A 144179-nucleotide genomic window follows, 5' to 3' on the forward strand; every position below is an offset into this window, starting at 1 on the left:
AACCGTTGCCAGGGGAAACACTGTCAACACTACTGAATTTGATTTGGACCTATAATTGTCACTCCTCCAACATATAGTGGCTGGCTATTTCTTACACCTTTGAACACCAATAAGTTTAGCTTGTAGACAGTAATATCCGCAGTGTTGTTAACTTATAAAAAAAAATCATAACTCCAGCTACAAATGTACATGTGTATACCTTAGCATCCTTATTCTGGGAATGTCACATAGTAGGCGAACAGCAAAAATAGACAAACATTTGGGGGACATAGCACATGTGCAGAAAAGGGAGGGGACCATATGTATAGAGCCCAGTCAACAAAGTATTGGATTTAAATGGTTATAGCACCTGGCGTGGTTATTGGTTAACACTGGATTTTACAGCGTAACTGAGTAAACTGACAAAGAAATCCCTCGACATACCCACCTGAAATCGCTAGACATATTACCCACCTGATTGGCATCATAAAGGAATCCTCTGTGCAGTTGCAGCAAGGCGAGGCGTGCCAGTATTGGGGCCCTTGGGCTGGCAGGTCCAAGGGCCAGGAGCAGCCTATAGGCCTCCTCCACACGGCTCAGCCGGTACAGGGCATCGGCTGCCAGGATCTGAGGCCCGTCGGCACCGGGCTGAAGCTCCATTAGCAAAACAGCGAGGGAGTGAACCCCACTGGGGGTCCTGGTGTACACAGAGGGAGAAAACAAAAACATTAATGAAGTATTTGTTCTTTATTCCCTTCCTAATCATTTTTGTTAAGTTCCCATTATGATTATTGCAGAATTTAGTTTGTGAAATGTAATTTAGACATTGCAATAATTAGGACTAGGGTCACTATCTTTAATACTGTATTGCCTAAACATTCTATGTATATTATCTACAGGTAATATATTGTCAAAATAGATATCACACAGTATAAAATGTAATTTGTAAAAGCACAACCTACAAAAAGCACAAACAATTCCGTATATATTAGCATTAGTGAAGCGAGAATTGGATGAAGTGATTTAAAGTGAAATTATGTTACCAAAATGAGAATGGTTACGTGAGAAAGTGAGACTATAAATGTGTTGTACCCTGCTCTGTGTTTGTCCCTTTTCATGGCGGCCTGGGGATGATCTCTCTGCTGCCGCTGCTGCTCTTGGGACTGTTCACCAAGACCAGAGCTCTTCTTCTCCGCAGTGCCTTCCAGCATGACTCTGCCCTGCTCCTGCAGGACCGTGAGCAGCAGACCGCGGCAGTTCCACGGCACCAGGCAGCGCACCGTGAGCGCCGTGTCCTGGGACTGCAGCCGGCTGGCCGTTATGTAGTCCAGGGCCGTGAGGTAGTGACTGCCTCCCAGCATGCGGATGAGCCCTCTGCCGCAAAGCGCCCGCACGCAGCTGGAGGGATGCGGGGCGCTGTGCTCCATCACCGCCTGGAAGTCCTCCATGGCCCCGTCGTGGTCGTCGGAGAGAAGACGCGCGTAGCCACGAAGCACCTGCACATTTAGATATATTTTTATGCAGTTTTTTTGCAGATGCTCTGTTTCAGAGATGTACGAAGACCGCCATATAGAAACATCTTGAACTAGAAAAAGTGCCCCTCGGGCACAGGTCTCCACCAAGCCAGGTCAGGTTGTGGTCTCCTGGTGGCGCAATAATAGGCCAATGTGAAAAGGGTGCCATTTCTTCATATGCCTTTGATGGCAATTGGATGATTTATGTGTTTTGCAAAAATCCATGTGTTGGTGGCGCTATAACATAAACAGGCCAATGTAAAAAGGGTGGGATATATTCCTCTGCCTAGTAAGAGAGTGTGTGAAAGATTGCACGTAAGTCTGAAAGCCAATTATAGCCAATTTGGATGGAATATGAAATATCGGACAGATCCATCTTGAGCACATGACTATAGAGATAGTCAATAATACAATAATATGTGTGTGTGTGTGTGTGTGTGTGTGTGTGTGTGTGTGTGTGTGTGTGTGTGTGTGTGTGTGTGTGTGTGTGTGTGCGTGTGTGTGTGTGTGTGTGTGTGTGTGTGTGTGTGATCCTATTTATTATGTAAGAGACAAAGCAGGTAATAAATGGAGGGCCAGAAACATTTTCTTCTTATGGACTAATGCATAAATCAAGTCACCTGTACTGTGTTCTGGTAGCTCTGGTGCCCTGGGGCAGCAGCTAGCTGGCTGCAGATGGACAGGGCCTCCCTGTGCTCCCCTCGGAGTAGGAGACAGTCAGCCAGGCGAACTCGCAGCTCTCTGCCTCCCCCGTCGGGTTCCAAGTGACACAGTGTCCTCAACTGGGTGATCACGGGATCCAGGAGTTCCACTCCTTCGGTGGACCGGAGATCTGGACGAACCAAGACCCTCTCCCTGTAGCCGGACAGGCCCCTCTCTGCCTGCTGGCGGAGGTGGCTACGGGCGGCTATCCCTGTGCCGTGTTCCACGAAGAGCTTCTGGAAGTACAGTCGTGCGGTGGCGGGGTGGATCTCAAACGCCTCTCCCAGGTCCCTGCACGCGTCTGCGGCGCGCCCGCCAGCTGAGAAATGGGCTGCAGCTCTGCTGGTTAAGAGTCGTGCTCTGTTCTCTGGTGGCAACTCCTGGCCTGCCTTGTCTTTGCTTATGCCCGTCTGCAGTGCACTGTTCTGCAAAATGGCAGAGTATGCCTCTGCACTCTCCCCAAACGTGCCTGTCGAAAACAAATGGGCCGCTTTAAGTTCTTGTACTTCCCTGGACCCAGGGGAGACAGCTGACAGAAGCTCAAGCAATTCCATCAAAGCTTCTGGGTCCAACTCATCCTCACGTGTTCTCAACTCTGATTCCACATCAGATGTTAAAGCTGATGAACACTTAAGTGATATGTTATCCGAGAAGGCCTTCACTATTTTGGGTAGGTGGTGAGCTTGTCTGTCCTTGACCAGTGTCAGCGTTTCATATTTGTTTTTCTGGTACGCTTGGAGGTAAAGTCTCAGCCCCTTGTTACTATGGGGCTCCGAGAACAAGCAAGCCAGGGCACGGGTGAGCTCCAACACCAAACGCATGGAACCTTCTGGACGAGGGCTCCTCTTCCCTTCAAGGAGAGCCGCACAACGAGCGGAAATCTCCTCACAGCCCTGACCACCACTCTGAAGTAGAGATTCCATCTTGAAAATGGTGGCCGATATGTTGTTGGGGCTGAGCGTGGATAGAAACACAGCAGCCAGGCCTTTATTGAGACCTTTCTCCAAGCCCTGGTCCTCCCCATTACCGTCAAGCCAAGACTCCAGATTGGAGATCACCCTGGCCAGGTTGCACTTCTCCAGGCCTCGCATGTGAGACACAGTGGAGGTGGCATGAGTCCTGAAGGCGGAGGTGTAGAGGGATGTTGCCCTTCCCAACTCGCCAGCATTAAGGCATTTGTCACCGTCCCTACACAGCTCAGAAACCTTGGCCACAGGTCGACCTGTAGATGTCATGTTCGGGCAGCCGGTCTCGTTCACCATGGGTTCAAAATATGCATGGGACCTGTTGAAAGAAAGAAAGAAAGAGGTTGAGAATGAGATACAGAAAATATATAGTTATGCTTGATGGAAAACTAAAACTATATAAAATATAGTAATCTATTTAAAAGCAACTGGAGTGCTGCAGATTGCACTTTTCTACAGTCTAATCAATTAAAAACATATTTTGAATTCACAATGTGCATATTTATTCTGCAGCAAATACTGCTATGCCTACAAGAAAATTGGCACTCTCATAAGTCTACAATACCGTACGTTTGTCCTAGGCTTAGGCTATACAGTATACAACCAATACCGACGTCCATATCTCTGGACAGCCACTCACTCAGTCACCTGCCTCTGTTTCTGTTGTGCATCCTGTTGTTGCCAAGTAGAGCAGTTGCCCAACTTGCCCGCGATTAAGTTAAAAGGTTGTATTTTTTTAGCTTGAATTTCATCCTCGAGAAAATGAATCGTGACCAATGCCATGTTTTCCCAACATATTCATCCAACGTCTATCGAAATTCCTGAGACGGACTCACACACAAAACCATGGTCCCATTTTTGTAATTCAATATCCCTCCTCAGCTCGGTGGAAAAACGAAGGCAACTCCTGCCACCACACATAGGCAGATATAACAAAAATATTCTATTCAAACGTTTTACATATAGAGAAGAATAGCGTGGGAAACAAATACAACAAAACTTCACATTCCTACGTTATTTCTCTTTCCTAAATAGTCGTAATGGACTTACGATGAGTGTGAGAACTCTGTTGTTCCCGGGCGCATGGGTCCGGTTGCCATGGGAAACCATTACAGCTTGAGTCCGAGTCCGAGAGGAGCACTGAATCAGTGTAGCTGTAGGGTTACGGTAGCCTATGCATGCTAGTAGTAACTTCATATTAAGTGAGAGCAGAGCTTCTTTGTGACAAAGCAAAACATTTGCAATTCATGAGACTGGACTAATCCGCCTTTGCCCTGGCCTTGAGAGCGAAAATCAGCCAAACTCACATGTATACATTTTATTCTGACCAATGTGTTTGGGAGCATTATAAGCGTTGGCTGCACTGACATCTTTAGCCAACACTCCCATCTTGTGGTCGAGACTTTTATAGGATATGATCAGAGTGGTAAAGACTAAAGACACATTTTATTAAAATGATGTGGTTATCTTCAGTGGTACAATTTGAAAAGAAAACATGTCGTTTTCCACAGTCTGGTATTTATATAAAATTGTAATAAATGACATAAAAATACAAACTTGAAACCATGAAGTAGGCCTAAAACATTTAGGCTACTTAGGCTACTATCAATATAAACCTCTCAAAGTGAGATACTCATAATAACATCACAACAGTGAATCTTACAGTGAAATATTAAAGTAATATATACTGTACTGTACTTCAAGTGATCAGATTGGGCTATTAAGGTGATCAACGGAATTTATAAAAAACAACTTAAGCATTATTAATCATTATTATTGTTGTTTGATGAATGTCTGAAGATTTTCACTGTCTGGTATAGCCGCCTACTGGGTGACCACGGCTAAGTGACCGAAAAGGTTCTCTCTCCCCTGCAATATACAGTAACAAAACCATAGAGCTGAGTCAAATCCCTATCTGTACATCACAATCATAGGGGGGGAATCGAAAATGTGACAGCTAGTCTTTGGGGAATTTCAGTTTCTTCTCTTAAATGAGTTCATATGCAACATGTGGGTGAGACATCACTTTCATCCTGCAGTTTCTTGATGTCAGAAGAGATACAGGAAAGACTGCAGTGATGTTAATTGCTAAAACGTCAACATTCAGAGGGCACTGCACTGGGTGAAAGGTTAACAAATTGCCATTATTCCTGCTGTCTCCACAGATGTCATGATGTTTTTGTTAATAACTATTTGGGACCCTGCAGTGTGATATACAGTACTGTCTTGAGGCCCTGAATTCTATGATGATTGCACAATTGTATTGAAATATCTTATCACGCTACTTTAGGCTAACGTATGGAGACGAACACAAATATATAGTAATTGTTTTAAATTAACCAGATAAACTCTGATGAGCCTCCATACCATTTCCAGTAATTCAATGCTTCTTTTTCATTTAGGTTAAATACCCCACTTCTGCCCATGGACAGTGTTAAGCAGACTTGTTTAGTTGTTATTCTGTGCATGCATTAACGGCAAACGTTTGGCAAACAATAGCAGGTCTACAAGCTCACAATGCGTCTCAATGCGCAGCACTGTGTGCTTGTAGATTGTAGCTATTTTCCCATCGTGAAACTGGAAATTACGACTTTGACTTTGACTTTTTCACAAAAAATAAATAAAAGGCCACTACCACTTGAACAATATCCCCCCCACCACATTCATATAATTTACTCAATGTCCACCATAATATACAGTAGTCTTAGTCAAAATAGTCTTAATGTATGACATCTCCATTAGTCAGTCTGTACTTTCTATAGTGACACATTGTCAGGGACCACTTCCAGGCAGTTGAAAACCTCAAGTCCTGACCTACATAGACCTTTAAATAAAAGGTGTCAAACCGCATGGACTGCAGCTGAACCATGACATCAGTGTTTGACGGATCCAAAATGATCCATTCAGACTTGGTTCACTGCGGCCCCAGAGGGGGCTATGCTGCCCTGGTCTGCCTAACATCCACAAGCTTCAGCCTGCTGTTTGTCTCCCAGTGTAGGTTCTCCAGGCTCTCCTGCAATTGCTGAGCACAGCCGGCGAGGTCCATGTAGTGCAGGGTAGAGTAAACATCATCCAGAGCTGCAGAAGGACTGTGGCTCCATAGTGTGAGCATCTGGTACTGCTTCTCCAGGGAGCCCAGGCTGTGGCTAACCTCAAGTTCCACTCTCTCCAGCTGCCGGTCTTCCACCGAGAGGAACCGCAAGAACTCCTTCCATCTACGCAAGGGCACCACCTTTATGATGGCATAGAGTAAGGCGGCAGGCCAGCAGTCCGCCTGCCTGTCCTGTCCAGGGGCTGTGATGAAAGAGTTTAGTGTTAAAACATGTAGGATAAAACGTACAGTACAGTAGCTGTGGTTCAATATACAGTTCAGAAAGTTAGGACAAATCTGTGGGCCTTCTTGAATTCTTTGCACACTAATTAAGATCTAGGCTTTGACTTGGCCGTTCTATAAGTCATGCATTCCTTCTATTCCTTATTTTTCAGCCATTCGTTTAGGGATTTGCTTCTATGGTTTTAGTCATTGTCATGTTGAAAGGTCCACTTAGCAACAGGCCAACAGCACGTGCACCAAGGCCTGCCCCCGCTCGATCATTGATTGGATGAAGACTGGGCCCTCTAGGCAAAGGAACTCCTTATATGATTTTCCAAATCCCTGAATGGTCCTTTTTTAAGTGAAATCACTGAATATACTTTTAAGATTGTTGCCAAACTTGATACCTGCTGGCATTGACCAAATACCATGACCTTATCTGTGCACACACTGTCCTACTGCTATTCACCCGACCCAAGTGTTTTTTGCATTTATATTTACACTGATGAAGGTCGGATGGCTCAAATGTTTTGTTGTCTGTTACATGTCAACAACAACCAAACCAGATTTCAATGACGCAGGATGTCCATATTATACTCTTTAATGATGCTCTAATGATCAATCAATCAATCAATCAATACGTTTTCAAGAGCTGTACTCACTTTTTCCACAGGCCTGCATATTAGATACTAGATCTAAATCTAAATCTACATATTTTCATCATGAACTTTTGCACACTTTGACTAAAGGTTGGTCTTATCTGACAGTGATGTTGACAATGTCTAAGGAATTCCACAAGAAAGAGCAGTCACTCACTGTGCAGGGTTATAGGGCCCCACAAACAGACACATAGACACTTGCTCATCACTATCTGATCTGCCATTTCCTCTGAATCTCTGCGACTGACAGATGCTCATGATTGAAGGCATCCAGTTTCCCTGCTTCCACCTCCACACTGTGTGCTGTGAGGTTGACCAAAAAATATGCAGCATGCTGACTGAGCTGACCTGAAAAGGGCCTTGATTCTGGAAAGATCAAACCTGTGTGAAGTGAGGGGCGCTCTCATCATCGTACATCATCATACATCATCTCATTCCGGCCAATCACAATTTGCGTCCTCACCTTCGTCATCATTGTTTGTATTACGCAATGTTTGTGTTTACCCTATGACGTAAAATGGTCCATTCACTGTCAATGAGAAAGAGTAGGAAGTCAGGAGGCCGAGGGTAGATAGGAAGAAAGAAAGAAAACACATGGCTTCACCCACCAGTGTACCCCGGTATTGCTAGTATTTGTTAGGGAGATAATGGGTACCAGTAGCCAACAGCAAAGACCTTACTTGCTTTTAGTACTAGCCTAAATAAACACATTTTGTACCTGGAAATATTATGGTTCTTAAAGCTACCTAAACTGTACTCTAAGTAGGGTTGTATGGCCTGTCAGCAATATTATGCAGATCTTGTTTTACAGTGCTGGTTATAAAATCACAATAGCTACTGTATGCTTTAAAATTCCACTTAACACAACTGCTCGGTTACGGGCAACCTGGCCAGTGTCCGTCCAAAACACTATAAAAGACCTGCTGTGCTAATAATGTTCTTGTCTCTCCATTCCTCCTCAGGCAGGCAGCAAGAGCATCCTTGTTTTTGATTATCTTTTGTTAGTTGGGCAGTTTGTTCCCTGCCAGCCTTAGTTGGAGCTAACCATGAATCCTTTGATTATATAATTTCATTAATTGTTAAATAAAATACTTTTTTGCTGATTTACATCCGTCTGGTCTCCCCTTGTTATGGCCTGAGAGCCAAGCCATAACAGATGTCAAATCATACATCCATTCAGACATAAACTAGTGGCAAACAGCTTAAAACTCACCTCTGCACTGTGGTTCTTCTGGCAGTAGAGCACTAGTAAGAGGATCCTCAGATAATATTGGACTCTGACAGCATATCATTGAAGGTCCATCCCATATCTTAATGTAGATGAGGAAAAAAACAACAGCAAAGTTGTCAGACGTCTGGATTGCCAATGCAAATCACCACAAAAATGTTGTGATCCTTTGTAGTAGTTAAAATCACATCACATCTGGTACATCTCCACTTCTCTTTTGCCTTAATCTTAATATAAGCCAATGTTTCCCATCGAAAATATAAGATGTACTACTGTCTCACAACGTGATGCAGCGCGACAGAGATTGTAGATTTTCTACACTCGATGCAAGAGACTATGCACAACCAAGTACTTATATCAGGCTTTAGTGCCGGCTTTCACATATTAATTGCGACCGAAGGTCGCAGTTAACTATGGGATGGAGATCCCTGGTGTCATCAATATTAAGCCCATATATGGAGATCCCTGATATTGGCCAGCAACTCGACATCTGACCTCAATATATGGAGCTGACCTGTTCTGACATTCCATATGTTGATCCTTCCCCATCCATCCTTCCTCTTCGATGTCTCCCTTTTGACTGATACCTGTCCATTTAAACTCTAGACGGGCCTGCCCCAGAGTTATTAGTGCAGCCGCACCCGGCAGCCGGCGAAAACAAATTCTTAACAGGCCCAAAAATTAAGATCTTACCCCCCATGCCAAAGCGCCAGTGCTCGCCCAGCAGTCTGCTGTCACCCATTCAGATATGTTGATCTGACCCCCCATTCCAAAGCATCAGCGCCAGGCAGAGAGGGCATATTACAAACCTGTGTGTTGTGGCTGCTGGGTTGCTGTTGCTGCTGCTGCTGCTGTTCTGTTAGGATGAATGACAAGCACACACAAAAAGCAACCTGTTGTTGAATTGTTAACCAAACAATTTTACTTTGCTCAGCTCATCAAAGAAGGATGTAGCCTTTAACAAAAATGTTAAAGGCCTTTAACATCTTTCAGGTAGATGAAAACAGGTAGATTTCAGGTAGCAACCCTCTGTACAAAATGCATGTTGTATGATCATCCATATGCAGAGATACAGTATGTAACCTTTTTCTTTCTGTTACCATTGATTTGGGGATCCTCGATGGGAGCTTTTTCAGGGCTGCGGTAGAATCGGATGACGAAACAGAAGCCGACCAGAAACAGAACAGCCACCGAAACCACTGGGATGAAGGGTACTAACATGTCTACTGCTGTGAAGGACATGACAAAAGCCATCACAAAAGCTCTCCACAAAATGAATTAACTGTAGTAGTAGTTGACAGGTTTACTGCTGTGAAGGACATGAGGAAAGGAAACAAAACCAGCATCACCAGCAATGTTCATCATCACAAAATCCCCCCACAAAATACATTTAGTGTTATTTAAAAAATAAACCATAATGACCACATCAAATAACAAACGACTCATCTTGAAAATGAAAATAAATAGTTAAATTAACTCAATAGGAACTGACAGGGAGACGCAGGGGCCAGTGGTGACACTTTGGGATTTGACGTGCTCTTCAATGTGGTCAGAGTTGAAGTCATTGTAGTTGTAGTAGTAGTTGACAGGTTACAGTTGAAACTCTTCCGACATTCTTTTCTTTGACAGCTGGTTCTGAAAACCAACCATGTAAAGATTAATCCTTATCATGGGATCTTAACACCAGTCTCATAATAGGTCAATCACACCAGCGTCTCTATTTCTTGCGGCAGCTTAAGAAGTTTAAAGTCAGCCAAGCAGCCATGACTCACTTCTACAGGGCCACTATTGAAAGCTAGTGTTCTAACCTTCTCCATGCTTGTCTGGTTTGGTCACACAACCTCTCAAGACAAATCAAAGTTGGAAAGAGTAGTACGTTGCGCATCAAAAAACATAGGATGTAGCCTCCCTACACTTTCCTCACTCTATTCCACCAGAATAATTAGGAAGGCAAATAAAATCATTGCAGACAACTCCCATCCTGCACATCACCTCTTCAATCTCCTCCCATCAGGCAGGAGATATAGAAGTATCCAGAGCTCAACATGTCGCTTCAGTATGAACCAAGACAAATTCCTATCAACTTGTTGACATGCAGGCAAATCAATTATTGAATCTTGAATCTTGAACACAACAATTGCATCTCCAGATATATTCCTATGACAATGTCACTAGCTTAGAAGTTTGAGCAAAACTATTGTGATTCTTCATGGAAAACAGCAGCAGTGTCTAGCTAAGTTTGGTTGCACACTGGGACACTGCATTGACAGGTGAGGGCAAATTACACCAACACTAATGAACTTGGTCTTTGTCTGCCACTGGCTGAGAAATACTGCTTTACGTGTTAAAGCACGTGCTACTATGGTGTGGGGGTAGAGGTGAGTTTTGATGAAATCGCAAAATCTGAGAATCTAAGACACGCATAACAGGAAGTTTGGAAGGCAGCAATAAATATCTGAGAACTCTCCTCCACTCTGACAGGAAAACAACATCCTATGACCCGATTGCATGACTAATAAGGTGGTGCCTGTTGGAAAGCCAAATAGAATACCTCCTCAACATCAGAAAAGTTGCATTTTGACACATTGAGTCATTTAAGTCTTAAATGACTCAACGTGTTGTTCTTCAATTTTAAGAGACACCAAGTGAAACTTAAGTATCAAAGTTTTGAGGATCAAAAGAGATGAGGTTTTTACTTTTAACTTTTAAACCATTGGTTGCAACTGACTGTGGCTTAATCTAAAGTCCATTGACATACACGGTTTGTACACGGGCGGCAGTGACTCGAGAGACTCAGGGGTAGAGTGGCTGGTAGAGCGGCCAGATGTTCAATCCCGGGCTCCCCCAGAGTTAGTGCCAAAGTGTCCTTGAGCAAGACTCTGAACCCCTAATTGCTCCCGAATGTGCAGGTTGGTGGCTTGCATGGTTTTCTCTGCCATCTGTGTATGAATGTGTGTGTGAATGGGTGAATGTAATGCATCTATGAAAAAAGATTGTCAGAATTGTGGTGGAGTGGAAAGGAGTCAGTGTGGTCTTGGCTAATTAGACATCTCAAAATGGTTTGATTCTTGGCATTATCTCATGGAATCACACACCTTGTGCAGCTCCGGCAAATGGGATCTGTACCGACACTTCCGAAACGAGGGAAATATCCCTCGTCGCAAGCACATACTGCGTCATTTTTGTAGGAACAGGCCTCTAGCGTCTTTTTCCCTGTGTACAAACCAAAAACACATAATGTTTGTTTAGTAATATCATAAAGCTAGTAAAGCTACTGCCTCAAAAACAATAGGTTTATATTATAATACGCCCATTGACATTTGAGCAGGAAAGTGATACTTACCCTTAGATTTAGAACATGTGATACATGGTTCACATTTTTCACGTGTATTGGGTATGACTGTGAAGGTCCCATCACGACAAATTTTGCATCTGTACATCTGGACACCACAGGGTTCTGCATAATAACCTGGAAAACAGTGGAATAAAATCTAGAAGCTAGAATACATTGGTTCAGAATTACACTCCAAGTTTTCTGTCGAGTTGTCTTGGACAGAACAGTTATTTCTTTTTTTATATAACTTTTTATTGAATTTTTACGTTTTCACAGATGAATCATGAAAGGTATAAATTATAAGCACAATACAATAAAACAGACAAGAAAAACAAAAAGCACAGAAACAAAACAAGACAAACAAACAAAAAAAAGAAAATGGCGAGCAGCACATGGACAGAACAGTTATTGACACCAAGAAGAACTGGAAGAGCAGTCAAGATTCAATAAGGGATGCATACAGACAGACCAGACCGGTTGCATAAAGTCATAAACTATACCTAAAGGTGCTGTAAGTGATTTGTCTTTTTAAATAAGTGTTAAAACTCTATATTCTGAACGTAATCATTGCTAAAGAAGATTTCTTCAGTCTCCTCATCTCTCCAGTTCTTTAACAGAAAATGCATTTTCAGGTTGAGATACCATGCCAATTTATTAGACTCATACAGGATACAAGATAAACAAGTGAAATTGGAGGTAACAACACAAAAACGCGAGCAGACACAATTGGAACTGGAACACTACAAATTGAAGCTGATAAACTAGTGGTACTAGTACCAGTGGTTGGGAAACTCTTACAGAGAGAACTTACTATGTCTGTCATTTTCAAACATGTTTGATATTTGTCTGCATGATTACTACTGTCTATCACTGACATGAAGTGATAGGCTTGTACATTGCTCATAGTGTCTAGTTGGGTTTCACTATCCCAAAAATGCATCTTGGTATCTCTTACTAAGTCATTCTTATATTCCACCTGATTGAGTGCTATAGCATTGGTTCCCATTCCCAACCTTTTAGTTTTTATACTGAAGTACCACCTTGGCTCTCCAAGTACGACCATAATAACTGATGTTAAAATACAGGAGCGTATACCTGCACTTTTTGTTCCATTCCTACAGTAAGCCAATAATGCTGCTGCTCTGACAAAACTCTGTCTAATCACTAATCAGTACAACTGATGATATTTCTAATGTGTGACTGATTAATCCTCATTTCAGCACGGCTGGATAGCCTATTTCAACCAGTTGCTTGGTCAGAAGAACTACCTGTAGTAATTATTTCATTTCACTTTTGTATTTCTTCTCCTTTTTTGGGAGACTCCTCTGTGTACCACCATGAGGAGGGCTCAAGTACCACCAGTGGTTGGGAACCTCTGCTATAGTGCTATCATGGCTATAGACTCTATTGCCATGATAGCACTCTATATCTATAGCAGAGGTCAATAGTATTGTGTGAGTGTTTGTTCAGTAACAGCTGTCTTCCCATCTCTCCAGCTCTATAGTAAACAGAAAATATTTTTGAGTCGTGCAACCACTCCTATAGACAGCTATGTGTGTCACTGGGTCCCTGGCTGACTGGGTCTGTCCGAGCACGGAATTAGCGGTTGGTTTTCACAACCAAGTGTCACTGTTGCACACACACACACACACACACACACACACACACACACACACACAGAGTTGCACCACTCACTTCACATGACGGGTGATTTTTCAGGTGGGATTGGGATACCAATTTCAACCATTCAGGAGAGACAATCCATTTATATGCTTCAATTGTCTTTACATTTATTTGTTTCACCACTTCCATATCCTTCTCTTATAGACAGCAAAGTAAATCAAGTAAATTGACAGACTCAAGGATATGACAGACTCAAGGATATGCATAGCAAACAGGCCTCGACATCACCCAAGATCAAAGGGATGATATAGGCCAGGACTACCTCCCATGGACCAACACCAACCACCGTAAATGGTGATTCACTAGACTAGAGGAAGTTGTATCTTGAAAGTATCATCAGCCATAACTGAGCACAAATAAATCACGTAGACTTTGAAAAGCTTGTGTTACATATGACTCTCAGACAAAAGGAGATGAGGCGCACACAAAAATTGAAAGAGGTGCTGCTGACCACGGTAAAATGAAACACACACAAAAATAACGTATGGATGACACCACAACACCTTGAGGTCCAGACTATATGTACAGCCTCAAGACAACGATTCAAGTCAAATTGTTCTTGCCAAGTGCAGGTGACAAAGAGTGATGGGAGTAGAGTGAGAAGTGAGTCAGTAAGTTCAACTCAACATAACGGAAGCATTATGTAGTGTACATGTGTTCTGAAACAATATCTCAATATAGAACTCTTCAGAACTATGCCAAAGTTTTAAGTTTAATTATGGCTTCACTTGCACTGACTTTAAACGACAAGTAGAATTCTGGCCAAACGTCTACCGTTACTCCGAGATGGACACCACCTGCTGCAAAATACTGTGTGCAAGCATTATCGATGCCACAGAATGAAGAGAAAGTAAGTACTATAAGTATGCATTCAAATAAATCCCTCAACACAGCAATATATCCTACGAGTCCACGGCTAAAAACAAGTTCCACTGACTGTTTTCTTTTCTTTTTTTCAGCAACACATGGGATGCTATGTGAGAGCTTACCTCTTGGACATTCCTTACAACATGTATCACTTTCTTTCAACATATCCTCTGTGCAACTCTGTCCAGTGTAAATGAAGCCAAACAAGAGTGGCCAAACCTGAGAGAAAGGATTTAGGCTGGATTTAGTTCCTTGGGACTAGCTGGCCCCATGTACAATACCACAAAAGAAGAGTTTATCAATAATATCTTGTGATTTGATTAGTTCTCCCCATTTAATAATTGTTATTACATGGTATCTTTCATCATATCGTACCTACTTATTGGCTGACAGTTTACTTAATATAGTAAAGCACAGTGCTAAATGAATAAAGTTTGACTGACTGACTGACTGACTGACTGATGTGAATCATCCAGCAGGCAACATGAAGGCTTTCTTTTCTTTATATAGAACTTTACAGTATATTATTTGAAACAAGTTTATCAAATACACAGTACAATTCTTTATACAAAAGCCATGAGTGCAACTGCTTCACAGAGTGAAAATAATATATTATTAATATTATCTTATGAGCCTCGGACAGTATATAGCCTACTTGCCAACCAGTAGGTCTAAGTGTCGCAGGCTAGTCCTACCTGACACCAGTCTAATCAAACTCTACCATACAGATTGGTTTTAATCAACTTTTATTCAAATCAAAAGATAATCAATTAGCGGAGTAGTCTTAATAAATTAAACATGAATATATTATAACACAAAATAAATAATAATATAAATAATAAAGTGGATTACTTACCAACAACATGCACCTCATTTTCAAAAGAATATGCCTTAAAATAAAGTTAAACAGTACACCTTGATAGCCTGTTTCTCTCATTTGAAATGATCAATGTTTATAAATTCATCAAACTAAATGGAGTTTGGACCAAATGTAACAGACTGTGATCGAATACAAATGAAACCTGTGCTTATGTTGTTGTGATTGTCACTTCTTTGGCACTTGAGCAGAACTGATTGTAGAAACAGGAAACACACTAAGAAAACCCCCACAGAGTAACAGTACAGCTGTGCTATTGGACAAAGATATAGGCTTTTATACGTCAGCAGACACGTTCATAGGACTTCTTCCTAGAATTCCATTGCACCTTTCTAACAGAAATGAAGATTAGATTTATTCTGATATTCCATGACCTTACATTTGAGGAAGGAATACATTTTCATATTCTGAGGAATATAATCTACTATTAAATGACCTTCTGTTTTTAACCATCTAAATATATTTCATTTTACATTACATATATTTATTCTTACATGCAAAATGTACTTTTCAAAAACTTTTTGAATTGTTCTCTCTTCACACACACACACACACACACACACACACACACACACACACACACACACACACTCTCCCTCTCTGCACCCATTATTATTATAATATAAAACAACAATGATGTTAACGTGTTGACAGAAACTCAAACTTGACACCACGTTAGTCATGGTAATACCAAATAATAAAATTAATATAGTGAACAAGATGTTTATAACCCCAAACCGTTTTGACTGATCACTGTAGCTGTGTAATAACGCTTATAACTTGGTCCATTAACCATCACCAGTTCAAGCAATTTTATAGTAAACAGTTATCCAACGTATAAAAAGGTGGCATTTTATAAGGAAGGGGAGAAAGTCCATTCAGAAATCCCCCCACGCGGTGGTTTGCGCATGTTTCTGTACACAGTACAATCAAATCAATGTACATTCCTTTATATCGTCAGGAGGTGAAATCCCCGTGGCGTCTACTGTGTGTGTGCGTGTACTGTGCACTGTGAGTGTGACCGCAGTACGTTTCTACCCAGAAGTGAACAAAGCGACCCGGAAGCGCTGGTGGTCCGGATTGGAGGCACAGTCAGGCTAGAACACCAACCTTTTATAATAATAGCCTAGATCTGTTCTCTCTCTGCGATCAGGAGGACACAATCAGGTATTTAATGTGCACGTCTTCCAACGTCTTTATAAGTGTGCATAACGTCGAGATGCGCGTGATTTGTGCAGAAAATACTATAGACTTGGCTTTTGATTCGTCAAAAAAGTTGCAGAATGTAAAAAAAAAAACCAACAACAACAAACAAACAAAAAAGTGCATTTAGGTCCAGATGGTCCAGTATTTAATGGGAGCAGGCGGTGTGCGCGCCGATGCTGTTCTTTTTATCCGTTATGTTTTGTTTTAGGTCGAGGCAGACAGACTAGAGACAGTAGACAGCATCTGGGCTAGTTGTATTTCCGTGCTATATATTTTTTGCAGGGCATGGTTTTCTAGGAAGTGTCATTTTTTTTAAAGAAGTGGTGGGGAGGCCGGGCTATTCAAACCTCATGCAATTCCCCGTAAACAATCCTTCATGCCTTTGACGCGACAAACACACCTTTTGTGTGTCAGCGTCGACTAGGTCTCGTTTCCTCCCCAGACAACATGTCCGTAATGTTCCTAAAAATTTGGGCTCTGCAGAATATGGCGTCCCGCCTTATAAAAATAAGGGCTGCCATTTTTGTTTCTCTTTTGTCTGGAAATGTTTTTTAACAAAACTGTCTTAGACAAGACGTCTGGGTTACATCGGGGAGGAGCGCCGCGCCGATCAGTGAACATCACACATGTTCGCAAGCGGTTTACGTCTGCAAGTAGAAATTATAAGTTTCCTATGATGATATATGTATATTTCTTTACTCGCAACAGAGCGACCTATAATACACTTATTTCCACGAATTCATATTCAGACAAAGGGATATGTTTGTCTATCATTACATATGTATTCACGGTCAAAACAGTCTTTGCGGAATATTTAAGACTATAGACTGTATTAACCTTTTTATGAATGTGCCTGTCAGAATATCATGTGCGCATGTCATTTATAGATAATTGACAATACAGTATGAAGCGTGATCGTGGCAGGAGGTGTGAGAGCCCGTATTATTCTGAAATAATAATTGCATAATAACAATACCCAAATAATAATATAATATAATAATATGTGCTGAACCTGAACTGAATGATCACATGTCATGAACAATCTTCCTCAAAGCATGCAGTGATTATATATTTTTTCCAACCCCAAATGATCTGTTCTTATTCTTATAATTACTAATGGAATATCCTCATTATGACATACTTAGGCCTATTTATTACTATTTTAAATTCATTTATGAATTAAATCCTGTGATTATAGTGCAGTAAGTGTGTGTGTGTGTGTGTGTGTGTGTGTGTGTGTGTGTGTGTGTGTGAGAGAGAGAGAGAGAGAGAGAGAAAGATATATATTAGTGACATACTGTACTTAATTGTGTGCACTAACTGTGACTATAGTAATCTCACATCTGAAATTGTGTAAACAAGTTGCCACGCGCTGTCAAACCCCAGGACTCGTCTCTTAATATTGTCCAGAATACATATTAACCCATTTTAGACCTAACCTAAGGTTTCTGAAAACCTTAGGTTAAATTCTTATTAAAATGTTAAATATAATAATTTTGTTGCTACACATGTATAGCAACAACTAATGAGACACCGAGGTATAGCATGTGGATTGAATGGTGTAACTACGTTGCACCAGTTCTAAATGGGCTAAACCTGATTTGATTTCTATGCATTATAGTGAATATGATGTTTGATTGAGAACTTTGTGCACACAGTCCTGTCTGTCCAATTGAACATAAATAAGGTATTAGACAGCCACTGGTTAATAGTATGGTGGGAAGAAACCACATAACTCCAAATTGTTCATTTTTAAGAAATTAAGAAAACCTTATATTTTGCAAACAAAGCAATACTGCCTCATCAAAGTTGGATGTGACTTTATATATCGTCAATTTCTTGCATGAGGGGTGGTGAGGTTAGTTGCTTTAATAGACAGTTTGAGGGTCGAGTGGAGTTAAGAGGTTTTGTCCGAAACAACAGACAGACATAAAGGGTGTTCAATAGCACTGATTTATACAAAAAAGAAAAAAACATAAAAAATGTAGTTGGGTGGTTTCCTCCCGACAGCAACGATATGCACATTGAATAGTCATTGCAAAGGATAGCTAAAGAAAATTGGGCCAGTCACTCATATTGCACTAAAACACTTTTACCTCCTATAATAGGAAACACACACTGACAAAGTTTTCATTTTTCCATGATTAACCTGTAAGAAATCAGTACATTCATCCATCTGATAACAATCAGTCAAGCTTTTAGAACAGGATGTGAATGACCACACAGTACTACAGAAACCCAACATGGCCTCATGAGTAAGCACTTGGCAACAGTGGCAAGGTTTGACTCACCTGATTTAATTTCTTGGTAACTAGAATTTAATGACTTCTTGGTAACTGCAAACGACATTTGTTGAAATCACACAATTACATTTGTTTCCCCAATTATCATTCAGCCCTATTTCACACAATTACTTCATAATGTGTGTCATGTTAAAATATGAGTGATAACACATTATTTTAATCTCAGGATGGCAGAGCCACGATTCAACAACCCATACTTTTGGCCACCACCTCCCTCCATGCCGACCCAGGTAAGAAGCGAGTTACCCGTAGACTTTATTTTCTGTGACATTGCCATTTTCCACTGCCTTGTGTCCATGTGTGAATGTCCTTTGAGCCATTCGGCAGGAATCCCTGACCAAAACAGTGAATCTTTCAATGTCGTCCCCTCCCTCCCCCCAATTTCAAATGGACAATTTCGTGCTTACGGATTCTATAAATGGTGATGAAGTTTTAAAAAAAGCTCCCGATTTGGAAGGCATGAATGAATGACATTCACACATGGTGACTGTTGTCTGTTGAGCATGAACCGTTAAACCTTTCAGCTGGATAACCTGGTGCTCATTAACAAGATAAAGGAGCAGCTGATGGCTGAGAAGATCCGACCCCTACATCTGCCACCTACCTCCACGCCCTCCCAGCAGTCATTGCTGGTGTCCTCCTCGCCCTCGGACGGCTCCGCACATCACGGTATGTCCCAGAAGCAGCAGCAGGTGCCAAGCCACCACCCTTCTCAGCCTCAGGGCTCTGGCCAGCCAGACATCGCCCTACACGCACGCCCCACCTCCAGCTCTGGACAAGGTACAGTCTGATGTCCATTGTTTGGTCTGGCATTGGTTCCCAAGTCTAAATGAGTTGCAAGTAAATTGCTAGAATTAAAGCCAGTTGTACTACATTATTGTGTGTCCCCCGCAGATTGAAGTGGACAACATCTGGGCTTGTGTGACTGGCCCCCTAGGTGCATTCAGAAGCAGGGCCCTGCAGCTGCTATATTTCACTTATGTCACTTATTACTATATATTTTTTTAACGATGGAAGACGGCTCCATCATATGTCTTTAGAAACTAAAGTTATATTATTGTTCTCAGTGTGGACGCTTTGTGTACAGTTACATACTTGTAAGTGGAGGAAAGGACATGGCTGTCTGTCCAGAGACTCCAGACTGACAAATGTTTCCTTGCGCAATCTGGTCTAGAGGAGATTGAGTGCACATCTTGTACCTGTAAAGGAAACATTTGTGAAATTAACATTTGTAAGATTCAATGATCTTATATAATGCACACAGATAGACATGAAGCCTTTTATCCCATACCCACTGACTCTGCAACATCTGACTTCTGAAAAAGATTATATTCATCACCGCTGTTACAACTTAATTCTATGGGAAACAGTGCCCAGGTTCAACCCAGGTTGCATTGCAATGATATATATTCTGTCAGGATTTTTACCTTCATTATCAATAACTTGAAGTAAGAACTCGCTAAGCAATAATGATATTGCAAATGAAAAAAGAAATATTGCAAATAAAATAATCAATCAACAACATTCATGAGGTGACATGACTCACAGAAGGAGCGAGTGCATTCTCCGGCAGCGGCGTCGGATGCATCTGGGGGGGGGGTTTATGACACTTCACTGCCGGTCCGTGCCGCTGCAGTGTCTCCTCCACTGCCAGTCCGTGCGGTGGCAGTGTCTCCTACACTGCCAGTCCGTGCGGTGGCAGTGTCTCCTCCACTGCCGGTCCGTGCGGTGGCAGTGTCTCCTCCACTGCCGGTCCGCGCGGTGGCAGTCGTTCCAGACACAGCAACAGTCGATAACGGCCGCAGTGTTTCCTCTGCTCTCCCGACATGCGTGACCGGACACATGCGTGGCTCGGTAAGACTCACCCGTAGCTCCCGACACGCGTTGCTGGTTAAGACACATGCGTGGCTGGTTAAAACTCACCCGTGGCTCCCGACATTGGCTGCCGGTTAAAACGTACCCGTGGCTTCCCTGTGAGGTTAGGGTTTGGGGTAGCGTGTCGGACCAATGCGGAAACACTGCCACGGCTGTCATCGGCAGTTGGCGGCGACACTGCATCCGACATCGCTTCCGGAGAATGCACTTGCTCTGTCTCGATTGTCACTTCACAGTATTCATTTTGACCTTCATCCTTAGAGTTGGAAATAATACAGTACCGATATAGAGACAGGTGTTGTAAAATGTTTCTTTAATTTTCAAACTTTATTGTGTATTGATTAATCTGTCCTTACCTCACAACCTCTCAGATGGAAATATGGATGACAACAAGTCGACGGTTAAGGCGAAGGGACTGTGGGAAGACTGGCATTTAAGACAGATGTCAGAACAAGCTGGCAGAATCAACCATCGATCAGGTACAGGAGTCACTGTTCACTGTGTGAATGACAGAACACCCCTGTTAAGTAGAGGCCGACCGATGGCAGACATTTGGGTCTGATGCCCATCGCAATTTTGGAGAGTCCGAGAATCTACTCCGTCCACCGATTACCAATGTTTTGACCGATATATCAAAAAGTGCAAAATTAATTCTAATCTTACAATGCGTTACAAAAATAGCAGATCTAAAAGCTCACAAATGTGTATTTGACAACATCAGCTGTATAATTGTCAAAAAGTAAAATAATGGCCGATATATTGGTCTGGCTCTAATTCAGATTCAGTGCACAACAGATGCTTGTTTTTGACTACCACAGCAACAGTATACTGACACATCTAGGACATGGACAACAGGGATTAACATACAAAACAAGGGGACATAGCAACACATACTCAAAATAGTGCAGTGCACTATACATAACTCTCCAAATATATACATTCAGCATTCACTGTGCATGCAACGTTGCACTGAGTAGCTGCAGAGTTATGTGAAACTATGCTACACAATTGCAGCTAATCGTTTATTTAAAGAGTAGGCATTAAACCTACGTCATGGTTAAAACGAATAGAACAATAAAAAGAAGTCCACTTAATGGATCATACTAGCAGTTGAAGTTGACATCTCGGGTGTCTTCTATCATCCTCGGTTAACCACAAGCCCTACTGTATATGGTATAATATTATATATGGTCTGTACTAGTATATTTTCAGTTTTATGGTATTGTGGGGAAGGCTTTTGCAGAAAATAGTAGATCCATTATGACAATGATGCATCTGTCTGTGTAGGCATTATGATTAGTTACTAGTGGATAAACATCACGTGGGTGGTAGATGGCAAGGTAGTGAATAGTAACAAAAAGTAGAACATTTGCAGAAAGCTTTGTCGATCTAAATTGATGCTGTGGCAGGAGAAATCAACAGAATGTGCATATATTCAGATTGTATCTTTATATAATGTATACACATGCACACACACACCCTTGAGGCACATTAGAAAGCTGAGAAATGTACAGAAGAGACTTTGGTGTGACACTAAAAGCGGTCCGTCTAGAAAAGGGGCTGTATGTAATTGTGATTTGTAAAGAGGCCTAGCAAAGCCCCTTTTCTAGACAGACCGCTTTTAGTGTCACACCCAGGTCCCCTCTATAAATGTGTCCCAAGTGTTGCATTGTTTCTCGTTTGTCTCTTCTTAAAAGTACAGAAGACACTGGTCAAATACACTGGTAGGATTGAGTGCCAACTAAACCAGTTTTGGGTGTATGCATTAACCGATCAATGTGCAGTAGCCTACCTACTGTCTGATCCCTACGCCACAGGTTTGGCCCCTTCGTCCCGGCCTGAAAACCACAGCACCTCAGAGGCACTGACGCCAACCACTCCCACCTCCAGCAGTCAGAACCGGCTGTGTGGAGCACCGGTCAACATTATCTCTGGACTGGTCAATGGCCCCGGCATGGAGCATATGAAGGTCGGGGGCCTGGCGGGTCTCCTAGGGCCCCCACCTAAGGCGCCCCGGGGACGCAAGAAGATCAAGGCCGAGAATGCTACAGGTCCACTGTTGGTGGTGCCCTATCCCCTCCTACACGACCAAGGCTGCATCACTGTTGCACCCAAAGAAGGAAAAACCTACAGGTTGGGACACTGGAAGCTACTTTGTGTTGTACAGATAATTCAATCTTGATCAGGTCATTGTCCCACAGAAAACTTTTTTTTTTTAATATATATTTTTTATCCCACGATTTTGTAACCCATTTTTCACCCCTGTGTCAATCATCTAATGTGATCCTGGGCTCTACACACCCTCCACCAACCTAGTCCCCATATATGGGGGACAAGGGGAGAGCAACGGACTTGAACTCATGCTTCCTTCATGCCTGAGTGTCCAAGTCCAAGTTGCTCCTTTACACCTGACAGGGGGGAGTTTCCCTGGTTGGAGTAAGCGGGTGGAAAGAACACGTTATTCCAACCAGTTCCTTTCCCCTCCATCAGGCGCCCCGGCTGGCCAGGGGGAGGCAGTTTAGAGGAAACATTTCTAATAGGCTACTTTATAGTTTAATATATAGTCTGTGTTATTGGTAGTCTTCAATAACACTAACATTTATTATTGTCCTCTTCTGTCCATTAGATGCAAAGTGTGTCCACTTACCTTCTTCTCAAAGTCAGAAATGCAAATGCACTCCAAGTCTCACACGGAGGCCAAGCCCCACAAGTGTCCCCACTGCTCCAAGTCATTCGCCAATGCTTCCTATCTGGCCCAGCACCTGCGCATCCACCTGGGAATCAAGCCCTATCACTGCTCCTATTGCGAGAACTCCTTCCGCCAGCTGTCACATCTGCAGCAGCACACCAGGTCAGTTACTTTACTTTATTATGGATCCCCATTAGCACTTGCCTAAGCATGGGGATTCTTCCTGGGGTCCATTACAATCAGTCAAATCAACATACATTACCGAGAGGGTGTGCTTTACCGTAATTATTGGCATGACAATAATGTGGCCAGGAACCACATAGGTGAATTTGTGAACAAATTCTAGTTACCTTAAAGGTGTTAGGTCAGGGGTGGGCAATTACTTTTCCCAAGGGGCCGTGGAGGGCCGGGCCAAAAGGCTGAACTCAATTATAAATAATATTAACTCATTCGGTTGGGCTAACGTTCTCACGGAAGACAGTTGACTGGCCCTTAAATAGGCTACCCGCTGCTATATTATTATTATATAACGTTATATCATTGACCTAAATGGCGTTTAGGTCAATGATTCTTTTTTTTTTTAAGGTTAGACTTATGTCTTTTTCAGAAAGTAATTTGGACATATGTGAAAAACTTTAGAGTGACGCACACATTAATTTACCTGGGTAACATCATCTTCTGTTCTGATACTTGAATGTTTTTACATGAAATAATAATCCTGTACCGTCACCACGTGTAGTGTTTTGTTTCACTAGCGCGAGCGACCGTGCTCGCTGAGCACACATGAACGGTAAAGATAGATACCAAGGATCGGACAGTGATGTCACTGTTATGCTACGCAACACTGCAGTAACACGGACTCGAAGCCGTTTATAAATCAGTCACTGACTCGTCTGCTGACGAATCCTTGGTATTTTCGGACAGAGTAAACTTTTCACCGCTTGTGAAGATGTCCCCCCCCCCCCCCCCGCACAATCAGAAGCGTTTTCAAAGTGACGAGGAGGATACAAAGACTGCCTGAAAGGCTCTACGCGCAACGGCAAATCCACTGCCACTATAGTTCTCAGGTCTGGTGTTTGTCCTCTCGTTTTCAAATGGATTTTTTATACGACAGGAAAACTTGGGGATTCCCTCCTCGCGTACCAATGGCACCGGTCCGCGTAACGGTGGTTGGGAACCTCTGCTCTAAACGATATAATCCTCGGTTACAAAAAGTATGTTTTGGGTGACACAATGACAAACGCGTTACATAGTAGTCTGGGTTCCAGCCTGATTTGCTGCGTTCCACGGATCTGAAAATGTCACTTCGCAACTCAGTCTGGACAGTCTCCTAATCTCCAAGGTATGTGGGACATATGAAAGGTTGGATTGGTCTGTGGTGGATTGAGGAAAAACACCAGTTTGACGTATCAATGCGCAGCTACTGCTGTTGTCCTGCAACGTCCCCTATCATTCACTAAACTCAACCCACACAGACGTAATTTATTTTGTACTACTGAATCTCAGTGGACTAATGCATCGTTTACTTCTTACCGTAGGTTTTTAGTCTCAAAGGGTACTATTTCTTTCAACAGTGAGAAGCATGGACAGAGTGACGCTGGTAGACGTATCAGTAACTAACAACATGGCTACGTAACAGTTGACGTTATTAAATCCGAGTCAAGCAGCCACTGTCCAGACTGAGTAGCGAGTGACAATTCAGAATCAATTCAGGCTGGAACCCAGGCTAGTTGCTGCTATCAGCAAGCTAAATCTATTTAGCATATAATGCCAGCTGTGAGGCCCTGTAGCTCATGCCCAAACTCTGTTTGTCAGAGCAGAAGTTAAGTCTCTCATTTTAGGAGAGACAACTTAACTATTATTAATGAATTGTAACAGGTTGTCAATCACACACAATTCACGGCAGGAAACACATTGCCTGTACGTGAATAAACAGGCTTCAAAATAAAAGCAATGCCGTTTTAGTCCACACATAAGGTAAAATTAGAAAGTACGTTTCAAATTTCCAAGTAACCTTTCACAGGCAGGTCCGAGTCAGCTGTGTAATGCCCAGGTCTGTGTTAGGCAAACTGAAGTGTCTTGAGTTATTTGAACCACTGATCTATAGTAACCTCTGAATGGCTAATGTGTTTTCCATGATCTATAGTAACCTCTGAATGGCTAATGTGTTTCCCAAGATATTGTAAAGTATCCAATGCATTCCATTTATATACTGTAGGATGAATGCACTGGATTCTAGTTTTTTGAGTAATCCAACATCCTTCATGTCCCCTTCCTCCTGCCACAGAATCCACACTGGTGATAGGCCTTATAAATGTGCCCACCCTGGATGTGAAAAGGCATTTACCCAACTTTCTAACCTCCAGGTGAGTAACACTGCATACACACTACATGGCAAAGGTAAGACCACATATATGGCCTCACTCTAAGCAAGGCATGTTCTGTACAAAAGGCCAGTCAGTCTATGTACCGTGGGAGTGACAACAGATGGAAAGAATGTAACGTTGACACCCTTTATACAAGAAGGAGAATGACTATATCTGTGGAATGGTAATGTGATGAGAATAAGGGAAGACCCGTCAGAAAAACAGGAAACGGCCTAAATTATATACAGTCCAGTGTCCAATAATGTCCAATAATGCAAGAACTACCTAATGAATATAAAAACGTTTGTTGCATTTTGTTTTGCCATTACAAGAAAATAACTGATTATCTTGGTCTTTCTGTCCTTCCATTACAGTCTCACCAGAGGCAGCACAACAAAGACAAGCCGTACAAATGTCCTAACTGCTACCGTGCCTACTCAGATTCAGCATCACTGCAGATCCATTTGTCAGCGCACGCCATAAAAAATGCTAAGGCCTACTGTTGCAGTATGTGTGGCAGAGCATACACCTCAGTGAGTACACCTCAAATTACCTAGGTTTGAATAGTCCTGTCTACCTATACCTAATGACGGATTCTCAATGTTGAAATGTTCTGTTTAGTCACTCCAAAGAACTAAACGATTCTAAATGTTTTGTACCTTTGGAGAGTGCAGAACATTTGTCATCCAGCTGCATTTCTCGAATACGCCACATTAAAAACTCAGAGCATCTGCTGTGCTACTTGATTTTATGCCATATCCAAAACGACAGCCATGCAAACAAACGCACAAAGTCGTTTACAGCTAAGAGCTAAACATTGCTCTCAATGTTTTTGAAAACATTTAATGCGAGAAGTAGACATGTTTTAGATATGTTTTCCGAGGCGAAAGCAAGGAAATACTTTTTTGTTGGTTTGCTGGTTTTGTTGTTACTTTTGGGCCAATTTATTTATTAAGTAGCCATCTAATAAGCAGGATAATTAAACCCATCAGCTTCACCTCAGAGTTTAATCATCCTGTCGGGAGTTATTTCTCAACGACCCGCGCGCCGTCAATTATCCCTTGCATATTGAGGAGGAATTGTACAGTTTATCCGGCTAGATGGATTTTGATATACTGTATAACATAACGGGTGGGCATAAACGATAAGTGAAATTTGTATGCTTTAGTACTATACTATAATTTAGTATAGGTTACTGTCAAGTAGCAGAGGAGGCTGAAAAACGGCCAAAAGAGACACACATCTTAGCTAACCTTAGTAGGCTGGGTGACAGAACAAACAAAGTCACAGATCAAGAATAAAAATGTCTGCAGACCAAATGTCTGCTCCCAGTTATCTTTACTTATGTGGTAACGTTTTAGGCCGCAGCCCGTCCTACTGTCAAGGTCTAGTGAAACATGTTTATTTAATAAACGTGTACATTGCAAACCCCCGTTTGCATTCTTTCTTTCCACAGGAGACATACCTTATGAAGCACATGTCCAAACACACCGTGGTGGAGCACCTAGTGAACCATCAGTCACCACAGAGGACCGAGTCCCCCAGCATCCCCATACGTATCTCCCTCATCTGAGGTCCCCCAGTCGGTCAGTCACTACTCACAGCAGCACAGTAGGTTGGATTTATTAGTCACGTGAGGCTGGCTTTTAGGGGCCCTGCGCACGCGGTCATCTACATAAAGCCTACATTAGCATATGACAGCTGACATAAGCATTCAGTGCTGATTACAGCATCCAAGACGTCCCCCCTCTCTCGTTCCATTTTGACACGTCCTGTCAAGATGAGCACAGCGTTTTTATGAATGTAACGATGCAGCTCGACATTGCCCAGAGGATACAATGGCTAGGAATGTCTTACGTCAGATCTAAAAAAGCACTTTCGTAGGCGTCATGTACACTGCCGGATGCATTGGCCCTTAAATTGAAAACTCATTTGTTTAGATTTATTTTTGTTTTTTTGTTTATTATTCCATGAAATGGTTTCCCAAAATGTGCCAGATGAAATTTGCTCTCAAAAGGAATTGAGAAAGTAAAAGAGAAAAAAATATTTTGTGGGTGTATTCTGGAGACATCCAAAGATAATCTTAAAGCACTTTTAGGCCTTGTGGTTTTGGCTCAAATTGTTTTAATCTTGTCACATGGCGTCAAAAAGGCATTACTTGAGGCAGCTAAAAGTATTTGTGTCGAAATGAAAGTTGTGTTTGTTTTGGTTAACTTTTCTATTCTATACCTTTTATTTGTAATTAAAAAAAGAATATTCAACTATACGTTTACAGGGTCATAGAAATCAAAATTTGGAGAATGGCAATCGGAGCAATGTGGATGACAATTCAATTATGATTGTATTAAGATCATTTAGGAGGTAAAAATAGAGAAAAAGGTTACTATTTCCCCAAATGTTTCATCCGCCACATTCAATGGCAATGTTTGTGATCATTGCATTATGATCCATCACTGCTATGTAGTTACCTTCCATTTTCCAATTGTTTTCCTCATGTCTAGTGCCATATGAACCATATTCAGGTTTTCTGTTTTGTTTTGTGAGAAAGAAATATTAGAAGTCGTATTTGCTTTCACTATTTTGTTCAGTTAAGCTATGGACATTGTTTGTAAGCATTAGAAACATACTGTTGCTAATTGATGTATCTACTTAACGCTTAAGACTTTGGCTCGTGATATAATTTTTTTTAAATCAATTCAAGCCGACATGAAATCTGTTAAAATGGGAAAAATATATTTAAAAGTAAACCATTGGACCAAAATGTGAAGTTGTTACAGCTATTTTGACCCAATATATATATACGTATATATAAATAGTATTTTTACCTTCATATAAACATATTAACAAGCTTTACCCATTTAAAATGAACTTCCATATAAGTCCTACTCCATGGGCCTATATGACAAGTTAACATGGAGTCGATGCTTATGCTTCGCGATATTTCTTTTGTTTATTTTAGTATTCTTTTCATTGTACACAGTATTGGTTTTGATGTATTTTTTACTGTAACTTTAACCTCTGAATGGTACAAATTAGAGGTACCCTGTATTCTTCAGGGTACTTAATGAAAAGGTGCTATGGCTCGACGTATGTCTGAGGTGGAACTGAGAATAATGTAAAATACATATACAGTATATAGTATGTTTTCAAAAGAATAAAAGACAAAACAAAAAAACTATTACTCAAGCCACTGGCCTGAAAACATCATTTAACACAAACAACAGACCCTGCCTCTTCAACTTAATCTCTCTCTTTCTCTCTCCCCCTCTTGAGATTACAGAGAAAAATGTACATGTTGCTGTATGGTAAATCATGTTAATCATTTATAGTTCCTATTTTAAGTTTTCATAAACCGTTTATTTCTATTCGGGTTTTGTAAAAGATGTTTATCTATGAACTTACTGTAATGATTTACATGTTGTATGTTAATAATATTCACGTTTTATATCGGTTATTTACATATAAGCCTTAACTGTTCTACCATGCAAACGACCATTCTATTTCCATTACTTGTTGTGTTCTGCAGTATTCCGTCTTGTAAACATATTTTATTTTTTCCTTTCGCATGGACTACCCAAGCTGTAAACTGTATGATAACTGTTTAACCCATGTTCTTTATGAAAAAGATAATTGCGTAGATTTATTACTTTTTCCTGTCTTGCATTGTGGTTTCATATACAAGTTTCTAGATAACTAAATATGCACAGCCAAGACTGAAAAGTAAAACTAAGAACATCAATGTTTAAAAAGGAAGAAAAAAAAAGCTTTGTATCTTTACCTTGTTTAATAAACAGACTGTTATAAACTCACTCATTGCTCGGCAGCATTTTGTATCAGGCTGTTTTAGTAAAACAGGAAAGATGTTGCAGGATTGTGAATTAATTCTTTATTTATGAAAATATGTTTGTATTTACATGGTTCAACTTCACCAAAGAGTAAAGTTATTGCCTGTGATAGTATTTCAATTTAGGCATACCACATCAAAAGTAATTTTTTTGTTAAGATGGTATTCATTTTTACCAGTAAGACAAAGTTAAAACACTTTGTCATTTCAGGCACGGTGACGACTAAGTGGACGACAATTACCACAGTGTACAAGCTGGGGATTTCTAACTGTAAAAGGAAACAAATCTATTCTTAGTGGTACAAAATATGTGCATATTAAATCCTATCCCAACATTTATAACTTAGTTGTCAACTGATTGTTCTTGATCACAGTTAGATAGTATATCATATAAAAAGTCTGTCTCCATTTTATCGAGCTTTAGCAAAGTATCTTGGCATCGAGTTTCACTGTGACCAGTTACAAAAACAGGCATACAAGTAGTTCCACCATTGCCTGGGTACCCTAAAAATAGATATTCCTTTCCGGTATCCTCCTTTTTACTGGCAACTTCAAATTACAAAGAATAACTAAGCTGAAGTCAGCATTCCACACAGCTGTAAATACTCAACTGGCTATAGCAGAATATTTAGATACTCTACATCTCTGACAAAATCTCTACATTACAGACAAAAAATTAACCAATACATTTAGTATTTACCACATTTATACAGTATTGTTATTCTGTAATTATGAAACACTTAAGTGCTGACAATGTACGATAATAATGACCAATGAGCCAACCAAAATAATAATAATCATCCCATAGGCAACTTTACGTTTAAAATAGGTAAAAGTACCAATGTCGTTCTTTCCTTTATGTAAACCAAGTCACAAATGTACCTTTTATAAAGTGCTTATTTCAAATCAGTCTGATTGTCTCTACCTGACATTAGCTGAGCACTAGTGTGAGGTCTGCCATTATCTTACTTTGCCTATCACACCACCACCACCATACAGCTTGGTCCAGAGTTAGGACTTGCTTTGGCATCCAGGGGCAAACACCATTTGGACAAATTCCAAGGTAAACGCACAGATAAATAGTGCCCAAATGTTTGGGCCACAACTTTTGCTTAAAAGTTAAGTAAGCAATAATGCACAACGAAGTGTCAAAAGTATTGATTTTGGAATGGTGATTAATCTGTTGACTGGGACTGTTTTTAAGAGTTGCAATATTGGACATTAATGTGACAGCCAATCGTAAATAAAATTTTCATGTCCATATTATTTGTTATACAAATAAATCTGAATGGTTGATACTATAGGTATGGTATAATTACGATATACTATGGCTCTGACAATTCTATATCACTCCAAGACAAAAAAAAGGCGTACTTTGCGATCACTTAACGTCTTTGTCACTAGGTGTCGCTAAACTGCTGTGTCACTGACTGTTGCCTTTCAGCCAGCTTCTTTGTTCCATCATGTGTACTAGAGGTACACAAGGTACATAAGAGTCAATTCTGAGGCATTACTAATGCAGTTTTGAGGAAGTGGGTTGCTAGAAGAACAATATTGATTAATTTCACATGTACAATGGCTAGTTTAATCAAGATTGCAACCACCTTGTTTGTGCAGGCAGTCAGTGATTATTTTCTTGTAGAACGCATTTGTGTAAAGAAATTATTGTTTTAACAATAATTTAACAATTTAATCGGGATATGATTTTTATGTTTCCATATTTAGTAACCATTTTATAAAATAACTCACTCCATCAGGCCATGGTAAATTGCCATACCATGCCCTGTCATGAGTTATTGCTTAAGTAACAAGCTCCAAATTCCATCATTTACCGGTAGTCTTACACGAACATCACCACAAAACATGCAACGCCGGAATGCACACAGGCTTGCTTTTAGCAAATTATCCTCTTCACTGTGTTCACTTTAGTACCAACCCAAAGCATAACCCTGGAAGACAACGTATCACCAAGCCAAATAAGGGAATGAGCATATACTGTAGAATGCCACTAGAGTTGCAAATAGCACTTGAGAAATGAATACCTGAGCATAAATGAAGTGGAAGCCCCTTTCTGAAAATACTCTTTTACAAGGCGTAATAAAATAAAACAAATAAACCTTGAATCCCTTTCACATCACACTTACCTATGCCACAGCGAAAGCAATGTTGTTCAGAAAAACAATTATAATGGAAGTAGACGATGCTATTGTATGTGTTTGACACTGCATGTTGTAGGACTTTGGCTTGAGCTCAATCCTTAAGTTGAAATACCTCCACTTTGTACTATCAATTAGATTAGTTTAGAGGACAGACTGGATAAGACACAATATTGACGTAAACGTTTAGGGTCACAAGGTAGTGAGAGTTTGCACTTTGAATCAGACGAGGGCAAAGTTCTGAACGCAGTGATGGTACGCAGCGGTGGCCGAACGGTTTGCGGAGCGGTCTTGATACCGCAAGGTCGCTAGTTCGTATCCCCGGACTGGCACGTTAAAATTTCCACCGTTGAAGTGCCCTTGAGCAAGGCATTGAACCCCTACCATGAAATGTTCTATGAGCAGGGCCTGGCTGTAAACAAGTTCTTGAGCTTAGTCCAGTTACCCTGGGTAAACATGGTAACTTTGCTTTGCTTTGCCATTGTAACTCATGTAACAAGATGGCTCCCAAACCAACCCTTTCATACCTTGTCAATCCCCACACCGGGGCTTGTCCTCTGGGTCTTTGCGTTCTGGAGGAACGACAGGGGAGGTCAGATTTAAGTACCCCAGCTCGGAGGTCTGGGATTGGGTGTTGGAGAAAGAAGTCCGGGTGCCCTCCAGCACGCTCTCGCCCACCTTCATCCGACAGATGGCGTCCAGGATGCCCAGCGGGTCGCACGTGCCCGGCGTCAGACTGCTAAACAAAAAGAAACACAGGCAGGCGCACACACGTGAGAAATGAAAAAGGAAATGCCCAGAGCACTCACCTTCATAATCAATTACAATCGAAAATGTGCTGTGATGGAAATACAGGTATAAACAAATTATTCAATTGGGAATTAAGTCCTTCTGTACCTTACAGTGGATGTATGCAGGCCATTATCCATAGGAAGACCTTCTGATGGAAACATTTTCTTGACATCCTGCCAGGAAAACGATTGAAGCCTTAACACATCAAAAGCGTCAGAAATATTTCCTTTACGAGGGGATTGTTGTCACCCAGTTGACATTATTTCACACCCGTTCCCCTTACCTTCCAAATAGCCAGTGGAGAGATGGAGTGACTGATTCCACCTTGCACCATTCCCAAGCAAACCGCTAACAGTTATCTTGCCTGTGGTAACTGCGTAGGTTAAAACGCTTTACAATGGCTTTATTCCAGCGTATTGGTCTGTGCATTAAGCTATTGAAAAGCACTTGTTATACAGGTATAATATATAGTTGATTGGACGTCAGGCAGTAGAGACAACTGGTTGTGCTATTACAGTGTAATCAATATACTTTTCCATAGATTAAAATACCGAAATAAAGCCACTGTAAAGTGTTACCAATTCCCTAATACACACACACACACATATAAATGTACATGTAACTGTAACTTCTTACCCACCACTGCAAATACGGCAGTGGTGGAAAGTAATTAAGTGCATTTACTTAAGTACTGTCCGGTATTTTTTGAGGTACTTTACTTGAGTATTGCTTTTACTCCACTACATGATCTCACATCCAAATATTGTACTTTTTGAAAGTTTGTTTTTGAGACATTCTGCATAAAAGACATTCTACTAAGTACATTTTGATGACCGATACTATTGAAATCTGGACTTTTACTTGAGTATTTCTATATTGCAGTATTGATACTTTTACTTAGGTTAAACATTTGAGTACTTTTTACACCACTGTAAACGGGACTGTGTACTACTACCTCAAGACTGTAGTATGATTGGGTGTTCCTCAGGGCACGTTCCAGGCAGCTGACCTGATTGGACAGCTTCAGGGTTCTGTCCTGCAGCTGTCTGTTCTCCATCTCCAACACGTTGACTCTGGAAATAGAATAACATCCATCTCTCCTACTCAATCAATTAATTCCCATGTGATTAAGATAAGTCTTTATTTGGTCATGCGTACTGATAACATTGATGAAATAATGGGCAACTGGGTCTGTCCAGCAATTCTAAGATTGAATCAGGGGATTCAGTCTTAGGGAATCAGGCAATTCTGAGATTGAGTCGGGGGACTCAGTCTTAGGGAATCTTGCATGCCTATATGGATCACCTGATTTCAATACACTTTCTATCCCTCATAAACACAAATGTTTCACTCTGTCTCTGCAGAGATATTCACTACTAGATTATCCCTTTAAAGTGAAAAGAAATATTAGGGCACCGGGGGCTAGATCGCCTATCGTGCCTCCCACATAACGATCCTGTGTTCAATGCCCACCTCATGGGTTTGTTCATTTGTCTTTGTACACCGTCTAATTTCAAGTTAAGCTGAAATACCTAAAAACAAATGAAATCACATGGATCTCAAGATCCATGTGGGAACGACGTGGGACGTCAGTCATCTACAACACGTCTATAGACATATGACTGACAGGGCACCATTCCAGACAGATCAGAACACGGAAAAACATGTGGATGTACGTTTGTGGCCTACTGGCAGAAACGTTTGACACCTGTCAGTCTAGAAGCTTACAAGATTAGCTATGTCTGGAAACAAAGATAGTGACACACACACACACACACACACACACACACACACACACACACAGCCACAGCGTAAAAACAAGATGATCGACGGAGCTGTTATACCTGAGCTGGATGGTGGAGGCGGTCCTCATGCCATTGCTGCCTATATCCTCTGCATCACTCATCTTCCTCAGCAGCTCCCTCTTCTCCACCAACAACCTCTCGTTGTCGTCCGTTACCGTGTGGATCCACTCCTTCTCCTGCATGCCACCACGGAGAGACACATGAAGGGAAGCCAGGGAGAGACACATGAAGGGAAACCAGGGAGAGACACATGAAGGGAAACCAGGGAGAGACATGAAGGGGAAACCAGGGAGAGACACATGAAGGGAAACCAGGGAGAGACACATGAAGGGAAACCAGGGAGAGACACATGAAGGGAAACCAGGGAGAGACACATGAAGGGAAACCAGGGAGAGACACATGAAGGGAAACCAGGGAGAGACACATGAAGGGAAACCAGGGAGAGACACATGAAGGGAAACCAGGGAGAGACACATGAAGGGAAACCAGGGAGAGACACATGAAGGGAAACCAGGGAGAGACACATGAAGGGAAACCAGGGAGAGACACATGAAGGGAAACCAGGGAGAGACACATGAAGGGAAACCAGGGAGAGACACATGAAGGGAAACCAGGGAGAGACACATGAAGGGAAACCAGGGAGAGACACATGAAGGGAAACCAGGGAGAGACACATGAAGGGAAACCAGGGAGACACATGAAGGGAAACCAGGGAGAGACACATGAAGGGAAACCAGGGAGAGACACATGAAGGGAAACCAGGGAGAGACACATGAAGGGAAACCAGGGAGACACATGAAGGGAAACCAGGGAGAGACACATGAAGGGAAACCAGGGAGAGACACATGAAGGGAAACCAGGGAGAGACACATGAAGGGAAACCAGGGAGACACATGAAGGGAAAACAGGGAGACACATGAAGGGAAACCAGGGAGAGACACATGAAGGGAAACCAGGGAGAGACACATGAAGGGAAACCAGGGAGACACATGAAGGGAAACCAGGGAGACACATGAAGGGAAACCAGGGAGAGACACATGAAGGGAAACCAGGGACAGACACATGAAGGGAAACCATGGAGAGACACATGAAGGGAAACCAGGGAGACACATGAAGGGAAACCAGGGAGAGACACATGAAGGGAAACCAGGGAGAGACACATGAAGGGAAACCAGGGAGACACATGAAGGGAAACCAGGGAGACACATGAAGGGAAACCAGGGAGACACATGAAGGGAAACCAGGGAGACACATGAAGGGAAACCAGGGAGACACATGAAGGGAAACCAGGGAGACACATGAAGGGAAACCAGGGAGACACATGAAGGGAAACCAGGGAGACACATGAAGGGAAACCAGGGAGAGACGCATGAAGGGAAACCAGGGAGAGACACATGAAGGGAAACCAGGGAGAGACACATGAAGGGAAACCAGGGAGAGACACATGAAGGGAAAAGATAGACAAAACTGTGAGACACATTTTCACTAGTTTGGGTCCCAGGCAAATATCAAATTTCTGTTTTGGGTCACAGGCTGAAAAGTTTGGCAACTACTTCTCTATCTGACAGGATGGTGTCTGTCTGACCTTGTGCGATAGGCTAGAGGCCAGGGCGAGGTCGTTCTCCAGTTTCTGGATGATGCGGTCTCTCTGGGCCGTGGCCTTCAGAAACACCTGCTTGGCCTGACGGAGCTTGGTCTTGTGCTGGGACTGCTTCTCGTTGTACTTCCTGGTAGGGGAAAGATGGAACAGTCGAACATACTTTGACCTTTGGAACAGAGTGACTCAAAAGAACAAACGACAAAAGCATCCTGTGCATAACATGCATGAATGGAACAGTGTGAAAGGAGTCGCCCACACTAGCGCTGCTTCCTAAACAATTAAAACAATGTGCAATGATTTGATCATGTTTTAGTAATATTGCTTATTAGGCATGTAACGATATATCGTATATCGATATTAATCCCGAAGATTATCGCAGTGAATATTAATTAATATATTAATATTAATCTATTTAATATATATATAGGGCTAGTAAATGATGGTGTGTGCGATATGAAATGTGAGCTTTAATCATATTCCATCATATTCAAGTGCTTTTGGAGAGAAATGAGACAGACTCTATGCAGTCACTTTCAGTAGTAGAAGTCTGCAGAGGGGAGCTGTGTGCGTCTGTGCCCTACACCTGTACAGCCTACAGGTGATGATTGTTGATGCTCATTAATACGTACATCAAGGAAGGCAATTATGTTTCTCTACTGTCAAATAGGTCTACATCTGTCCTAAGATGCCACCAAAGAAAGCTACAGTAGGTTCTAAACAAGAATGCATGTTTACAGTTGTTGCACAGAAATTAAGTAATTTTACATGAAAAGTACAGTAGGCTAAGCTCGGGGGAAAGATAAATCATAAAAAAAAAAAAAATCGGTCATTTGTCTAGAAAATATATATTTTTAAATATCGTGAAAAATCGTATCGTGAACCTCATATCGTGATACGTATCGTATTGTGAGTTGAGTGTATCATAACATGCCTATTGCTAATATAACATATCGTTAGTTTGACCACTTCAAATGCTCTATACTCTTCTAAACTGCAAGGTCTGCGTCGCAGACCTTGTAGAATGGCAATCTTCACGGCACAACATGCTGAGACATGCTGCCTTCTATGGAATCCAAATGACTAAACACTTCCTAACGTGAAGGTGTGTTTTACCTGATGTGACTGTCCAGCTGCAGCAGCACCTGTTGCAGCTCTCCCTGCAGTCTGTCACACTCCTGCTGACCGGAGGCCACCTCCTCCTGCAGCCTGTGACATGTCTTCTGGCTGTCCCTCTGCTGTGGACACAACACACACCTCAGTCGTGTGTGTGTGTGTGTGTGTGTGTGTGTGTGTGTGTATATATATATATATATATATATACGATATATATATATATATACTGTATATATATATATATATATATTTTTTTTTAAGGGCGATCATTTATTTAATTAATGTGGAAACACTGTTGTTGACAACACAAACACTGTTGTTGACAACACATTTAGAGAGGGGTGGGCATATAGCTAGCCTGGCATTAGCCAGACTGATGACATGGATTCATTATATTATATCCTGCACATAATTCAATGTTCATTCAAACTCTGAACTCATGGGGAGGGAGTCTGAGAGATAGGCGAGGCTATAGCTCAGAGTCTAATAATCATTATAACAATGTGAAAGAAAATATTTAAGTAAGTCAGAGAGGCAAATTGTCAGTATCAGCCAGGGTGTGGGAGTCTATCCCCTTTTCAATGCGCTAGACCTCTGGGAGATGGATTGCTGAAGTGGAGCGCAACACCTACTAGTCCGGTAGCCGAGGTGAACCGGTGGGAAATTTGATATATAGTCTTTTTTTATTGGCCTAGAATATTGTCTATACATTCATGAATCCACTTGCTGACTGGCTGTCACTATTGGGCAATTTATTTATAGGGGTTTCTTGTGACCCTTCCATTAACATCCTATGGGAGCCTGGCGGCAAAAATGTCATACTTTCCTTTTGCTTTAAGTAGCATGTGACAAGCAAGTAGCATGTCAAACTAGGGGGCATTCATGATTCTGAATCCATTCCAAGCATTAGTTTTGCACAAAATACACTCCTTGGGCTAAAAACAGCAATAGCCACTTGCCCAAAATGTGCTGGCTTCATCACATTTGTGCTGACCTCATCATATTTGTCAGGATTGCAATGGCCGTTTTTAGCCCAAGGAGTGTTTTTTGACAAGAAACCCCTATACAAGAAATTGCCCAATAGTGACAGCCAGTCAGCAAGTGGATTCATGCATTTATGTATATAGACAATATTTTAGGCCAATAAAAAAGAAATCCCACTTTAAACAAAATAATATATAATAAGGGTTATATCCATGTATATAGTTGATTTCATTAGCATACAGTTTTTGTTTTTGACATTGCATCTCAGAATTGCATACACTATGAATGTTGAGTACTGATGTTGTTTCATTCTGTATATGTTCTGTATTTGTTGTCATGTATCTGTCCTTAAATGACTTCAATAACAATATTTGAATAATTTAAAAAAAGAGAGAAAAAGAAATAATGTTGACGTGGCACACTGACTATCTAGAAAATAAAAACATGGCACTTTGTTTCAAAAAAGGTTGCAGATAATGTATCTGGAAATTAAAATGAAATAAAGGAATAACGCTGATGCCCATTGCTTGGGGCATCAGCTATTGATAGACATATCTAGTCTGCTATTGTGTTGTCAACATGCCGATAGCTCAGGGGTTCTCAACATTTTTGGCTGGGGACCCCCGGAAATGCTTTGGCCATGTCTCGCCAAAAATTCAGAATATTCTTCTCTCGTTTGATATCATTGAAGATGCGCTAGGATGTGTACACACGTCATTGCAACACATCGATTGGATTGCTTATGACGTGTACACACGTCGTACGGTCTGAACCAGTTAAGGAAAGTGTATGCATGTACTATGTGTACTATGTAAACTCTTAATTTCCATTTTACAGCCAAATCCTTTTTTTTTTAAATGTTTTTGGGGGACCCCCCAAAATAATTTGGCGACCCACGGGTTGAGAACACCTGCGATAGCTGATACACTCCTAATGTCTTGTGAAAGAGCCCGTGGCAACATCAAGTGAACCAACCTAGCCTCTCACCTCTTCTCTGGCCTTGCTGTGCTCAGCCTCTAGTACGGCCAGCCGGGTGTCGAGCTGCTGGGCACGGTGGCTGAGCTCAGAGTTGGTTCTGGTCAAGTTGGCCTCCTTCAGCCTCAGGGAGCGCACCTGTTGCTGCAGCTCCTCCTCACGCTGTTCTAGAAGCTTCCTGGGAGCAGAGAGAGAGAGAGAGAGAGAGAGAGAGAGAGAGAGAGAGAGAGGTACAAAGTAACATTCAGTGTTAAAGGGACACTTTTGCAACAAAAAAAAAGACTTTTAGAAGATTCAGAACACTTTCCTGGGGGTCTTTATGTGTGTAATATGTGGTTTTAGATCATTTAGATTTTAGCAGTGAGCCCAGTGTCTCTGACGTCATCGACACTGGGCTCACTTCCTTCCTGGACTACAATTCCTATAATGCTTTGGTGCATTGCTCTTCCTTGTGGATACTATTTTGCAAAAAGTGTGAAGTTTCCCTTTAATGTAACAAATGGATACATTAACAGAGGATCTCGCTGTGTGGTTAAAAGGGAGAGGCACACACAAGTGTCTAGTGAGTGTTTAATGCGTTGGTTCACAAAGTGAGGTCCAGGGACCTCCAGGGGTCCCAGAAAAATGAAGAACAATTTAAACTATTATTTCTCAGCAATTGGAAAATAGCTGATCTACAAGCCGACAATGCGTTGTGAGCTTTTAACTATGCTATTTTCTATAGCATTCTTTTTCATTTTTAGAACATTGACAAATCTGGACAAACGCATATCAATATTGGGGTCCTTGATTCTTAAATCTGTAAATAGAACATAAACTAACCTAACAATGATATGGTAATTTACAGGCATACATTATGTGCCAAAGATGAATCACTATTCACTATTCAAACAGCTTCTTTTTCGCTTTATCGTCAATGGAAATAATATCACTGAGAACATACCGTGTTTTAACCCTTGCAGCACTAGCAATCAAAAATGGATTTGAGCCTCAACAAAAGAGCGCTTTGCTTTAAAGAGGCTTCTAGTAGTCGGTCGCTTAGCAACCCATGAGAGCAAAGATCAGTTCCTACTAGCCAATAGAGAGGCACGGCACCACCTTGTGGGCACAGGGCATAAGGACGGTGCCAGTACTGGAGCACACAGAGAGCCCGTTTCCACCGGTTGGTTCCTGATGGGAACCAGGTTCAGTTCTTTGTGGTTCTTAGTCCAATAGTCCATGAGCCAGAGCTCCAAAATTGGAATGTTAATTGTGGAATACTGTGGAATAGTTATCATATATTAATTTACTCATATTGATCCTACAAACAATTTAGGTATAGTTTTGCCCACTCAATTCATAATTAACGTTCCGATTTTGGAGCTCTGGCTGATGGACTAAGAACCAGAAAGAACTGAACCAGTTCCCTTTGGGAACCAACCGGTGGAAAAGGGGTCAGAGTGCTATAGCAATAACGTAGCAGTTACAAGTAAATATTTGAAATATTTTCATATATTGAACATTAGAAAACATATTTACTCATTTCAAAATGTCACGTATGGTAATTCCTTGTGCTAATTAAGAGTGACAGCACAGAGAATGTTTAGCATTGACTGATTTGGTGGACATTTCAGGCCCTCCAGGCAGGGTGCATGTGTTTTGTCCGACGTACTAACAGACTGCCAGGCATTAGTCCAACATCCTACCCAAAAATCATACCCTAAACCTAACCTCACAGGAAGCCACAGGTTTTAACCTGCCACGCATGGCAGGAAACACGGATTAGTTTTAACCTGCCACGGGTTAGTTTTAACCTGTCACACATGTCGGGGGCCATGGGTGAGTTTTAACCCGGTCACGGATTAGTTGTAACCGGCCACGCATGTTGGGAGCGATGGTAGTACAGTAAGTACAACTCGTCCTATATGCATCTGTTTAGTGTAGCTACTAGCTAGCTTAAGATTATGAAAAGAGAAAGGAGAGAAGCCCAATGGATGAGCACAGAGACTATGATGTGAGGAGACAGTTTTGGAGCGTGTTGTTGAGACCTGGTGATGTGCTCCTCCTGTTGTTTAGCTCTCAGGGCTGACAGAGTGTCAGAGAGGTCCCTGCTGTCCCTCTCTAGGCGGTTGTTCTCGCCGGCCCGAGCCTCCTCCATACGCAGCTGGTGTTGAGCAGCCTTTAGCTGCTGCTGAATGTCCAGCACCTGTCACATGGGGGGGGGGGGGGGGGGGGGGGAGAACAGCACCGTGGAATTCACTTCTCCCCTTTATTGTTGTCTTTCATTTAAACTCTGTCTGCAACCAAATTGATGTTTGCTTGTGGGACACGGGTGTGATTCTTTTTATATATATTTTTTTTTCCGCTACGCAAGTTGCGCCCCTCATGAGCAGACCTGTTGTTGATCCAGTGGACTGATGTAGACAGTCATACAACACTAGTAGGACAGATTCTTCAACGAGCTCACTTAACCATTACAGAGAAGCTGCTCAGTGTATAGGTCTTTTCAGACGGGGAGTTGTCGACTGGATCAACGACAGGTCTGCTCATGAGGGGCACAACTCGCGTAGCGAAAAAAGATATATATAAAAAAAGGGCGCTCTTATATACATCATCTCATTCTGGCCAATCACAATTTGCGTCCTCAATTTTCCGTCTTCACTTTTCTGCCCTCACTTTTGCTTCAATATGTACTTTTCTCAGCCAGTCAAATCATCGCTATGGGGTGATCAGCCAATGTTTGTGTTCGCACAAACCCGGAAAGCTGGGCATAGCCCCTCAAAAAGCTCAACACAATCCACGTCTAGTCAGTCGTGGGCGTCTGCACGAAAATAAACGGACGCCTCTCATTGAAAATGAAATACTAGCCGCGTCAGTGAAAAGGCCTATGTATGGACTATGGAGCATGTTGTATTAGGAACAATACCTGAAAAAAAAGAAAGGAAAAAAGAAACTGCATGACAGAACACTTTTGACAAAAAGGCTGATGCCGTCTGGTGATTTTCTTGACAAAAAGCATGTGCTTTACACTACAGGACTCCAGGGGCTAAAAACCCTAACCTTTTTGTCAGCTGCGATGAGACGCGCCCTCTCTGCCTGCAGCTCCTCCTGCAGGCTGGTGGTGGCACTGCGGCTCGAGGTGCTGCGTGCCAGCTCCAGCTCCAGCTCTCTGATCCTGTGCTGCTGACGCTCCGTCTCACTCGTCTTGCCGTGGATGTTCTGCTCCGTCTGGACCAGCTTGGTCTGGGCCTGTTTCAGCTCCGCACACAGCTGGGGAGGGGAAGCACATCACCATGATACTGGTGTGTCAGAGTACACTAAGGGCGCTATCTTGCGTGCCGTCTTACCCCTTATCCCTGAACTTCTACACACTATTATGCAGTACAATCCAATTTTGTGTATATTGCTTAAATGCTTTATCTTGGGCTGGTTGAACCTACGGTAATACTGAAGACATTTATCCAGGCCAATTATCTCTCAGAGCTCGTCGATTCATTAATGGCATAATGCTAAAGTCCCATGCCGTGCCATTTATACATAGAATTTATACTATCATACTACTATTATTCTATCATGTCTTATTCAAATGTTGTTGTCCAGTGCTGCCTCTGCTACCCAACTGTATTTCATGTGAATGCTATGGGACAATAAACACCTTCAACCATTTCACTAAGGTCTGCTGTGTGTGTTTTCTAACCTTGAGCTTCTCCTGGTCCAGCAGAGCATTGTGTCTCTTCAGGTCCAGGTTCTTCTCCCTCTCGTAGCGCAGCTCTCTCTCTGCGGAGGTGAACAGGCTCTGGGCCCTCTGCAGGTCCTGCTTCAGCTGCTTCAGCTCCTCTGCCTTCTGGACCAGCACACAGTTCTGGGACTTATAGAGAGAGAGAGACACGAGGAGAGATCGTTCACAAAAGGAAGAAGAGCATGTGCAGTAGAATCTACACCGCAATGTAGATGAATGCAGAAGAAACACATGGTTCTAGAGTCTAGACCCCAAGGTCCAACATCAACTATAGCCCGATTATGGGCAGTAATCCTGGTCTCTAAAACTACCTCCCCCTGGCAAGCCGGGGCGCCTGATGGAGGGGAAAGGAACTGGTTGGAATAACGTGTTCCTTCCACTTCCGGCCGGGGAAATTCCCCCGTCAGGTGAAAAGAAGCAGCTTGGACTCCTCATGCATAGAAGGAGGCATGAGGTCAGTCCGCTGCCCCCCCCGGTTGGCAGAGGAAGTGTAGCACCCAGGATTACATTAGATAATTGCACTGGGTGAAAAAACTGGGTTGCAAAATCGTGGGATAAAAAAAAACAAAACAACTATAGCCTGATTTATACTTAGTTGTGCATCAGTGAGGTGTGTCAAAAACATCAAATCTACAAGCTCATAACGCCTGGCCCAGTGGCTATTTTGGCACGAAACCCAAGTATAAATCACCTCAAAGAAATGTGCAGCAAAGATCTGTAGATCTGTATATTAGATTAGGCCATAATAATATGTACAAACAGCTGTGCTTGGTGTTGACTGGAAGCCGTTTTCAGATATTGATTACAGTAAATATGAGTAGATGTACTGACCTTGGTGTGTGCCTGGGCTTCGTAGACCTGGGCCTGCAGGGCTAGCTGGTGCTGAGAGGCCAGCTGCCTCTCCTTAACCAGGGTGACCTGAAGACCACTCAGTTCCCGCTTCGCAAGCGATATCTAGGAACGGAACACAACAAACATAATACAGTGGTTTTCAACCTTTTTCACATCAAGGCCCATTACTTATTCGACATTTGAGCCACGTCGTACACCATTTGATGACCTTTAGCTTCTCTAAGACCCAAAACTAAAGCATTTTGTTGTCGTATGGATAATATTTCGTCCTGTATTGAATGATGTTGGTACCATAGGCAAACGTGTTGACTTCTTGTAAATTAAGTAATGCAGACGTTTAACAATAGTTTTACTCTTGATAGCATAAAATTCTAAATTAAATTTTACGCTCTCAAGAGTTAAAGATCTATAAGGGTCCATTTGGTTACCAACTATCCATTATTTAGCTGTGGGACCACCTGGAACCCCCTAAAGGACCACTGGTCGAGTGGTCGTCCCCGGACTACTGGTTGAATACCACTGTTCTAATATTTAACTACACACATATTGACCACTGTTAATCGGCAAATTTAGCCGATCTACAAGCTCACAATGAGCTTCTAGATCAGCTATATTATATAGGCCAGGGGCTTAAAAGATTCAAGAGGTATTGGTGTTAATTAGCATGCAATATATGAATGTCCATTACTAGACATTAGGTTCTTGCTTCTATGCGTGTACAATTTAAACCAACAGGCATAATACATATAAAAGAAAAGATCTACAAAATACACATTATCCTAATGTGTATTTAGCCTATTACACATTAGCCTATCTATTCCAGCCAATAGGCAAAGGCCTGCTCCTCACATTTTGGAACTATACCGTAGATTTGGCACTGGGTAAATTTTTAAGCATTGCTCCCGCTAGTCTAGCTACTGTAGCTTGTTTGAACGCCATGAGATGCTGCATGCAGTGGTTTAGGCTGCAGAGTAGACGTGGTAAACTATCATTGGCGTCACACAGAACACAGCAGGTACACTTTCAAAAAGAATAAATACAGCGTCTCTGCAGACACATTTTAGGATATAGGTGTATGCTTATTTCAGCTCAGTATACCGTTAAAAAAGAATGTAAAGCAAAGCAGAAAATGTCCAAAACAGAGGGACACTGTCTGTCTATCCATTCCAATACATTTTGGCATACTGAATTAAAAAACACACAAACCCTAGCGTTCTATTCTTAGTATGCCTTAAATAGGTGAGCTTTCAGAAAAAGAAAAATCACACTTGTGTGACGTGAGGGGCACCTCACTCCTTTGTAACTTTGTACCTGACGGCACATGACGTCAGGTTTAGTACTCTAATGTTCTGACTTCATCTCGTTTAGAATATTAACGCTTCTAAAGACAGATCAGACTTATTAGCGTGAGGTACTGTAGTAGATGTAGGAAGATTTCACCTCCCGGTTTTGGGGGGAAATGGAAGACGGAGCTTTTCTGAGTAAAATCGGCCTCATGTGCTTGGCACTCCCTGGCAAAAACGTGTTAACCCATTGACACCTGGTGCAACGTATACGTTGTTCTACCCTTGATGCCGGCCGTGCTCTCTGTGTCTCATCAGCTATTGCTATACATGTAGCAACATAACTATTTAAAAAAAAAATCATCAGAATTTGAAGGTTTTCAGAAACCTTAGGTCAGGCCCTAGAAGGCGTTCCCAGATTCGGCCTCAGGCATCAATGGGTTAAACAAAGTCCATAGACTTGGCTGCCACATGATGTCACGTTTAGTTCTCTAAACAAATATTTAAAAAGTATAGGGTTTAACCCATTTTGCAGATCTACAAGATCATTTTGCAGATCTACAAACTCATAGCGCTACGAGCTTGTAGATCTCCTATTTATGAAAAATCGACTGACATAGAAACATAGCTTTTTCAGAAAACTGTTAGGATGTAGAAGACATTTTTAGAATCTGATCTCAGGTCAAAATGGGTTAAGAGGTTAAATCTATGCCATCCAGGTACCTGATCTTGGCCCTCATCCACAGTCTTCCCCCCTGGACTAGGACTAGACTCCGTGGGAGCTCTGAATGGCTCTGGCTCCGTCTCTTGTCTGGACGAGATGAGCTCCTGCTGACGCTGGAGCTGATCTCGGAGGTGCTGCGCCTCCAGGCCCAAGCGGTCCCTCTCCTGGAGCTGATCCCGGAGGTGCTGCGCCTCCAGGCCCAAGCGGTCCCTGTCCGCCTCCACCGCCAGCTTCTCCTGCACCCTGGAGCTCAGCTGGGTCTGCAGTTCGCTGCTCTGCAGCCGCTCGGCAGCCAATTCATCCCTACGAGGCCCACAGGCGTGCATGTGTGTAGATGTGTTGAAACAAGCATGGCAGACAAATTTAGAATCTGGAATTCTCTCATAGCTTTTTTTTCCAAAAAATTGCAAAAATAACACATGATCTACATAGTTAATATGTTGGATTGCAAGAAATCAGTAAACAAAGTGTAGACTACTTAGGACTAAATGCATCGAGTAAGTTTACATACGGCATGTGTTCCAAATCCTGTTTAATCATTTGGCTGAGAAACAAGCAACCTTTGGCAATGGCAGATTATTCTACATGGTCAATTAACACAACCTTTGAAGCTGCAATTTATTTTTATACTTGGCTACAGGGTGTCCCCTTACACCAATTTCAACCCACATATCCCATATATCCCAAATGCAGCCCCCACCTCCTTCACTTAATCACTTAATAAGGTTACAATTCCAAACATGACCTACTTGAATTACTTCAGTCTATATTAGTAGCTTCAAGACTAGTATTAAAATTGTATAGTCTTTTTTATGTCCAATATATTTGTATTTAAGTTAAAAAAGTATAACTAAATGCATTTGATATAACATTTTTACTTTTCAGGATTCCAATTCAAATATAGCAAAAACATTATTCAGGATTACAATTAAAGATAGCAAAAAAATTGCCGATCCACAATTTCAAAAACGTGTCGCACTGTGATGCGTTTTGAGCATCTAGAAGTTCATCTATATTTGCTACTTTTGTGTGACATAGAATGACAAAGTAGGACATTAATTACATAAATTGTTTTAGAATATGGAGATAAGAGGTTTCTGCCCTACAGTACATGAAATGTGGCCGGCTCTAGAGTGAGTGTGGAAATATATTGGATCGGGAAAAGTCTGTATCGGCAGATACTCAAATCAAATGATCGGAATCGGATCGGGGCTTCATGTAGGAACAAAACCTAATAGCAACCTCAGTGTGTTGTGTTCTGACTGGAGGCTGGTGAGCTCAGCACTCAGCCTATCAGCCTGCTGTTGGAGATGCTCCACCCGCAGCCTGCTCTCCTGCAGGTCCTCGTGTGCCCGGCCACTGTCCTTCTGACGCTCTAACTCGCCCTGCAGTCGGCCCTGGGCGCGCTCCAACTGGGCCACCTGAAAAACAGAGAGAGATGGAGAGAGACAGAGAGAATGAACGGTAGAGTGACATATATACAGTATAGGGGAGAATGAGGTCATGTTGGGTGGTCCCCTCCTAAATCAGGGGCAACTGACAAAGAAATATCCCACATTGAGGAATTAACCAATTATTACAGTAGGGTTCTTTACGCTGGAAATCACCTTATCCACATCGAAGTATAAATGTGTCTAATCTGTTTGCTGTATGCATCTCGGGGCATTTACTGTGATGCAGTCAAGGCAGCCATCTACAAGCCCATCCACGCCGCCATTGGTTACAATGAACTTCTGGCAATGGAAGAAATGTTGGACTCGTGCCGGGCCGGCGTAGTGGTCCTGGCACCAAGGCGGGTAATCTAGCCTGACAGCGTGTCGCGGGTTCCAGTCCTGATCTAATCTAGCCTGACAGCGTGTCGCGGGTTCCAGTCCTGATCTAATCTAGCCTGACAGCGTGTCGCGGGTTCCAGTCCTGATCTAATCTAGCCTGACAGCGTGTCGCGGGTTCCAGTCCTGATCTAATCTAGCCTGACAGCGTGTCGCGGGTTCCAGTCCTGATCTAATCTAGCCTGACAGCGTGTCACGGGTTCCAGTCCTGATCTAATCTAGCCTGACAGCGTGTCACGGGTTCCAGTCCTGATCTAATCTAGCCTGACAGCGTGTCACGGGTTCCAGTCCTGATCCCAACGACCTTTGCTGCCTTCTCACCCCTCCCCCCCCCCCCCCCCCATCTCTCTCCCCGTTTTCTGTCAACCTACTGTATATCTATCAATAAAGGCAAAAATACCCTCACCCCCCAAAAGAAAGTAAGAACTCTTTATGGCTAGTCCTATATGATGATAATCAATGCAAGACCGTACACACAGAGTAGATATAAAAATAATGGTACAGCCATTGTTTGTGTTAACAGAAAACTACTACTTTTTCCGGAAACATGACTGCAAAAAGTTTACTAGTTTCACATGTAAAATCATGGGGAATCAATCTGCTGGGTGATGTACATGAAAAATAGCATGTTATCTGCATCAGATGCTTTTGGAGAACTGGCCACTAATGTTGTTCCCAATTGCCAAGGTCCAAGGTTGTGCATTAATGACATTAAACCACCCCCTCTCGTGTAATATTGCTTAATTGGTGTTTACTAGTATCCAAAATAGGCAAAAAATAGCACCTTTACAAAAAAAGCAGCTTAAGAAAAGCTAATTTAACCAACCTTTTCCTCAAGAATTGCCTTTTCTCCCTTAACTTGTGTGAGACTTTTGATGAGGGTTTTCCCTTGTTGACATGAAGTCGTTAGGCCGTTGACCTCAATCCTCAGCTTCTTCAGCTCTCTCTCACCGATCTGCAAGGCCTGAGGTAAGTAGGAGAATAAGGAAATGTGTGAATTATAACCAAACAGCAAATCTGTGTTCTTCAGAGGCTAGTAGGTATAAACACCTTGACGCATAACATGCCATCATAGTCCAGCAGTGATTAATCTGTAATTTTATGTTGTTGGGTAGCAATTCTATTTTCAGTGTTGAAAACTAGTAAACTACACACAGCTGATGTTCACTCCAGGGATCAATAAAGTTCTATTTGATTTATCTTACTTAATGACCTCTAGTTTCGATGATGCACTTGGGCAATAACAACCAAGCTCCGTGTTTTCTCAGAGCTCCGCACAGGCACTAACAATAGCCTGGAAAACCATCCCGGTCGTGTGAATTCACATTATCAGGTGGTGTCTACTCTTCTGCAGACCGGGCGTTTTGCAGAAACAAACTTGAGGCCTGCGTGTTTTGGTGTAAACACTGAAATTAAAGTTATTTTTCACTTTCATAGCAATTTCTGTTCTAGAAGCAGTGTTTTCGTTTGGTGGCACAGAAACAAAGACGTGGAAAACTGGACCAAAATGGTGTCACCTCTTTGTCCTTTTTAAGGGCGGCCTGGGCAGCACTGAGGTCCACCTCCAGCTGTTTCCTCCAGTCTTTCTCCTCAGTGAGGCGAGCCTCTAGCAGAGCCACTCTCTCCTGGTTACCGCCTCTCAGCTGCTGCCCACAAAATGTCACAAAACACAGTCAGGTCAAAAAGTGGATCATATAACATAAATAACTATTTAATAACGTAGTGAAATGAGATTACACAAGCGAGTCAGTTTCAAGAATTCTATTTGTGCATAGTGCATACTGTACATAACTTCTTGTGGCTGAGGAGTGTTTTCTCTGAAATGTTATGCAGGCAGCAAGCAATAGCAGTTCAGGGAAGATTGAGTCGTTTTGCTCTACATTCAGCCCTATTTTGGTCTTGGTTATAATGCCAGTATAACTACCAGTATAGTGCAGTTTACAATGCTGCAAACATTTTTTGTCACGGTTTGCAGTTTTATTTATCATAATAATCATATTAATTCTAACTGATGTAGAACCTTTTTGAGATAGTACTGACAATACAATCACCTAAGGAATTACATTCCTTTTTTACATTCTTCCCTTTACTTGGAGAGTCAGGAAGCTGAGGGCAGAGAGAGGGAAAGACATAGCAGCTGGATTGTGATGAGCGTTTTATTGTTTTATTTCGTTTTGGGTCCACATCCATTCCCGTTTAAGTGCAGTTTGTGGTAGTTTCCCTGTGTTGGTTTGCCAGCACATTTACCACTTTAACCCTGGTGTGTCTGTTCTGGGCACGTCACAATAGGCAAAGATATTTGGTGTAGAGGGGGAAAAGGAGGGTACCAAGTATAGACCCTAGGAACCCGGGTCAACAAGTTTATATGGGTTAAGTGGTTAATTATAAAACAGCAGGACACTACAATTCCATATATTTTACGAAGAAATATGGTCGGGTTCTGTTACTTGGAATTATAGAGTTCCACTGCACTGAGGCCGATACTACAAATCTTTTGAAACAGTTTTCTGAAAAACCTGTTTCTATATCAATGGTGCTCAAACTATTTCATGTCAAGGCCCCAAATGTATTTGGCCACCGGACCTTCATCTGAAAATATGTTGTTTCAGGGACCCCTCCAGAAGCAAAGACTTGAGTTAAAACGTTCACTGTGAAAGATATATTCAAAGATTTGCACCACATTTTCATGATTTTTTCAAAAATAGCTAAAATAGCTAGTTTAAAATAATGGTTAAAGTGGTTAAAAGATTAAGAATCTGGATAAAATTATCTCCAAGTTCATTTGGGATAAGAAACACCCCCGAATAAGGAAGGATTTTTTGGCCTAAATCAGATGGCGGAATGGGATTACCTAACTTCAAACTCTATTACTGGGCGTGTAATTTACGTGCGCTCTCATTTTGGCTCCAAGATCAATTGCCTACATGGGCATTTATTGAAGGTCAATGTTGTCCCCCAACATCGTTGTCAGCTTTAATCTTTTCCCCAGTGGCCTCAAGATATACTAAGTTGCCAAAGAATTCCATAGTCTCGCATTCTCTCAAAATTTGGCTCTCAATACGAAGGCATTTCGGTTGGCACCCGGGTTCTGTGCGCGCACCACTGGTCGCTAACCATGCTTTTTTACCGTCCCTCTCTGACTCATTATTTAAAATGTGGCATAGAAATGCTATTCACTCCTTCAAAGATCTATTTCCGCCCTTTGAACAAATACGACGCAAATTCATTTTTTAACACAACACACTGCTTCATTTCCAAATATACCTCCCAACTCATCAATGGAATCTATATTTCTACCTGACCCATTGCTCAAAGGAGGTGTTTCTATTATTTATAATTCTCTCTCATGTTTAGATAATAATGCCTCCTTGGAGTATTTAAAAACTGCTTGGGAAAACGACTTAGGAATATCTATCACTGACGAGCAATGGTCTACATCTCAAAAGTTTGTGCACTCTTCTTCAGTATGTGCCAGGCACGGTCTTATACAGTTTAAAATATTACACAGGTTACATTTGTCAAAGGAAAAACTCAACAGAATGTATCCAAATGTGAATCCAGCCTGCGACAGATGTGGCCAGTCGCCGGCCACTCTAGCTCATATGTTCTGGCATTGCACTAAACTAAGATCATATTGGCAAAGTATATTTAAATCACTGTCAGACATTGTTGGAAGACCTTTTGACCCGGATCCACTGACAGCAATTATGGGAGTCACGGGGCCCGGGGTCAAACTGTCTACTTTCCAATATAACATGGTAAAATATGTGACTCTACTGGCTCGCAGACTGATGTGTTTATCACATTTATATATCTTTTTTATTATGTATTGTATGTGGAATTTACATTACCTGACATTATTATTTTCCATTTTATATAACTGAATTACTTATTATCATTGTCAATAATACTCTGAAGTTGTCATATACAAAAAATGCCTAATAAAAACAGTATATAAAAAAAAGTGGTTAAAAGAAAGAAAGAAATTGACCTGTTGTAATAACGACTCAGTCTCTTTGCCTCCATCTCCATCCTTCAGCATCTTGTCCTGGACACCGTGCTTCTTCAGTTCTACCTCCAGACTTTTGATCTGTAGGAACAGCACGTAATAATTAGTCAAGTCAACAGAGAGTCAACATTCCCAGACATCCTTTAAAGCCTGGTTTCAGACTGTATTATCATTAGAGTGGTATTCTAGTCGAGGACTAGAAGCTTATTAGCTTCTCAGAAACCAACGCCTTTGTTGTTCTTTTCTCCACAAGCATTAAGAGCATTAGAGCGGCCGGACGGGAACTGTCAGGTTCCCAGTTCGACCCCAGGCTCCCCCAGAGTTAGTGTCAAAGTGACCTTGAGCAAGACGCTGAACCCCCAATGGCTCCCGATGTGCAGGTTGATGCCTTGGCTGGATTAATCGTCCTGTAATTTGAATTATTGCCTAATACTAATTGTAATGTAATCTGAATCTGCCATCTGCCTGGACATTTTCTGGACTGAAGGTTTTCTGGTAATACTAGTCCTGTATAAATAAACAAAAAAAGTGTGCTCGTCGGAGCTGGCGTTCAGGATGCACTCAACAATACTAAATCAAACCGCTTTGATACGGTTGTGCCGTTTGTGAAACAAGCTTGTAAATATCTGGAAACCCCTTACTTGTATTGTAATAGGATAAGAGAGACCCTATGGCTGTGCCGTTTGTAAATGAGCTAAGAGAGACCCTACAAGTGTGCCGTTTGTGTGGAATGCCCCCCCCCCCTCTTCTTCCCTTTCTTAGAAAAATAACACTATGCACACAAATGAAATTTCACCCACTTTTTTTTACTTGTTAAAACTGTGATGTGACAATAATACATTCTGATTATTTTATTCACATGTCTCACAGTGACCTTCAGTTAGCAGTGCTCCACTCCTCACCCTCCTGTGCAGTCCCTCCACCTCATTCTCCTCACCCTCCTGTGCAGTCCCTCCACCTCCCCCTCACCCTCCTGTGCAGTCCCTCCACCTCCCCCTCACCCTCCTGTGCAGTCCCTCCACCTCCCCCTCATTCTCCTCACCCTCCTGTGCAGTCCCTCCACCTCCCCTTATTCTCCTCACCCTCCTGTGCAGTCCCTCCACCTCCCCTTATTCTCCTCACCCTCCTGTGCAGTCCCTCCACCTCCCCCTCATTCTCCTCCCCCTCCTGTGCAGTCCCTCCACCTCCCCCTCATTCTCCTCACCCTCCTGTGCAGTCCCTCCACCTCCTCACCCTCCTGTGCAGTCCCTCCACCTCCCCCTCATTCTCCTCACCCTCCTGTGCAGTCCCTCCACCTCCCCTCATTCTCCTCACCCTCCTGTGCAGTCCCTCCACCTCCCCCTCATTCTCCTCACCCTCCTGTGCAGTCCCTCCACCTCCCCCTCATTCTCCTCACCCTCCTGTGCAGTCCCTCCACCTCCCCCTCATTCTCCTCACCCTCCTGTGCAGTCCCTCCACCTCCCCCTCGTGGCGCTGCCTGTCCTCCTTGCTGGCGTTCTGGGCCTCGCCCAGCAGGGACTCCAGCTCCTCGTTCCTCTCCACCAGCTCCTCCTGCTCCATGCGCTGCCTCTGGAGCCGCCGCTGCAGCTCTCGCAGCTGCACCAGGCCGTCCTCCCTCGCCTCGCGGCACCTGGCCCCGCAAACGGTCGGTAGGGCAGAGAGGCCAAGGAGGACAGAGGTATGTATGGAGATATAGAAGTCAGAACGGACGGGCGACATACTAGGAACTCAACTGAATGAGATTGCATTTCATCAAGGAGGTTGTTTCAGTGTCTAATATTCAATATGAATCCCTTAGGATATTAAACACATTGGCTGCCGGGCAGATGCACAGTCTAATGGCGTTCCCTGCCACAAGTTCAAAATAGACATTTTTCAGGCAGATAACACTTCTGCTTTTCCATAAATCGGAGATCGGCTATGGTCTCACTACAAATAAATCAATGTATTTGTATTGGTACCGTTTATGGATGTCATCCTTGTCTTCAGCTGAGGAGGCAGTCAGGTCGCTGTGAGCCTCATCACCACTAGTCTTGTCCTTTTTAACCGTGTCTTTGACTGCGTGGTCTTGGTCTAGGCCATTCTTTGCCATCTGGAGGCATTGGGGGAGGAAAAAGTCCAAAGTGCATTTGCTGAAATAATACTATCATAATAATGTTAACTTTATAGGTTTGGATTGATTTAGGAATAAGTGATGCATTAACTGCTAACCGTCTCTTGGAGATTTCTTTTTTCAGAGTCCAAGGTCCGTACCCTCTCTCTCAGAGCTCTGATCTCAGCGTCCAGCCTCTCGTTACGTTCTCTGGCTTTCTGCAGCTCCACCATATCTGGGACAAGACAGAACAAACATTTCTGGTTGGGATGTCATCCATTTGAATTAATGGGATCAAAAATCTTAAAACGTGAATAACTCTTAATCTAATTCTAACCAAAGATTGTGTTTTTGACAGCCCATCGCGGTCCTGTCGCTATCATCTTTTGACTGGAGGATGATGTTAATTCCCTACCCTCAGGTTGTAAATTGAATCCCATAGTCTCTCTCACCACAGTGCTTCAGTTTGTCCACTTCTTTCCTCAGGTTTTCAACCTCTTGGCCCGTTCTCTCCAGGTCAGCTCCTTAAGATTAGCAATCAAAATGATTTATTAAGAATGAGATTATTTGAGAACTAAAAGCTTTCAGATTAATTCCATTTTATGTCTTTATAGGCTAATATACCTGTACACATTATAGTGGTCTGCTATCGCTACACAAAACGTGTCGCAGTACACCGCGTTTTCAGCTTGTAGATCTGCTCATTTACAGTATTTATTTCAAATGCATTTATACTAATGTTAACTTTATGAACTGAATAATACATCAGTATTCGGATATTAACCTGTGGGCCGCATTAAGTGAAGGTAGGGGCCGCAAGAGCCCCCCGGGACAGCATACAGTTGCCCATGTATGCTTTGTTTAGACGATCAATAAAATAAGTGACAAATGTGAATGCGCCGACTGGTTTGGAAACGTACCACTGAGTATCACAGCATTGTTGTTCCTGGCCGCGTCCAGCTCATTGTTCAGCCTGCGGATGTCCTGGTGGGCCATGGCCAGCCTCCGAGAGGCCTCCTCCAGGTCACGCTCCAGCCTCTGGCGCTCCCCTCGCTCCTCGTTGTGAACCTGATGGAGAATAGGAGAGGTTGGGTACGTTACGTACGGCAGGAGGAGGAGGCACGGTGCTTTAACCACTTAGGCCACATTTACACGATAACGGTCTCACGGAGACGCAACAGTGATTGAAAACGCTGTAGTGTGCATGCCGGGTGGCTAGGTGGCTGTGGCACACTGACAGGTGGCTAGGTGGCTGTGGCACACTGACAGGTGGCTAGGTGGCTGTGGCACACTGACAGGTGGCTGTGGCACACTGACAGGTGGCACACCGACAGGTGGCTAGGTGGCACACTGCCAGATAGACCACTAGACCAGTCACGCATGTACTAGAACCACAGTTCCGTTCTACTTCCTGTCACATGGCTGTTTGTTTATATCATGGTTTACATTCACCATCGCTAGTATGTATTCGTAGGATTAGCGGGGCAAGGGAGTGCTTGCTCCAAATGTGGCCTACGGCTTTGTACCAATTTAATAACAATTAAGCGTTGTGAGCCCATGTGAGCCATGATGTCGCAAGTTTTGCGGATTCACCGTTTTGCACGTTTACATGGAGACGGGAAGAGACAGCGTTTTCAAAGATATCCACTCTGGAAGGTTTTCAACCCCCGAAAACGCCATTGTCATCTAAACAGACCCCTGCAAACGATTTTATTTTGTCATTTTCTATGGAAACCGCTCTCATGTAAAGGGGGCTTTAATCCTATATACTTGGCTGACTGGAGTCCCCCAGGGTCTTTACTAGGCCCTGTCCTTTGCCCCCCCAAGTCTAAGCCAAATATCGTTGCCGAAAATAGCCGATCTACAAGTTCACAAAACGTTGTGTCGCTTTTTCTATGGCAATAATGTACGTACAGTATACTGTACTTTACTGTACATAATGTAGTCCAGATGTGGAGTTAGCATTATGTTTGTTCTGTAAACTGGCTGTCTGGCAGTACTTTCCAAGTATCAGTATGCTGCTGCTACCTACCCCTTTCTGTAATTATTGTATCTTTTGTATATTTATGACTGCTATTAGCATCCAGAATCTATTGATTGCTACCATAGAGTTATAAACTAGAGAGCAGACAGCCCCGCCCCACACTATTCATTTCAAGAGAAGTTTCTCACTGGCGTTGAGAGGTGTATGAGACACACGGTGGCTCCCAGCATGAAAGGTATAACAACATATAGGTTGCACTAGGTCCAAATTGGTTAAACCCCAGCTGCTCTTTTGCTCATGTTACTAACATGCTACAACCACCCGCAGTTCCAGCTTTGGCCCGTAGGGTTGGGCGGCTTCAACGTTTCCCAGCCGCTCTGGGAGCTTGGTTTGCCCCGGTTTTTTTTCTTTTTCTGTACTGCATTTGGCAGCTGAATTTCCTCACCAGGATCAATAAAGGTCTGTTTATATGCCCATCTTTATTCTAGGGATTCAAGTGGTTAGTCTTGTACGTGCGTGGTTGGCACATCTGGTTAAATGTGTTGATTTAAGAGACATGCGTTACCGGGGCTGGGAGCCGTCATCACTGACTGAGGGCCTGGAGAAGGAGATTTAGGAAAATGAGAGGGAGAAGAAACCACATTCCCATTGCCCAGCATTTGGTATACACCTGAGAGAAGGATTACATTCAGCCAACGATGGACATGCTCTTGCCAATTAACATGCTGACGATTTCCATTCCTCACATTTCACCCTTGTCATGCAATCTGTTAGTGAAACAGGTGCTGTGGTTCAGTAGCGGTACAGACAGTGGGGCATACCGGGATCAATAAGACTGTCTCAGTTTGAGTGTATAAAAACTGGTAGTAGTAAATGCATCAAAACAAGCCACACAGTCGGGTGGCATCAGTGTTAGTGGTTTGGATATAGCTGTATGGTGGAGGACATACGGGGGCACCACTGTGTTTGTTCTGAGCAGACCTGCGTGGACCAAACAGCTTCTTCCATGGACTCTGACACGAAGACTGCTGAGGAGAGAGATAGGCTGCTGTACAACATGACACAATTTGGTTGATTAACAACTTTACACCATTATACCACACACATGCACGCACACGCACACACACACGCACCATTTTTGCTGTTGTTGCTGCTATCAAACCTGTAACGTTAGGGTTACTGGACAGTCAAATAACTGTTGACCTAATGGCCGTTTCATAATGATTGCTCCACGTGAAATGTGGTTTCCTCATGTTGATATTATGAGTTGACAGTGAAACGGCCCCAGGTCTGCATCCAAACCAAAGAGAAACACTCCTGTCCTGATTTAACCTGGCATAGCCTGACTAATATCACTGCCCAGGGCATTCTTTTTGTAATTCCTGTGGTAGATTCATCTGGTTTCCAAGCTAGTCCTGAGCCTCATCTAAACCACCAGGGTTCAAATGGAGTCTCCTCACCTTAGTCATGCTATCTTTGGTCTGCAGCATGTCCTCTCTCTGCTGCCGTAGCTCGTCTCCCAGTGTGTGATGGACATGCTCCAGCTCCGCCTGTCAAGATGGTATGGTAGAATAACAAAAGACAAATTCATCTCTGACTTTATAGCATCACTTTTTACTCAAATCTGTCTATTTCGGGTTTTCAAATCAAATGTGTTGTGTATATTGTACGTATTAGTATTCAACCCTTGAGTAAAAGTACAAAAGTATTGGTATCAAAATGTACTTAAAGTACCGAAAGTAAAATGTACTCATTGTGCAGAATGTCTCATTTCAAGTTTTCAAATGTATAATAATCTTTTGAAAATAGCCGATCTACAAGCTATCTATGTGTCGCATAGCGACGAATTGTGTGCTTGTAGATCGGCTATTTTCAAATGGGCGACATGTATATAGGGCTGAAGTGTGTATTATTTAACAGCTTAATGACATAGTTAAATGTTGAAAATGAGTGGTATTTAATGTATGTGTTGTAATAATCCAAGTAACTAAGGTTTTCAAATAAATAGAGTAAAAGTACAATATTTGCCCCCGAGTGGAGTAAAAGTAAAAGTATTGGAAAATGGAAATAGTACAAATACCTAAAACATTGTACTTAAGTGAATGGGTGTGGTACCTACCTGCAGATGAACCTCCCTCAGGTTGCCTGTGAGGCTCTGGCTGTCCAGCCTCCTCTCAGCAGCCTCCAGCCTCTCCAGGAGCGTAGCCCTCTCCACCAGCAGGTATGCCACCTGCTCACTGGGCCCACTCAGGCCCATCTCTCCCAGACCCTCCTGGGCCAACAGCTCAACCAGCTCCTTGCCCTGGCCTTCTGCAAGAAGATGAGTGGCATGGATTGCAAGATTATGAGTGTCATGGATTGCAATAAAATGAGTGTCATGGATTAGGCTCCACAACATGTACCTTAGAATTCTCAACGGTCCTGAAAATTAAGGCCCGGCTTAACTGAGTCCTAAGTGGTCCGGCCCAAGGCACGGCCCGAATAATTAGCATAATTTGTTTTGCCCAACCTGGCGCTTAAACGTTGGGTCATGTCGGGTCATGTTTGGGCAGAATTTATGAGAACTCTATCGCAGAGTAAAAGTGAAACGCTAGTCAGCACCATCTTCATAATAGATAAATACACAAATAGACAGAACAGAACAGAATTGTTTTATTATTAATAAGAGAATTCATTATTAATAATTAGAACTCTAATGTACCTTCTTGGATCTGGATCAAGGTCCAGATAATAATAATAATACATACCGGTATTATTTGTTATTCAAATTGAAGCATATTCTACACCGTGTACATGTACACGTTCTTGTGTCACTCAGGGCATAGTCTCTCGAGACAAACTGTCAAATTCAAGGAAAAGAGGGCGTTGTTTTTCCTAGATTTTTTCAGACTTTGCACAATTCCAGAATCTTTGGTCCTTGGAAAATTGTGTCCAAAATAATTCTTTCAACACGAAGTAGTGTAGTGGTATAGTTAATCAGTGCTTCACTGTAATAGACTGAATTAAAGAACAATTTACAGAGTGAATATCATTAAAAAGCCAATACTTATTGTAGTCTTCAGTACCTATTCTGCTCAACCATACCGGTATTAGGGCTGTCCATTCTCTCATAAAATCTTATGACCTGTGGCTGAGGGAACAAAGCCACGGCGCATTCATTTAATTATATATTTCCCCATATCAAATATTTATTGGCAGTTTGTATGAACAAAAGACGTCAGTATCTGATTCTACATTTGTCATGAATAAAAAATAACATGATCAAAACAATGTCCTCCTGACACATGCCATCTATTAGGTGCTCTGCAGTGTAACACTAAAGCAATCCGTTTAGAAAGAAATGTTAATACAGTCATAAATGAACCAATTCTATGTTGTAAAGTTGGTTCTACTGAAAACAAACAGTTCTACTGGAGGCAACGGTGTTGAGAATTCATTGATGATTGATTGATTGATTGAAAAAAAAGTATGCAGAAGAATGAAATGAAAGCACAAGTCAATACGATCCATGATTAAGCATTACACTCATTTACAACAGGGTCCACCATTTTCAATTCATCAGAGAACATGTGCCAGTCGAGCCATGTCATCTCTCTTTTCCTCTCGCTAAACAAGTGCTGTTAATAAACAACAGCAGCATCCAAAGCTACAGTCTGTTCCAGCCACCGTTGGATCAATCATAACAGCAGCAGTGGCATCAACAGCCACCATGAGTCATGACCGGGACACGCCGACTGCATTCCTAATGGAACTCCCTGAGTCACCCACTGGTATCGGCTAGTAGTGCAAGCTACATTATTATAATTATTATAAATGTATTGTTCATCACAGACATGGTAGCTACTAGCTTTGCATCGGCCAAATCACATCAAATTTACAATTATTTCAAAGTATGACTATTATTATCAAGATTATTCAAAGATGATTTAGGATTTAAATACTTAATTTTATTTGTATCTTCAGATCTTATCTAACAGCACTAGTACTGTAGGTTGGGCAAGAAGGGATGATCACAATGCTCGTTGGGCTCAGTTTTATTTAAATACTTAATTTTATTTGTATCTTCAGATCTTATCTAACAGCAGTAGTACTGTAGGTTGGGCAAGAGGAGCTGATCACAATGCTTGCTGGGCTCAGTTTTATTTAATCTGTTCTGCATGTCTTTATCCCTGTGGTTGTGCTTTACATGAATATCGCTGCAGAACCTGGAGGATGACTGAAACCTAGTGGCTGACTGAACTTCATTTGCACGAAACACGTAATTGGACAAAGCACTGACACCATTGCGCCAAGTAATTTACATGAAAGGACGCGGTTGGAAGAGCACCAACCATAATTTGCATGCAAGCATGTCATTGGACAAGTAAGTACTCACCATCCATCTAGTGTTCCATGAGTGAGTGAATTAGTGAATGAATGAATAAATGAGTGACACTAATTTACAACAGTATGCAGGGCCATGGGGGGGAAAAAAACCATTTAACTTCAATTGTAAAACTAACTAAATAAATTTAGCTCCTATGCCACAAAAATTTGAAATGCCCTACCAACAGCCGTTGGTATAGGCAATGTGAATCCCTATCCTCCTTCAAAACCACTCTCGAAGAACACTTCGCAATTCAATACTGGTCCCTGTAAAAAAGTTAAAGTCGGTATTTGATGATTTTTATTTTGCATAGATAGTGTATACCGTATTTGTATATGTCTTTAAATGTCTTGTTGAATTGAAGCTCACAACGTGGCGCGAAGAAGCTCATTCTTAAATATTTGTTCTAATTTATGGAATTTACTGAAATAAAATCATTGGATTTTGTTATTCATTCATGAAAAGTTTAGCTTTTTCGGTAATGTATTTTGAAAATGTTTTGAAATAAGAATAATTAAAAACCATTTCAAATGCAGGAAACAAAAAAAGAAATGGACCCATAAAAATGTGTAGGCGACCCACAAATGGGTCCAGACAGCAGTGAGTTGGAGGATAAAAGTAGTGTTTTCTGTGGAGCACACACTCACCTTGCTGCAGTTTGATCTGTTGGAGCTCAAGGCGCAGCTGCTCGTTGTCTCTCTCATATTCAGCGGTCAGCGCCTCGCGCTCCTCCAGCAGCCCGCGGATATGCGCCACGTAGCTCTCCACCTGAGAAACATGCAACAGGCGCATACAAAGTTATGCATCGATTTTGCACCATAGTGTCTTTGAGTATTATGAAAAGCACTATAGAAATACAATGCATAAGTAATACATGTATAGCAAAAGAAATAAAGACTTAACTGCCTAAATTAACATCAACTAGAAAGTTTGCACTTATGAAGTACAGGTCAAGCAGTACCTCTGCCGACACAATTTAAAATGTCCCCTGGATTGTATCCTTGACCTGGCTTCGATCATTTCAACCAAAAAGTAAATCCTCTAATGAAAGACAAATCCATTATTGTGATCTTGTTCTTGATTTTGACCATGAACATTCATCCTTTTGACCCAAAGGTTAAGCAGAATGTCTTCGGGGGAAACCTACTGGTCGTCCCCCCAAGTTTAATGAAAATGCACATTCATTAAATCTATTTTGCAACAGCACCTGACCTTTGAAATCCAAAGTTCCATCCCCTGTGGTACTGGGCTGAAAATCTAATCATCCACAGTGTTACTGATAACCATACGGACCATGCAGCGCTTCTTCTTCTCTTTATTCAACGTGGTGGGCAAGTACTTCGCCTCTGCATCACTCATCAGTAGACTGAAGTGCTCAAAGCGATAAATATGGCCCTTTCTCGTCATCTCACCTCCTTCATCTCACGGGCCTGTTGGGTGCGTAGCGTCTGCAGCTCCTGGTTGGCTGCGTTGCGCTCTTTCTCAGTGCCAAGCAGCTGATGCCACAGGTGGCGCTGCCGCTCCTCAACACTGACCCCGGGAGGCAGGCCATCCTCCTGCAGACGCACCGCGATCTGTTCCTGCTCCGTCCGCACCTTGGGGACAAATAATTGGTGCTGTGTTGCATAAGGCCTACTCATACTCCGGTTTTAGGTGATAAGGTGACCACCGAAACGGTTGTTAGTAAAACAGAGATGTGTTTGGGACGGGTTAATTGTTGTACAAATCGATTGATTTTATTCAGTTTTTTGACATTGAACATTGGAACATAAATTTAAAAATAATTGCACAGGGCACGGGCAGTTATGACAGAATGATAACTTGAATGTACAAAGCAATGACAGGCAATGACTGGTACGGCAGTAACGGCACCAATAAATCAAAATGAATAATGTACGGGGCGTCCGGTGGTCCGGGCGCATGCCACATATAGGCCTTTTTTTAAACTAGCTGCTGGCCACTCGCCCTACACACTTCCACTCGGTTTTAGCATAGATATATAAATAATAGAGCAATAATAAAGGCACCAGGATTCCCCTCCCATCCAGTGCCGTCTCTATTATTTATATATCTATGATCAAACCAAGTGGAAGTGTGTAGGCAGGACGAGTGGCAAGGGGCTAGTTTCAAAAAGGGGGATAGGCTCTGGCCTGCCAGCGCATTGAGTGTTCGAGTCCTGAAAAATGTGAATAATGTACTATGGCAAAATAGGCCACATTAATAATTTTATACTTTCAAAATGCGACAGGCCTCCATACATCATTGTGTGTGTGTGTGTGTGTGTGTGTGTGTGTGTGTGTGTGTGTGTGTGTGTGTGTGTGTCCAACTGTGAAAGAGAAACAGGCCACAGAGTTAAACTCTCTCTTCTTTCATCTAGCAGTGAGTTTTTAGAGTATCCATTCCATGCTGCCCTTTTCAGTGTGATGAAAACATGTGATGTTAAATTTGAGTTAACTGCAAAATGATCTATTGCACGACACATGGCAATGGCAGGAGCAGGAGGACACAATGCATGGGCCCTGCTTACACTAAACACCTGTCATTGAATTCAATAGTGTAATTTGCAGGTCCTGTAACTCGAGAGGGCCCGCCATTCAATGGAGGTAGACAGACACCATCCCAGCATGCTGTGCATTGTCTCCACATGCTAGGCTGGAGCATCAGGTCTCACATGCCTGGTGTACTTAAACATCAGACCAAAAGTGCCAACAGTGGGATTACTTGGAAGCATTTGAATAATTCTAACATCCACTCCAGCAAGTAACCAATCATTTTTATGTTTGGCAGCCTGGTGAAATAGTGAAACTGCTCAAATTGGTTTAAACATTTCTGAATCCAACAGCTGCTGTAGTCGACCCATGCAATCCTGGCCGCCAGACCCCCGTCAATTGTAAATTATACAAACTAGGACAAAGCTGTACATGTTAAACCATGATAAACAAATCAATGAATGAATATGGGCATTACCTCTTCATTATCCATGGCCATGCATCAGGAAGTTGCATCGGTAAAGTGATGAACTTTTCAGCCAGGACAATGATGTTAAGCAGCAATCCAGCCTACATTTTGTCCAGATAACATATTAAAAGGTTCTCAATTATTTTCCAATACGTAGATCGTCAAAACGCAGACTGCTGCTCGGTCTGGCTGTTGTGTGCCATTGTCTTCTTCTCTTGCTTTCCCTGTAAAAGATAAGAGACCCTAAGTTAGAGCAATGATGATGTCTGTGCAAGCAAGTTAGAAGTTAGCCTGGGTTCCAGCCTGATTCACTGCGTTCCACGGATCTGAAAATGTCACTGACAATTCATAATCACGGAAGGCAGCAATTCAGGCTGGAACCCAGGCTAGTTAGGAGTATGATTGTAGTTGTATTTTGACTTTCTAAGATTGAAGATCAGGGTTATAGTTACTACCTCGGCTTGGGTAGGAAGAGTCACATGCCATAACCTCAGGTGTACGAGTCACATTACATCACCCTAGGGCAGGCTATGCAAAGCTTCCAGCTGATTAGCTATGTTTTATCTGCTGTATATTATTATCATGACTTGTTTAAGCAAGGCAGGGGACAAGGCTGCAGTATGCACATACACCAGGGTCCATAGCAGTTAATAACATTGTTTGACTCAGTGATTTACATATAGACACCATCTCTCTTACTAATAGGTACAGTAACAGCTAACCGCTTTTCCATCAGTCAGTACTATGGTAGTTGAGTGAAATCCGCAATATTGGGATGATGAGTCCAGTGTAGTTGTAGTACCAAAATGTCTGACGAGGAGGAGCAAGTTAGGCTTTTTTTTCTCTCTCCCTCTCTCCAGGGCAAGCACCACAGGCATTTGCATTCCTTTCCTGCAAAAGCTAGCCGACAACTGCATAAACTGGGATGTATCCATTCAGCCGTCTCAGAGCAAATAAACCCACAACCAAGAGCGACAGCTTCAGCTAAACCTAGTTAGAAGTTAGCCCCGACAAAGTTGACTGCAGTTGAGCGCAGAAGTTGAGGAGGCTCAGCTAATAACGCTAACTCGCTACCGTTAGCTAATAGCACCCAGTTGTCAACGAACGACACCCCTTCGCAAGCAAATCTCTGTGTCGTTATTTACACAGCGACTAAAATATACGTTTTTGCGGTGCCAAAAGTGAGCGTAAGCTTTACACACCTTAGCCACAAAACACCAGGTGCAGCAGAGAAGACAAGAGTAGACAGGGACAGCGAGACAGGCGTGGCGGAGCGGAGTGGCTTCTACAAGCACCTAGGCAACGGACCATACCATTCAGTCAGTGGATGGGAATAATTCTGCATCGAGTGATCTAGATTTTTGATTCATTGGAGATTCTGACTTTCAAGTGTTAACTTTGTTTTAATTGTATTGTTCCACTTTTTGCTTTGGCAATGTAAGTGAAAAGGTTTTTGCTTTGGCAATGTAAGTGAAAAGGTTTTCTCATCATAGCCCTTTGAATGAATTGGAAATTGACCCATGACTGACGCACCATATGTCCCCTGCTGCTGCATGGTCGCACTCGCAGTCAGTGGTAGAAAAAGTACTCACATTTATTTGTACTTGAATAAATAAAAGTATCAATACTGCAATATAGAAATACTCTGTTACAACAAGTAAAAGTACGGAATTCCAAATTTACTCGAATAAATGTACAAAAGTATTGGTATCAAAATGTGAATTTTCAAGTATTCAAAAATGTTTAAAAATATTTTGATAATAGCAGATCAGCTATTTTCAAATGACCAAAAACCCAAAATGTATAGCCTATAGGGCTGAAGTGGTTAATGTATGTTTTGTAATAATGAATAATCCAAATCTATAAAGTAACTATATAGGCCTGGTAACTATAATTTTCAAATAAAGGTAGTGGAGTCAAAGTAAAATAATTGGATCTGAGATTTAGTAGAGTAGAAGTAAAACTGTAATTGGAAATGCTCAAGTAAAGTACAATTGTACAAATACCTCAAATTAACTTAGTTACTTTTCCCACTGGTCGCAGCATAGACATCTATGGTTGCAGTCAGTATAGCCTATTTGTATGTCATTAAAAGTTCCTATGAATTGAATATGAAGGACCCCAATGGAAACAATTGCCATATAGGCTTACATGTGGTTTAAATCCTCTTAGCAGACCTTGTATTGAACTGTAGCCTACTTTCCTGTGCTTTTTTTGCAAACTGTTAAAGTATTCAATGAATCAATCAGTAATTTGTGGGGGGGAAATAAATTAGTTTTCATCATAACAATAATATTCAATCTATGATGAACACACTTATGTGAATATTCCCTTGAGTTCCCTAAGGATAAGTCCATCTTTCCTCTCTGCTTTAGCCTTTAATGCAGCCACCCATATGGTGACAAATGTATAGGCCTACTTACATTTATGGATGATAGAGATAAAAGACAAGTTTACCCTTTTTCCACACTAAATTTGTCAAACAACATAATGTAACTTTTGAAATAATAATACATATTTGAATCATTTATGAACCAAAAAAATCACACCCGTGTGAAGTGAGTGGTGCAACTCCGTGTGGGGGGGGGCGGAAGTTCCAGACCCACAGGAACGCACCCAGGGTGCCGGCCCGGTTCCGGCGAGCCGCCCCGCGTCCGAAGCGGTTGAGAAATGACAAGTTACCGTGTGAGGGTCCCTCTACTGTAGGCTACTGTACTGTATTGGCTCACCCAAAATCATCATATATACAGTTAATGTGTGTGTTTGTTAGGGTGCGCACAGGTGGTGAAAAACAACCGCGCTGTTTTCGTGCTCAGACCCACCCAGCCAGCCACCCACACACATAGCTCCGTAAGGGAGTGGTTGCACCACTCAAAAAGAAAGTTTTACTAGTCTCCCAACCCACTGTTTGGGAACCACATGTACTAGACAACTAAAATACTACATAGCAAAGGCAAGTCATTAAGAAGTTAAGAACAATGTTTACAGCCCTAAACAGCCTACATTGAGTACTACATTCCATTTTCACTCATCATTATCCCCTGCAGTTAAAAAACAAACAAAAACTAAACTAAACTAAGCTATACAGTAGCTGCATGTTTATTTTTCATATGATTCACAACACAGATGGATGAGGAGTGGCAGCATGGTCATTATAGGTACCAGAGTTCACTCTAAATGGACTGTTTACAGTAAGGATCTTTTCATGTGGTCGAGCCACTCGTTCCACTGCCCATGGGTGGGTCTTGCTTTGACTCTTTTTTGGACGGTGATTCTGCACTGAGGGAGTGTGTGATACATAGGCCTATAGGCTGCGCCGTATGACGGTGTTGCAAGAGTAAAATAGCCTATCTACAAGCTCACAGCATGTTGACGATGTGACACGCTGCCAGTTTGTAGATCGGCTATTTTTGGTGTGCGGCACACACTGTCATACGACAGAGTATAGATCAGGCTTAAGGGAGAGCAAAAAGGGAGCTCTGTTCAAGTAAAGGGAAATGGGCGTTTAGAGTTTCTTTTTAGGAACTCTACATTCCTCCCCCTGGAAACTGTGGATGGCGTGGGTGAAAAAAAATAAAGGAGGTGTGGCTCCCCTGGAAATGAGAGGACCACTGAGAGGGGCATAATATTAAGGAGTTGTGAGGCAAGCTGAGTGAGGTCACATTAAAAGAAGAACAAGATCTAAAACCAAGGTGAGTGGAAATGTAGGCTACTAATAGTGAATGAATATAATGTAACTTGGATATTGATCATTCCTTTCATTGTATGCCATAATCAAAACAGAAATATAGTACTGAAATGTTTTGTTGCTTCTGGTCCAAATCTCTGGCATTCACAACAATGTCGATAGATAAATATGATCGTAACATGAACCATAGCATGAATCTCAGCAATATATTTAAACTTTTCAACAATGATTGTGCCTTATGTTGAACAGTACTTGATAAAAAAGATCCTGTCATAATATGATTAGGGTTGGGTCATTATTTTGAAACAGTTTAGTCTGGTTCTTTTTATGCCATTTCCAATGAATTATTATTTTTCATTCACTTTTAACTTTGATGGGTGTATTCTATGGTACAGTAATTATATCATTTGACAATCATGGAGACTGGAGTACTCATATGCCCACCCAGTTGGAGCTTCGGATAAAGATCTACAGACACCCATCCATTTGGACTTTTCCTTAAGATAAAGATCCATAGATAATTTCATCCTCTTCCTTTTTTTCCTCTCTCTCTCTCTCTCTATTTCACTTTTTGTCTGATTTCTTTTCAACAATTTTGGGCTACAATTACACTTATTACAGATGCAGCTGGGTCTTCGTTTCATTTCATTTAAATCATGTAAAAACACATGATTTCCTTCATACCGTACTTGAAGTCTGAAGAGTTTACAAGTAGAGCTGCTTTAATGAACACCAGGTGTAGGTTCAAAAACACGCTGTTTATTGTGAGCCATGAAAAAGAACCCCAAAACACCAACCTTCCGAAGGTTATTGAGGTTAATTGAGTAAACATTTTGACACCATTTTGATTTCAATGAACCTCGCCCACTTACTCTAATACAGGTTCACTGTATGGTGACACATGGGCCAGTCAAAGAGTTGTTTTAAAAAGAAGTTCATTGGCACTCTGTTTTGGCACCGGGTCTTATGTAACACACAGAGTATTCTTTGTCTTGTGGCTCACATTTTCCATTTTGGGTTTAAAAGGAAAACAGGAAAGTACCATAACACAAGTGTGGCAGTAACAAATGTGCTAAATTAAAATGATCATGTAATGATGAATAATGATGCCTTTTCACACTGTTGCCATGCGTATGCTGGGCGGATGATGTTTTTGACAGGAAACTAAAGATGGCATACTTGCTGATGTTCGTTACCCTCCTGCATCTTATCACCCTGGCTATGCTCTTCATTGCCACCATGGAGAAGGTATAGAAATCAATTTGATGTCACGATTAATACTAATTCACATTCAATCAAATTAGTTAATAATTATAGTAATACAATGATGTATATTTTGGTCTGTCTGTCTGTCTGTCTGTCTGTCTGTCTGTCTGTCTGTCTGTCTGTCTGTCTGTCTGTCTGTCTGTCTGTCTGTCTGTCTGTCTGCCTGCCTGCCTGCCTGCCTGCCTGCCTGCCTGCCTGCCTGCCTGCCTGCCTGCCTGCCTGCCTGCCTGCCTGCCTGCCTGCCTGCCTGCCTGTCTGTCTGTCTAGTCCTGGTGGGTTTGGGACGGCCTGGAGAACTCAGACCTGTGGTACAACTGCAGGTTCGACAATGACACAGGAACCTGGTTGTGTGCTTCCTCCCAGGAAACTGGTAAGGAACCATTTCATTAAAACTCCTGATCAAGCAGGGGCATCATTTTTGGTCCCAGGGAACGGAAATTGCCACCTCCTAGCGTTCAAACTTTAACTTAACCTTTAACATTTTCTCCAACCTCTGAATGTTGTTTGCAGATTACATTCCATACCCATCCATTTACCATGCAATCTGGGAACCCATTCAGGCATGCCTATTTTGGGCATTTAATTCTATAGGCGAGCGTTATTTTTCTAAACTGGAAGTCGTACTGTGACTTGTGAGCTTGTAGATCAGCTATTTTGTATTATGTTTTAAAACAGAGTTTAAATTGACACTTTTTTCTACCCTCTTTTTTTCACCCACTTTTAAAGCCTCTGTGATGCAAGTCTCTCCTAAACCAGACAACAGAGACTCTGGTTTTTGGTTGTAGAACAGAGCAGTTTATCATCATCCATTCAGGGCTGTGTCGTATGTGGTTCCTTGATTGATATCCTATTTTCTCATTAGTTTGCACTTAAACTGGGTGGAATAATTTATCTACTACTTATGACATTTTGTCAAATATTTTGCCACTGGGCGCTACAACAAATATACGTATGAATACAACTGGCCATGTAAGGTCGGAGGGCCCACTCAGTTTGAACAGGGAAGAATAGTGCATTCCTCCACACACATTATGCCCTCCCAGTGAAATTCATCACTGTCAGGTGAAAAGCAGCTTACGACTCGAGTCGGTAGTGTATATTGGAGGAGACATGTGGTTGTCTTGCCAAGACCACGGTAGGGGTTGGTAGTGACAGGGACTATATATGCAAATAGGGGGGAAATGACAATGACTAAATAGGAGAAAATCTAACTATAGGCCTGGGCCATGGCTCAGTGGTCCAGGCACCTTGGCTGGTAATCCAGTCTGGCAGTGTGCCACGGGTTCGACTCCCGATCCGGCCTTTACTGCATGTCTTCCCCCTATCTCTCTCCCCATTTCCTGTCAGCCTACTGTCTGTCCCTCTATGAAATAATGGCAAAAGCCAAAAAAAAATTAAACACGCGCTTCACACCTCCACAGGGAGTGCAGTGCCTGGTGTCGAGTCGGTTAGACCCACGGTTGTCCAGAACAGCCACAAAAGGCCTCTGCCCGGGCTCTGGACCTGATCTCCATATGGAGCTGTCCTGTTCTGACATCATTCTGACATCTGCATAGACTCCATATTTGGGCATGCCTGACAAAGAACTCCATAACCATAATTATGGGCATAAAAGGGACACTGGGTGGGGCATTAATTTCCAACTTGCATCGTTCCAAGTATTAATAATAATGGGGGAAAGGTAGATATTTGTTAATCCCACGGGAGAAACTGAGCTTCAGCTTCACCCAGTTGATGGCTGCTCGGATGGTCATGATAAGCGCTTTGAGGAGAAATGGTTAAGGCTCAGTGTTAAGCGTTTTGCTCAGAGACACGTAAACCAGGGTCAGGACTCTCAGGGGACGAACTGAACTGGTGACCTTCTGCTTATCAGATGGACTGTCTCGACCCACTAAGCTACATGGCCACCCCAGTAATAACAATAATATTTTGTCAACAAACATGGTACGGATGTTGCGTCATCCTTGGGTCAAAGCTAATTGAAAAGCATGTGTGTACTTTTCTTCATTGCAATTTCAAAACCCACCATAATCCACCTCAACAACTAAATAGAGGAAAGCAAAATAGATGTTATTGGGGGGTAACAATGATGACAGTATTGGTCTATATTATAACAGAAAAATACAATAGAGCACGCACATACACAAACTAAACGCCAGGTGCCGGCCTGCCGGGCCGAGGTAAATAATAGAAGAAAAAATATATTGTCCGCACACTGAAGTAACCTCCAAAACGTAAAAGATTGATTTAAGGTTCCTTCTTACACCATAGTGGACATTTCGAACCATAATGAGGAGCCGTGAGGCTCGAAACATCATGTCCACTATGGTGTAAGGAACCTTAAATAAATCTTTTACGCTTCGGAGCTCACTTCAGTGTGCAGACCGTATCTTTTTTCTAGTATTGGTCTATATACCTGGTGTGGTGTGGTGCATGATGGCGTTCTTCTTGTTCCTTCCTCAGAGTGGCTTCAGGCAGTCCAGGTGCTGATGGTTCTGTCACTGGTCTTCTCCTCTGTGTCGTTCCTGGTGTTCCTGGGACAGCTGTTCACCATGTCCAAGGGTGGTCTCTTCTACTTTACAGGCTTGTGTCAAGTCTTTGCAGGTAATGATAAGGAAACAGTAGCCAAACAAACAAACAAACAGTGGTGTAAAGCAGGGGTTCTCAACGTCCCCCGAGGGGTCGCGACCTTTTCTTTTACAGTCTATGGTTGCAACCCACGGGTTGAGAACCCCTGGTGTAAAGTAACTAAGTACCTTTACTTATACTGTATCTGCTATTTTCAAGATACATACATACATACTGTACATTAAAACATACATACTGTACATTAAAACATACATACTGTACATTTTAAAACTTGAAATGGGAAATTGAGTATTTTCTACTTTTGATACTTTCAGTACATTTTGATGCCAATACATTTGTACGTTTATTTACTCAAGTCAATTCCGGAATTTTACTTGTAACAGAGTAATTCTACATTACAGTAATCATACTTTTAAGTAAAAAAAATTGAGTACTTTTTCCACCACTGTATATATATGTGTTTTTATGTCCTGATGCTTAAATAAATTTTTTTTATGAAATGTTCATCACCATCCTTACTGTCTGTTCAGGTCTAACAGCGTTTATAATGTTCATCACCATCCTTACTGTCTGTTCAGGTCTAACAGCGTTTATAATGTTCATCACCATCCTTACTGTCTGTTCAGGTCTAACAGCGTTTATAATAACATAATGTTCCTCACCATCCTTACTGTCTGTTCAGGTCTAATTAATGTTCCTCACCATCCTTACTGTCTGTTCAGGTCTAACAGCGTTTGCCGCAGCTCTCATCTACACGTTACACCACAAAGAGATACTCCAGGTCTCCAAGGAAAAGCTTTCAGGACATTTTGGCTACTGCTTCATCCTGGCCTGGGTGTGTGTGCCTCTGCTGCTGTGTAGTGGGCTCATGTACATCCATCTGCGAAAGAAACAGTAAGAGCATGGATCCAGGAGGATTACTATGTGACAGTGTTTGAAGTGACAGGGTTACTCATATTTACATCTGAACGATTTGATACATAAGGTATGCTGTGAATGGTGCCTCTGTTGATTGTTCAGGCTTTGACAAATGTTTGTATATGTGTTTTTTTAACAAGACAATACAGGCTTAGGCCTACCGCATGTAGCAGCCTTTCAAGTCCCAACATAGAATGCAATACCATTTAAAAAATATATATAACTAGAACTGCACTCTGTCGAGTGCATAGCCTACTTGCTTGTTGCACACTAGTAGGCCATAAATGGCCTACTAGTGTGCGCAAGCAGAGCGTGCAAGTACTTTCGACTTTCTCTGTGAAGGAACGTTTGAAATGTTGAATTATTAGGTTTAACTATTTGCTACCTACCTACTTTATGCATGTAACGTAATGACTACTTGTGCCTGATACAGCAGTGGTGCCAGATTACATACATGTATACACAGGAGCATTACCTTTAATCCTCCCAACACTAAAACATATCGTCATTACATCACCATCGAAAACCAATTACACTCTGGCATTGGGTCCTTTAATCCACATCTTTATTACGTCATCATTGAGAGCTAGTTATACCAGCTAGTTATACCAGTGCCAGGTGGATTAAAGGAACTGCCTCTATGTATATATATGTAATTTGCATTTTCGATGCGTATGAACCGTGCCAGCAAATGACGTAATGACTAGTTGTGCCTGATAAAACCAATGGTTTTCGATGGTGGTGATGTAATGACGATATGTTTTAGTGTGTCGGGAGGATTAAAGGTAATGCTCCTATGTATACATGTATGTAATCTGGCACCACTGCCGTATCAGGCACAAGTATTCATTACGTCATTTACTGGGACGGTGCATACGCATCAAAAGTGCTGGGACGGTGCATACGCATCAAAAGTGCTGGGACGGTGCATACGCATCAAAAGTGCTGGGACAGTGCATACGGGCCCTGGGCGAAACTAGTACCTACTTACGCGCTCTGCTTGCGCAAGTAATTAGAATGTTGACAAATTAAGACCAAGTGCCAATGAAGTGTTATGTATTGGGTTGTTGTTTTTTCTCATTCTCTTTTTCTGACAAGGTTTAGATTTAAATGGCACTGGAGTTGCTTTGACGTGTGCTTAGAGCAAAGTTTTAAAATATATTTTTGTACCTATCGCTAATGTCTAATAAGTGCCTCCAAAATATATCTCAATAAAACATGAATAAACATAATTCTTACCTTCATTCTACTATGGGTTGGTTTGATTGATTGATGCAGAATAGGTACATGATGAAAGCACAAATCAATACTAAAACTTATACTGTGGACGACACCATGATTAAGCATTACACTTGTTTACAACAGGGTCCACCATTTTCAATTCATGCAAAAGGTTCTGTTTGAATTGTTATGCTTTTGCTGGCGTTGTTGTTTAAAATGTGTCTGAATTCATTACAGAGGCCACCGAAATGCACAAATTCAAAGATTATCATCGCCATGACAACCAAAAGTGTAGCGCTAGAGTTTGTAAACAGAAAGCTCTGTGGTGTGGATAGAGCTGTTGTAGCTATACAGTCAAATTGTAGTCTACCTGTAACAAATTAGTTCAAAAAGTCTGAATTTAGTCGACGTAGGCTACGTGGAAATGCCTAGTAAACATCAAGCTTCAAGGGAGACATCCACAATAAATCCTCTTGCAAACTCTAAAGGTGTAAAAAGGTTATGTGAAGTTTGTCAGAAAGCAGCGCACCTGCAATGCACCAAGTGTTGCGTCACCTTCTACTGGTGAGTTCTTAATAATTGTTGTATTGTTTTTGTTGATGATTCTATCATTTAATTTAAAACTATATTTTGAAATCAAATTAAACAATGTGCGTTATTTAAGTTGTATCGCTGATAATGAAATGAGGCTGAGCTTGTTGGGATATATAATTTGAACACTAGGTGGCATTGCTCACAATACTTTACAACACTCCTGTGGAACGTTTTGGCATGAGAACCTGCATCCACCAAAAATGTGGCAGAGGGAGACGAACAGCTGGAAATTAACTTACCACAAAGTTTTTCTTTTTTTCTTCTTCTTCTTTTTTTGCACATGTGACAGTCAGCGAATTGTGAAAGAACAGCCTGTTTGTTATATCACAGAAAATGGGGCAACAATTAAGTAGAAAGAAGAGACAGACATCAAAGAAGCTTGGCAAACTTCCCTCTGCTGTGCGACACTGGAGTCAAGAGTTCTTTATACTGCATTTGGTGACATGCTTTGCTCCAAATTTTGCTCCTGTCTGCATGGTTTAGGGATGACTGAGCAACTATAGCTATTCTCTCATTTTAGAGGGGAGCTTACAAGTTACAACCACCATAGTACAGGCATTATATGGGAAAAAAGGGGTCAACCTCCAACTAATTGCAAAAAAACCAAACTCAGCTGATTTTGTATCTTACATATGTCCTGAATAACATACAAAAAGTTGCCTGGAATTGTCTGAGGGGAAAGTTTTGAAAATGGCCTGTAAAGTATGACCCTCCAAAAACGAGTTTTGGCCCTTTCTGATAGATTCCACTATGCTAAACCCTATAACAATTTGATAAAAGGGTTTACCAAACTTTTCTCAGTTGATCCTTGTGTATGTTTTCCTGTAGAATCCATTTCTGCAATGGACATTTTTGTATTGTGCATAATTAATTAGATAATTAACATATTTGACACATGGGCGGAAGTAACAGGGAAAACCCATATAACATTTTGATAAAAGCCATATTAATACGCAGCATTAATTTTTAAATTAATTAAACAGACTCTTAAAACACCACACCACACCTTTGTTGATTTACTCAACATTGGGGCTAATATTTGTCAGCCCCAGAGCCTATAGTTCAATCACATTGGAAGTGGCTCGGGAGGCATCCTTTGGTTAGGCACTGTAGGAGGAGAAGATGAGTTCAGATATGTACCAGTGCCACTGTCTGCCATTTTGTTTAAAGCTGCATTACACCTCAAGCAGACTGTAATTATGAAACCTTTTAATTAATTGTCTGGTTTGGGTGTTATTTTGTTCATAAAGTGCATGCTATTCTTGTGTGATCCTCAACACAGGATTTGATATATCCAGAGTAACATTATTAGTATTGCCTTCATCACCAATAACCATGATAGTACAGCAGCTATCTGCACCCGGGGGCATTACTATGCCAGCTTGTGCATGTGATCGACATTTGCATTAATGTTTTATTTTTGCCACGGACATGCAAAACAAGTGATCAATGATATTACCAGAACACCAAATGTATAGCCTAAAGTACTAATAGACTCTTGACGTGTCATATATTGTCTACTCTATTCCACTGCGCTACACATTTTAAAATAAGTCACTTATCAAAACTTATTTTTGGGGAAAAGCTACAACACATTACGTCATGTTGTTACCTTGTAGATCAGCAATTGTCCTTTCTTCTTAGCCTATAATGACATGCCCAAAATCAGGATGTCAGGGTTAAAGTAGTTAGATATATAGTTACCCAACTAACTTACCCAGCAAGACTGGGAAGTTATCCACTGTATACTGGCAGGTGGCCGTCCTGAGACAGGCATTATATGTGGCATAATGCATGGTCCAAGAATATTCCATGTTTGGGATTTCAATAAATGGGTCTTATACAGTAAGTACCGAGAAAGGGACCCTTAGCTGCAAAGGTGAATGGGTGTGCATTATACTTCATATTAGGTTAAGGTTATTGCAGGTGGCCTTTCAGAGGACAGTGTTACTTGGGGACATGAGGAGACAGGAAGTTCTACAGGCTAAACTAGTTTTGTTTGTCAACGTAGCTTAAATAGTTGGTGTCAGTTCATTAAGGTGTGTACTATAGGTTGATGAGACAATTGCAATGGAATGTATGTATGGAAACATACCTGAGATTCAAAACAGATAATTAAGTACATGATGAGATTTAAAGGAATGTTTCACTGTTCACTGTTTCACTGTGTTGTTGTGGAGCATTTGCTATAACAAAGTAGATAGACTAGAAGACCCCATGCAGTAGTGTCATTGCTGTAACTTGGTATCTGTAATGTGTTCTGTTGCTGCAGGGTTGCCTAACCCTAAGGAGGCAACAAGAGTCAGAATCAAGTACAAGCAGTGAAAGTCATACACTAAGATCGAGTTCAACGGGGTTCTCTTACAAAACTCATTGCCTCTTTTGTGGTACACCAGTTCAGCTTGTAAACAAGAAAAATAAATATGGTGTTCTCGAAGTCAAGACAATTGAAACCAAGGATACACTTTTGAAAATCTGTCACGAACGAGGTGACGATTGGTCAGAGACTGTGAAGGCACGGATTCTGCATGTGCATGACCTACACGCAGCAGATGCAGTCTACCACCAGACTTGCAATGTGAATGTTCGCACTAATAAACAGATACCATTAGCGCATGACATAAACACACAAGAGTCCAAGAGGGTGAAGGCTGGCCGGCCTCAAGTTGATGAGAGGATAGCAGCATTCTATGAGGTTGTTAAGTATATTGAAGAAAATGATGATGAGTAGATCACCATAAATGATCTAATTGACCTCATGCAGCATAAGCTTGCACACAGTGAACATGCACAGGGATCTACAGAAGGACCAAATCCTACAGAGTGGGGATGGCAGAAATGTGATGAAGGGTTTGTGCCAATTCAGACAACCCTACCACCTGCTCCAGAAAAGCTTCTGCGGGTCATCAAGTGCAACTGCCAGTCTGACTGCAGCACCCTGAGATGCACATGCAAAAAGAACAATATCGAGTGCACTCCGGCATGTGGACACTACAGAGGGTCCAGCTGCACTAACTCAATTCAAATGCACAATGATGACGAGGATGAAAATGACATTTTGTAGTGTCATAATGTGTGTGTGTGCGCATAATTTAACCAATCCTAAAGTGGATCAATATCATGACAAAAATTAACAGTAGTATATTTATACCTTTGTCACATACCTGATCTTTGCCTCAGACAGTAAACCTTTGTTGTTACATTCAATCTGAATGAAACTGGTGTCCGTTGGACATATACAGGTATGCTTGTTTTGAATGGGCCACTTACTGTAATTGCAGTTTTCTGAAGAACCGCTCATCCAAACAAGTTCAAATTTGATACTGCATTTCCATGGGTCCTCAGCAACACACCTGTCAAATGTCGACTTCATACAGTGTTCGGCTTTCAAGATATGTAATAGCATTATGTAATAATAGTGTAGTTGGCGGCCATTTTGAATTAAAACTATAATTTCCCCCCATGCAATTACAGGCAACTTTTTTCCTCTCATTCAGGACACATTTAGGATACAAAATCAGTTGAGTTTGGTTTTTTTGCAATTAGTTAGAGGTCAAGTGACATTATTACTGGACTACCAGCTTCTTTACAGTGTCAGACTGTCAGTGATTCAATGGTGTCTTTCCAAGCCTTTCGAATGTGTTTCATGTGACGCGCATTTATGAATCAATGGAACATTGTCCATACACACCCTCAACTTGTCTCAAGTGTGCTGCAAAAAAACAAAGGATGAGGGGAAGGGAAAACATGTGTGGGAGGGGCTGCCATCAGTGCCATGTCTCCCCCAGGTCACAGACCAAATCTTATGGTCAGGGACACTCACAAGACGTTTATTTCTCCTACAATTAAAACATTTAAAGAAATATTTATTTGTTAAATAATTGTATAAATGTTAAAACAAACGGAACAAATCTAAGAATTTATATAAAAAAATTATGTATAATTAAGAAGTAATGGAAATAGCCGATCTACAAGCCCGTAACGCTTGTAGATCTGCTAAAAAGGAGCTTTAAAAATAATCACCTATAGGTGTGTGTGTGTGTGTGTGTGTGTGTGTGTGTGTGTGTGTGTGTGTGTGTGTGTGTGTGTGTGTGTGTGTGTGTGTGTCTATGTACTAACTAAAGGATATATCTACTATCTAGAGGTGCATTTGGGCGAATTGACTTGTTAGATTTATCCTTAGTGTCTTATATCAAAGCAATCGGATTAATTCAAGACAGACAGTGCATCTCGTTGGACCCTAGAGACCATCTTGTGTTCTGGATAGTATTAGCCCACTGCATTTATATGCCAAGTAGAAATTCCTTTGCCCCATGCATGCAGGAGTCAGGACCAAGTGGGAGGGGAAGAGGAAAGGACAGGAGGGTGCCAATTTTCATACTTGGATGCAGTGTACAGCAGGCGTGTACTGCCTGTGTTTCTATTTTCCCCTCCAGTGACACAGAGCACCAGCGTGCTGACTGGGTGGGAATCCACGAGCGGATCTGTCAGCTGCTTGTTCCCATTCGCACCCCGCCACCCTTATATTCCCTGCTGAGTGATCGTGAAGCCTGCCACGCCCAAACACTGCTCAAACAGGTGAGGAGTGTATGCGGTGTCCCATGAGGACATAATAGGGATGGTTGACTGGATGCACTCACCCACAGCCTATTCACTAACACTCATAGCTGTGACACGTTTATGCAAATATAGTCATTCAAATAAATATACCACCACCAAGTCATATACCATTGACAAAAATCATGAGAGGAATCGCCGCAGAGGCCTGAACAGATCAAAATAATTTGCAACATATTGCCATGTTTTCATGTACAGGCTGTACAGCTAAATATAGGCAGAGATCTCTTCACTTTTCATTTTTTATTTTACCACTGCTGAAATCAATGTTTCCCCTATAATATTTTCCTTTTTGTACAAGGCTCTATTAGGCCCACTGTCTGGCCCAGTCACTTTGCTTTTCCATTTAAATTGCCAGCTCTATATTTGGAGTCTATAGTCATATAAAGACTTTTTGTACAACAATTAGAAAGATTTCTGCATCCATTCAAACCCAGATGGACCCTCAGCTGGCTTACAGCATCAAATTCCACCATTGGTTTCTACCTCAGATTTCCAAATGATCTGCATAGAAAAAGGAGCGGGGTCTTTTTTGCAAAAGAAACGCATCTGGTGTTTGGTTTCCCAGGAGCAGCTGATGGAGATCTCCAGGGAGGTGGCCCAGAGCAAGCTTTCTGAGGGAAAGTACCAGGAGGCTTTGCCGGCTGCCCGACTCTCCCTGCGTTGTGCCATGGACGTCTATGGTCCTAGTGCCGTCCAGCTGGTCCCTGCCTACCTGCTGCTGGGTGAAGCCAACATGGGTGGGTGCACGGAGACATTTGTAACTGATGATATTCCACCTACAATAATTCTAGTGTTTGGTTTTGCCTTTAGCTGCAAAGAATGCCAGTGCTACTGCTATATGTAATACATAGTTCTGTGGATTTCTTTTGTCATTAAACACAAGGAAATTAGACTGTGCGCTGCAGGCTGTGTGTGTGCAGGCTTGCATGTGTGCTTGTTTATTGTATGTCTCTCTCTCTGCATGTGTGACCTGTGCAAATAATATATCCAGGTCTGGGCAGTCTACCCCAGGCAGAGGAGTACTTATCCCAGGCAGAGTGGACAGTAATGAAGAAGCCAGACTGCGGCCAGGCAGTCCGCCATCAGCTGCACAGGAGCCTGGGTCGGCTCCATACCGCCAAAGGGAACCTGGAGGCCGCCCTGCTCAGCTTCGCCAATGATGTCTGTATCTTTGCTGCCAGCGTGCCAATGTGTTTGGCAATAACATAATGTCAAGTCAATGAAAACCTTGTTACTAACATCTGTGCTGAGCTGAGCTGAGATGTAAATTTAACGATGGATTTTCTCACTGATTGTAATGATAGACCTGTGACACACAATACAATTTGTATTCCTGTTTGATCATTGATTTATTATTTGATTCATTATTAATCTCGTTTCAGTTTTATTCTCATATGACTATTCTGAATTGGTTCACATTGCTACGAACGTATTATTACATTTGTTACCCAGTTATAATTGTATCCTTTTAAAACTCTGCTGCAACCTTCCGAGGCGAATGACCGCAGGCTGCTGATTTCAGCTTAATTTATTTTTTTTATACCATTGCATCTGTGGTATCAAACAAAACATCCTAAATGGCATTTAGTGGCAATTCTTAATTCTCTCACCAAGAGAATAAAGCTGATTCCAAGTCTGACAGACAGTCTTCTTTTGTGTTAAGGTGTACTATGCCAGTGAAGAATACGGTCTGCACAGCACTGTCGCCTGCAGCGGATATTTTCTCATGGCAAATGTGTTTGTGAAACAGGGGAAGATGCCCATTGCTCATTCCCTATACTCTGAGGTATTTGATATTCTTATTTTGGCTTTACATGGACTTTATTTGTATTCCTTCTCTGTTATGCTTTTATGTATTTTAATGTGCTTTTATGTATGACATGACAAATGCTAAACATGCCGTGCCTGCCTCCCTGACTGATGACTGACCTCAAGTTAGTATGAGCTGAGTGGGCAAAAAAATCAATAATATTTACAACCCTGACCCAAGGTATGTAGGGTCACTTGCTCGCTTCCCAGCCCTCAAAGTGTCATTTTTCTAATTGGGTGGACAGAAACTGCAACAAAGTGCATCTGAACACATTCAGTGTTTTCTCTAAATGAGTAAGATTGATTACAAGATTGAGTAAGTGAGGCACAGCAGGCACTACAGAGAAAGACCTTAACGACCTTACTTAACAGTATAACTGTACAGTAGGCGCTCTATTTAAATCGTCTTTGTACCTCGATTTGTCTTCGCATTGTAGGTGGCAAGTACATGGCATTCCCATCTGACCAAACAGTTTGAGAGCCACACTGATGATGCCCAAAAATCCATTGTGTCATCTGAAGCTCCTTTTGGTGAGTCTTGTTTTGAATAAAATAGAATAGAATAGATGATTAATGATCAAACAAGATGCAACAGAATATCAAATAAACACTAGAACATCTGAGGAAAATATTTACTGGATGAATCAAACTCAGCATATTAAAATTGTATTGTACTTTGATGTGTTCATGACTGAACGTCTGCAACATCTGTTATTATCCTTTATGAACCATAAAATTGTATATTAAACTTTATTGGCAGCTGGCGAATGCATAAATGCTGTATATTTAAATATTGTATGGAATTCCTATATTTAAAGTTACATGTTATATGATGAACATAAATTCTGTGTTCATCGTTATGGGTCTATATTGAGTTCTCATAGGTATTTATTTTTTAAATCACAAGGTTAAGGAATAGAATACAATAGAAAACAGATGGGAATTGGCTATACCATTTATAACACCCACTGTAAATAGAAATGATAGGTAGGTAGGTAGGTAGGTAGGTAGGTAGGTAAGGTAGGTAGATAGATAGATTTGATTTATTGTCACTGCACATAATGGGCATCTAAAAATCACTGATGAAATCCAATGTGGTGGATAATGGATTTGCTTTGAAACAGGTGTGTAGAAACCAATGGGCGATGCCATAGCTCCCTTCATCCATATTGTTTTACAGTCTATAGGCACGCTAGGGTTCATGTGCTTAATGATCCACCTTATCTGATCCAGCTGAGCAAATTGCACTTTTATTGTGCCATTCTGCCACTGAAGCTCTGTGCAGCATTAGATGATGTCATCAGCCACTCACTGTCAGCATCTTCTCCCCTCCAGCCTAGAGAGCATGCATGGAGCTCCATTGGCGTATCACTGAAAATAAGGTCAGCGATACTATATTTAGCCATGTTAGCCTACTGCGCCTGTCTTAACACCAGGCAGTCATGGCGGCTGACTTAAGGAGCATCACTGACACGTCCTCTGTCTGCACCATTATACTGTCTCCAGTAGCAACTGTAGGCCTCAATGCAATTTAGCCTCGCTTCCTGTCGTGATCGGCCACTGGGGCGTGTGACCTGACCTGGCTGAGCTGTTATTATAGTTAGCTGTGCAGAATGTGCCATTTCAGGTTTCAAAATGGTCGTACAGTCGTACATTGTTTGTGTGGGTTTGTCTCCCAGCAGATACCAAAAGTGGAAATTACACGCTGTGCAGAATGTGCCATTTCAGTTTTCAAATGTATACAAATATTTTGAAAATGGCAGACAGAAATGTAGCCGACATGCTAAATACCATAGTCGTACATTGTTTTGTAAATGTGTTATGTTTCCGTTTGATTTGATGCCCAAACCACACCAATGTGTCGCCATGCAACTCCTCGCAACCAAACGGCTGCATGGCAACCCATTGGTGTGGTTTGGGCCAATTGAATTGAACCAGTTGAATCACTTGGGTCATATATCACACTGCTGGGACGAACGCTAAAACCGTCTTCTCCCGTCTCAACCCTTTGGTGTGGTTTGGGCTTTAGACAAGGCCCAGCAGGCTGAGGTGGAGCACATGCTTACAACCATACTGGATTCTGGAGAGAAGGACTCCAGGCAGGAGGACACGCCACAGACTGCCCTGGTAGCCCATTGCCTGGCCATGCTCTGGTACCTGGGAGGAGACCGACTGAAGGTGAGGGCGCAATAAAGAGATCACTTGGCACACTGTTTTATATACTTTCCAATGGATCTATCGTACCCTTTATTCCTTTGTAACTTCTTTGCCATATTTTACTATCTTGAAAAACATGTTTAAAAGAAGAAAATAAATTTCAGAACTGTTTTGAAATGCTTTTCAAAATAGTAAATAATTGGAAATACGTTTAGGGATATATAAGGGGTGGCGCATGATATAGCACATATATGGGCCCTATCTTGCCCCTTACCCTTCATGAAAAATAGTAAAAAATGCCATGTGTGCTTTAATTTGCATTGTGAAGATTGCCACTTCCATTTTGACACAGTGACACATTTTCTACTGTATGCTGCACCGTCTCATTCGTGGTGGAATTAGCTCAGCTGTAATTACTAAAGCCTTAAAGACTATCACGCTGGATTGGCAGTAGGATTTGTCAGGGAGTTGATCCTATACCAGCGCATCTCTGTCCTGACTTCACTCACTGGTTTCATGCATGCCAGTACAGGTCAGGAATTATAGCGTATTACATAGTAGTGTATTATTGGAGGTTGGAGGTAAATTGAGTGTGCTGCTTTTCAGCAGCATGCTAGTGGTGGTTTGACTGACATTCAGAGACAGCAAAAAAAAGAGTATGTAAAAAAAGGCCTGTATCAAACAGATGATGGTCACAGACTTAGAGGTCTTTCAAGTTTAGTAGGTCAGAGGAGAGGGGAAGGGATAAACCAGACACCATGACACACTCTCAAAAAGTCTTTAATATCCATTCAAGAAATCTTTTCACCAGTTTCCGTTTGTATTTCTAATATCCCGTCTTGTAGCTTAGTTGTGTGTGTCTATTTACCATTCACAGGCCAGTTCTTAATCCATTTCCCACACTACACTAGTGGCTCAATGCCAGGATGTAGTAGGACTTGGCCGAGTTCTGATCTGCATGCGTGCATGTGCGCTCGTGTTTGCGTGAATGCATACGTGCGTGTGTATTTGTGTCTGGTTGTGTGTGTCTGTGTATGTAGTATGTACGTATGTACAATGTCAGCATGCCCTTTGCTGTCATGGCAGTGTATAAGGTTGCAAATGTATGAAGTGAGGAGAGCTGCTATACCACAGATCAGACATTTAATGCAAAAGACAACCTCTCAAAGGGTGAATTTTTACCTGCCAGAGGCCCGCGAGCATGATGTTCATGCTCTCTAATAGCATTTATTTGCATTCTAGTCAAATTCACAGATTGCCTAGTGTCAGCAGTTTGGGGTATCATCTTGCCATTTCCTGTTTCTCTGATTTACTGTCCTAAAGAAAACAAAACACTCCAGACACTCCAGTTAGCTGTGGCATAATAGAGAAACACTGCTTGTGCAGGAGCACAACATTGGGGGGTCATTTTAGCTTAGGTTTTATATTATGCATCCTAAGTTAAGGTGCCGAAAGTGATTATTTGGGGTATTATTAATACCCCAAATGTTAAATAACACTGTATTCCTGTGGTAATCATTGCTATAGCATGTTTGTTCAGTAACAGGGGTCTCCCTGTTGTCTCCGGCTATTTATAAATGGAAAATACATAATCAGGTCGGGCATACTAATTTGATCCAATCAGGAGTGAGAACTACGTACACAGGATAAACAATTAAATTGGAAGGGACAAAAAGAGCACACATCACTTACAGTGCAGCACCTGCTTTATGCCTCAACTGACTACTCTTTCTGTTCGAAATAAGTCCAAGTGAGGCCAAAACCATTGAGGGCTGAGATGCTTTTTTGATTGCTTAATCACAATGCACGTTCTAAAGAACTACTTGTAACGGAGTATTTCTGTATTGCAGTATTGATACTTTTACTTCACGTTGAAAATGTGAGTACTTTTTCCACCACTGCCAGTCTGCCATCTGATTGGGTGATCAGGAGTGAGTGTCAAACCCACTGGGACACGGCCCCAATTCACAACATTATATAAGTGAGCTTTAACTCTGCCCTTAACGGTATAACAGCTGTAGCCTGTTTGTTTATTTCCATGTGTGTGTGTGTGTGTGTGTGTGTGTGTCAGGCCCTGGATTGTGGCAACAGGGCCCTGCAGTTGAGCGAGCTAGAACCAAACCACAACCTGACAGAGCCTATTCAGGACCTGCTGCAGCTGGTACAGAAGAGAACCCACACACCCCAATAACGGAACAGGCTGGCTGACTAAAGGCTGCCCTGCCCATCATCTACCCAGACCTACTGTATGTTGTTACATGTATGCACCAGACTGTGCGCTCCTCTGTAGTCAATCTTCCGCCGTAGTCTGAAAACTCACCTCTTCAGTCTCCAGATATTCTACTGTTAGATGGATGTTAGCATCTTAGCTTTCTTATGATCCTTGATGACTATTTCTATGTATTTGATGTATTACCATGTTCTTGCTCACTGTAAGTCGCTCTGCATTACGAGCGTCTGCTCTTATTGTAAATTGTAGTCTATCACACTGCTGTACCATATAGGGTTAACCACTGATGTCCTTAATTCTGGGCATGTTAGTGTCATGATTTTATGATGCTTGACTCAGTGTCGAAACACTAATCTATGTAAGCATTATTGATATCCATGATACGATGACCAACTACTTTATCTGAGAGACTGAACGTCCGTGCGCAATGATATGAATGCTTTCATATCGGCTAGGTACGTCATGTGTAGGCTGTTCAATACTTTCTTTCCCCCCCTCAAAATCATTTTATTTAAATGTTTCACTGATAAGACATCTCAACGACTCATGCGACTCAGATGAAACTCACCTGTCATCCCACTCAGGTGGTCAACCAAAATCACACAACTGTTAGTTCAGGCACATCAGGCGCATCAGAAATGTGGACCTCTATGGGGACCTACCATGAGTCACAGACAAAATCAGAGAGAGAAGGATGAGGCTGGCAGGGCACTGCGTCGAGCACCCGGAACTTGAGGCCAGTAAATTGACTCTATAGGAACCAACCCAGGACAAAGCCACATATGCGACACGTTGTGAGCTAGTAGATTGGCTACTTTTGCTATTCCTACTAATGAAGTATACAGGGCTTACGTGTAATTAACATTGGGGAGTGATTGACCAGTAACATTGTGAAATCAGTGTCCACTGAACATTGCAATGTATTGTATGCATGCAGATAAAAATAAAATAAAAAGAAGCAGGCATGTCTTCATCTTTTCATCTTTTTTGAATGAATTTATTTTGATCTAAAAAAAAAAAAGAAAAAAAAAGAGGGATATACAGTATATGTACATCATTTTGCACATTGGTGAACTATAACTGATTTGGGAATTTTGCAACACACTTGTCAAAATGTCTGATGATAAATCCATTTTCTTCACATTGAGGTCTAGCACGACTCTGCGTACAAGTCCAGAGTCACGGATCTACGCCAGGTGTGAAATCAATTATCATGTGGTGATAAATACTAGTGTTGGACAAAGTGAATTTGTCTCTATTCTAACCAACAGAGAAGCTGCATCAATGCATTGGGGCATAAACCTTTTTTTTTTTGTTGCCATCATTGGTATTGATACTGCAAACCTGGAGGAAGGAAACAGAGGAAAGGAACCTAATGATCGCTTTCAAATCCTACATATTATATACAAATTCTGAAACAGTTTAAAAAAAATTATTTATATCAAAACAAAGAATCAATGTTAAATTCATCTCATTACTAGTATTATTAGTACTGAATTATACAACAAAATGCTTGTTTTTGGCATTGAGATTCATTTTGTAGGTGTTGAGAGGCAGTGAAACGTGGAAACACTTGCACAGCATTTCCACATATTCCCTTTTTAAATATTTGAGCCAAATATACATTAGCAGCAATTCAGAAATAAATAGTAACCTTTTTGCGTTGTGTTGTTGTACACAATGATCAGTCTGGAGTATTCCATACCTGCACAGCTAAATCCTCTGTGTAAGTTTCAAACCAGTGTCAAAATGGACACTTATTGACATGTCTTTACACTCTTTTTGTTTTTACACGCTTTTGCTGTGCGTGCTCTAGGCAGGCCAAACACATCTCGAGCTAATGACATCTTTATATCCACGGCCAACAAGGACCACTTTATGACTTAACTATTATGTGTCCACTGGGCACCTCTCACTTTGTTCTTCTTTCTAAAATAGAGGTGCGTTTGGAAAGCACCAGTCACATACTGTAGCTGTTACATAGCTGCTATAATATGACTAACCGAAAGACCACTTGAAACGCCACACTCTCATTAAAAGTTGAAACGTTTTTAACTTGCGGTGCTTTTAGACTGCTAAAACAAAGGGCAGTGTTGGGAACACTTCAGCAGCTCATTGCACCAGTTGAGAACAAGAGGTTACCAGTGGACACTCTACAGTATAACCTTCCCGGTGGTTTCTTTTTCCATGTAATTTAGTATGTGGCGTCCCTGGCTCTGGTCAATATCTCCCATGCCTTGTCTCTCCTTTGAAATGGCCACTGTTCTGAGAAGACCAGACAGACAGAACCCAAGCCTGAACCAAACTGTGAGCGATGTGCTTGGTTACCTGTGTAAAATACACATCTTCTCAGATCAATGCTCACAAAAGGACACCATGCAGACAATGAAAAGGCATTTTCATAGTTGTTAGGGCACAAACAATTGTCCCAAACAATCTCAGTAACATTAGCCTTGCTTGATGTGCTTATGGATGAAGTGGCTGAATGGTTTCAAACAATGCATCATGTTCAGAGAAGAAAAAAAGAAAATCGTCATCTCTCCTATGGCTGGTGTTTAAGGTCTAAAGAGGATATGTCATCTTGGATTTACATGTATCTACAAAACAATGAATGTGGAATGACAGAGTTTAATACAAAGACAAAAACTTGGAAAAAAGGGTGACGACTCCAAACAGGAGGTGGTCACCCCATAGGACCTTTCAGAAAGCAGGGTGACCAGCCCTGTAACGGTACTCCCAGGCAACGATATCAGCAGAGCAAATAGAAGTACCGTTATGGGGCTATAGGTTACCTGTTGGGAATCAGGACATGTCAAGTATGGATGGGGACACATGGGGGGGATTTCACAGCTTCTCTTTTTCAATGTATTTTTTTTCCTTTTGTATATATGTATAGATATACAGTAAATATTATGCTGGACAACATCACAGTACTGGAAATGGTGTTAAATCTCTGAGTGGAGACACTGCGATTAACTTGACAGCTTTCGGGAGGAAGAAATAAAAGTCACCTCTCATTGTCTTGTCTTATCTGCCAGGTTTAGATTTGGCATCTGCGTGATTACTTCCCTCAAGCCCCTTTTCGATTCCAGACAGTTAGTAAAACCTCCCCACATGAAAAAGGGTATATAGGGGGTCAACCATCACAGCGGTCTCACTTTATTGAGACAATATTAGTGCACACAACTTTTTTTTTCTTTTTTTCTTTGAGAAAAAGAAAAAAGAAAAACATAAATTAGAAATAATAAAAAAGAATGATGTAAAACAAGCAAGGAAAAAGTGCCTGTAAACCTTCATCATACACTGCACCTTATGTTATAGCTTACAATTTCTTTTCCCCCCATTGTTGTTAGTGTATCTGCCGATAAGCATCATTTCACAGGCAGATCCCTAACTTGGATGGATATATATATCACATGCATCTTCTTTTTTTTAACGGGGTGGGAGGAAAGGGAGATCCAGGCTGCTTCCCTGAATTTTGCAAGAGTCAACAAGTCTACAAAGAAACATTCTGAGGCAAAACAGGATTGGCTTGTGCTTTGGATCATATACTGTGAATGGTTTCGAAGACGAACGGCAGTTACCCCAGAGCCTGTATTGACAGGTGTAGTAGTGGAAGGTGGACCGGTAAGTGATCTAGTGTAAAACGATGTATCAAAAAAAAGATATTGGCTACGGTAATACCCAGAAACGTTGTTTTTTCCCCATTAAAGGAATGAGAAAGTGACATTCTATTCAAACAGACTGAAAAAAATATATATAACCTTTTGCATTATTTTTATTTGTACATCATGCTGACATAGTTTGGAGGTTGCCTCGCTTTGTTAAAAAAAGAAAAGAAAAAATAACATTAAATTGTCATCAGCAAATAGAATGACTGAGAAATCACATCTAGCCAAATCCAGAAGCTCCAGCACCAAATTACGGTTGTAACTTTTTTTTCTTTCTCTCCTTTTTCAGTATCATACAAACCAATTTGTACATATTAGCTTACCCAAAATGTTAACGTTGGCAGTTGTTTTAGCCCTTCCAGCTTCATCAGCTGGAATTCTAGTTAGAAATAGAGCTAATCCTACTACCTTAATATTTACAAAACAAAATACACAAACTATACCTATCTCCTAGATATACTATATAAAGGGAGGGAAAGCCTGGCATATCATGGCCCATCTGAAACCACAAGTATCCTGGTGTTGATATGTATGTTTGGGTTTCTGTTGTTTCATACTATGGCAGTGAGAAGTCATCTGTTTTGAGGTATATTATGCTTGCCGGTGTAGACTCAGCTTTCACACTCCATGTCACGTTTCCCAAATACGTAATCTGAGCAGAAAAATGCATCTGTTCATCATAAAGTGCTATATTTTAAATGAAGTTAAAAAAAAAAAAAAAAAAAAATAGCAGACCGACTGAACTGCTATTGTTCTTGTAAAAAAAAGAAAAATGGTAAAGAGCCATCTAAAAGCATAAATTTAAAAAAGTATTTAATTTAATCTCCCATGGGTGTAACATTTCTAGAAGTCATACCCTCTGTGCTTAAAGGGAAATACACCCCAAAGCAGAATTCATATTTAGTATTCATATGATCTTGAATAATTTATTTTATTTTTGTCTACATCAACAAGTCTACCCCAAGAGTTAACCTGTGAGTTAAACAGCACCTTTTGAATGGGCTCCATTGACAATGAATCAAGTGAGAATTTTACAAACCTTTCCGTGGATCACGGAATGCTCTGTAACCTGGGTGTGATATATGGCAGATATGTTAAAATATGTGATTGTTTGAGCGTGACAGCTCAAACAAACAGCAGGTCCACAAAGATATGCATTAACTCACTGTCAAGGTAGCACCGCATTTTGACTTTAGGCAGAGTTGTTCATGAAAACAATTAACCGAATTACCCAAGATCATAAGCAATGAACTCAGTTTATTAGAGAGGATAACAACGTACTGTACATAATATAATCACCACTGCGAGGGCCGTGAGTTCCACCTCAGGTTCCAGTTGTGCCCTCTCTCTCCCCATCCTTCACTATGTCCCTTCCTCTCTCTCCCCATCCTTCACTATGTCCCTTCCTCTCTCTCCCCATCCTTCACTATGTCCCTTCCAACAAGGACTATTGCTACATTTGAAATGACAGTACACTGTGCCTATAGCCCTCGGACCGCATCCCTGTCCAATGGAGATAACCACTTGCAAGAAACACTTCACCCCATCTCCCCAATTCACCAAGCATGGCCGCAGTCTCCATGAAAACCTGCCCATATCACTCTCCAACATACACCTTTATGGAGTGCATTCAGCGTGAGAACCCGCGTTAGCTCTTGAGTGCTTACAGTGGGGTAAGCCCGCCCCTTCAAAAACATATCTACTATTAGTAACAATAAAGATAATAGTAATAATACTCTTCCTAAACTCACCCTCCGCAATTTTGCAAAAATGAAAACTAGGTTTGTCCAGTTTGGTAAAGACCTTGCATTCTATATCCCTCTCCCCTGTCACTATAGGCTGCAGATTAAGCTTTTTGTTTTTGGAGTGTGAGGTTTGTATTACAGTTGGGAATAAAAAGTGGGAAGAGAGAAGGGTCAGGGGAGCAGCCTCAGATCTCTCTGTTTATGGAGGGAGTTAGTATGAGAAGACTCATGTCAGTTGGTATCTGTCTGTAGGTCCGTTTTTGTCGATGGTTGTGGCATAGTACAGTACGCGCGCGTGCATGTGTGTGTGTGTGTGTGTGTGTTTGTGTGTGTGCGTGCGTGCGTGCGTGCGCATGGAGGGGTTCCATTTGTTCAGCTCATGTGTTTTCTTCTTCTTTGCACTTGCCTGCGTTGTTTTATTGTAGAGGGTTACTTGTGTATTAGTAAAAGGAATGTCTGTCGCCATGCGTAGGGGTGATATGTGTGTTTGTGATTCTACGGCATGTGTGTGTGTGTGTGTGTGTGTGCGTGTGTGTGTGTGTGTGTGTGTGCGTGCGTGTGTGCGTGCGTGCGCAAGTGCGTGCATGCGCAAGTGCGTGCATGACGCTGCCGTTCAGCTCACTCAGTCAATAACTTGATCTCGTTGGCGAGGAGGGTGTTGAAGTTGTAGGCGGGGTCGGGGAGGCTGGGGAGCCTGGAGAGGTCGGGCAGGGAGGGCGCCATGACCTCCCTTGGGGAGGACTGCGATGGCTCCGCCAGCTCTGGGTCACTCTCGCTGGAGGTGGAGCCCACGCTCATGTTGCACGCGGCCTCGGGCAGCGAGCCCCCGCCGATGATGCCGGCGGGCACGCCTGGGCACACCTCGGGCTCGCTGCTGGTCTCGCTTGTGGTCTCGCTTGTGGTCTCGCTGGTGCTGGACACCACCGAGAGCAGGGACATCTTGCGGGTGAGGCGGCTGGGCAGCAGCGACAGGGCGTAATCGGCGATGATGCCCGCCACGTCCATGCCGCAGGCCTGGTCAAAGGCGATGAAGCCCACGTTGGCGTTGGCCTCGCACACCACGAAGGAGCCGTCGTTGAGCTGCAGCAGGTCGATGCCACACACGTCCATGCCCAGGATGTTGGACACCTGCGTGGCCAGCTGCTTGGCCTCCTCGGTCAGCGGGCACATCATGCCGACGCCACCTAAACAAACCAACGGAGAACAGGGTCACAAACCTTAACGCACAAACAAACGTCGCTGTGAAGTGTAGTCGATTTGATGTCTATAAAAGCACGTCAACAATTAATTTCCACTCAGGCAACCAAGAGTGAGAGCCTAATCCGCACATGCATATTCATGACACTACAAGCCATGTCGTGATGGCACACGACAACATTGTCATGCACCAACAATTTCTGATATTGAATCCAATGACCATCAGATTGTAAGATCCAACCGGAAACACTGGTAAAATGTCACGGCACATGACACCTGTTACATAAAAAGCAGAACGCACTGGTGAGTGTTGGCCCCAATATGTCGCAGTGGATTACTGCTTCAAATAGCCTGAAAACTGCACACGCCTCCTCGATGTTTGGCATCAACAGGACTGCAGTTTCTCAGGGTTTAATTATTAGTTTCAATTCAGTTGTCTTTGCTTGTCATATGGTCATTGAATACAGTTTTTGTTTCCAAATACTGTATTGTTTTTAATTATATTATATAAATGTTACTTTCTATCAATTGTTTTTCTTCTCCCCCAATTTAGGTGTTGGCAATTCCCCCGATGTTTGTATAGTCCACATTTCTGCCTAATAAAGTATTCCAGTGGTTTTCAACCTATTTCTTATCAAGGCTATTTACTGACCACCACAGTCTTGTCACTTGTCAATATTCTACGCAGGCTCCTTCCGTCACGCCTTTAAGTGTGCTCTGAGTATATGGATGACAGGCATGCTTTTAGTACACATATATGTTTTAAAGTCAATACTGACACATCCTGGTGCACTCGGTTTAGGGTGCCTTATTGACTTAGCACAGCCTCGTGTTGACCTACACTACAGCATGTAGAGCTATTTTTTTTACAGTCTATGACGTAGAGACATTTACTGTACTGACTGTTTGTTCTCCGCTTCGGCTAATGCCAACCTCACCAACACTCTCATCATATATACAGCATATGTCGTATATGAACAGGGCGGAGCAAAGCAGTATCAATATTTGATTGAGAATTGCAAGAAATTATACAATCACTTGAACAATCAGTAGTCTGAAATGCTAGTACAGAAGATCATTCCAGACACTCCTTCTCCAGGAGTATGTCATGTGGTGGGTAACCTGCTGTGATACTGACGTCTGGATGTAGTCAACACAATGTCCTACAGTACATACAGTACAATGCAAGCTCTTAAAATCTATACTGTATAGTGTACACTTTGTTGTCTGGTGTCCCCCAGGGATCTAAACTGATCAACACACAGCAATGCAACACGCTGTCAGCTGGTACGTTGGCTATTCTTTCCTGAGTGTTTGCCTATATACAGTAAATGCCATGCAAAGAAAAGGTGTTTTCATTGCTGCTGGCTTAGTGCATTGATGACTTGCATTTATTCTGCATTTAAGGCACGGATCACAATTTGATAATATGTATTTTTGCAGACCCAAAACTAAAGAATATTTTATTGTCATTGGATATGATTTTGTGCACAATTCCATGCTGTATTGATGTGGTACTATAGGAGAAATAAGGCAGACAATACTGATAATATCAATAACAAAAGATTACATGCTCTAATTGTGTAGACTTGAAAACGGTGTAATCGCTTGTTGTAGTGTTGAAAAATATTCCAAAGTGCAGACCACAACAACAGGCAGGACTGGACAGCCGTGCGCTGCTATGCAACTTCCCCATTGTAAACAACGGGGAATCAATTTCCCATCACAGTGGATGTCCTCCAACCACCTCAAGCTGAACCCAGACAAGACTGAGCTTCTCTTCTTCACAGCTAAGTCCTGCCCTATGAAGGAGCTAACTATTTCCGTAGACAACGCCCTGGTAACATCTTGGTGTTGTCCTGGACAGTCAGCTCTCGTTCAAAACTCACATCACAGCTGTCTCTCGATCCTGTAGGTTCACACTCTATAACATACGACGAATTAGACCGTTTCTCATCCAGGAATCAGCCCAGCTCCTAATCCGTCTTGTCAAAACTCGACTATTGTAACTCCCTCCTTACTGGCCTACCAGCATGTGCACTTAAGCCTCTCCAACTGATCCAAAATGCCGCAGCTCGCTTGGTCTTCAACCAGCCAAAATTCTCACATGTCTCCCCCCTGCTCCACTCCCTCCACTGGCTCCCGGTCGCTGCCCGTACAGAATACATACTCTGATGCTGGCATTCAAAGCAACCAAAGGTATGGCTCCCCCATATCTTGCAAGTATGATTGAACCCTACAAACCCTCCCGCGCACTCAGATCAGCCAACTCAGATTGTCAAGTGTTAACAATAACTTTACGTCTTGAGAGCATAAAATGAAACCAAATGGACCCATTACACTCAAGACCACCTGGAACCTCCTAAAGGACCACTGGTTGAAAACCACTGAAGCAGTCAATGAATGAATCAGACCTACCCAGGGAGCAGTCAATGAATGAATCAGACCTACCCAGGGAGCAGTCAATGAATGAATCAGACCTACCCAGGGAGCAGTCAATGAATGAATCAGACCTACCCAGGGAGCAGTCAATGAATGAATCAGACCTACCCAGGGAGCAGTCAATGAATGAATCAGACCTACCCAGGGAGCAGTCAATGAATGAATCAGACCTACCCAGGGAGCAGTTGCTCTGCATGCGGCCGTCGGTGGAGCAGCGCAGCATGGAGCCGATGACGCGGCCGCCCACCAGCACCACGCGCACGTCTCGCCCGTGAGACTCCTTGACGTACTCCTGGAACAGGTAGGGGGCGTCGTGGCGGATCAGGTGGCACAGGTCTGCCAGGTGGTGCTTGTCCCTGGCCAGGAACACCGCCTTACCTAGAGAAGTCATCAGAGAAATAAACATTCTGCTTACCTACTTGACCATTTAAGTAAGACCTGAGGTTGATTCTAAAAATGTCTTCTACATGTTGCTGTGCTCAAACTTTTTCATGTCAAGGACCCCTCCAAAAATAATGATATATATTTGGCTGCTGACCCCCATCTTATCTGATGGCTGAAACCAGTGACGATTATAAAAACATTTAGTCTCTGGCTGAAGCCATCAGCCAGGCTCAAACATTCTTTTGAGCGATACAACTGAAATAAGATAATGAAGAGATGAATGTGAGGAAGAGAGGAAGTTCAGGCTTTCTATTATGGCAATTAAGTTTCTTGATTTGAACTGAAGTGATAAACAGAACATTCCAGCAAATGGTGGAATGCTCTGTAGTTTGCTTCCTCGCAATTCAGTATTATTTACCACAACATTGATTTTGTTGTTTCCTGTTACACCCCATCAATGAGCATATTTCACACAAAAAGAAAAAACGCTATGTTCTGGCCCTCAAATGACCTCAACTGTCTTAAGTTATATAACGAAATGTTCACCTGACACCTAGCTGTGTATGCTGACAAAGGCGCCCACTGAGATGACCATGTAATTTCCCATCAGTTCCCATTCCTTCACATAACAGGACAACTCATATTCTCTGGGGGCACAGAATGCCTCTTGCTGTGTTAATTAGCAGTGCTTGGCTCTCTGGCTGCTAGGTGTCATGTCCCCTGACCCTCATTACAGCACCAAGGAACACCATGTGAGTGCAGTGTGTCTGTGAATGAGTGCACGTATATCTGTACACGGGTTAATACACAATGACGTGATGAGGCTAGCTGTCTTATTGACTGGTCAGTACGGTCACATCATGAATGGAGCAGCAGCCATAACATGACACCTTAGGGGCTCTGCAGGGATATTATGAGCAAGGAACTGAATGCAAGTGCCGTCCATTGAGTTAGACGGGCCCTTTGACCTTGGCATATGTGCCTCTGAAGAGTGAAGAGTCACTCTAAGAAATATTTCAGTATTATAAGCCAAACAAAGAGGTGGGAGCGCACACCAAAAGTGGAGAGGTGCTGACCACAGGAGATAAGATAAATAAATAGATCTTCAGGGTCACCCTGGCCTGAAGAAGGCATCTTCTGCTGAATCGTTGGTCATATTAAAATAAGCAGCTGAACTTCCCCATCGTGACTACGAGTTGTGCGACCTCTCCTCCTTTTTGTTCAAGTAGTATAAGACAACCACTACTTGGCAAAAGAACAACTGTCAGTACTAGTCATTGTTATTAGAGGCCTGTCTAACTGTGCCAAGATGTACTGTAAACACAAGAGCAAGTTCCTTTAGTCGGAGGGCTAATCACTAGCTGGACTGTAGCCAATGGTAATGGTCAACTACAGTGAGCAGGAAAAACAGTCCCGCCAATCTCCATAAAAAGGGGTCAAGTTAGTTAGTATTTGACCAACGGCTGCTTTCCTTAACAATGCCTTGTGATGACGGCCATGGCTAGCCAAAGTCCATTGTTAGCCCCTCCACACAATGGCAGAACCGGCGGAGTGTCCATGACTGAATAGAAAAGGCTTCATGGGTCAGCAGAGCCCCATGCAGTCAATCTCCAGGAAATGTGACATCAGCAATGGCAAGGCTGTGGCTTCCCAGGCTAGCCCAACGCGTGAGCGGTGGGAGCCGAAATAACAAAAGTAGGTCAATTAGTATTAGCGATTAACGAATGAAAAAGATGATCCTAGCAGCTGAAACTGAAGCGTGAGGCCGTACAGTAATATGGTGTGCTAAACCAGTAATGCTGATGTGCTGTGTTTGTGTGCTTGTTGCAACACTACCGTCCTAATCATTTAACACCCGGCCGAAGAATTCCCTATGAGGACGGCCCGGGACCGTGGTGCCGTGTGCAGGAGGTTAGAGAGGCTTTGGCACTTTTCTTTGTGTGTTTTTATTGTTTCTTTCCGTGCGGTCGGTGCAGTGAGCAGTGAGGAGTGGAGCTAGATGGACTGGCCACTGGCGGACGCTCTCACCTCTGTGGCCACGTGCATTCTTCACCACCACTGGGTAGCCTAGCGGCGCCGCTTCGTCAATCATCTTACGGAAGTTCTCATGGCCTCCTGTGAAATGTGCGCACATACACATACGCACAACACGGTTGCACACACACACACACACACACACACACACACACACACACACACACACACACACACACACACACACGCACACACACACACACAACGTACACACACCCACAAATATCCACACACAAAATGTATACACGCATACATACATACATATACAAACATACATAGTACACACACACACACACACACACACACACACACACACACACACACACACACACACACACACACACACACACACACACACACACACACACACACATAAACAGACAAAAATAGATTAGGAATTGCCCCAATTCGATTCCACGTATATCACACATCCCAGCTGACTAAACTGAGCGGAGGGGGGAATAATATATATATGGTTTGTTACTATGGAAACAGTGCTAACTGAAAACAGCAAGAAGACAGAGAGAGGGAAATGGTTTTGGATGAAGATGGCTGCTAGAATGCTCACCCTGAGCTTTAGGGTTAGAAGCCTGCTGATTCATGTGATCGCCAGTCGTCTGCTGGTAGAGGACAGGTCATGTTTAATTTGAAACAGATGACCACCTCTACCATCAGTTCGCCGCAGCAGTTGTATAGCAACAGATTTGTTTTGGCTTCGGGTTTTGTTGTGGCCCGACAGAATAGCGGAAAAAAAATGGTCTGCTCGCGTAACATTGCAATGTCGTAAGGATAATTAAGATAATTAATAACGTTCTATCTGCCCCCAGAAAGAGTTAGTAAGGAACTGCCTCTCTCCCTTTCTCTCTCACTTTCTTTTCTCACACTCCCCGTCTTTCCCTATCTCTCCGTCCGTCTCTCTCTCTTCCTCTCTGTATTTATCAGCCTGGACTTCTCAGGCGTCCAACCAGATGTGAGATGACCCCTGCCACATGACTTCTCGAAGAAGCACACGTCCGCAAGAGCTTTTAAGCGGAGGGGAGAGAGCAAGAGAGCGAGAGAAAGAGAGCTAGCATAGAAATAAATGACAGAACCTGGTCACGTCATGAGCTATGCTACGCTGTGTTTTTTGCGTGTGTGTGTATGTTTGTGTGTGTGGAGGGATGTGGGGAGCAGGAGGGAGAGGGAGGGAGGGAGGGAGGCTATCTTTTATTTTCAAACCCATGAGAGGGGGGACAGAGGGAGGGGAGGGCCTCTGACTGTTACATAAGCGCTTCTGCCGCTCTGCATGCGCGGCCTGGCCTAGTGTGCACTGTGAAGAGACGGGTGGAATTTAGGGCAAATCCTCCCCTCCCTCGTCATCTCTCTCTCTCTCTCTCTCTCTCTCATATGCCTCCCCTTTCTTTTCTGTTGCCACTGACACCACGTCACTGAACTGAACAGTTGTTTTGTCTTTTAAAAAAGGGGGGAAAAAACAGCCAAACAAGTAGTGCGTGTGTGTGTGTGTTTGGTTTGGTTAACCCTAACTCGGGTTTGGGGGGGGGGGGGGGGGCCTTCAGTACTCAGTTCCGATCAATTTCAACCAAAGCTGGTCAGAACTACACATCTTCAGAGAGCTGTGCTGATGGATCAGGGGCTAAATATTGTTCTAATGATAAGGCTGAATGTATTTAGGGAATGTATGTATTTAGGGAACATAATGGAAAAACAAATCTGCCATGTTCTCCATCTCTGTCCCTCTCTCTCTGTTTTGATAAGCCGTATAGGTTACACTGAGATAAATGATTGGCTAGCTTGACTGTTGGTTTATTAATTCGTGTCATAAGAGTATGCAGGCTTAAAGGATATGATGTCCAAACTGTCAATGAGGTAAAAAGATAAATAAAAACAGTGACAAACACTCATTACACTGAAAGCAGATAAACACATAAGTAACATTGTTGTGAAACATGATCACTGGTCCTGACACACACATACACAAATGCTGATATATTAGTAAGAAAGGCAACAAAGGATAAATCAATCTTAGGTCATTCGGAGGTAATTGGAAACCCAAATGTATAATTCATTGTACAACTGGGTCGCTCACCGAAACTCAACCATAAATGCTTTTCATTTTTAGATGAGAGATTGTAGAGAGAAAGGGAATCAAATCAAAGAGGACAGACATATGAGACACTGGTCCTTCTCAGTACTTTAAACACCTCCTTGCTCCTCCGAATTCCAGTCGCGACTGAGGTATCAATGGAGTTCCTCCTTCTTGAAGGACTGACGTCTCAATTTATAATTTGCTTGTCAAGGAGCCGAGGAGAGAGGAGCCTCCCCAAAGAGCTTGGAGCAAGGACACAAGTGGATCTTTTGCGTAATTTGTTTGCCAGAAAAGGATAAGTAATGAACTGATTTGTTTAGTTATTGGATACTGTCTGCAGCCGACCTTAGGTTATGGGATCTATATACAATTTACAGTGGAATCCCCACACTCCAACGAAGTCAAGTTCATTGTCTGTGGTCTGACAAAATACAGAGTGTCCCACTTGATTAAGTTGTGCAGGCTGGCTGGTAAGGAGAGATACTGAAATTCACTATATCTCTGAAAAACAGTGACTGAAGCAGTTGAAGCAGTTCATTCATTTGGCAGTTTAGTTAGTTGTTCCTAAATTGCAGGCTTGTTGTATTTCAAAACTGTTTAAAAGAAACTAAAATGTACTCCCCTCTGTCTTATCATATGGGGATTCTGAACACCCTCTGTTCCATTTCATAAATGAAATACACTTGTAAATTCAATAATTGATTGTGTTAAAACTTTATCTAAAAAATATCGAGATCTAGATTCAGACACCTATGCAATCTCATTTTGTCAAGAATGGTGAAGAATCGTGCAGCACTAGTTGGCTGTCCAATTAATTTGAGTTATTATGTTTTTGTTTTTTCATGGAAAAAATGAGAATCATGTGAGAATCGTGACCTCAATTCTTGTGGAGCAAAACAAGAGATTCAAATTTGAGCAAAAATCGTGCAGCAGTAGTACATCAAAGTGTAAACTATGCTTAAGCCTGGACCACTCCATCATCGATAGGGAAGTATGTTTGTTTGGAACTTTGACTAAAAGTTATTGTAAAAAATAAAAAATATAAAGAACATGACAGGTGTTTGTCTCACCATAGGAGAAAGTGTCGGGGAGAGGCACCCCGTGTCCGGCCAGCTCCTGGAAGGTCCAGAACTTGTTGACACAGTTGAGGATGGCCTGAGGCCGGTTGACCAACCGACAGCCCATCTTCTCTAGGTGGCGCAACACAGTGATGTCGCTGTCCGACTGCACCCAGGGCGTGGGCACCCGGACCACCGCCACCTGCGGGTATGCAGTCACCACCTCCTGCTCCACCCGTAGACCTGAGGGTGGGTGGGGATGGGGATGTGGCAGATAAAGGGAGAGCAAAGGAAGACGTGATTAAGATTAAAAGCCTTTAATTGCCGGTGTGTTGTGGCAGATGCTGGTGGGAAAGGAATGATGAATAAAAATGAAGGTGTACAGTACAGTAAGATGTCCCCCCAGCCCTTGTTTATCCTTTCATCTTTTTTACCTAGCACTGATCTTGTACTGTTCCTTAGTCTTTTATGTAAAGAGGTTTGTGTATTTAGAAAAGTGCTATATAAATGTGAGCTATTAGTACAGTCTCTGGACATCATTTTCTACCGATTAGAATTTGTAGGAACAAAATGTAACTGATTCATTGATTAATCGTTAATAACCTAAAACTACTTTCACATGTTAATAGGAAACTGTCCTGTTTGGTTAGCTTTTTTTTGTTGCTTTACCATTCGAAAGTTACCAACTCAGACTGGGATTAAAATACAAAAAATAAGAAATAATAAAAAAATAAGAGATATTCTGCAAAAATACAGAAAAGAGAAAACAACAACAACCTAATATGGCACATGAGAAAGACTAATATACAAAGACAAAAGAAAAGAGAAATCAAAAACAGTGTGGAGTTCAGTTACCATACAGTGTGGTCTGGCCTCTAATTGACATGAGTGTAGGTCGTCCTAGCCTGCTGGGCGTTCAATGCTTGAGGAGGTTAGGAGTGGATTTGTACTGAAATGGGGTTTACATTTTTATAGGGGTTGTGACAGTGTCAGATTAAATCTAAATTGTTAAAGTAAGTGATGAATGACTGCCAATAATTGAAAAATGCCCCTGATTGTGATTTATTTTTTCTTCCAATTTCAGGAATAGCAGTATCAGTGGTGTGTTCTTTTTTTAAGTGTATACTGATCATTTCATCCATTGACCACGCGCAAGTGTATAGCCTATACGTGCGCAGGGAATAATTATGGTATACCGTCTGAAAAAGTCCTAGGCTACAGCACTGGTTAAGTCCCATATCCCTACAGCATGAAGTGTTGAACTGAAATACTACTGCAGTGCAGGCTACTGTTCTTCATTGAAGGATGTCGGTTGACTTTGTCATTTGCACATGTGTATGTTGGCCTGGGGATGCACACGCTGATTAGACACACCAACGGACCGACATGCGGAAACAACGGTCGAACATGCACTGCTCCCGTGCTTGCGGTTTGGGTTTCATGTGGCCCCTTAACAAGAACCACTTGTATGTTCTACAGACTGGCAATGAAGCGATTTGGAGTTGTGTATGTAGCCTGTTGCCAGAGGGGTTGGCACTGGCGCTGCCACAGGGGCATGCCCTGTGGCAGCGCCAGTGCCAACTCTTCTCCGGCTGCTATTCTGATTCCCCAAGTCACAGAACAAGATCTCTGGTACTTACAGCAAACTAAACACTGCTTTGTCTCAATGTAGGCCAGCGGGATACAGAGACACCCAAGGGAGATGCAATTACTTTAGTCACACATTAACATAACAGGGAGAGCAGTGCCACTCAAAAGAGCGTGTGTGTGTGTGTGTGTGTGTGTGTGTGTGTGTGTGTGTGTGTGTGTGTGTGTGTGTGTATAATTGGACAAGAAAAGAAAGACAGACAAACATTTGACAGTGTGCATTGATGGCCAAATACAATTTAGTGTCAAACATTCAATGTATATATCTTTCATGGTCTGCCACTCCACAGACCATGTCTCCTCCCTGGCCACTCCCACATTCCATTCCTTCACACTGCAGTCCCCTTCACTCACTGTCAGAACATTCGTCATTCTTCCCCTGGTTTTTGTCTTCTTGATAAGGTTTGATTTTTGGACTATGTTTTACTGCCTTGTACTCTGTAGCCTTTCTGTTTACTGCCTTGAACTCTAGAGTTGCCTTTTTGGACATTCCTTGTTTTCTTTGTACTTTGAAAGGTTTGGGCTTTCAGCTACTACTCGTTTTTGTTACCTTTACTGCCTTGGATATAAATAAATACTTTGATTTTGAACCTTCCTGTTTGTGGCTTGCATATTGGGTTCAGTCATCCTGCTATCCTGACAGTATCAATCATAGGGCCTAAATGGAAACAAGACTGCAAAGGACTTTCTTTTGGTGCTATCCCTTTTGGACTGAGTGTTTGACTGTACTCTGTTGCTATTTATTCATTCTGTCTAATAAACTATTCAATCAATCACTTAATGGAATGGCCAAGAGTCTGCTAATACAATATCTACTGTACACCCATCATATCAATTGAGTAGAATGACTCACCTAATGCTGCCTGCAGGTTCCATCTTTAATTCCAGCATGTGTAACCTACATTGTTTAAGTGACAGTTTTCATATTGTAAATAATAATAATAATAATAATAATAACGTCACGGTTTAGCGACCAAAAAATCTAGCTTGTTTACAACTGAAACACACTTCCTGTCCTCTGACTTCCTCATCAAAATAAGAGCCACTTGTAATGATTAGTCAACATTAGTTTTATTTCTAAGTCTACTTACAGGACGTTAACATCTCATTTGAGTTCCTTTTGACTGAGTGCCTGTCAGGCTGTCAGCATTCTCTAAATCCGAAACGTTTTGACGACGCATGCGCACTGGCGCACCGCTTGTGTGCACCCCTGGTCATATTGATAACGTCAGTTTTGTCGAAATATGGATCGAGGAATTGTGGATGGTGGATCTGAGATTATGAATTCACCAAACGGACGGACGGACGGACGGACGGACGGACAGACAGACAGACAGACAGACAGACAGGTAACCAGCCATTGGTCTAGTTACTAGACCAATGGACAGCTAAAAACAGCTAAAAACAATGGAATACCCGCATACCAGCTTGTGGCTGCAATTAACCCATTTTGGACTGAGGCCGATTTAAAAAAATGCCTTCTTATTAAAAAAAGAACAAAAAAAAAAGAATGTTGCTATATACTGTACATAGCAACAACTACCCCAAAAGGGGTTTCCGTCCTGAAAGGTATACAAAAAGGGGTTCCCGTCCTTCCCCACAAAATTGATAACAAAAAGACCTAGAGAATACAGTAGAATGAGTAGATAGAGAGGGAAACTGCATTCTAAACAGGGAGCTAGCCTGACAGCTCACCAGGAGAGACAGATGGGGTGGTGATGGAACCCGAGGAGAGAGAGAGAGAGAGAGAGAGAGAGAGAGAGAGTGAGAGAGAGCGTGAGTGAGAGAGAGAGAGAGTAATATATGGAGAGGAGGGGGTTGGAGAGAGGGATGCTGGCTGTCACTGACGCAGCACTTCAGCTCCACCGTGACCTTCTTTCCAGCCATCTTAAGATCTCCACGCTAACGACAGCGACAGCACCGACAGCCCTGGTCGCCGGGGGTCATGGGGAGCTTGATGGCCGATGCATATGGAATGAGGAGAGAGACGGGAAGCTACTGACGTTCACCGCTCTACTCTCTCACGCTCTGTCAAAAAAGCCGCCTGTGGGTGGGGCGTGGCATTTTCTTCTTAGACTGAGCTGCGGGTTGCACCATTATGGCTAAAAATGATAATACTGGAAAGCCATTAATTAATTTAGCCAGAAGCTAATCCAAACGCAATATTCAGCTAAGATGGTTTGGCGGAACAACATTGCCACTAAACGACAAAAAACTGATATTTTGTCATACACAATTCATATAAACGTTTTCTTTGTGCACATTCATATAAAAAAACGGAACAGAAGAACGCATACAAATGTCAGGTATGCGTGGTGAGAGGAGGGGAAGAGAATGGGGGGGATGAGTGGGAAGAGTGCAGCAGCATGTCTGTGAACTGCAGGCACGAAGCGACAGCTCTGCCTGCCACCCTTCCTCCCCAGCTCCCTTGATCCTCTTCCCTTTCTGCCTCTCCCCCTTTCAATCAGCACAGTATTCAATCAGTAAGATTCACTGTCCCCTCTCGGCTCCGTCGCGACGACAGGCAGACACGGCACACACAGCTACAATTGTGTGGCTCACTGGGCGATCAGCAAGCGGCGCTACGGTGCGAAGTGTCAGAAGGGAGGGACGGATCCACAGGCTTTTATTTTTGACAGACAGTGTTCAGTGTCCGCGGTGCTTGTCGCCGTTTCCAAGGGAACGGAAACATAAGCCAATAGGAGCACTGGTGGATGAATTAGCCCTATTCATTTGTTCCGGGTGTTGGCTTGCACACTGTACTGCCTGTCATGTGACCATTTGAAAACATTCAGAGAAACACTCATGACCGATCCAGTCTGTGCAGCGAACAAAAGGCGAGCCAGGGGCTTTGGTGTGATAATGTACAGATTTAGTGTGTCTGTCTGGCAAAGCCGTTTCACCATTAGAAGTATTATTATTATTGTTTGCTGCATATTGTTTTTCGCCTTTTTAGTCAATGGAAAAAGGAGCTGTGTAACAGTGGGTCCATTGTAGTCATTATTTAGTCAAAACTATTTTACATAATAGTTCAATATTTATCAAATCCACAGGGAGACTTAATGACAACTAAAAATGAAAATAGCAGATCTACTAATTAACGAGTTGCGATACAACGGCTTGCACAGAAGATTTGACATTTTCCCTACTTACGTTCAATTTTGAATCACCAAATTGTTTTATGTTTTATTCAATATAACGTTTCGTTTGGACAACTTGATCTCTCCTTTTTATTGAAATATGGCTCCAAGCATAAGTTCAAGAAAGAAAATCTCTCTCACACTTCTTCTTCATCTTTATGGCTGGGGATGCTTCCCAATATCCTTTCATTTACAACTTGAAGTGTGAGCACTTCTAGCCAATCAGGCGATTGGACTCCGCCTTTGAAAATCACTACCTCTGACCCTGTCCCTGTCTGTCATTCTCTTTTCAGCTAAAACAAACTTTGGCACAGAATACAAAGCAGCAGCAGCAGAGCAGCAAGATGGCAGAGCAGCAGCAAGAAGAATGAGCTGTGAGCACAGCAGGGAGTCAGACTCAGGGACAGAGGTTTAACCAGTCAGAGCAGAGACCCTGTGACTGATGATCCTTTGAGTTGTCTGTCTGGGAGAGTCTCTTTCCCCAGTGTTTTTGCCCAGGTGGACAGGGTTTTGAGGTAAGTTTAAGCATAATTTCTGTGAGGTTAGGGTTAAGGTTAGGTTTAGCCAGGCATAGTGTTTGTGAAGTTAAGTCCCTTGTCCCATGTCTGCCTGAACTAGCTCTGCATAATTTCAGTCAGACTCTTGGATTGAATAAATGTACTTATTGCGCATATTATATATAGCATAAATATTTATTATTTAAGCATATTATTTGGCGTTACGGTGACTCTGTCTCATTTCATTCATTCCCTGTAAATATGAATTATAATAAAAGATTTTCGAACTAGATTTTATAGGGAATGGAATTAAATAGACCCCCAAAACGTGAAACTAGAAAAAGTGCCCTTCTGGGCACAGGTCTCCACCAGGAGGATAGGAGTGTGTGTGTGTGTGTGTGTGTGTGTGTGTGTTTTTGTCAAAATGTTTAGGAGCTGTGTGTGTGTGTGTGTGTGTGTGTGTGTGTGTCCCCGGGAGCACATTAGCAGGCGTGAAGGCGTCAGTTGGACGCTCAAGTTTTCTTCTTCGTGGGGTTTTTAGACAGCTGGTGGATGGAAAAGAAGCTCCACCTCCGCGCGCGACGGACGCGACGGACAGCTTTCCGGAACAGCTTGCCCCAGACTCAAATGGAAGCCGCGCACAAGCGTGAAAATGAAGCGCGTCACAGCGCACTGATAGGCACTAGCCAATGGAAAAGATTCAGCCTGCAGCCCATCCACTGGGCGGGTTTTCACTTGTAGTTTTCTTCTTTCACGGAGTCAAACGCCCCCCCCCCCCCCCCCCCCCCATGTCGAGGGATACAGGGAGACATCTGGGCAGTGGGCAGTGGGCACCTCGAAGTAACATTCTGTCCAAATTGTTAACAAAACATTGTCTGAAGAAATGTAAAGCAGTGGTTCTCATGTTTGCTTCAGATCACCCCTGTAATATTTTCATCCATGGCACCCCTGGCTGAATTACATTGTCATTTACTGTAACCCTGATCCATGATGACATTGAAAATAACTTCATACTTTATAAAATAGCCCTTATCTTCAACTTCCGCTTCGCTCGTTATCATCATCTCCATTACCATTCTCCGTGGTGGTCTAGTGGTTAGGATTCGGCGCTCTCACCGCCGCGGCCCGGGTTCGAATCCCGGTCAGAGCACACTGTTTTATGATGAATTCATGTTCTGTTCTTTAACTATTATAGAAGTGTCTATTTGTACGTCTCTAAATGTTTTGATGAATTGAACAATGTGGACCCTGTTGTAAACAAGTGTAATGCTTAATGGGGTCGTCCACTCACAGTTAACAGTCTTTGTATTGAGTTTGTGCTTGAAATGTACTGACTTGAGAGAAATGTACTGTTAAGGGCAGTACAGTCTTAAGAGTATGGACTGCCCTTTATTCTGCAAACTGTTAATAAATATTTCATATTTCAATCAATCAATCAAAAACTCCTTCTCACCGCCACTAGTGTGGCCTCAGCCGGGAGGCGAACTCGGGTTCCCCATTCCAAAGGCATGTACGTTAACCAGTCGACTAATGAGTCATGACTCGATAGTTAAGTAGCAACACAGCATCATATAGCCTACAACAGAATGCGCCTTTCCCTCTGTGTCAACATCTTGTCACTCACGTGTCACTCTCACGCCTACTTCGCCAACCAAGAAATAGAGAACTACAGGCCTTTAAATAGGCTTCCGTGTGCGTCCCCTCTTGGGACCGCCCAACGCCCCGGAAGGCATTAAACTGAGACCAGACGCGACGTCCAACTGACGCCTTCACGTCTGTAATGTGCCTGCACTGTGTGTGTGTGTGTGTGTGTGTGTGAGAGACTTGGCCTGTTGTAGCACCACCATGAGGCTGATTTGAAAACTGGCAAGTGGGAATATGCATGCACAGTTTCACCACAATCGGACGCTGCGTTGAAGTAGTTGTGGCGATTTGTACAAAGCGGGCTACTCCTGAAAGGTTTAGAAGCCAATCGTAGCCACTAGCCAATGAGGGTGGATTATGAGAAATCAAACAAACCCGTCTTGATCACATGACTATGGATAGCATGTGTACTGCTTTGCGTGAAATTTGGATAAATCTGAATCTGAGTAATATTAGAAAATGTGTTTTACATATGTCGGCCTCCTGGTGGCGCTATAAAGAGCATATGTGAAAAATTCCTTGGCCTCTAGGGAGTTGGCATACAAAGTTAGCCACAGATCCGTGCAGTTAGAGGTAAAAACACTTTTCGGCCAGTTATAGAGCCACCATGAGGCTGAGTTGAAAATGTTCATGTGGCATTTCTTCCTCGGCCTAGTGGGAATGCACAATTTCAAGGAAATCACACGATGTTTTCATGATTTGCAGCATTTTGTTTGAAACTGAGCACTCCTGCGAACTTTGGAAGCCAATCTTAGCCAATCAGTATGGAGTCTGAGAAATCTGAAAGACCCGTTTCGTTGAATGGCTCTAGTCTAGAGAGACTGTGTACCAATTTGCGAGATATTTGGACAAAATCTGTAGGTGTACTGTCCAAAAACTTGTTTTGCACAAAGCGGCCTCCTGGTGGCGCTATAACAGGCTGTTCTGGAAATTTTGGGGCAGAGGTTCATCGTTGGCATCCAGGGAGTGTGTGTGCAAAATGTGGCATCGACCGGGTTAACAGTGCTGGAGATTAGCTGTTCACAGACGGAAAGACGGACGGACAGACACACACACACACAGACGGACGGAGTGCAAAACATACTCTCTCCCCATGCCTTCGGCCTGGTGGAGACAAAAAGGGCACCTTGTGCAGCGCGTGGAACCGGCCTTAATAGTGTGAGATTTATAGATTTTTGGGCATAAATAATATATTAGAAGCCTTTTATCAAGAATTGATCAATGTCACCATGGTCCACATACATACATAGTACATACACGTACACAGTGTACACTAATCTAAAGGGCACAATGCTGTCCAGAGGGCAAAGGGCAGGTGCTCTAGCACCACCTAGTGTCTATCTGTGCACGCCACTGACATCTAGCCATAGCCATAAACAATACCATGCAGGCATGCATTTATGCATAATCATTAGCATAGCAAGGATGAGTTTATCAGAATTTATCAGCCAAAAAACACCACAGAAAAGAAAATCCCCAGCAATCCACCAGATCTGCAAAAATAACTTTGCAAGCCATTGTGGCAGCATATTGACATTTTTTTTATTTTTTGCAGATTTGGCAGCACTATTTAGCAATAGCATCAGGGCCAAAATAAAATATGCTTAAATATTTATGCTCTATATATTTATGCGGCTGCCCAATATATTTATTCAATCCAAGAGTTGTCTGACTGAAATCACAGTGCTGTTATTGCTGCTGCCGACACATCCTTATGATCCTTTGCAACATTTGGTGGGTTATGCCAACCTTGGATGGCATCTCAGTCTGGGCTATCCTGGGAGGGTAACAGTCAGCGTACTATTCCCTCTGAGGCCAAGGGTTGGGCCAACAATGGTCTTTTTACAGTGATCTGTCATCTGTAGGCAGACACAAGCATCCTACACACAACTATAAATTATGGGAGACAAAAGCATACTGTAGGCTTGCTCTGTCAAAACAGGAAACCTGAGTGTTTTGTTCACTGGCTGGCCCAACCAGCCACTTTCACTATCTTCACTATCTTACCAGATATCTAGACCAGTGGTTATCAACCTTTTTCATCATCAAATCACCAGTGTTTAGTGTTAATAATGCAGGGTTAATAATGCATCTGGGTGCCGCATGATTGGAGCCATTCCAGCCTATCATTATTAAACAAGACTCCTATAGGACTATCTCTGAGAGTCTCAGCATACTCCTGAACTCTTACAGACTGTCTTCGGGTTGAGCAAGCTTTTCCCTTGAAGTGAAACATTCCAGCCCACCATCATGGACACCAGGGGTTTGAATCCGCTGCATCTAGCTTGGCCAGGCGCTCCAATAAACACAATTGGCCTGTCCAGGCGGGGAGGGCCAGGACACCTGTTGTTCAGCGGAGAGCAGAAGTGGGGAGGATGGCATGTTCCTCTGCACTCGTTACATCCTCTCGGTGAAATTCCTCCCTGTTAGTTGAACAGAAGTGGCTGGTGACTTCATGGTATCGGAGGAAACATGTACTCATCTGAACCCCGCCACGTGACCAACTGTAGGGGTTAGCGCTTAGCGTGACAGGTACTACACACGACACGTTGTGTAGTCCCTGTCACCGCTACAGTAACTGCTGTGTGGAGATACTGTATGTGGGGAATTGGCATAACTAAATTAGGAGAAACGGTGAAAAAGGATAGAAACAAAGAACAGGAACGTCAGCTGCGTGTCGTTTAGGCCTGGTAGGTGGTGTTATGAGTTGTTTAGGCCTGGTAGGTACTAGGTGGTGTTATGAGTTGTTTAGGCCTGGTAGGTACTAGGTGGTGTTATGAGTTGTTTAGGCTTGGTAGGTGGTGTTTTGAGTTGTTTAGGCCTGGTAGGTACTAGGTGGTGTTATGAGTTGTTTAGGCCTGGTAGGTAGGTGGTGTTATCAGTTGTTTAGGCTTGGTAGGTGGTGTTGTGAGTTGTTTAGGCCTTGTAGGTACTAGGTGGTGTTATGAGTTGTTTAGGCCTGGTAGGTACTAGGTGGTGTTATGAGTTGTTTAGGCCTGGTAGGTGGTGTTGTGAGTTGTTTAGGCCTGGTAGGTGGTGTTATGAGTTGTTTAGGCCTGGTAGGTGGTGTTGTGAGTTGTTTAGGCCTGGTAGGTACTAGGTGGTGTTATGAGTTGTTTAGGCCTGGTAGGTGGTGTTGTGAGTTGTTTAGACCTGGCAGGTGGTGTTATGAGTTGCGCATGTCTGTGTACTTGAACGTGAGACACAGTGTACTTGATATGTATTGTGTACTGCCTGATCTGTAGCATACTTTATAGATAGGCTACGAGAGACATCTCAGACAGCAAGGTCAGCCTTGCTGCAGTAGGCACGTTATTATGTCTCATATCTTGTTGTCACGTCATTATGATCCACCAGCACTATAATTATGTTCCTGTTTGTTCCTGTTTCTCAAGCTAAATGAGGATAAGACAGAAGTTCTCATAATCGGTTCTAGTGAGCAGAAACAATCAATAATAAGCAGACTTGGTAACCTGACTGTAGAAAGTAACAGTACAGTAAAGAACCTGGGGGTTATTATTGATTCTGAATTAATTTTAATTCTCACATTAATCATGTTACCAAGATTGCCTTTTTTCACCTTAGAAATATTGCACGAATCAGAGCCTATTTGTCCTTGGACGATGCAAAAACGCTAATCCACGCCTTTGTTTTCTCTCGGCTTGACTACTGCAATACACTTTATTCAGGACTGCCTAAGAAAACAACTGACAGATTACAACTCGTCCAAAATGCAGCAGCCAGAGTTTTAACTAGAACTAAGATGAGAGAACATATTACTCCAGTTTTGGCATCACTGCACTGGCTTCCGGTTGTTTTTAGGATTGATTTTAAAATTATTTTACTTGTCTATAAAGCTCTCAATGGTCTCGCACCTTCCTACCTACTTGACTGCCTGCCTAAATATGTCCCAAACCGCCCCCTAAGGTCTTCCACTGCTGGCCTGCTCGCGTTGCCAAAACAAAAGGCAACTAAAAAATACGGGGAAGCAGCTTTTTGCTTCTATGAGCCGTCGGCATGGAACAAGCTCCCACTGTACCTTCGTCAGGCAGCCTCTGTAGACATTTTTAAAGCTCAGCTCAAGACCCACTTCTACAACATTGCTTTTAATTGAGTTTTAATTTGCACGTTCCTACCCTGCCCTGACTGATTTGCTGCATGTGGTGTTTTTATTATATTTTTTTATTTGTTTTTATTTATTTTTTATTTATTTTATGTTCTTATATTAAATTTTGTTCTTTGCCATTGTTTTATCATTTTAACTACTTATGTTTTATTGTATTCTATTTTTGCCCTGTGAAGCACTTTGAGCTACATTTATGTATGAAAGGTGCTATACAAATAAAGTTTATTATTATTATTATTATTGTTTGTGTAATAAACTTTGTGAACCTTTAATGTGATACTGTCTCGTGTCGCGTTATTGTTCTCCCGGCCCGCGCCGCGCCGCGCCGCATTTGCCGTACCGAAGGAATACTTCAACCGGATTATCACACGTACACCACCCAGCCTGCACACACTACCTGTCTGTCAAACCAGACGAGGGTCCAGTACTTAGAGTTTACAACAGGTGGCTGAAGATAACTTCTCACCAATGCAGAGCTGTGCATGTGTGTGTATACACACATGTAAATGCTCAAGCAGATGAGACACACACCTGTGACCAATTAGGCATGGATTTCCTTTTTCAAGGCACATGTGAACACACATCAAAATGTCAATCAAGAATCTGCACATAACTGTTGGTGCTGGTGACATTTTCATGCATCTGGAGGAGCTTGCAGGACCTAAAATCATTGTCACTACTCAGGTAACTACTTGGGGCCGGAGGCAAAAAACAATGCACAATTTTCATGCATCTGGGTGCCGCACGCAGAACCTAAAATCACTGTCACTTTGGCAACTACTTTCAACAACTATTGGATATACTCTTGGGAAGCCAGGACATATCAGTCAGGGCCTCCCTTTACCTGTTTGTGTAATTCAGTCATTCCTTCTTCTGTCAAGACTTACTACATTTACTACAGTATATCATAATGGGATGGGCCAGTGGGCCACTAATATTACATGATAAAAAACAAACAAAAGTCCATCCTTACACTTCACAGAAATAAGCAATCCTTTTATCGTGAGCTACTGTATACGGGTAATCATGTCATACCACTAAGTATGAAGTTAGAGAGGGATGCGGTTCCAATCTAGCAATCATGCGTTGGATGCTGTCGTTTTGAGCTGATGCAACAATGAAAGAAGATTGCATGGAGGGCAAATGTATGTGTGCGCTATGTCACATACAGTACATACAGCCTCCTTGGACAGGTTGTTTATATCCAGGTCTCTAGAAAATTACCATTAAATGGCAAAAAGTAAATGATTAGCCAACAAAGTTGACACAAATGGTGTGATGGTGAACAGGCAAGTGTGGTCAGGCAAGCAACCCTGACTGGCGTGCGCCTGGTCACACACCTGGCCATATCACCATTAAAGGCCTATTCATACTCCAGTTTTAGGTGATAAGGTGTAGGAATGACCGTGTTAAGCCCACCACACACCGGCTGCGACCACATTTTGGTGCCCAAATGCGGAAGTGCAGCTGGGCTTTAACATTGAGCGCTCGGTTGCACGGGGTACAGTGAAATACGTCAATCTGGAACTACTGACACAAGTTACTATCACAAGATAGGAAGACAACACAAGCTCATTTAGCTTAAATTTACATTAGGCTACATTTCAGACACATGGCTGATAGTCTCATCCAGACTCGAGCCACCAGAATTAAATGCTAGGGGTACAACATTTAATCAAACTATTTAATTAATAATAATTTAATAAAATAATAATCGATTAATAATCAATCCCATTGTTGGGCATGTACATGAACATTTTGAAAGATTTCAAATTTAGTGAAAATAGCCTGCGTTGAGCTTGCAGATTTTCACGACAGCATTTTCAACACCATTGTACGATGAAGTAGGCTATAAAATAAAGCTTAAGTGATTAGTTGATTTGTTGTTATATATACTTTTTTTTAAAGATGTTTTTTTTAACATGCATCTCGATTATTCAATTAATTTAAAAATTATTCAACTGAATAATTGCGGAAAAATAATAGCTAATTGCAGCCCGATAAAAAGCTATAAAAGAGTAAGCATGTCCCTGATCACATCTATCTACTGTAGGTGGCCTTGTTGGCCATACATGAACTTGAATACATTCATATCCAAAAACGTTATGCGGTGTGATGGACTATGACTGTATCTAATGTATTACCATTTCTCCCCCAGTACGTGGTGACGGTACTGACAAATTCTGAGGATATACGATTTAAGTAACTAATTTCAGTTGGAATTACATTTGAGAAAAAGCAGGGAAATGTTACAATCAATTTCCTTTCCAGTTTACCTCCAGGATAAGCCCTACTTTTGGCAGTTATAGATTGGACACATTTACAGCCATGCTTTAAGATATAACATATCTCACATAGACTTGTAAAAAAATGTCTCATGAAAATGGAACAGGGATACATCCACCCTATGGCTGCAAATACATCCATCCTATGCTCACATGTCTGATGGAATATTAACGAACTGGGCACAGCTTAATGTTCCTGTGTTCTGTTCTAAGTGACACAAATATGTGACATGTATCATCCTCAGGTTAAAAGTGTGTCCACTGGCACCCACCAGGAACATAAAATAATCTGACGAACGATTCATATCCTGTCTTGCGCTCATATGTTTCTCAGCACACATCATGGGATGTGAAATGCCAATAGCTGGGCATTGAGTGTGTTTGACCTTTTGTTGTGTGAGACCATGTTAGGTAATCCAAAAGTAACACTTTGGGTTGTGTCAGTGCCTGTGGCCAATTCTCACCTGAGGACATATTAGTGAGCACATTAACTTCTTTAGTGGAGAATGTGGGCTCTCTGCCTGTGATTGTGTGAACACTGAATCATGCACTACTAATAAACTACTTATAAACCAGATTACACAGGGCAAGAAACCACACATTTTGGTTAGTGGCTGTTAATCCGTTCCCGAAATGAATGTCCACAAATTCACAATTTTTCCTAATAAAAATGACAAGAATCTCAGAAACAGATTTACCAGACTACAAATATTTACCAGCTTTTTTTTTTGGCTTGTGCTAATTTCTCCCTGTGCATAGCAAATATCCAAGGATTGGGTTTAGATTGTATACAGAAGACAAACATACAATTAGCTGCTGCTGAGATAGAAATCCACTTGTAGAATAGGTTAATAACTATAAAATACTTCACCTTTTTTCTTGTTTAACAGCACATACCTATAGTACATTTACATTAGAGGGGTCGCTATTAAATTAAATACTTTGTGATTCATAAAATAACAGAACTTTAACACAGACACCTATATGGATGGACTGGTGTATCAGAGAAGACCATTGGCCGATTAATGTAGAAGAAAGGACTCCTGAGCACACTGTGTTCGTCAGATTCAATAAAGAATTTAAATGTATTGGGAACAGAAACAATGTTTCAGAAAGGACCTTATCCTTTCTTCTAAATTCTTGTTTCAAAAAGTGTCTGGTTCCAAAAATGAACCAGTATTTAATGTGTAAAATCCATGATATTTACATTGTAATGAGCCTGGCTAGAAAGTGTCTAAGTGGGAGAGGCTTAGCTAAAGGTGAATTAGCTGATTGGCTGATGGTTGAATACTTTGCTGCATTGTCGTTTTTCAAGTGGAGTTATTTTAGATTGCCCGACCGACAAGTGCATTTTATGGGGAAGCAACCGCCTTGTTTAAACAGCATTACTAGTTATTCATAAAAGAACATATCATGCTACCAGGGTTTTCAAAGTTACTGTCGCGACTCTGCAGTTATTGATTGGATTTATGTAACATAAATTTGATTCACTTTTCGGGGAAGTGGGCATGACCTTTAGGCAAGTAGAACTTGACCTATACTTGCCCGACAGGCACGTGCCTCTGAGACCTTTAGTGTCAATCCCTGACTATACTGCATTATTATAATCCTCCATCTGATTTGATTGATTGAAATATTTATTAACAGTTTGCAGAATTACAGTACATTTCAAGCACAACTCAATACAAAGACTGTTAACTGTGAGTGGACGACTCAATAAAGCATTACACTTGTTTACAAGAGGGTCCACCATGTTCAAATCATCGAAACATTTAGAGACGTACAAATACACACTTCTATATAGCCAAAGAACAGAACAGGAATTCATCATAAAGGAGGTAAAAAAGGGAAAAGAAACATATACAGGGAGGGGAAAAGGGGTGGGTGGTGGGGGGAGGGGATTCAGATTCTACTGGGGCCAGTTTCGAATTGCAGCCCTTTGAGAGCGGTTTTGAAGGAGTCAAGGGATTCGCATGTCATAATGACTGTTGGTAGGGCGTTCCACATTTTGGTGGCCTAGGAGTGGAAAGAATGTAGTCCCTTGTTTGTGCAGAATCTGGGTTGTACATGGTTTGTTACACTCCCTCTGGTGTTATGGGTGTGGACTTCGTTAACATTAAGGAAGTATTTAGACAGGTACATGGGTATCTTGGTGGTGTAGCGAATATTGTGGACCAGACCAATTGCAAGATGCTGTACTCTGTCATCGACCCTAAGCCATTCCAGCCTGTCAAAGTGGGCAGGGGTGAGGTGGGTTCGGGGGGTGAGGCCAAGTAGGAGCCTGACCAATTTGTTTTGGGAAGTCTGGAGCCTTGTTTTAAGGGCCTTTGAGGTGCAATGGTACCAAGAGGTGCATGCATAGTCAAAGAAACCTTGTACGAGGGCTCCTGTTAGGGTCTTCAAGGTGTTTTTGTTGACCAGTGGAGATCCTGTAAAGGAATCTTGTTCTTTGGTTGACTTTTTTGATTACGTTGGTGGCCATTTTATCACCGGAAAGATTAGCCTCCAGGATGGAACCTAGGTAGGTAATTTCATCTTTTCGTGTGATAATATTACTCTAATAATATAACTCTAACCAAGAAGCCATCTGCCTTGCTGAGGTTACTATTTGATCCAAAGAGAATGGATTCAGTTTTTCCCAGGTGTAAAGATAGTTTGTTATCAGCGAGCCAGAGCTTGTTCAGAGCTTGTTTGATGTGGTCGCTCAAATAGAGTAGGCATGTGTCAGTGGAGTGTTGTTCTGAAGCCAGATTGCAATCAAGTCAATTCAAGTCAAAACATATCTGTGCCAAGATAAAATGCCAAGATAAAATGTGGATAGTTCACATCCAACGTGTAAATTAAATATGGAGGGTTCATACCTGGATATGACACACATTAATGTAAGGTGTAAATTGGCCTCTGATTATCTGCTCTCCAGACACTCAACACACAGTTTCACTCAACAAATAACAACACTACACTACTACTAGAAACTACACCTATACAGTATACACGTGATAACCACAGTCATTAACTGCTGTCTTCAGTGCCCATGTGGTAAGCCTCCTGTGTTCAAACTGTTGTCTACTGACTGTTAATCTGTAATGTTGCAGCTAAGAACTCCATACCATTGACCATATATGTACATCCTGGTCCAGTCAGGATTAAATGCTGCCTGGATAGCCAACCAGCAATGTTCCATTTGTGTCACCTGTTATCCTAGATACTTATACTGTACCTACCTGTGGATTAAGCCAGTGTTCTCTTTCACGCCCCTCTAGTATTATCTTTCTCATACACTTATGTCTATGCAACAAAAAGCCAGTGTTATGTATTTATTTGTGTACAAAACAACTAATATGTCCTAGCTGGGAGGGATATGAGAACATGTTACATTCTTAAAACTGCTATCCATTCCTCTTTGGCTTTTAACCGTAAAAAATGGCTCTTGAACCCATGTTTGGACTTCTAAGTGCACTGGGCAGAAGCTCTGGCAAACGTAGACTGGGAGGGAGGAAAGTTTTAGCTTTCTTAATTTTGGAAGACCTGCCCAATATCACCGCTGCATAGCAATGCGACAGCCCCGACCAACCCCACTCCCTCAGCTTCAGGCCAGACCAGCAGACTATACTGGCTATGTGTTAATTGAGACTTAACCATTTCCCAAGGAGTGACAATGGCCCCCCAACACTCCTCTAACAAATTCCATGTGAGTCTACTTGTCAAGCGTCCCTAGTATTATCATCAACACCACACAAAAGCTTCCTAAAACAGAGTTTCATAATAACAACCCTGCAAACAATGTTCTTTCTATAAAGCAGCATCACACCGAACCAACCCGAACTGACAATGAAAACCTGGAGACTCAGAGAGCAATTGACAATTTGGTCATGTAGCAGATGCTCCCGGGGTGCATACGTTGGTTCTACATACTAACAGTCCGACAGGCATTAGTCGAGTAACTTGCAAAGTGCAAGGTGAAGAACACTAGTGTAGGCCGGGTATGTGATTGTGGAAGTATAAAACAACAGTGATGTGGAACTAGGTATAACTGGATAAACAACATAACTATTGTTGTAGGCCTCCCACCCCTGGATTTGGACCTATGTATCTCACATCCAAAGGAGAATCCATACATGAAGATAGATATTAGACATCTGGGCTTCAGGCATGAGTCAAGGATACACTGAAAGTTAACATAGCATGGACACATCTATTAAGGTAACTGGAATAAGCAACACACACACACACACACACACACACACACACACACACACACGCACGCACACACACACACGCACGCACACACACACACACACGTGAGCATGCGTGCGTGGGTGCACACACACACACACACACACACACACACACACACACACACAGAGCGTCAATGTAATATATTACCTATCTAGCGAGAAGTGCTGCAGAGTGCAGACACAAGCAGTGGCTGACACAGCATCAATAAGGGATGGCAAGGATTATTATAATGGCATGCTGCTGGCTAGGGTTGAGGAAGTAGGTTGGAAATCACCCCCTCAAAAGACACACAACACAACACTATTGTATTGGAAAGAAATGCAGTAGAGCAGGCTATAGCCTACTTCTGTATTTGCCTATAAGAGGCTAATAAGCACCAATCCAATGTTCTCATTTCCATCAACAGTTACTGAATAAAAATAATAAAAAAAGGGAATAGCCATTTTTCAAATTCTCAATCGTGGATCATCTTGCGCCTGACATGGTTAACTATTCATTGTACTTGCCTCCGCATCAAACAAACAGCATACTGTAGTGTACTGTATGGCTACCCTCAGCTACTCAGTAGTCACTACTGACTGAATCTGCAGGCGGTCTAGCTGGAAAGTGGGTTAGGCGGTCACCGTCACACTGCTAGCCCACTCTCCGCTACACACTGCTGCAGCTACAAAACAATACCGTTAGCAGCTAGCATCATCATTCTGTGGGCATCGCAGGTTGTACAATGTTTTAGACTCCCCTACACAACACAAACCCGGGAGTCGGGAACCCCCCCAAAGTTATGCCGTATATAGGCAGCATCGCGTTGTTTCTTAAATGATCACGATAATGATTTCATTTCATGATCATGTATTCAGAATTGATTATACTTGCCCAGTTGCCCCTCGCTGATAGTGAGCACGATCTCATCCATGAGAAGAGAGCGGAATTCTACGTCCTCTTCAGCGCAGCGCTGTTTCAGAGCCCGGAGGATCTGCACTTGGGGATACTCCTGGTAAATACGCCGGTCAGTCACGAACCAAACCCGGGAACACATTTTTGGATGTGGAACTTTGAGGAGCCGAGTAGCAGCCAGAGGGGAAGGGGGAAAAAAGTAAATAAAGGAAAAATCACAGCTGTGGCGTGTGTACTGTGTGTGAGGGGGCGGTGGATGGGTCGTGTAGCGCAGGGATGGATGGATGCTGCCGCTGCTGCTCACACAATGGAGTACAGCAGCTAGACAGAGCAGGCTCTCTGGCGTGCGGGTTTGCCCGCTAGAAGCACCGTGCTAGCGAGTTCCGTTCGTCCGGCCGTTTGCCTTCATCTGCAGTCCTTCGAGACCCGTCCCTCAGATCACCAGACTATTGATTACTTAGATGCTGACTTAAAAAAACGGTCTCCCGACCCCTATACTAGGACTAAAAAGCCCAAAGATGCTGCACTATTTGCCCGCGAAGGGCAAACAAAGCTCCGGCTCTTTTACTGCGCTCTATTCTCCGCTCGGCCGGGTCGAGACCACCAGCATACACGCCACGAAATAGTAATATAAAAAAGTGGAATCACAATGAAACCCCCCACCCGCGCGGCCGTCCGTCCGTCCACACACACACTGGGCTCCGTTTGGCTGCTATCCACGAGGTATCGGTGCTGAAAAGTGCACGCTAATTCCTAGCCCTGCGTTTTTTCCTCCTCCTTACAACTATCACGTCGGTCTCCGCGTTCCCGTTTTGTCAACAGACCTGCCAATGATAATAGCGGTTCTGCCAGCGAAGTCGACCAATTGCAACTTATAAAGCCATGAAAACACTCGTGCGCCCTCTGCGTCTTCCAATGGAACGGTGGAAGGTGTGGATGACCCGTGGCCGCGCGTAGCCAATAGTGACGGCTTAACGGGAGTTAGAGGGACGACCGGAGTATTTTAATACATCATGGACACTCACTCCACTCCACGGCGGGGACCGGAGAGCGCGCGGAAGCTGTGTGTGTGTGTGTGTGAGTGAGTGCATGCGTGCGTGTGAATCAGTGCGTGAAATAACACCCAGATCCCATAGCCCAGAGGAACCGTCGCCCCTGTGATTGGGTAGATGTTGGTCGTCAGGGAAACGACAACCTCTAGTAGTCTATGCTCTCTCCACAGAGCCTGTTTGTCTCTAGAGACAACAACAGACATTCTAGTCTACTACTAATATAATATCTTTTAAGAGTTGACTTTGTTTTCTTACTCCGACATTGACTCTAGTTAAATAGAACTCTAGTATTGACTAATGTATCTACTAGTTTACAAACAGTGCCTCAATTATGTGTGGCAAAAAGACGAAGACGGACGAAGGCGAAAAAACTTGACATGATGTTTCCTTGACCAGAATTCTTTTTTGGACAATGTCATCTCCTCCGACTCCTCGTATGCCACTACAGGCTCACTATACTAAAGAGGTATGGCAGCGCGCGCCTGGCTGCCTGACAACCAACTAGCCAATCGCAGCACGACCGTCTCCGTTTAGAATATGGGATCGTCGTCGTGGCTCTCTCTCTCTCTATCATCAATACACACCAGCACGCGAGGCGAGACCTCATGTGTTGTGTCCGCACGCGAGTCCGCGCATTTTCCGAACCGGTTCAGACCGGGCGCTGCCGCGCTACTATAGGAGGTATGGTTATGGACGGTGAATGAATACCGAATACCAACGCTTCTGTCTCCATGCCCAAGCGGCCCAAGCGGCAGGATATTTATTTAATAACAGTGTTAACAATAACAACACTACTACTACTACTACTACCGACAGACAAACAGACAGACAGACACATAATGAGGCTGAAACTGACCCGCGCTGCTCTGCTTTGTTCGTTTATTTTATTTTCATTTGGGTCGCTTTCCCCCCCTTTTTTTCTTTTTCTTTTTTTCTTTTTTCTTTTTTACTTTTCTCCAATGAAATATCTTTATACAGTCTTATAAAAGCTGTCTGCTGTGCTGTCCTCTATTTATATGTACGATTATGCTAATATGTATTGTTGGGAGGTCCCTTGAAGAAGAATGCAAAAACACACCAGTACTGAGTATGAGTGACCATCTGCTGTTCATTTATTTTGTCACAGAGGCGGCATACTGTATCGCCTGCCCTGATGGCTGCGAGGGGTGCATGCGATGATGCGCGGTTCGTGTGGAGTGCGACTGTGAACTGACTTGATGCATTGTGAAAGTAGGTTATTGTTGCCAACATTGTGCTAAGTCAATATAGCCAATAATGTTTGTTTGTTTGTTTGTTTGTTTGTTTTCACTTTTAGGGTAGCCTATAGGCAATTAGGCATGCGGCATCATCATTGCTTTCTCCGCACCTTATCTTACAGACGAGACGATCTGTAGTAGGCTATATAAAACGCATTGGATATTTACAGTAGGCTATATATTCGAAATGAGACTGTGGCAAATTCCATATTGAACTGTGTCTGTGTCAGTCTCCAGACTGCTGCTGCACTGTTATGGTCGTGACCTCCGGCCACACATAGGGGTCGCTGCATTCAACTTTCATAAGCGTCATGGCATGGAAATCGGGCGGGAGCTCAAGATGCTGAAAAGTGAAAACAATGTTTAAAGCCTGTCTTTTGTTGTTTGAGTACCTCAATCCAAAGGCTCGTGCGGATAAATAGACTGACAGGTTTGGAATTATCACTAGTAGGCACTAGGCCTACACGAGTGACTCCAATTAAAGTAAGCACCCCTCTTTTAAATATGAAACAGAACACAATCTTTCAGGTTTACAAAGGCCTCAAAGCAACTTGTGAATTGAAAATAACCTATCATCAATTACACTTTGCCAGCTGTAGCCTATGCCTGCCAGTGGGGACTGACACTGGAAGAAATGACAGACGCAATGATTTAGACATTGGTCTAGAGAGTCCTCTAGTGGTGAGTTGAGAGGGGGAAAAGTGATACATTTTTACTTGGTAATTCTTTGTAGATACATTTTTAATATTAAAAAAATGAACAAATAATTGAAGTCTATACAAATGTACATTACTATAATAAATTAATTTAATTGTATACAAACATATACCAGTTTAGTTAAGACTATTATAGGTAATTCAGTTCAGTCATAAGGCATGTTTTTAAGGGTTGCTTAAAAACAGTGTTTGCTAGGGTTTGTTTTTTGTTTTCTTGAAATAAAGTTTGTTCCTAGTGTTTTATGTAAAGCGCTTTGGGTATTCAGAAAAGCGCTATATAAATTTGAGCTATTATTATTATCATCATTATTATTATGAATATGAATATGAATATTAATATTATTACTAGCACTTACCCGTTGTAAGATATCCCCCCCCCCTTGTGGCCGCAGGGGGTACTGCGCCCTGGGTGCGTTTTCGCATTTTTAATTCACTAATAAATTCATTATTAATTTATAATTTGTTAAATTGGATGTCAAAAAATTGAGTGATTTCTTCCTGACAGCAACAACTATTAGCCTATGTCCCACACAATTGTAAAGTTACATGTTTAAACAATAACAACCATCCTTCCATAAAACTATTACTATATATAAGACATGAGTTTCATCCATGGCTTTTGCTGATAACAAACTATCCTTACACCTGGGAAAAACTGAATCCATTCTCTTCGGATCAAATAGTAATCTCAAAAAGGCAGATGGCTTCTTGGTTAGAGTTCGTGATGATATTATCACACGGAAGGATCAAATTACCTACCTAGGTTCCATCCTGGAGGCCAATCTTTCCGGTGATAAGATGGCCACCAACGTAATCAAAAAAGTCAATCAAAGAACAAGATTCCTCTACAGGATCTCCTCACTGGTCGACAAAAACACCTTGAAGACCTTAACAGGAGCCCTCGTACAAGGTTTCTTTGACTATGCATCCACCTCCTGGTACCACAGCACCTCAAAGGCCCTTAAAACAAGGCTCCAGACCTCCCAAAACAAACTGGTCAGGCTCCTACTTGGCCTCACCCCCCGAACCCACCTCACCCCTGCCCACTTTGACAGGCTGGGATGGCTTAGGGTCGACGACAGAGTACAGCATCTTGCAATGGGTCTGGTCCACAAGATTAGATACACCACCAAGATACCCATGTACCTGTCTAAATACTTCCTTAATGTAAACGAAGTCCACACCCACAACACCAGAGGGAGTGCAACAAACCATGTACAACCCAGATTCGGCACAAACAAGGGGCTAAATTATTTTCGCTCCTATGCGACCAAAATGTGGAACGCCCTACCAACAGTCATTAAGACATGTGAATCCCTTGGCTCCTTCAAAACTGCTCTCAAAGGGCACCTACGGATGGCTGCAATTCGAAACTGGCCTCTGTAAAAGCTGAATTTTTATCTGGATTGTACTATGTTTTTGTATGGACGTGGTGTTGGGTGCCTGCACATATGCACACATGGCATAAACGCATGGTGTTGTGTGCAGGCGCCCTACACTCTGTCTTTGTACTATGGATTGTACTATGTTTTTGTATGGACGTGGTGTTGGGTGCCTGCACATATGCACACATGGCATCAACGCATGGTGTTGTGTGCAGGCGCCCTACACTCTGCTTTCGTTTTATTTTATCCCCCTGTTCCCCTCACTGTATATATATTTTTTTCCCTTTTCGCTTCCTATATGATGAATTCCTGTTCTGTTCTTAACTACATAGAAGTGTCTATTTGTTTGTCTCTAAATGTTTTGATGAATTGAACAATGTGGACCCTGTTGTAAACAAGTGTAAGGCTTAATTGGGTCGTCCACTCACAGTTAACAGTCTTTGTATTGAGTTTGTGCTTGAAATGTACTGTAATTCTGCAAACTGTTAATAAAGATTTCAATCAATCAATCAATCAAACCAAGGCACCAGTCAAAGCGAAGACTGGCGAATCACAGAGCGTCCTCGCCGGATATGCTTGCAGAGACTCTTCAAAGGGTCAAAGATGTCAAAGATGTTGGCTTCCATGTTATTCAAGGTTCAAGCTTGTACTTTATTGTTACATCTTGTGTACAGGTATAAGGAGTAAAACTTATTTTGGTTTGGCTTCCTTCAGACAATGCAGCAGCATATATTTGTGTCCGAAGTGACCACTGATGAGTGCTGCTTTGAATGAATGAATGAATTAATGCATCTCAGCACTTACTCCAGTAACAGTAGCCTGCTTCCATTGTAAGGACTGCAAACATCCAGATGGGTGCAGTATAGAGTTGTAAAGTTGCAAAACAATCTGTTAATACACTAGTCTCATATGGCACCAGAGGTAAGTGATATATTTAGTTTAAACCCCTTTATTTCTTTATTTTAAGATCTATATTCTTATTGTAATTATTGCAATAGAGTGTTTATTTAGTAATATGTGTCTCCCCATCTCTCCTGCTCTTTAGTAAACAGAAAATGTAACACTTATTTGAACATAACACACCATGGACAAATCTCACCGTCCCAAACAGGATTTTATTCTCCCCAAACATGAAACAAAAGGCTATTCATATGAAGTGATTTGTGTGACTGTTTGGTGGTACCACGTATAAAGGACATTTGTAATCCAAAGACATTAGTATATGGCAAACATAAACATATGTTTTATAGACTGTAGTCTTCAAATAATTATTCCCCACCCCCCCAACTGGATATAACATTTATGGAGCTTTTCAGAAACAAAACAAAGCAAAACAAACATCTGAGAACTGCTGTTGTTTGCAGGTGGCTTGAAATATAACTCCAAGTGTGTTGACACACAAATTGCAACTCAAATTGCTCCTTACATGTTTCAGAAACACCCAGCTGGCTTATAGCCAAAATCTGTATGTTTGTCATTGACTTTTCTCAGTATCTGAAAAGTCAATTTACATTTTCACTCGCTTAATTACACCTAAACAGACTTCTGCCAGCTTTCATATACTATATTCTCCAATGTTGAATTAATTACACTATCATCAGAATTGTCTTAATTGCAGCCTCCACTCAATGCACCCTCCACTCAATGGCCAGTTCATTCTTGTAAAATGTTTTTACTTAGGCCTACTAATAATTGTTTTCATACTTTAGATTAACGTGGTTTCATGTTGGAATTATGCTGAATTGGCTGCAGGGTGGACAAAATTGAACTATTTTGAAACTACAGTAGTAGGCTAAATAAAAAGGGAAAAGAAAAAACAATAAAAAAGAACCTAAATAAAGAAACAGTAATACAGAACACAGGCCTTCTATAGGAGTAAGAAACCAGGATAACAGGCAACCTCGTGAGACACCCTCAGAAGTTAATATAAAAACCTGTTTCACCCACCGTAGAACATTGAGTACCTTTCCACACATAATTACTATACTATATACCTTACTTAGTTATAAATAAATAATAAAATGAGAAAACCAGACCACAAGGAGCTCTCAAAAACCTACTGTGAATACTTTATAACTGCATCTGTCTATACATACTAGCATACTTATATACAGGAATCAGTATACTATACAGTAACACTCAAGACATTCTAGCTGCAGCTCAATCATGGCAGGCCACTCAGTAGCATGACCTTGCCTCAGAACACTTACACTTGATCTCATAAAAATTAAATAACCATGTTGGACTCCTTTTATAATGTAGGTTAATCTCTCAATACTGTCAGTTTATACTTTTTCTATCATACATGTACTGTTAACTAACTTCATCCGAAGCATATACAGGTTTGAAGTTGCATGACTGTTTCATGTCTTCCTCTCCACATTGGCTAAATTGCAGTATGGTAAGTGAGACTTTTTTTAAATCTGCCAAAAACTCATATCCATGGCCTGTGTCCCAGGACTTGTGGAAAAGATTAGAAATCTAAGTAAACAAAGCAGACAGGCAATAAAGCAACAAAATGTTCAGGTTTTGAAGTCTATATGCAGGAATCGACTGCATGTTCTGACTGTTGTTGATATGGATCTTACTGACGCAAACAATCAGTGGTAACTAGTCAGTCAGTGTGGTAACTAAATGGTGCATTTATATAGCACTTTACCAAGGCACTGACCTGCAGTGCACATCATCATGAGCAATAGGGGTTCAGCATCTTGCTCAAGGACACTAACTCTTGGGGAGCCCAGGATCAAACTCGGAACCTCACGGGTCCCATCCGACTGCTTTACCCCTGAGCCACTACTGCCACATGTATATAGTTTTCATGACAAAATATGTTTTCAAATCTCTGTAAGCTCAGTACAGTAAACCTCCTATTACTACCTATGTTGTATCTTATGTTTAACTATCATCCATTTGAAAAGAAAACATGTCTCCTGTCCTCCTATTGATTGATTCAAATGTAAACATGGGCTGTAGACAGTTGTAGCCACTGCCACCTTGTCGTGAGTACCATGGCATGGTGCTCAGATTTCATTTTAAAAGCATATCAGTCTGAGAGGTTGTCTCTATAAATAGATCACAATTGATTCATATATTAAGCTTTTCAACTAAAAGGGTAGGTCAGTCTATAAATGTTGCATAAGCCAAGGGATGAATGATGAGTAGAAGTTGGTATTTTCTGATGTCTCAAAAGAAGACAAAAAAAACACAAATTGCCGGTATAACTAAAATCCATACAAAGTGTCAAGACACCTGCCTCTGAGTGCCTCTATAGTCTATATGCACCAAAATCTGTCCCAAGATATTCAGAAAATGTCAGATTTTTGCTGTCTGTAAATATAAGCCTTGCAAGCATTTTAGCCCCCCATTCGTTTTGCGGCAGGCAAGTGTTCCATATTGAGCATTTTACCATTGCAGTTCTTATAGCCTACTATCCCCCCCCCCCTCCAAGGGAAAGGTGATGGTGCTGATGTCAGATATCTCTATTGAATATAATATTGTGTTTAATATTGTATTGGTGAAAACTCTTTTTAAAACAAAAAATATTTTTTAAATAATACAATAAAAAATATTTTGCTTTTATTATTATTATAATTCACAACACGTATAACGATAATTTAAGATGTCCCAGGAAAATCCAATAGAAATTTGTAAATATAGTAAAGTGGATCTGACATTTGATTTCACTTTCTCTCCCCCCCCCCCCCCCCCCCCCCCCCTCTCTCTCTCTCTCTCTCTCTTTGTGGTGCATGGATTTGTCTTCAACGTGCTCCGGCTGGCATAGGAAGTAGTTCCGGTGGTTTAGCAGGCGGACGGGGTAGTGAGACCGGGGATCCTTGTTGTTGAGCGTCGCAAAAGCGAATAGCGGGTCAAGTCTGCTCATCATGACAGTCAAATGACCACGAGCACCGGTCAATTTGACGCCCGTACGGAGCACGGTGCATGCGACCAACTCCAAGTGACTGAACCTCCCATAAAGCTTTGTCTTCGAGGGACATTTCCAAGTGCAGAATATAGGCTTCTACCGCTGATTCTGTGAAGGAGGAAAAAGGGGAAAAAAAGAAAGAAAGAAAAAAATTGAGCCGGCACATAAACACCTTCCCGGGGTAAGTAAGTAGTCTTATTGCTGAAGGATCTGGGGATGACAGTGGTCAGGGCTCGGGATTTTAAGAAACGTCTTTCAGGGAGAGAAAATTTGATTAAGCTTGGGGGAGTTGAGTTAATGACAGGCCATGTCAAATTCCCTGCCTGTCACAGTATGCATATTTCATAGACAGCGTTTGTAGTGTTGTATTTCTAACATATATGTCATGTCAACTTCCATGACTTTGTATTAATAGTCGTGTGGGTCATGTTCAGTTATTGGGGCTAGCCTATATCTATAGCAGTTTGTTTGAGAAAATGATACGTAGGCTATAGTTGGGAAAAATTTATGAACGCACAGAACATGCGTGCACGAACATAATAGCATACCTGCTGCTAGTAACAAGCATTTTAGATGTGATAAACTGTCGATGTCGTATTAAACAAAACAAACCTAAAAATCGCCAAATAGCCTACGGAATGTCCATTATTTTGTCCTCGTTGTTAGCAATGTCATTGATTGTATATTATATATTCTCAGGTGAAGGTAGCCTACATTATGTAGAATGATGACTCGGTAATAAAGTTTTCTAAAATCATAAGAACAGCTGGATATACTTCGTGCTCATTATCGGCGTATTAAAGCAGCTGAAAGGAATTATCTATTGAGTTGTGCTATGGGTGATGTGCATGGGGGGGGGGGGTGCAGCATCACTACAGCTTGGTGGTAGCCTACCTGTGTGATTTAAGCAGTCTACTCAATCATGATATCAAGTTTAATCTGAGTTGTGTGTTATTGTGAAATGTATAGTCACTTTTGAAAGGATTGTGTTCAACTTCAAATATATCATTACTTACTTTCAAAAGAGTTTAGCAGAGGCAAAGCTTTGGGCAAACTGTAACCTGTTACATGACACATTTGCTGGGCAAATGTGTCAGAAAAAAGGTATATTCAAGGCCTAGGGCAAATTTTGCAATCCATTTAAAATTGTTGACATAAATGTCATTGGAAGTTGGCAATGGTGGGCAATCACTGAACAATTATCACCCAAATATGTACAAGTTGGGAATGGGCTATTGTCACATTGGATTATGATATGAGATTATGATATGAGTTGCACCCAAAGTTGTACCCAAATATAGTCTCCTTCTGCCTAGGGTCAGGTCAGTGGCCTTGTGATTAGAGTGCCCTCTGTGAGATTGGGAAGTCTGGGTTCAATTCCTGGCCGGATCATGCCAAAGATTATAAAAAATGGGACCCAATGACTCTGCTTGGCACTCAGCATCAAGGGTTGGATTGGGGGGTAAGTCCCTGCGACATACTAGTGTCACGTCCAGGGGTGTTGGTACATCATGGCTGGGAGATGTACTTGTAGCACATCAAGCCGCCTTACTCTATGGAAACAGGAGATAGGCTCCTTCATGGTCTATGGGTTCACTTGGCTCAGCAAGGCTGGCTTAGTTATTGGTGGCAGTGGCCGGTAGAACGTCTGGAAACCATGAGGTTCCCAGTTCGATTCCGGGCTCCCCCAGAGTTAGTGTCGAAGTGTCCTTGAGCAAGACACTGAACCCCAAATTGCTCTCGATGTGCAGGTTGGTACCTTGCATGGTTTCCGCCGCCGTGTGTGTGTGTGTGTGTGTGTGTGTGTGTGTGTGTGTGTGTGTGTGTGTGTGTGTGTGTGAGAGTGTGTGAGTGAATGTGTGAAAGCGCTTTGGATAAAAGAGCTATATACATTTTCTAACCTTCTCTGCTTTAGGGACCAACAGCCGTAAGGCTTATAGGTCTATCACACATCGAAGAAAAACCTATTGTAATAATACTATAGGGCAGGCCTATGGCCTGTACTGCTCTACTAACTTATATAGTACACAGGTGTACTACAGCTTATATGATATATATCAGTGGTTTTCAATTTTTCAACCCTTTTCATGTCAAGGTCCATTAGCTATTCCGCATTTAACCACCATTTGATGACCTTTTAGACTCTCAGACCCAAAACTTGTCATAGAATATTGTGTTGTTGTTGAATAAGATGTACACAAACATTGATCAAAATAGCAATTCTTCTACATTCTCTAATTGTGTACTCTTTTTGTAAATTAAAGTAATGCAGATGTTCAACAATAATTTAACTCTTGAGAGTGTAAAATGAAACGAAATGGACCGTAAGTGTCTATTTGGTTTCATTTTACGCACTCAAGAGTTAAAGATGTATAAGGGTCCATTTGGGTACCACTTCTCCATCATTTAATTACGTTTATCTTGGGACCACCTGGAACCCCCTCAAGGACCACTGGTATATATATACAGTATATATATATACACACAATGTACAAAGGACTATAAACAATGTTTCCTCATACAACGTCTGTGTCATTGGCCAATACAGAACAATTACATTTCCATTGAAACAAATACAATAGAAGAAGAATGCAGGAAAAGAGAGTGAGGATAATAGGAGAAGTAAAGAAAGAGAAAATGTGGGGGAGAGGACCCTGCTTATGATTTGGATGCGCCTCTAATTCTTATCAAGATGAGAGCTGTCTGAACAGATTTCTCTCATCATTATTTGCACTGAGATTTACGTGCGCCCTTAAATGGTGTTGATTGAGGCTAATTTGGCTTTTTAATTGCAGAACAGCTGCCACACTCACTGGTGATTGCCATTGTAGATGCTCTCAATAGATCACTCATAGACCCCTAAATGCCTCATTAAAATATGTTATGCAGAATCACATGAAACGTGCAGGGGAGAAAACCACGTAATGTGTTCTGATTTCTGTTTTATCATTGGAAAGGTCGTTGTAATTATCGTCAATGTCAGCAAAAGTAATACTAAGAAATTAGTATAGTACTAACTTTTTAAGAGTGGCATTAATAGGAGCTATTTGTGGGTGGGGTTTCAATGGGTTTCTTTGATAAACCATATGAATACCATATGTGAATGTACGAATCAATCATGGTTTTCATGATGCACACATTATTTATTTACAATCTATTGTTTTCCTTGGTACGGAATCATTTTGATTACTTTACTATTACAGCGTTCAACCACATACTTGCATCTCACTGTTTGCCAAGAACTATTTGCCAACTAATTTAAGCACAATGGATTTCACACCGTGCACTTGTCACAAATCATGATAAATATAATATTTAAAAGGGTTGCTCCCCAAGACACGCAGGCATCTCCTGCATAAACAATAAAGTGCAATACACCAACTTGCTTTTTAACTTGAGCTGTATGTATGGAGGGATGATTATGGTACACTACATACATCATTGAATATGCCAAGTTTACTTTTTTTTTTAATAGAACATAACACCAACTTTATTTAAATAACTTTGTAAATATGAATACATTTACAAGGGCTGATTTTGATGACTATTTTGAGTCATTCATGAATTAGTTTACTGATAGGCACTCTGTGCTGCTGTAGCCTTTTCACATTTGGCCACAGAACACTTACACTACAGGCAAATTCTTGACTTCCTTCAAATCAAATATACTTGTATTTTGTCTAACTAGTAGGAAACACCTGGGTCTTTCATTGTCCCTGAAAGCTTTATGGAAATAAATGTAATGGGTCACACACACCAAGACTGCATTTTAGTTTTTATTCTTGTATGTTTCTGAATGCCAGTACAAAAGGGACAAACATTCAGAAACTCTCCACACTGATGAAGGCTGGATAGCCGAAACATTTGTCTTCCATCCATCATGCAAGAATAAAAACTAAAATGCAGTCTTGGTGTGTGCGACCCATTACCTTTATTTCCATTATATGATTTGAACGGGTAACGCATCATAAGTCAGACCGCGTGGTCACAAGAAAAGGTATCACTGAAAACTTTATTAAATAGCTTACCTCCAAGTTAAAGTGTTCATTACCAGCAAAGGAAATTTGCTGCTTCATTCTGCTTGACACAGTAACTACATAACATCAACATCTGACGAGGCTGTTCCACTATATACTGTATAGGTTATAGCTGCTATACCTGAGGAACTTCCCCTCCATCACCAGTTAGGGAAGGATATTCATTTGAAGATGCAATAAATTGATATGCGTGCAAAACAGCAGCTCCTCTCTCTCTCTCTCTCTCTCTCTCTCTCTCTCTCTCTCTCTCTCTCTCTCTCTCCTTTTTTGAATGTATCTAATCTTTCTTCTGAGAGTGCTCCCAGGAGCTGTGGCGATTCTATGGTCAATCAAAAACTACAGATTATCTGAATTCAAATTCAGTAATATTATAAACTCCTTTCATCTTGTCACGCATCCGCTTTAATTCATCCATATAAGCATTTCTCTGATTTGAAAGAGAAAGATCATGCAAGAGATTAGATTGGGTGATGATCACCCCTCAATGGCCTATCTTTTGGAAATAACTCAGCCTTGGTGTTGTCAAACACGGCACATGCTAGCAGAGTGCAAAGCTTGCTATTGTGAATCTAGTGTAAAGTCCCATGTCTTACATGAACAGAGAGTGTAGTTGCCCTCCACTGGTTATGTTTTAATGAGTAACAATTGTAAGCCAATTTGCATGTAAAACAATGTAATTATAAACAACCATCAAAAAGCTGTAATACTTCTAAAAAATGTAAATGACTCTCCATTATAAAGCACAACCAAACCTAATCCGTGCCTCCAAGCCAGTGCCTCTAGGATTGGGGGATTTATTTCTATTATTAATGCTATTCACAAGCCAAACTTTTTAGGTTGGTGCAGTTCGGCGCTTTAATCTATTTTTGCTGTAAATTAATGAATTTTTAAAGAGGAGTAGTCCTCACTGAATAGGGCTGAATGTGGGAATGTAGTTTGAGTCGTGGTGACGCAGTGCTAGCCCCCCTGTACTGTGCTAAGCATGAGTTCACAAACAGCATTCCAACTCTCTCCTGGGACATTTCGTTGGGGGAGCATGCTGAGATGCTGCACTCCTATGTTTTATTTATGACTAAATATGCCTTTTTAACTTTGCCGTTGTCAGAATCTCGAATTGTGATAGCTTTTTCCTAGTCGGCGGTGGTAAGTCTACTGGGTCGCTAACTCGCTCTACCTTGGCAGATGTTTTCAGGTGTTGTGTTCTGTGAGGGCTTTACTGACTTAGATATTTATTCTGGTCCTTTAGGGATGTAGTGGAGCCTACTGATTTTTTTTCAAGGTTTCCTTCAATCAGCTTTGCTTTTAGTCCTAAGAAAAACTTGGAATCAATAGATTCTATTTCAATTGAGTGAAGGTTGTACACACGTAAATGAATAAAACAGTCTGTTTCTCTCAAAATTAATATGAACATTGAGGGAATGGGTGTGTGAGTAGAGTATATCGTCCTATTCCTTCCTTGAATTGGTTTACATGGAAGTTACTGTACCACTCCTGCTCAGAAGCAACTTACTGCATGTAAATTCTGCACAGTCAAGGACATCATGATTTAAAAATATCTGTTTTCAATTTTTCCTCATTCTTTTAGTTTACCTGACCATGAACGAGAACCACTAACCCGATATTCAAGAATCAAGGTAAAAACAAAAATGAATAAAACTGACTTGAATGATTCTTTAACTATCATCTGTGCCGCTTCAGTTCTCCTCCAAGAATAAGCAGACAGCATCAAATGATAATTACTTAACCCAACAACATTGACGGGCGACCAAGCAGCTGTCATAAGGGCAGCTGATTTGCCTCAATATCTTATAATTGAACCTTTTCACTGGCAAGTTTTCTGGCACTGAAGCAGAAAGTAATTAAGACGTCGGATTTGGCTTTTCGGACCCTTTTTCTCCCTTGAATGGCCCACACTTTTAGACATGATGGTGCTCAGCACGCCCACAGACTTTCTTTTGACACATTAGCCTTCGACAAGACAGTCAGTCCTTCCTTCCCAGAAACCCCCCCCCCCCCCCCATTTCATTTCAACCCCAGCCACTGTTCGCACACTCTGTCCCCCCCAAATATAGCATACATTGTAACACATTTACTGTACACAGCGTTACTTGGATTGATAACTGTAATATTATTACTGTTTTGGTCATTGTTACGATAGTTACTGTGGAAAGTAATATTACAGTAATATATTAGTCTGATACTCATTAGTCTGATACATTTTCAGGTTTAAAGACAATACTTTACAAACATTCACATCACATACACATATACACACAAACCTTTCCCACCCCCCCCATTCAAAGAAAAAAAAAAAAAAAAAACTAAACGTACACAAATGAAAATACCGTAATACAATAGATCACAGTTAAGAGTTTTAGAAAATAAAATAAAAAATAAAATGGAATACTCATGTGCATACATACTTTCGTTTTAAGAGAAACATCATATCTTATATTTTCCATTTGCAGCAGGTTGGTCAATTCTGCTAGACATACATTAAAAGAGAGGGTACTTCCACTCCTTTCCAATGGGTCAGAATATTCCTTTTTGCGATAACCATGCCATATTGTATGGCTTTATGTTGGTAATGAGTTAGAAATGACAGGTCTTGAAATCCACCCAGAATAGCACAGTAGGGGTCTGGGGTGATAACGCAGTCAAACACGTCTGAGAAAAACTTAAAGATGTCACTCCAAAAATTTGCCAGCATGTTTGAGGGGCGCTAGCACCTCCTATGCCCAGCTTTGTGTGTTTGTCTGTACTGTGTACCCCATAGCGAGGATTTGATTGGCTGAGCACCCCATAGCGATGATTTGATTGGCTGAGTAACTTTGAGGTACGTATTGAGGATGAAAAGTGAGGACAGAAAATGTAGGACGCTAATTGTGATTGGCCGGAATGTGATGAAATATGATGATAACAGCGCCCATTCACTTCACACAGGTGTAATTTTTGAGGGCCCTCCTATACACAGGTTTAATGTTTGTTTTTAGTTCAATGTTTGTTTTAAAAACGCCATTAACAATAAAGATAATTTAATGTTTGTTTTACATCATCATTACATCACCTAATCATGTAAGATGATTTTCCTTAAACAAACATTAAAAACGGCATTGAAATGGACATAGTTTAATGTTTGTTTTGTCTGATAATTACGTCATAAAAGATGGCATGTTGGAAGGTAACAGCGCCCCTCACTTCACATTGAGTGATTTTCTTCAATGAAGCGTGGCTAGCGATTCAGGGGCTGCAGCCGGCTGGTAATATATTACTAAGTAACACGCTACCGCCCACGTCGCTGGCTACAAAATGGTTGGGCCTTGACCCGAGAAGAGAGAAACTTAAGATGACAGATCAGATGCAGAAGTTGTTAAAATGGAAATCAAATAAACTACTTCCAACATATCTACAACAAATTGAAGGATATGTTATCTTCATTTCAAGACACAGAAATCACCAAAGCAATGTTCTCCCATTGCAATGGGGATCTACAAGTGTCACCTTGCGATGTGTTGTGCCATTGGGCTGAATGTACGACTATTATAACATGCGCCTTTCACACTGAGCACAACAACTGCTGTGAAATGATAATTATCTGAGCATCCACACTGATGTGTGATACGTTTCGTAAACAGAACAGAAACAGAAGAAACAGAGCCTACACATCACAATACGATATATGGATAAATATGACTGATTATTCATTGTAAGGAAACTAGAGGCCCAGGCCTGCACATCGAGTAGGCTACAATATCGGCTATATATTATTATTATTATATTATTATTCGTCAAAGACAAACCCCTCAGGTACATACAATCATAACACACAAAGTTACACGAAGTAACGGAATCTGTAGCCAATCACAGCGCTGATATACACAGGCCCAGAATTCAGCCAATCACAAGCATTGATTGCCACAAACATTTCGCCCGTAATTCAGCCAATCACAGCGATGATTGCCACAAACATTTCGCCCAGAATCCAGCCAATCACAGCGATGATTGTCACAAACATTTCGCCCAGTTCAGCCAATCACAGGGCTGATTGCCAACAAACATTTCGCCCAGAATTCAGCCAATCACAGCGTTGACACAAACATTTCGCCAATTGTAATAGATAGAGAGAGAGACAGAGAGAGAGAGATAAAGAGAGAGAGTGAGAGTGAGAGACAGAGAGAGGTCACAAGAAGTGACCAGATGTGATCTGCAAGATTGAAGTCTCAAAATACTAAAGGTCCGTCCCCACCAAACAGACTTGTTCAGACAACGTCCTACGAGTACACGAGTAGTCAGCCTTGAAACATGACGAGCAGACTAGATGTCCACTCTACAGTGGAGTAGTTATCCCCTCATCAGCTACCACACGGATATTGACGTCTCCCGAGGTCGGCAACTGACCATACATGCTCGGTTCTTCATCAAAGGGACTTCCAACCAGCCGGCACGGTGATATCGACGGCAATTGAGCTTGTCGGCAGGCGACTCTTTCAGATGCTTTCCAACTGCTTCCGCGGCCTACCGTCGGTGCGTTGGTCTGGAGCTACCTTAACCCCCCCCCGAACACACACACACACACACACACACACACACATCCAGTCTAAATTCAGCCCAGTCTCCCCATCCCTAACATAAGGGAAACACAGAAAAAAGCCCTAACCACACCAAAGGGTCGAGACGGTTTTATGATATGTCTGACGCACGTCGTCCCGCGTTGTCCCAAGTGATTCAACGCATGTAATTCAATGGCCCAAACCACACCAAAGGGTCACTCACCATGCAACTCCTTGCAACCGTTTGGACCCAAGGAGTTGCATGGCGACCCTTTGGTGCGGTTAGGGCTTTAAAGTCATACTGTAAGGGCAAGGATGGTAAATCAGTGAATGATATCAGTACAGAGAGCACAGATATGATGCCTTTAATTCTGTCAGTAAAAATCACACCCGTGTGAAGTGAGGGGCGCTCTTATCATCGTACATCATCATGACATAACATTTGCTCAGACACATATGACGTAAATTCTCCATTCATTGTCAATGGGAATTTAGGGCTCCATCTTGCGCCACCCTCATCCCTTATCTCTAAACTAGACGATCTACATCGAGACATTGTGAGCTTGTAGATCGGCTATTTGACCTATTTTAAGGGTTTTTTTAAATAGTAAAAAATGGCAAATTAGTTTAGGGATAAGGGTTAAGGGGTGGCGCAAAATAACCACGAAATTAAGAGACATCAACCGTGTTAAATACAAATCTAGGACTGTTTATTGGTGTGAATTAGATCAGAAAATTACTTTGTTCTTTGCATTTTGTCATTACTTTCATTTTTCCTCTGAAAATATTTTGATGTCGCTTTATTTTGGTTCTCCCCGCTCCTTCTACACAAACTCCCAACCTCTCAACCACCCATTTCCACCCACTCCTCCTCTCCATTCAAAGTTCTCTATTAAAATGCAGAACTGTAAAGCCTCTCTCAGCCTAAAAGCCTGCTAGCAGCGGGGGGCTGTTAGCTGTTAGCGATGCATTCAGATGGGTGAGTGCATCACAGCTACAAAGTCTAATGGGTGAATACATTCAATCACACACAACACCCTCCCCCCTCCCAACTCCTTTAAAGGGACAATGTGCCCAAGTTGTGAAAGAAGCTGCGTCCTCAATGCCAGGGAGGAAAGTATTGACACGAAAATGCCCAAATCCTTGCTTTTCAAATATTTTTCATTTTCGTTTTTGTTTTTTTTCTCTTCATTTTGGCTAATGCTTGTCATCCCTTCTGGATGTGCCAACTAATAGACACTAATAACTTTAAGTTTAAAATCACAAAAGTTTCATCCTCTTTAATTCATTGCCTTTGACATGTATTTTAAAGTCCCTGTCTGGTGTGGTTTAAATCCTCATAAAATAACATCCCTGTTCAATAAATGCAAGTATTTTCCTCCCCTCAAAACATCCCTAATGGAGCTTAACGTTGCTTTTTTGCTCTATCTTTAACCTCATTTAGTATTCCTGTGAATATGTATACATTTGATCCTCCAGAGTATGTAAACATTTTATCCCCCAAACTTTGGGTAATTCAGTGACTATCCACAGTACAGAAACTAGGGCCACTGGGTGAATACCTTTGGTCCGACATACTAACAGTCTGACACACAATAGTCTGACTGTGACACCCTACCCCTAATCTGCCCTACCCCAAACCCTAACCTAACCGCACACGGCAGCCACTGGTGAGTCTTAACCGGCCACGCATGTGTCTTAACCAGCCACGCATGTGTCTTAACCAGCCACACATGTCGGACTGTCCCATGTCGGACTGTTAGTACGTCGGACCAACGTATGCGCCCCACGGCCACTTCCTCATTCACAGCAGTTGGGTTACGTGGGAGTTCTTGTTTTGTGTCACTAACATGATTGCATACGCCCTCATTGATCGATGCATATGAAAATGCATACATTTAGTATAGTATTGGCTTCGTTTAGCATTCCACATGTGTGGTCGCAGCCCTCTGTCAAACGTTGGATACCGTGGGTGCATGTCTCTGAACATTGTCTGACTCTGAAGACAAGATTTTAGTTGTAAAAACGATATTAAAGGAGCACGTCGCCAATGTTATGCCTTAACTTTGTCAGATTGGTCCTCTTTAATACTCATTATTATAAGATGGTACTATTTATTTTACTCTGTATCTAGTTGGCAGGCTGTGCCCAGAATTGTACAACATACAACCCTGAACTTTTTTACACTTTAGAGTTTAGAGTAACATTTTACACTCTGGATTTGACTGGGTAATGGGTATGATCAACTAATTTGTAATCTGTTCTTTTTATTTAGCCTACTACTTTTGAGATGTATTCCTAGTTAGTGATAAAAACAGACAGACATACCGGACATATTTAGACTTTGTGTTTGCTGTGATTGTTTTATATAATTGTTACATGGGCACTCATGCACTCCATTACAAAAAAGCCCTGCTACGAGGAGATTAAGACATGACAGAATTGACATGTTTGTCTCCAAGGTTAAGTGTAGCTGGTTAATGTACTTTATAAGGATACACTTTCTTTCATCATGGTAAATTGGATCACTTGTCTTGAGACCATAGTTTGTTGTCTTCTTGAATAGATCAAAATGCCGACATTTGAAATGGCTTCCTTTCCAACAGGCGACCCATTATGTCCATTATTGAATTTGACCTCCCAAATGATAACCATCTTTTGTAAAAGAAAAAGCTGTAAGTACAATAGAGGAGGTGGTATAGGCCTACACGTAAATTCATAAAATGCAAGATTGCATCATCTTTTTTTATTCCATAAGCATTATAGGACCACTAACTATCAATAATTTAGCTCTTATGCTACTATGAGATGTCAGAAAAGGTTCTTATGGGGGAAGTGTCACAGTCACTGACTTTTGTGTCTTTTGTGGTAGAGTCTAGGCCTTGTATTTTTATGTATTGTTGTCTGTTCTAGCTTTCATGGTTGTCTTTCCCTGCTGTATCTCATGTGTTCCCCAGTCAGTCCTTGTCGAGTCATTGCTTGTGTCACATCATGTTTAGTGTTTGTGATTGTGACTGTTTTCACTGTTAATACATGTATTAAATCACCCAATATTGGGTTTTCAACTCTGCCTGCCTTGCTATCCTGCCTTTGAGTCCTCACCACACCATCAGATCAAGACAGGCAGGTTATAACTTCAAAATTATTGATTTCATTAAGAAGCTCTTATGGGCAGTGTCGCAGTGCAGTTGTGCCCTATAGGAACTAAAAAGGAATCCACACTAATAATAAGTAACATCTGTGTAATGTCAGTGTGGGCTATGTTTTATTTTATTTTAGTAATCTTACTAATGGTCTATCTTTGTGAATGACTAAATCTAATTTGGGTGTGAATTTGTTTTGTGAAAGATGTATGTAATTTGCAATTTGCTTCAGGTGAGTCCAGGGGTCATTGAAATGACTGTCTGGACCGTTTTAGGTAGTGGGTTTGCTTGCCTGCATGCCCGCCACAGCAGGGACCCCGTCATATCCCCAGAAGCCAAGTCACGCCCCCCTTTCTGTCTCCCTTTATTACCCATAATGCCAAATGTTCCTCGCCAGGCCAGCACCCCGCCATGCAGCCGGCCCACGCTTCCAAACCTCCCGACAAACAACAGCCGAGGCTGCACAGCAGGTTGGGGCTTGTGGCAGTCTGATTTTCAGCTTGAGCCTCCTTTTTAATGAGGGGAGAATAAGTACTTGTTGTAGGGTCGTCGTCCGTCCCCCCCCCCCCCCCCCCCACACAAACTAACACCAGTATGGCTTCATTCCCCTCAGCAAAGAAATTGTGCACTAATTAAGATGGCTTCCCAGGATTTGGGTGGGGGTGGAAGATGGGATAGTAGACACTACAGGGATGGTGCTGTGCAGAAGGTCTTGTCAGTCCTCTCCTCTCCTCTCCTCTCCTCTCCTCTCCTCTCCTCTCCTCTGACCCCAAACCTTGGCTTTGTTTAATTTTATGAGTGCGTACTAAACATTTGTTTTCCTTTTCCTACTTTTAATTAAGCAAGGATTTTGCAGGCGCAGTGTATTTTCCTGGGTTCTTCATTCCCTTCCTCCTGGTGTATTGGGCTCTCCAGGGGGATGGTTGCAAAACTAGACAGAAGGGTTTGTGTTGTTACTACTGGTAGGCACGCTCATTGAAGTTCTTCCGGCTAGATGATATACTACAGTGAACCTGAATGGAAAATGCGTGGGCCTGTAGGTTCTTTGTTGTTCAAGGACATTGGAGGCTTGTATGGGATGAGATGAAGGTTTAGATTCCTGTATCCTTTGGATGAACTCACGAAGCTATGTGGTTAAATCTTTGCTGTTTTTTTGTTTGTTTTTTAGGTTAAAGTAAGGTACTGTAAGATCTGCCTCTGTCCCCCAAATGAAAAACAGTTTGCTTCCAAAGGCGTCTCACATCTTTATAGTCAAGAACAGCATAATCAGAACAGTCTGAATGTGACATCTTGACTCTGATGATGAGTCAGCGTTCTGACTTTCTGGGTCGTAATTCTTGAGCCCCGATGGAAGCACAGAGCGATTGGCAAACCAATTTTCTTTCATATATTAAAAATCTCCTTTCTTTTTCCCTGAGTCATCCTTAAAGTATTTTCTGCCCGAAGCCCCAACCAAACCCCACTCACACAGGGTGCATTCTGATCTCACATTCACTCCCAAAATAGCCAATAAATTAAAATGTTGAGGCTTCCTTGCGTGCTTCCATTGTGTGCATCTGTCTCAGTCCAGGACTGGGAGGGGGGAGCATCGAATTGACAGGAGAGTGAGGCACCCCGATGCTCCGATAACATGAGCAGGTTGGGCTGGCAGAGGTGGTGGGCGGTGATACAGTGAGAAGAGAAGGGGTGTGTGAGCCTCCTTTCAGCCTCCGCTGGAGTGTTGGAATTTCTCCCGAACTGCCCACACACACACACACACGCACACACACACACACACACACACACACACACACACCCCATTTGGCAGGCACTTGTGAAAACAATTCTCCAGCTTTTAGTCACTCTGCAGATTCAATTGCCATTTCCACTTTGGAGAGAAGGAGAGTGTCGGGGAGTGGGGATCCGTACAGACAGAACTGGACGCAGAGTGAGAGAGAGGGAGAAAGTGAAGACTTTTAACTGGGTTGGACGGATGCCGAGGCCAGCCGAGCGGCTGGGCAATATTAATATCTTATGAAGGCTTCCTGGCAAAGAGACGAGCTCTCACCGTCTTGCACGGCTGTGTGTGTTTGTGTGATTTCAGTGTCGGCACTCACCGATTCCTAAACGGGAGACGTGCTAACATGCACCAGACAAGGATTCCACCTTTCACCTCAGCGAGTTCCCCGGATGCTTGGGCCAGGAGAAAGATGGAATGCAATGGAAATGGTAAGAGACTTCACCAACAGCACTGTGTCATCAACAAACTGCCACATTAAAGCTAATCTTCATAACCAGGCCTGTCTCATATATTGGTTATTTGTGCGATTACATACAGGTGCCATTTCCAGAGTCATATTACGTAATAAACATGGCAAAAGGTTCAGCTTTCAAATATTCAAAACTCAAATGTCTAAAGCTAAACCTACTACACTGTATACATAATATAATATCCTCATCATAATATAGAGAGAGAGACAGTAGAAACCATGAGATCTCTGTGGGGGGTGGGCCATAGAGAGAGACAGTAGAAACCCAACCAGGCCGGCGCCGTCCTAGTAATATAATATCTTGAGGTTTATGATATTCTATTCTTTATGATAATTTTTTTCATAAATGAATGCTATTGAACACCATTTATGTCTGTGTGTTGGTTTAAAAAAATATTGGACAATGAAAAGTACAAAATTGGACTCTCAAACTGTCTGCTAAAGCAGTGGACTCCACCACCTTTCTCCTCTCAAAAATGTATTATTTTTAATTTCAATTTACATTTAAACTAGGTTGTTTCTCCCTGACAGCAGAGATATAATAAACCAGTATGCAAGTCAACCAATCTATGTCTGCCTTTATCCTCCACAAGCTGTGTGTCCTGCTGCGCTGACTAGCTGAGTTGTAAACAAAACGTCCCCTCTCTTTCTCTCTCTCTCTCTCTCTCTCTCCCAGAATTCAACCAGGGTCGCTGTGCGTCGTCAGCCAACCAGTGAGTGAAAGGAGATCTTTCTTCACAGCAAAACGTCACTGGTCTGAGACCTCCCTCTGTGAACCTTTGCGCCTTGAACCCCCCCCCCCCCCCCCCCCTCTCCCAAGACCCAGCCACCATGACCTCTGAGCTGGAGAGCAGTCTGACCTCCATGGACTGGCTCCCCCAGCTCAGCATGCGGGCGGCCATTCAGAAGGGTGGAGACGCGGGGTATCTCCACCACGGCCACCACCACCACCATCACAGCAGCCACCATCTTGGAGGTCACAGCCACCACGTCGGGCACCACCACGTGGGGCACGGCGGGTCGGGCAAGAAGGCCGCCCAGCTGGAGCCCGGCACCACGCTGGACCAGGAGGAGGCGGCGCAGCACCGTGACGGCAAGCCGCCGTACAGCTACGCCAGCCTCATCACCTTCGCCATCAACGGCTCGCCACGCAAACGCATGACCCTCAGTGAGATCTACCAGTGGATCTGTGACAACTTCCCCTACTACCGGGAGGCGGGCAGCGGCTGGAAGGTAAGAGAGGAAGTGTGTGTGTGTGTGTGTGTGTGTGTGTGTGTGTGTGTGTGTGTGTGTGTGTGTGTGTGTGTGTGTGTGTGTGTGTGTGTGTGTGTGTGTGTGTGTGTGTGTGTGTGTGTGTGTGTGTGTGTGTGTGTGAGAGACAAATTCTCTCACACGCACAGACAGACAGACAGACAGACAGAGATATGGAATTTAGCTAATGCTAATGACGAAATGTGATGCGTCTGTTACCTAGAAAAGCAGTGAAACCTTTCAAGCAGCCAGCATTGACTGACAGATGCCCGCTCCCCTCATTCAGATGACATTATTAAATCCATATGCAAATGTTGCCATGCAAATCCCAGGCAATATGAGCGGAAAGGTGGCTCTGTTATTGGAGACAGATGAATAGATCCCTTGGGTGGTGTCTGGGGAATTCTCTACCTTATTAGTGAAGAAGGGAATAGATGCAGTCCTTCCACTGACACACTGAAGAGGCTGTCTGCAAACTATCAGCCATTTCATCTATTTGAGATTTTCTCACTGAGGAGGGTACAGTTTTTCTCTTTTTCTCTCATTATTTCTCTCCCTGTTTCCCCTTCCCCACTCTGTATCCTCATCAGTTCCCCCCCTCCCCTCCCCGTCTCTCTTTCTGTCTGTCTCACTCACCTTCTCTTTCTGCATCTCTTGTCTCTTTCTTTCCCTCTAACACTCTCTTCTCATCTCCTCCGCTTCTCATTTCCTCCCTTCTCATTTCCTTTTCACTAAAGCTGCGTTTGTTCCCCGTCTATAATCTTCAACACACCGACGTTCCCGGAGTGAAAGTGTGTGCCAACAGCTCAGACAAAAAGGTTGCGATACAAGCCAGGTTGTATTGGCAGAGCTCCTTACATGATTGTAGGACTCAATCAATTTGTTTGCCATTCACTCGGAGAGAGGATAGGGGGATATTGAGGCCGTTCTGTCTGCCTTTTCCTGCTGGCATCACCATTGCACTTGGGTGTCGTGCTGTTGCCATCTTGTAATTATACCTCTACATTTAGAGTGTGTGTGTGTGTGTGTGTGTGTGTGTGGGGGGGGGGGGGGGGGGGGGGTTGCATTTGTATAACGTCATTAAAGGATCGTACTTGAACTCTTGCGGGGTTGGGGTTTTTTGGGGCACATATTCAGGCATTTCTCCACCATTTCAAAACTAGATTATTTTAACCAATTCACAAAGGTTTGTACTGGAGTACTGTACCTTTCGCTTAGGATATGCAAGAGGCATGTCAATTGTCGATAGAATGTTTTTCAAAATATATTGTCCCCCCTAAAAAAAAGCAAGAAAATGCATAATTAGCTGATCCACAAATTCACAACGCATCACATGGCATTGTTTTGTGAGTTTGTAGATCTGCTATTTAGACTATTTGTCCTATGATGAACCATATATGGCATAAGTGGTTACCAGTAATTGACACTACTTTACTTTATTGCAATACAAATAACAACTTTAATTAGGTTACTTTAAGATAACGACCAATCTATCCTCTATATTCCCTCTCAGTGCTACTTTTTTTTGTGTGCATGAAAATAAGAAAGTAAAGTGGCACAACCACTTTTCTAGAGAAAAATACATATTTACATCATCTCTGTCCTGTGCATCATCAAATCTCTCTTCAAATACAGTTTGTATGCAAAGCAGCAAATCAAGCTTCTAGATCGTACAAGTTGATTTAAGCAGTGGGGGGAAGCGGTGTGGCATGATGTGAATTATAGGCGGCACATGGAAATCGATTCAAAGCGACTATACAGCCCCTCAAGTGAGCTCAGAGTGCAGCAGGCCTCTCGTCGACTAGACTAGAGCACTGCACACAGGCACTTAAGTTCTAAATGTCAGTATTCTGGTAGAATGCAGAAGACTCTGGGATATGTTTTGAAAAGGCTTGTAAATCCACTGCTCTCTGAATGTACGTGGCCCAGTATGTGTGTGTGTGTGGGGGGGGGGTACTAGCCAAGGCCATCGCAGGGAAAGTTACATAAGGCTGGTTCATTCAAGTTCAGGTGATTGCTGTCAGCTGTACACAGTGGGAATGCAGACGCACAGGGATTGTCTGGCGGACACGATCCGCTTGCCGCACAGGCATTGGTTGTGTTGCGTGCGCAGACGTTGCAGCATGCATTTCGTTGCATGCACTTCACATGTACACACATTGAATTGAATTGTTTTTTTTCCCCTTTCTTTTCTCTTTTTTCTGGACTCATACGTAAGAGGTTACTCAGGCTCTTAAAAGTGCTCCTTGCGCCCTACCTTCACCTTCTGCCTTGCATTTAGACCTGCATATGTGCGTGTGTGCGACTGTGCGTGCAAATGTGTGCACTCTCAGAGTTACATAGACCAATGCACGCACAAACATGGAGAGTCTCCCGTAGTCTCAGGTAGGCCTTGTACGTGTGCAGTCTACAGATTACATTGGGGCAGCTCAGCGGGAGAGGAGAGAGAGGGGAGCAGAGCAGAGCAGAGCAGATGAGAGGAGGGGAGAGGAGAGGAGAGGAGACTGTCAGAGAGCAGAGGAGAGTTTTACTACCCAGCACACGCACTCAGTCTGTTCTGTATGATAATGTGGGAGTGCAGGCACGGCAGGGTTGAAACCAGGACAACGCACAGTCACATGCAGACAGACGCGCAAGCACACACGCACGCACGCGCATTCACACACACGCACACACACACACACACAGACAAGCAAAGGCATAGCATCAGTATTCAAAGAGTTGAAGAACACACACATGTACACACACACACACACACACACACACACACACAACTGTAGTAGTGTTCATTCATCTACCCCACCATTATGATCAGATAGCTCGTCAAGGTCATGAGATTTGTGTGTCTTAGCTGGAATTGAATATGTCGATGGCTCTTGTCATCTGAGAGGTCATGTTCTGGAGCTCCTGAAAGCGGCTACATGGAAATCTGTAACACTGTATGAAATGCAGCAGCCATGACATGCAAATCCCAGGTTTATTCCAGTAATGGACATACTGTAGATAGAGAGGGGTGCATGTGTTTTGTTTCGTGTTTTCGCATGCCGGGAGCCACGGGTTAGTTGTAACCAGCCGTGGTTTAGTTTAAACCAGCCACGGGTTAGTTGTAACCTGCCGCGCATGCCGGGAGCCACGGGTTAGTTGTAACCAGCCGTGGTTTAGTTTAAACCAGCCACGGGTTAGTTGTAACCTGCCGCGCATGCCGGGAGCCACGGGTTAGTTGTAACCAGCCGTGGTTTAGTTTTAACCTACCACGTGTTAGTTGTAACCAGCCGTGGTTTAGTTTAAACCTGCCACGGGTTAGTTGTAACCAGCCGTGGTTTAGTTTAAACCTGCCACGGGTTAGTTGTAACCAGCCGTGGTTTAGTTTAAACCTGCCACGGGTTAGTTGTAACCTGCCGCGCATGTCGGGAGCGACAGTGCTGTCGGACTAATGCCTGTTGCACTCTTAGTATGTCTAACAAATGTATGCACCCCGATAAAGAGGTACTGTAGCATGCACGTGATCTTTACAAAGGAGTTTAAGCAGACTTTAAGTACAGTTTATTCCAGTAATGAACAGCTCATAGATAGATAGATATATAGATAATATAGTAGTGTACATGTGAGCAAAGGGGTTTAGGCTGCTGTCGTTGAAAAGAAAAGAAAAATCAACAATGTATTGTTGCCTTAGCATATGTTGTGTTAGTAGTCATTGCATAAGTGTAAGTTAGTGTTAGACTTTTGTTTTTGGACCAACTCAAGCATTTTTTCCTATTGCATATATAGAGCTTTTCTCCAGTACGGTTCA

At 42.3% G+C, this 144179-nt stretch overlaps 7 protein-coding genes across 19 annotated transcripts in view; 4 read left to right on the forward strand and 3 right to left on the reverse strand.

The window, feature by feature from the left end:
- Nucleotides 1-5964: 5964 nt before the first annotated feature.
- Nucleotides 5965-9581, reverse strand: LOC308314961 (tumor necrosis factor receptor superfamily member 25; the record flags this gene model as incomplete). Its single annotated transcript, XM_080762785.1, has 4 exons — nucleotides 5965-6454; nucleotides 8346-8442; nucleotides 9170-9216; nucleotides 9461-9581. 4 exons carry the CDS (start codon nucleotides 9579-9581, stop codon nucleotides 6096-6098), a joined length of 624 nt encoding a protein of 207 aa, XP_080618911.1. The 3' UTR covers nucleotides 5965-6095.
- A 6603-nt stretch (nucleotides 9582-16184) lies between these two features.
- znf362b (zinc finger protein 362b) lies at nucleotides 16185-29369 on the forward strand. Of its 4 annotated transcripts, none has more exons than XM_080762938.1 (9): nucleotides 16185-16288; nucleotides 18797-18860; nucleotides 19155-19410; nucleotides 20877-20984; nucleotides 22290-22638; nucleotides 23132-23356; nucleotides 25482-25560; nucleotides 25935-26093; nucleotides 27017-29369. In XM_080762938.1, exons 2-9 carry the CDS (start codon nucleotides 18798-18800, stop codon nucleotides 27131-27133), a joined length of 1356 nt encoding a protein of 451 aa, XP_080619064.1. In that variant the 5' UTR covers nucleotides 16185-16288; nucleotide 18797; the 3' UTR covers nucleotides 27134-29369. The 4 variants fall into 4 exon arrangements, with proteins under 4 accessions (XP_080619064.1, XP_080619065.1, XP_080619067.1 ...); XM_080762939.1 differs by having other exon boundaries at nucleotides 22293-22638; XM_080762941.1 differs by having other exon boundaries at nucleotides 22323-22638.
- Nucleotides 29370-29406: 37 nt separating this feature from the next.
- Nucleotides 29407-63955, reverse strand: ccdc30 (coiled-coil domain containing 30). 6 transcript variants are annotated; one of them, XM_080762933.1, is made up of 28 exons: nucleotides 63847-63955; nucleotides 62654-62868; nucleotides 61099-61302; nucleotides 60334-60454; nucleotides 57440-57630; nucleotides 56781-56870; nucleotides 56271-56345; nucleotides 54257-54404; nucleotides 53789-53860; nucleotides 53456-53571; nucleotides 53206-53336; nucleotides 52682-52874; nucleotides 51227-51325; nucleotides 48753-48878; nucleotides 48062-48199; nucleotides 46649-46827; nucleotides 45406-45709; nucleotides 43379-43501; nucleotides 42506-42676; nucleotides 41869-42078; nucleotides 40857-41014; nucleotides 38842-39007; nucleotides 36871-36992; nucleotides 35743-35884; nucleotides 34197-34333; nucleotides 33305-33425; nucleotides 32458-32525; nucleotides 29407-32299 (listed from the first exon to the last, which is right to left on the reverse strand). In XM_080762933.1, exons 2-28 carry the CDS (start codon nucleotides 62672-62674, stop codon nucleotides 32092-32094), a joined length of 3834 nt encoding a protein of 1277 aa, XP_080619059.1. In that variant the 5' UTR covers nucleotides 62675-62868; nucleotides 63847-63955; the 3' UTR covers nucleotides 29407-32091. The 6 variants fall into 6 exon arrangements, with proteins under 6 accessions (XP_080619059.1, XP_080619060.1, XP_080619061.1 ...); XM_080762934.1 differs by having other exon boundaries at nucleotides 33308-33425; nucleotides 56271-56348; XM_080762935.1 differs by having other exon boundaries at nucleotides 29407-32296; nucleotides 56271-56348.
- A 2283-nt stretch (nucleotides 63956-66238) lies between these two features.
- On the forward strand, nucleotides 66239-72349 carry LOC308315312 (epithelial membrane protein 3-like). Its single transcript, XM_080763240.1, has 5 exons — nucleotides 66239-66336; nucleotides 67493-67580; nucleotides 67866-67968; nucleotides 70062-70202; nucleotides 70910-72349. Exons 2-5 carry the CDS (start codon nucleotides 67503-67505, stop codon nucleotides 71083-71085), a joined length of 498 nt encoding a protein of 165 aa, XP_080619366.1. The 5' UTR covers nucleotides 66239-66336; nucleotides 67493-67502; the 3' UTR covers nucleotides 71086-72349.
- Nucleotides 72350-75678: 3329 nt separating this feature from the next.
- zmynd12 (zinc finger, MYND-type containing 12) lies at nucleotides 75679-83964 on the forward strand (the record flags this gene model as incomplete). The annotated part of the gene is made up of 8 exons (XM_080762786.1): nucleotides 75679-75920; nucleotides 77357-77498; nucleotides 78106-78277; nucleotides 78532-78701; nucleotides 79204-79326; nucleotides 79787-79880; nucleotides 81379-81527; nucleotides 83578-83964. 8 exons carry the CDS (start codon nucleotides 75679-75681, stop codon nucleotides 83695-83697), a joined length of 1212 nt encoding a protein of 403 aa, XP_080618912.1. The 3' UTR covers nucleotides 83698-83964.
- Nucleotides 83965-84773: 809 nt separating this feature from the next.
- rimkla (ribosomal modification protein rimK-like family member A) lies at nucleotides 84774-117604 on the reverse strand. 2 transcript variants are annotated; one of them, XR_013964013.1, is made up of 6 exons: nucleotides 116805-117604; nucleotides 98366-98596; nucleotides 95204-95290; nucleotides 92966-93169; nucleotides 84879-90336; nucleotides 84776-84840 (listed from the first exon to the last, which is right to left on the reverse strand). XR_013964013.1 is itself a non-coding variant. In XM_080763246.1 (5 exons), exons 1-5 carry the CDS (start codon nucleotides 116965-116967, stop codon nucleotides 89771-89773), a joined length of 1251 nt encoding a protein of 416 aa, XP_080619372.1. In that variant the 5' UTR covers nucleotides 116968-117604; the 3' UTR covers nucleotides 84774-89770. The 2 variants fall into 2 exon arrangements, 1 of the variants encoding a protein (XP_080619372.1); XM_080763246.1 differs by having other exon boundaries at nucleotides 84774-90336.
- A 7444-nt stretch (nucleotides 117605-125048) lies between these two features.
- LOC308315311 (forkhead box protein J3-like) overlaps nucleotides 125049-144179 on the forward strand; it is a 72589-nt gene continuing 53458 nt past the window's right edge. For 2 of the 4 annotated variants that reach the window (XM_080763236.1, XM_080763238.1), the window contains exons 1-5: nucleotides 125049-125340; nucleotides 130782-130830; nucleotides 138973-139097; nucleotides 139815-139851; nucleotides 139959-140371. In XM_080763236.1, the coding sequence (XP_080619362.1) occupies nucleotides 139059-139097; nucleotides 139815-139851; nucleotides 139959-140371 (489 nt within the window). In that variant the 5' untranslated portion in view covers nucleotides 125049-125340; nucleotides 130782-130830; nucleotides 138973-139058. Of the gene's footprint in view, nucleotides 125341-130781; nucleotides 130831-138972; nucleotides 139098-139814; nucleotides 140372-144179 lie in introns of all 4 variants that reach the window. The other 2 variants (XM_080763239.1, XM_080763237.1) reach the window with 2 other exon arrangements.

The sequence above is a fragment of the Protomyctophum bolini genome, assembly GCF_963924005.1.
Source record: "Protomyctophum bolini genome assembly, chromosome: 5".
Taxonomy (NCBI): domain Eukaryota; kingdom Metazoa; phylum Chordata; class Actinopteri; order Myctophiformes; family Myctophidae; genus Protomyctophum; species Protomyctophum bolini.

Bases quoted from the DNA above. Each gene is read 5' to 3' on its own strand.
- znf362b (XM_080762938.1), top strand. From the start codon at position 18,798: ATGGCAGAGCCACGATTCAACAACCCATACTTTTGGCCACCACCTCCC. The intron at 25,561-25,934 runs GTGAGTAACACT...CTTCCATTACAG, and splicing joins CCCAACTTTCTAACCTCCAG to TCTCACCAGAGGCAGCACAA. The intron at 26,094-27,016 runs GTGAGTACACCT...TTCTTTCCACAG, and splicing joins GTGGCAGAGCATACACCTCA to GAGACATACCTTATGAAGCA.
- ccdc30 (XM_080762932.1), bottom strand. From the start codon at position 62,674: ATGGCCATGGATAATGAAGAG. The intron at 54,405-56,270 runs GTATGTCCTCCA...ATTCTCCATCAG, and splicing joins ACAAACACAGTGGTGCCCCC to GTTCACAACGAGGAGCGAGG. The intron at 32,300-32,457 runs GTACAGAAGGAC...CTTTTTGTTTAG, and splicing joins CTGCATACATCCACTGTAAG to CAGTCTGACGCCGGGCACGT.
- rimkla (XM_080763246.1), bottom strand. From the start codon at position 116,967: ATGTGTTCCCGGGTTTGGTTCGTGACTGACCGGCGTATTTACCAGGAG. The intron at 93,170-95,203 runs GTGAGAGCGTCC...TGACTTCTCTAG, and splicing joins GAATGCACGTGGCCACAGAG to GTAAGGCGGTGTTCCTGGCC. The intron at 90,337-92,965 runs GTAGGTCTGATT...TGGTTTGTTTAG, and splicing joins GCAGAGCAACTGCTCCCTGG to GTGGCGTCGGCATGATGTGC.
- LOC308315312 (XM_080763240.1), top strand. From the start codon at position 67,503: ATGGCATACTTGCTGATGTTCGTTACCCTCCTGCATCTTATCACCCTG. The intron at 67,581-67,865 runs GTATAGAAATCA...CTGTCTGTCTAG, and splicing joins TCATTGCCACCATGGAGAAG to TCCTGGTGGGTTTGGGACGG. The intron at 70,203-70,909 runs GTAATGATAAGG...CTGTCTGTTCAG, and splicing joins CTTGTGTCAAGTCTTTGCAG to GTCTAACAGCGTTTGCCGCA.